At 36.0% G+C, this 124,184-nt stretch overlaps 10 protein-coding genes across 21 annotated transcripts; 7 read left to right on the top strand and 3 right to left on the bottom strand.

The window, feature by feature from the left end:
- The first annotated feature begins 4,129 nt into the window (after positions 1–4,129).
- On the top strand, positions 4,130–22,148 carry LOC100256904 (uncharacterized protein C630.12). Of its 6 annotated transcripts, none has more exons than XM_010651011.3 (16): positions 4,130–4,301; positions 11,902–11,997; positions 12,079–12,220; positions 12,944–13,003; positions 13,082–13,260; positions 13,501–13,633; positions 13,764–14,438; positions 17,254–17,350; positions 19,448–19,507; positions 19,606–19,706; positions 19,882–19,916; positions 20,031–20,088; positions 20,325–20,399; positions 20,477–20,634; positions 20,728–20,994; positions 21,426–22,148. In XM_010651011.3, exons 3-16 carry the CDS (start codon positions 12,083–12,085, stop codon positions 21,673–21,675), a joined length of 2,286 nt encoding a protein of 761 aa, XP_010649313.1. In that variant the 5' UTR covers positions 4,130–4,301; positions 11,902–11,997; positions 12,079–12,082; the 3' UTR covers positions 21,676–22,148. The 6 variants fall into 6 exon arrangements, with proteins under 6 accessions (XP_010649313.1, XP_010649315.1, XP_010649317.1 ...); XM_010651012.3 differs by having other exon boundaries at positions 4,165–4,301; positions 11,930–11,997; XM_010651013.3 differs by lacking the exon at positions 12,944–13,003.
- A 916-nt stretch (positions 22,149–23,064) lies between these two features.
- LOC100251772 (ubiquitin carboxyl-terminal hydrolase isozyme L5-like) lies at positions 23,065–34,811 on the bottom strand. The gene is made up of 6 exons (XM_002262918.5): positions 34,621–34,811; positions 31,199–31,248; positions 30,108–30,154; positions 24,436–24,482; positions 24,229–24,331; positions 23,065–24,148 (listed from the first exon to the last, which is right to left on the bottom strand). Exons 2-6 carry the CDS (start codon positions 31,227–31,229, stop codon positions 23,372–23,374), a joined length of 1,005 nt encoding a protein of 334 aa, XP_002262954.1. The 5' UTR covers positions 31,230–31,248; positions 34,621–34,811; the 3' UTR covers positions 23,065–23,371.
- Positions 34,812–50,505: 15,694 nt separating this feature from the next.
- On the top strand, positions 50,506–68,054 carry LOC100261900 (kinesin-like protein KIN-14I). Its single transcript, XM_002263113.5, has 24 exons — positions 50,506–50,702; positions 51,238–51,505; positions 52,027–52,099; positions 52,274–52,405; positions 52,485–52,723; positions 52,853–53,180; positions 58,024–58,123; positions 58,221–58,402; positions 58,541–58,656; positions 58,874–58,976; positions 59,199–59,351; positions 59,458–59,604; positions 59,739–59,939; positions 63,448–63,612; positions 63,695–63,799; positions 63,982–64,122; positions 64,216–64,410; positions 64,543–64,669; positions 64,835–65,037; positions 65,132–65,314; positions 65,571–65,666; positions 65,850–66,047; positions 66,526–66,797; positions 67,537–68,054. The coding sequence occupies exons 2-24, from the start codon at positions 51,351–51,353 to the stop codon at positions 67,727–67,729; spliced, it is 3,807 nt and encodes a 1,268-aa protein (XP_002263149.3). The 5' UTR covers positions 50,506–50,702; positions 51,238–51,350; the 3' UTR covers positions 67,730–68,054.
- A 1,928-nt stretch (positions 68,055–69,982) lies between these two features.
- Positions 69,983–72,206, top strand: LOC100246634 (2-oxoglutarate-dependent dioxygenase DAO). Its single transcript, XM_002263088.5, has 3 exons — positions 69,983–70,377; positions 71,102–71,417; positions 71,529–72,206. The coding sequence occupies exons 1-3, from the start codon at positions 70,046–70,048 to the stop codon at positions 71,775–71,777; spliced, it is 897 nt and encodes a 298-aa protein (XP_002263124.1). The 5' UTR covers positions 69,983–70,045; the 3' UTR covers positions 71,778–72,206.
- Positions 72,207–82,342: 10,136 nt separating this feature from the next.
- On the top strand, positions 82,343–82,699 carry LOC100256804 (BAG family molecular chaperone regulator 4). The gene is made up of 2 exons (XM_019219334.2): positions 82,343–82,468; positions 82,542–82,699. The coding sequence occupies exons 1-2, from the start codon at positions 82,358–82,360 to the stop codon at positions 82,674–82,676; spliced, it is 246 nt and encodes an 81-aa protein (XP_019074879.1). The 5' UTR covers positions 82,343–82,357; the 3' UTR covers positions 82,677–82,699.
- A 6,469-nt stretch (positions 82,700–89,168) lies between these two features.
- LOC100251677 (probable L-type lectin-domain containing receptor kinase S.5) lies at positions 89,169–91,905 on the bottom strand. The gene is made up of 2 exons (XM_002263175.4): positions 90,526–91,905; positions 89,169–90,056 (listed from the first exon to the last, which is right to left on the bottom strand). Exons 1-2 carry the CDS (start codon positions 91,784–91,786, stop codon positions 89,260–89,262), a joined length of 2,058 nt encoding a protein of 685 aa, XP_002263211.2. The 5' UTR covers positions 91,787–91,905; the 3' UTR covers positions 89,169–89,259.
- A 4,560-nt stretch (positions 91,906–96,465) lies between these two features.
- Positions 96,466–100,595, top strand: LOC100241316 (uncharacterized). The gene is made up of 2 exons (XM_002263230.4): positions 96,466–97,212; positions 99,879–100,595. The coding sequence occupies exon 2, from the start codon at positions 99,910–99,912 to the stop codon at positions 100,360–100,362; it is 453 nt and encodes a 150-aa protein (XP_002263266.1). The 5' UTR covers positions 96,466–97,212; positions 99,879–99,909; the 3' UTR covers positions 100,363–100,595.
- Positions 100,596–101,414: 819 nt separating this feature from the next.
- LOC100246533 (subtilisin-like serine-protease S) lies at positions 101,415–106,258 on the bottom strand. Of its 4 annotated transcripts, none has more exons than XM_010651017.3 (11): positions 106,082–106,258; positions 105,640–105,734; positions 105,446–105,543; positions 105,154–105,312; positions 103,959–104,070; positions 103,335–103,863; positions 103,160–103,254; positions 102,820–103,062; positions 102,612–102,726; positions 102,323–102,509; positions 101,415–102,217 (listed from the first exon to the last, which is right to left on the bottom strand). In XM_010651017.3, the coding sequence occupies exons 1-11, from the start codon at positions 106,205–106,207 to the stop codon at positions 101,655–101,657; spliced, it is 2,322 nt and encodes a 773-aa protein (XP_010649319.2). In that variant the 5' UTR covers positions 106,208–106,258; the 3' UTR covers positions 101,415–101,654. The 4 variants fall into 4 exon arrangements, with proteins under 4 accessions (XP_010649319.2, XP_002263237.2, XP_059592546.1 ...); XM_002263201.5 differs by having other exon boundaries at positions 105,813–106,243; XM_059736563.1 differs by lacking the exon at positions 106,082–106,258 and adding an exon at positions 105,813–106,075 and having other exon boundaries at positions 101,415–102,227.
- A 3,928-nt stretch (positions 106,259–110,186) lies between these two features.
- LOC100241413 (vacuolar iron transporter homolog 1-like) lies at positions 110,187–111,089 on the top strand. Its single transcript, XM_019219325.2, has 2 exons — positions 110,187–110,480; positions 110,766–111,089. The coding sequence occupies exons 1-2, from the start codon at positions 110,187–110,189 to the stop codon at positions 111,087–111,089; spliced, it is 618 nt and encodes a 205-aa protein (XP_019074870.1).
- A 1,059-nt stretch (positions 111,090–112,148) lies between these two features.
- On the top strand, positions 112,149–116,066 carry LOC100263674 (diacylglycerol O-acyltransferase 2D). Of its 4 annotated transcripts, none has more exons than XR_785703.3 (8): positions 112,149–112,491; positions 112,610–112,684; positions 112,810–112,897; positions 113,517–113,623; positions 113,746–114,357; positions 114,814–114,905; positions 115,342–115,650; positions 115,761–116,066. XR_785703.3 is itself a non-coding variant. In XM_019219490.2 (8 exons), the coding sequence occupies exons 1-5, from the start codon at positions 112,301–112,303 to the stop codon at positions 113,828–113,830; spliced, it is 483 nt and encodes a 160-aa protein (XP_019075035.1). In that variant the 5' UTR covers positions 112,149–112,300; the 3' UTR covers positions 113,831–114,357; positions 114,814–114,905; positions 115,342–115,463; positions 115,761–116,066. The 4 variants fall into 4 exon arrangements, 2 of the variants coding, with proteins under 2 accessions (XP_019075035.1, XP_010649322.1); XR_785704.3 differs by having other exon boundaries at positions 112,806–112,897; XM_019219490.2 differs by having other exon boundaries at positions 113,580–113,623; positions 115,342–115,463.
- The last annotated feature ends 8,118 nt before the right edge of the window (positions 116,067–124,184 follow it).

Genomic DNA, 124,184 nt, shown 5'->3' with positions numbered 1-124,184 from the left:
AAGTGAAGGAGGTGGGTAGGGGAAGAAGGAGAGGAGAGGTGGGTAGGGGAAGAAGGAGAGGTGGGCTGGGTCAAAAGTAAGGAAAGGGCCCAGCCCAAAGGAAAGAAGGAAATGGGCCAAAAAAATAAGGCCCATTCCCATTTAATTATGAAAATAAAAAATTATAATTAATAAATTAATAATATCATAATTATTAAATAATATTGAATAAGTATTAAAAATAATATAAAATAAAGAATAAAAATAATATTAAATAAATTATTGAAATAATATTAAATAGTTGATTAGATTATTAAATAATATTAAATAAGTAAATATAATAATATTAAATAATTGAAGTGAAGGAGGTGGGTAGGGGAAGAAGGAGGTGGGTAGGGGAAGAATGAGAGGTGGGGTGGGCAAAAGTAAGGAAATGGGCCAAATAAAATAATATTAAATTAATAATTAAAATATTCATTATTTAATTATATAAATAATAAATAACTAAATGAATATTTGATTAAGATAATATGTGAAAAATTGTTAATTAATAATTAGTAAAATAAATATTAAATAGTTGATTAGATTATAATAATATTAAATAAGTAAATATAATTGAAGTGAAGGAGGTGGGTAGGGGAAGTGAAGGAAGTAAGGAAAGGGCCCAGCCCAACCAAAGGAAAGAAGGAAATGGGCCCAAAAAATAAGGCCCATTCCCATTTAATTAATAATTTAATTATGAAAATAAAAAATAATAATTAATAAATTAATAATATCATTATTATTAAATAATATTAAATAAAAGATGAAAATAATATTGAATAAGTATTAAAAATAATATTAAATTGATTATTGAAATAATATTAAATAGACGATTAAAATAATATTAATGACGGGGGTCCTGAGTCGGGTAGTGAAAGGTCGGGTTCGGTTTGGGTGGAAAAAAAATTCGGGAATAGAGTTGGGAGGTTTGGAGAAAAGTATAAGTAGATGGAACATATAACGTATAGTAATGCTTTATATGAAAATGATATTGTTTATATTGAAACGAGTCTATTTAACCGAAAGTCCACTTTCGGGAGTTGGAATTGGACAATTTTTTTTTTGAAATCGCATAATTTTTCGAGAGGAACAATATGGAACCATATGATTCGGACGATTCTGGCTCCGCGGGGCCCAATCGGGAAAAAGTGCGATTCGGCCCATGTTCCCAACCGTTGGATCGGGATCGAACAACGTCGAAACGGAGATCCGTCAGTGCCGTTAGACTCGTATCATCGAGGACTATGGAAAGCGAAATGCCGTTGACGACGGTTTTAGGGGCAACCGGTAGATTCAGAAAAACTACTAAAAATACCGACACTTTGAACGTGATTTTGAGGCCCTAAACGATCTCGGATGGCCGAAAAACACCCATAGCAGTGTGCAAAGCTAACTGGTTTGCTTCTCCACGCCGTTTCCTTTGACCCTAGGCTGGGCCAAAAGTCAAATTCCAAAACACGTTCTTTTTTAATAGTGCTTCGACCATTGCGCCCTTCGCGGAAATGCCAAAAAATACCCCCCTTCCGGACCCACTTTCCACTATTCGAACCGTTGGATCGAAACTAGACACGTCGACGGACGTCGCGCGACCCTTCGTTTTTGTTCCGAGGGATCCATGCCCTTTGATCTGCACCCCGGAAGTGAGCGCACCCGTTTCTTATGAATAGTAAACGGGTAAAATTTTCCGAGCCATTTTTCGTGCCCTTCCCGCCATTGCAATGCGAATCCAACCGTACGGATCGAAAGCCCTTGTCGAGGGATATGACGGTCCGATGGCCTTTTTCGGAAGAAATTTCTCGAACCCCGATATTATAAGGGTAAACCCTCTTATGAATAGTGCAAATAGTGCCAAAAAAGTGAGAATTTTCCCCCTTTTTTTAAGCGCGATTTTAGATACCTTCTGGCCATAATCCCGACGATCCGACCCCATGGATGGAACGACCACGTCGAAAACTATGACGGTCGACCCCTCTTGCCTGTCGACGTCGCCCGAGATAGCCGGAATTGCCATGGAAAGAACGGACGGTCGACAGCCCTCCTGGCCAAAAGGGAAGGGGCAGCAGCCACACTTGAGCACCCAGCTGCCACGTGGCGCGCTCAGGTGCGGCCAGGCTGCCCCCCACCTTTTTTCTTTTCTTTTCTTTTTTTTTTTGGAATTTTGAGGGTGCTCCACGTGGCACCCCCAAAAACCCATTTTAGGCCAAAATTCGGCCCAATTTCGCGGGCCTTTTTTTTGGTTTTTTTTTAAAAAAAGACAATGGGCTGCCACGTGGCAGCCCCTCCACACCCCACTAGGCAGCCCATTTATGGGCCATTTTGGGCCCAATTTCCACCCAAAATCTGGGCCTCTTTTTTTTTTTTTTTAAACCATGGGCTGCCACATAGCAGCCCCTCCCCACCACACCAGGCGGCCCTTATATGGGCCATTGTGGGCCCAATTTCGGCCCAAAATCTAGGCCTCTTTTTTTTTTAATTGTTTTTTTTAATGGGGCTACATGCCGATTTTGGACTTGTTTTTTTTTTAATTGTTTTTTTTAATGGGGTTACATGCCGACATTGTAGTATAGTATGCCTTTAGCCCTTAGCCCTTAGCCCTTAGCCTTAGCCGTTAGCCCTTAGCCCTTAGCCCTTAGCCCTTAGCACTTAGCCCTTAGCCCTTAGCCCTTAGCCTTAGCCGTTAGCCCTTAGCCCTTAGCCCCTAGCCCTTAGCCCTTAGCACAGTACGCCTCGGGTCGTGATCACCCTAAACCTTAAACCCCAAACCCCAAACCCCAAACCCCAAACCATAAACCCGGAACCCGGAACCCAAAACCCTAAACCCTAAACCCTAATCCCAAAACCAAAAACCCAAAACCCAAAACCCAAAACCCAAAACCCTAACCCCTAAACCCTAAACCTTAAACCCCTAAAACCCTAAACCCTAAACCCTAACCCCTAACCCCTAAACCCTAAACCCTAAACCCTAACCCCAAACCCCAAACCCCAAACCCTAACCCCAAAACCCCAAACCCCAAACCCCAAACCTCAAACCCCAAACCCCAAACCCTAAACCATAAACCCTAAACCCAAAACCCAAAACTCTAAACCCTAAACCCTAAACCCAAAACCAAAAACCCAAAACCCAAAACCCTAAACCCAAAACCCAAAACCCTTAGCCCTAAACCCAAAACCCTTAGCCCTAAACCCTAACCCCTAAACCCAAAACCCTAAACCCTAAACCCTAAACCCCTAAAACCCTAAACCCTAAACTCTAACCCCTAACCCCTAACCCCTAAACCCTAAACCCTAACCCCAAACCCCAAACCCTAAACCCTAACCCCAAAACCCCAAACCCCAAACCCTAAACCCTAACCCCAAAACCCAAAACCATAAACCCCAAACCCTAAACCCTAAACCCTAAACCCCAAACCCTAAACCCCAATCCCTAAACCCCAAACCCCAAACCCCAAGCCTTAAACCTTAAACCTCAAACCCTAAACCTTAAACGCTAAACCCTAAACCGTAAACCCTAAACCCCAAACCCCAAACCTGAAACCCCAACCCCTAAACCCTAAACCTTAATCTCTTACCCCTAAACCCCTAAGCCCAAACCCTAAACCTTGAACCTTAAACCCTAAACCCTAAAATCCTAATACCCTATACCCTAAGCCATATACCCTAAACGCTAAACCCTAAGCCCTAAACCCTAAGCCCTAAACCCTAATACCTTACCCCTAAACCCTTAAGCCCTAGCCCTAAACCTTGAACCCTGAACCCGGAACGAGGATTGTTCAAAAGAATTAAATTTTTGTTTGCATCGAAATTGATCACTATAATCCAAATTTCTTTACCTTATCATTTAAAATTATTAAAATTTTAAATGGGTATGGCATTGGAATTGACCTAAAGTCTTGCATGAGTTGATTAGAAAAATTTTTGGTGGAAGGCCAACCCAACTAGCCTCTAATATGATGCAAAAGTTGGCCCAAACCTTATCAAAGCATTAATTTTTTAAAAAAAAAATAATCCATACATATTATCGAGGAAATTGGTGTGAAAATACAAGGAAAAAGAAAATCCATCAAGCCATTTTTTTTATTTTACTTTTTTTAGCAAATTTAATTGTATATTAAATGATGGGCTGTCCGAGGCGAAACCCAACATAGAAGGCCCGACCCCCGGCCCGTTTACTTGCCTCGGCACTTTTTTTTTTTTGCTGGTGTCTTGATCTCTGTTTACACCAGTGCACTGTATCGTTCCTTCTCCGAACGCTGCGTCTCGGTCGATCACTGAATTCCAAGGTATCGTTCCAATCTCTGTTTTCAATTCAATCAATCGGCTTCCACGTTGTATGCAATCGTTTGATGCTGAGAAGATGATGAGAATGAAAAAAAAAATTGAATCACCATTTAGGGTTGGAGAATTCGAAGTTGTATTTTTCTGGTAACCAAACAGATGGTTGGATTTCACTCTAAATGCTTTATAAATTGGGAATGCTATTTCTGGAAGTTTTGAATTCTAGGGTTTTTCATTCAACAGCCTTGGGAAATGTTGCGATTACTGAATTTTTTATTGGATTAACTGTTTTTGATATTTGAGAATGTTTGCTTTTATAAAAATATTTTTAGGTTAGATGTAGAGAAAGAATGGAAAAAGTAATTGAACTTTTGAATTGTAAAATTTTCACGGGGAAAATTTTCCCCTTTTGAATTGGGTGGAGGGTACATTTTTGGAAGGATAGGTGGTGTGGGGATAACCTATTGTGTGTGGTGTTTCCTTCGTTATTTGCTTTATCCGCTTCCAAGGATCCATGGCTGGTGGGGGGCAAGGGTTGGACTCCTTGTTTCTCTAGATCTTTTAATGATTGGGAGGTGGTTTGCATGGAGAGATTTCTGGCTTTTTTGCAGAGGCAGAGAGTTTGTGGGGATGTCCAAGATACTTTGATTTGATCAATGACAAAGAGTGGCAAGTTTACTGTTAAGTCCCTTTACAATGTTTTGGAACCAACTTGGGTGAGTCTTTTCCAACGAGCAGAATTTAGATTTCTTGCGTCCAGCCCAAAGTTAGTTTTTTTGCATGGGAGGCAGTGTGGGGTAAAATTCTAACTTTGGATCAAGTTCAGAGATGCAGTTGGTCTTTAGCAAATCAGTGTTTTTTGTGCCTTGGACAATCCATTGATCATTTAATGCTCCATTGTGAAATGACGAGGGTTTTTATGGGAGCTGATTTTTGTACTTTTTGGGGTGTCTTGGGTGCTTTCTTTGTCGGTTAAAGATATTTTGCTGGGTTGGCATGGTTCTTTTGTGACCAAAAAGTAAAAGAAGGTTTCGCAAGCAAGTCCTTTGTGCTTGTTTTGGATGGTACGGAAAGCCAAGAATAACATTACTTTCAATTATGAGGTTTTTTCTATTCAAAAACTGAAAAGGGAGTTTATTTGTTTTCTATGGTCCAAGTCTAAGTTGTTTGTAGATGATTGACCACTGACTTTACTAGGATTTTTTGAGTGGTTGGGTACTTGTTAAGGTTCTTTCAATACTCTTTTGGTTGAGCCTTGGTGGTAAAGGGAGGTTTGTTTTCTTGTATACCTTGGGCCGTTTTCATGGCGGCTCTCTTTCTTCAATTTAAGTCTTTATTTATCAAAAAAAAAAAAGATTTGGTAATACAGAAAAAGACCACTTTACTTCAAATTCACACTAATGAGGGCCTTTTTTATTTTTCATTGTTCTTTTTTTTTTTTTGGAAGCAAAAGATGACAAATTACATGAGAACAAAAGTCTTGTCTCCTTATATTGCTGTATGTACTTGGAAACCGATCAGTGGGCTAGGTTTTCCCTTTGAATGCTTTCAACTTGTCAATGTTATTATTGAAAATTTTGAATTCTAGGTTTCATTCTGGACCACAACTCAAGGTAGAATTTTTATAAAATTAATTATTTGAGAAGATTATCTTGGGTACGCCCCCCACTATTTGATTGACGTCTTTTATATATCTTGTTAAACGCCCATCAAAACATTATCTTGTACAATTATGTATAAAAAAATATTTGACTTGAATAAACAGTCACTATTTTTACCATCGAAACATAAAAGGTACCTCTTATATTGTTAATGAATCCCAACGTAAATGGAAGCCTTTTGAAGAAAAGGAAGAGGAAAATAAATGTAAAATCTCTTATCTTAGAAAAAGAAAAGAAGAACTTTGGAGTGCAATTGAATTTAATTTTATCAATTATAACTGATAAATCATAAAAAGGTTGAGAGAACTTTAAAGTGCAAAAGCAATTGGGAAGATTTATGGTAGCAAAATCTATTGTGAGAAATTCTAATACCGTCTTATTTCAAGAAGAAGACTTATGGCAGATATTTATCTTGTTACATAATCCTATTTAGGAAATTCAAAACTTAAATTGGAAATTGATTCTAACATTGAAAGTAACTCCAACCGTCCTTATAAATTACGAACACTCCTAATATATAGAAGGTTTGACTTCTCCTAACCATACAATAATTTCCTAAATTAAAAGGACCCAATATTCTTTAACACTCCCCCTAAAGTTGGTGAATAGAGAGTATCCATTCCCATCTTGCTTGTTTTATTCCTTGAAACACAGAATTGACTAGTCCTTTGGTTAGAATATCAGCAAGTTACTGCCTTGTTGATATATAAGGTGTGCAAATTAGGCCACTTTCCAACTTCTCTTTTATGAAATATCTATCCACCTCTACATCCTTCGTTTGGTCATGTTGCATCGAATTGTGAACTATGATGATAGTTGACTTATTGTCACAACATAATCTCATAGGATACGCACACTTGACTTTAAGATTATTAAGAATAATCTTAAGCCAAAGTAACTCACAAATCTTGTGTGTCATTGTAAATTCTACTTTTGCACTTGCTGTCCACTACAGGTTGTTTCTTATTCCTCCAAGTCATCAAGTTTCCTCCAAAAAATGTACAATAACTTGTTGATCTCCTATCCATGATCAATCCTGCATGATCTACATCCGTGTAGACTTCTAAGCTCAATTCCATTTGCTTCTTAAACAATAGCCCTTTCCCTAGGGTTCCATTAAGATAGTGTAGAACTTATCAAAAAAAAAAAAAGTTCCATTAAGATAGTGCAGAATTTGATACATTGCTTGAAGACAGTGTTTCTTTTGAATTCTGCATGAATTGGCTCACAACACTCACGGCATATGCAATGCCCGGTCTTGTGTGTGAGTAGTAAATTAACCTTGCAACAAGCCCTTGATACATACATCGATCAACCACCATACCATCTATTTCCTCTCTTAGCTTGTGATTTGACTTTATATGGGTGTTTGATGGCTTACAACCCAATTTCCCTATCTCATTTAGAAGATCAATTACATATTTTTTGAGAAATAAGGATACCTTCTTTCAAATGTGCAACCTTGATTCCTAGAAAGTATTTTAATTTCGCAAGTTCCTTTATTTTAAACTCCCTTGCTAGATATCATTTGAGGTACTCTCTTTCCTTTGGATCATATTTCTGTCACAATTATATCATCCATATATACTAATAAAATACTAACCCCCCCTGAATCTATATGTTTTATAAATAGCATATGATCTCCTTCACAAAGTTGGCCGCCAAAGATAATATTACCCTCACATTGTTCATTTTCACCCCAAGTGTAAAGGTCTCTAGAGAATCAACCCCATAGGTTTGTGGATATCGGCCACTAATCTTGCCTTCTAGCGTTAAAGTGACATTGGCCTTATACTTGATGGTGAAACACCCATTTACAGCTAACCACACTCTTCCCTTTTGGAAAGTCTACAATCTCCCATGTTCCATTTTTCTCTACTACCTCCATTTCTACTTTCATGACTTGTCTCCAATTCTCATTACTAAGTGTCTCACTTAAGGTTTTAAGGATGGCTATGGTACGTAACTGGGTAAGAAAACTCTTATGTACCATGGAAAATTTATTAAAGGTCATAAAATGAGACATTGGATGTTGGGTACACGTCCTAGTACCTTTCCTAATAGCAATGGGTAAGTCAAGATCATTGTTATTTTTAGGATGAATTAAACTTATAGGAAAGACAAATTCATTACACATTGATTTGGATGATTGAGCATGCATTCAATTGGAAACTGACTTTTTCCTTGTTGTGTAAACCTATAGTGATTTTGTAACAATGGTGATCTAATTGATGAAGAAATTGACTCGATTCCTTTGTCTGTCTAGACTAGACTAATCTGCGGTCATCTCAATTGAATTTAGAAGATTTGGATTGGACTAATCAAAGGTATTTTCGAGTAAAGGTGGCAATTTGTGTTGATGGGTTGCGTTTATCTTGTGTCATGTCAAAGCCTAAGCAGTCTGCTACATGGGTCAACCCAAACTTGACACGAATAATAATCATATAAAAAATATAAACCCAAATGTTACCTAATTATTAAATAGGTAGCACATCGCATAACCTATTTAACTCATTTAATAATTAGATCCTATTTAATAATTAGGTTGAGGTAGGTTTTATATGAGTCTATATAATTAATGTCTTGACCAAACATATTTATGACTCAATTAACCTTTTTATTTAAAAACGAATTTAAAATGAAACGAATATGGATTAAATAGTTTAAAGTTATAATTAGGTTAATCGACGAGATTATTAAATGAGTAAATTTGGGTCAAATTCATGTTATGCAGGTTAACCCAAAAACCACCTATTTGTTAAATGAGTTATGTAGGTTAACCCAAACTGTTTATAAAAGATTGTCCTACGACGTTAATAAATTTCATTGATTGGGTGGGTTCCCGTTGAGGGAGGTCTTTTTGTACATCTTGGGTGGTCAGTTTTTGTGGTTTCAGTTGAAAGATGGTGAGTTTCTTTCATTTGTACATCTTGGGTCGCTATTTTAGCTTCTCTTATTAATGCAATACCTTTGCTTACATATCAAAAAAAAAAAAAAATGAGTTATGTAGGTCGACATGAATTTGACACAAACCCAATTATACTCGATACAAACTTGTGAAAACTGTGTTGTGTTCAATTTGTATTGGCGAGATCATATCAAACTTTTCCATCCCTAGTTTTGGCTAGATGGGATAATTCAGGAAGATTTGGGTTGGACTGGATGGTGTTTCGACTGAAGATGGTAATTCAAGAAGTCATGGATCCTTATCTTCGATGTTTGGTTTTTCTCTCTGAAAATAAGGATGTGAAAAGTAGTTTTCTTTTTCAACAAAGGTTACATCCAAGGAGCGTATTTGTATCATTTTTGTGTAGAAGAATACCTTATAAAGACACATTTCAAAGCTCTTGGATCAAGTTTACTCCGATTATGAGCATAAACATGCACCCGAAAATCCTCAAAGTTTGAGATAGGATACTTAGGCTTTTGAAACCAAGCATTCTAGATGGAATTTGATTGATTAATCAAGAGCGTAATCGTGTTCGTGGGGACAACCTCACCTTAAAAGGATTTTGGTACATAATTGGATCTTACTTTTTTAATGCAAATCCTAAATTGATTTTTTATCATGTTATTGAATATGGGAAAAACATTGCTTGCTTTAGACTTTTGTTTTAAGAGGAAAATCCAAGACATTCTTGTGCAATTATCATAAAGGAAACAAGCCATCTAGCTTTGGATACATTTAGAACTCTAGATGGATTCCAAATATCACAATATACCAAGGTAAATGGAATAGAACACCTTTTGTTGCTTAAAAGAAAGGACACACAACAATGCTTAGCAAATTCACAAGCATTGCAATGAAAACTATCTACATCAATAGATTTAAATAACAAAGGGAACATTGTCCTAAGCACACTAAAGGATGGATGTCCAAGGCGGAAGTGATGGAACCATATTTGCTCCTTATTGGAAATCGAATACTCGATCTGAAAGGATAAAGAAGATTGGTACACATTTTTCAACTTTTCACTTGATCTCTTAAGATAGTAAAGCTCGTCTCTTTCCTTAACATGCCCAATCATCCTCCCCGTGGTTTGGTCCTGAAAAATACAATGAGTGGAGAAGAAAGTCACTTTGCAATTTAGGTCTTTGATGAGTTTGTAAATTGACACAAGATTAGTGGACAATTTTAGTACATAGAGTACATTCAAGAGAACAAGTGATGTTGACAGGTTAATTTTTCCTTAACGAACAGTTTTTTTTTTTTATAAGTTTCCTTAACCAACAGTTATGGTCAAAGAACCATCTGCAATACCTATTTTCTTGTTACTAGGACACAGTTTATATGTGGAGAATTGATGAGAAGAAGAGGCCATATGGTCTGTGGCTCCTAAGTCAATTACCTAAGCGCCTGAAAAGGATAAACTAGAGGCACTTGAGACCTTGTGGTTTTCTATGAAGTTTCCAACATTTTTCTTTGCTATGATGTGCTTTCTTACAATATGAGCACCACAGTTCTTCTTTATTAAAGTTCTTCATCTACTCTTGTCCTCCTTGCTTCATGGTAACATTTTGATTCGTACCATTTGGCTTAACTCCTCCACTCTTTTCCTTTACAATCATGATTGATCCATCCATTAGTCGTAGTTCAAGTATCACCCCTCGTCAACTTTCTTCAACAAGAATAATACAAAACACTTCATTAATTGATCATAAGACTTTTTCCCCTAAGTACCTAAACCTAAACTTGATCAAATTCTACATTAAGTCTGATTAATGAAAAGTCTTTCCCTTTTAACAAATTTGTAAAGCATCACAGCGTCTTCGCTACACTTCATTTGAATGTTTTGATAATAGTCTACCTATTGCCATAGACTCTTCATCACATTGTAATACTCAATAACCGACCGAGTTTTTGTAGTTGAGATTTTAACCTTTAGTTCATAAATTTGGGCATCTTGTATTTTTTAGTACGTTTGCCAAACGGTTTCCCAAATTTCACGAGCAGTTGCCAAGATCATGCATGTTTCGCTGATTTCGGGCAACATTGAATTCCATAACCATCACATTATCATAGAATCCTCTTCGTCCCAAACAGTAAATCATAGATCTTCAGGTTTTGCCTGCCACTGTATCTTCAGGTTTTATATATATTGGTTGCTTATCAAAAAAACAAGAAGAATGGCTGACCGCATCCTCCTTTATTGCTTGAAAGTAGTCATCTTGTGGCAGCTTATTTACTCTGTTTGGAATAGAGTGGGTAATGCACTCCTCAGTAAGGAATGCCCTCTTGAACTGGCATAGATCCTTTGTTGGGAAAAGGAGGTAGAGAACTTAGAGGGAGCTACTCCCTCATGCCTATTTTAGATTATATGGAAGGAAAGATATAAAGGAGTGTTTCTGAATACTGAAAAAGTGGATCAAGTAATTAAACAATAATTTATGTGTAATCTTTTTTAGTGATAGGAAATCGTTCTTTGTTCATGATGGACTTTATTGGCTGGTTGAGCTTATGCAATGTGTGGGAGTTGTTTTTTGTGTATCCTTCCACTTGGTATGGCCTTTTGGTTTACTTTAATGCTTCTTTTTATTAGACACTTATAAAAAGAAAAAAAATAATAATAATAACTTAGTCACTCTTATTGAGGCATTTTATTAGGAAATGAACTTGTTTTTGTCCTATTAATTGAACCATTGTGTCAAGCTAGAAGGGGTGAAACAAGTTGAATTTCTTCTTAATAATACCTGTCCTTTTAGTATGTGTTTGTTTCTTAATCTCTTCTCCCAATATTAATCATTCTTAGCCTTCCAACATCAATCATATGAATTATGTCTCTGTTCATGTTTCATTTGATTGCATTCTTTAGGTTTATATATCTTAGTACATATTTGACTAGAATGATACATCCTCACTAATCGTTAATGGAGTTCTTTCCATCAAAGTTTGTGCAATAATATAATTTCATATGGTTTTATTTGCTAACCTCTTTTTTTATAGGCTTTACTTGCTGCCTCATTTTATTCAGGTTTCTGGTGTTATTTGGAGTTCATTGGTGTTGGTTTAGTGATTAAGGCACCTGCCTTCATCTTATGAGTAAGCATGATCACACATATCAGCAGTTGTATCCATGTATTTTTCTGCTCTGACAAAATGAATCAAATGATGTTCTGGCAGAAAAATGTGGAATCTGACAATGTTGCTCTGCATCCTGTGGGTGGTGAGCCTTCTTTACGGCGAGATGTTGACATTTTGGGTGCCATCTATATGGTCTTGTTCATGGCCTCCTCTTCTCCGATCCACGTCCTTATCCTCCTCGGTAATAGTTAATGGACATGGGAGCTTCTGAATTCAACCTGACACCACTTCCACACTAATGAATGGAATAACTTTCTAAAATTTAGTTGTAATTAGCGTGTGCTGTGGACCATTGATAGTTTTTGGAATTTGTGATTGCCATGGTTTTTTTTTCTCTGGCAACCTTTTGTATTAATCATACACACCTTTGCTAATTCAAACCAATCTGGAGCTTCAAAACCCTGATAGCATAGGGTTCTCACTCTCAAAGTTTATGATTTAAAGTGCTGCCTCTGATAGCATCACTATATAATGTAATAGGACTCAATTGTTGAAGGGTTTAAGTAGCTATGGGTTTCCTCTCTTGTTCTTTGCTTTGGTTTTTGTTCAATTAGAGAGGCCATGTAGCATTTCTGAGTGTTCATAGAAGTTAGCTATACCCAGGAAAACCTCACCAACCAAACGAAAGGCATGATTAGGAACTCAATTCCCTTGTATCAAGTGACCCAAGTGGTCTTGGCCACAAGGGTCCATGGTTTGCCTAATTCAAAGGGGACAAAGGAGCCTGATAATGCCAATTCACCCTCATCCCAAATGAAAAAAGAAAAAAAGGGAAGTTGGTGATAGGATTTGATGAAAAGTGGTTTTAGCAGTGCTGTATAAAACTTCTAGTATGATAATAACCCATGTATAAGTGGAGGCAAGCATGTCTAGGTGCTAACATTTAATTTACTCATAATGTTAGGCAATGGAAGCACAACATCCAGGTAATTATGTGAAAATTGCTGTTGTTGCAGATCCACAGGTGAATGTCTTTTATTTCATTTTTTTTCTCTTTCTATCTCTGCATTATATTCTGATATAGATTTCTCATCTTTAACAGCTCATGGACAAAACCTCTCTTGGTCTTCCACCAAAATCTCTTGCTCTTGAGATTTCGCAGTTCTACACCGACTTGTTCATGCGCAGAGCATTTCTTGCATCTATTTTGCCTTTAAAGCCTGATGCCATCTTGTTTTTGGGTGATTATTTTGATGGGGGGCCTAGTCTATCAGATGAAGAGTAAGGGCAGAGGTTTTCTTGATACTTGAACTACCTAATTACAAATAGATAACAAAAAACAAAAGCATTTCAAATAAGTTATTTTCCTCTATGTCATCCTTTCATGTACTGTACATAACTTCACTTTGCTTTTGCCTGCCACTGTATTTTACAGTCAAGGAACTTGTATGCAATATTTTAAACCATCATTTTTGTTAATTTTCTACTTTGGAATGCACTTAACATTCTTTAGTTGATCAGATGGAAGGAATCTTCGAGTCGCTTTAAACATATTTTTGATCTAAAGACTCAAGGAAAAAGAAACATCCAAGTATACCACCTGAGTGGAAACCATGACATTGGCTATGCAAGTGTCCTCTCTCATAAGCCAGAGGTATGTTGGTCTATTATTTCCCAGCAATATACACTAAATTGTTCTCAAAAGTTAATGTTCCTTACTTTTCAATGTTCCTTGCTTGTTCAAATTTGAATAAGCTAAATAACAACCATGTTGCATGGACCAGTGCTGGTTTAGGGTGTGGTGCATGGGTGTTTGCTCTTTTGAAGGAAAGAAATTGCAACTGGAGTGGTGGAGGCCTGAAGCTGGTTGTTTCAGGGAAGGGGCCTATGCAAAAGAATTCTGGGTGAGATTGATTAGACTACCATTGCACTTGTGGGGTAAGGACTTCTTTACGAGGGTGGGTGATGCTCGTGGAGGTTTTGTGGCTGTGGATATGGATACAACAGAGAGACGCCATTTACAATGGGCAAGAATTCTGGTCATCTCCAACAGAAGGAGGGTCCCCGGGATCCTACATGTGGTGGTGGAGTCTTCAGTCTTTGTCCTTGAGTCATGGTGGGAGATCCCACCATGGGTGTTGGTGGTTATTTCAACGGAGGGTTGCAGGGTAATGGAGGTTAGGGATGATTGTGAGGGGAGGCCACGCACAGAGTGGAGTGTGGGGATTGAGGTTTGGAAGCGTGCAAAAAGATTGGAGCTGCCCAAGAATCGTTTGTGTATTGCTCAAGTTTCAGTTGGCACACCTTTTTCTGCCTACAGCAGAGATTTGGGGGCTGGTGGGCAGGTTGAGGGAATGGTCTTTAGGCCTCTATTTTGGCTCAAGTGGGGCTGGTGGGCCAAGCAGTATCAAGGCCTCTTTCTCCTACAGGCCGGGAGGTGGGAGGCCTTGAGTGCCTTGGTGCGCCTCTTCCAAGCACTTTTTAATATATTTGTCTTTATACCTATCAAAAATAAAATTCAAAACACAAGTTAAACTCCCCAATTTCATGAGAATAGGTGATATCCTTATATTTTGTTTGCTAACTTACCCCAAAGCTGATAGGATAACCAAAATACAAGTTTCTATTTTTTCTTCTTTTTTTTTTCAGTCGAAAGAGAATATCACATATCCTCCTCATGAAAGTTTTTTTTTTTTGTTTTTTTGATAGGAAACGACAAAGGAATATTAATAGAAAAAAGGAGTACAAGAGAAGGATAAGAAATCCTCCCACCAAAGAAAACCAAACTACAAGAATACGAAAACAAGAAAATACAATGTGATAACGAACAAACTCTCTAGACTAGACCAACCCAAAGGAATTACACGCCGCTAGCCAATCAAGTTGTAACACTATAAGGGGAGTCCCCTTAAAAACCTTGGAACAAAAAGCACAAAGAGAAGTAAGGAAATGAATAGAATCCCAAAGATTCTCTAAATTTCTTACTTTATCCTCAAAAATCCTCGCATTTCTTTCCTGCCACACAATCCAAATTAAAGCTATGCACGCAGCTTGCCACAATTCTATCCCTCTCTTCGATAAACCAAAGCCATTGTAATCGATGGACAGCATGTTGGAAATGCTCCTCGGGAGAACCCAATCCATCTTGGTTAACTGAAATAATCTATGTCATAACCTCATCGTCAAAGAACAATGTAGGAAAAGATGATCAGTTGATTCTCCATGCCTCATGCATAACTTACAAATATCAGGATTAAGAGCTTTGTAGGGTCTTCTCAGTTGTAGCAAGTCATTAGTATTTACCTTCTTGTGTGCCACCAACTAGACAAAGGACTTGACCTTGAAAGGGACTTGGGATTTCCAAACAAACTTAGTAGGGAAAAATGGAGGAGAACCAGAACATTGGGATAAGGCAAGAAAAAAAGATTTGACTGTAAAGAGCCCTAAAGAAGATAAAGACCAGGATCTCGCATCTAGAACCGAAAATTACAAATGCAGACAATCAAGTGACCATATGAGGCCTTCTAAATCTTCTATCTCAGGATCGGATAGGTTGCGGCGAAAATAAAATTTCAATGAAAAGGGACAAGTAGATCCGAGAATTGAAGAAATAAGAATATTTTTATCCATGACTACTCTAAATAGTCTTGGATATTGGGAACCTAAAGGTTTATCCTCCTCATGAAAGTTGGGAATTTAATTATTGATATTTAAATAAAAAAATATTCTAATGTGTATTCTATATTGGCTATATATTTGTCACTTTCTCTCTTGGATATTAGAGTTTAGTTTTTCCCTCCTTAGGTGTTTTCTCTTCTTATTTTTTCTTGTTAGCTTTAACCAAATATGAGGAGCCAATGATTTCCTCCCTAGCTAATTCCATGAAAATAAAAATTTGTAATAGCATACCTTGGCTTGTGGCTAACAGAAGGGCCAATACTGATGATTTGCTGCAGTAGAGGAAGTTTATAGAGACTTAGTGCTTTGTGGTGGGTGTTGTGCTTGGGAAGTTGTGAAATAACACATCACCTTATCTTTTAATGTCCAGCAAACAGGGAGCTTTAGGATGGACTCCTGAACTTGCTATCTTGGATTGCATACCTCATAGAGAGGTGGCTGATATGATAAATGATTGGTTTAGTTCTTTCAAGGCAATCCTAAGAGTAGGATTCTTTCACTAATGGGTGCATTTACTTTATTTTGGGTTATCTGCTTGAGATAGATCCCAGGATTTTTGAAAACAGATGGAGGCCTATGGAATCAGTTTAGAACGTGGTGTTGTCATTCTCCTCTTTGGTAGTCAGTTTCCTCAAAGCTTTTTAGCAACTATTTGTGTGTAATTATGTTGGATTTTTTTCCTCCTTGCTTTGACCATAGAAGGCTACACTAGTGCATTTTAAGTGGGTTTTTCGTTTGATGGGCTACCTAAAGCTTGACTGTGAGGGTTGTTTTCTAGATGATCCAGGAGAGCGGGGCATCTTGTGAAGGAGCAGTTAGGCCTTTTTTCCATGCATGCTAGGCAGCTTTAGTGATAAATGAAGAGGAAGTAGAATTGTTCAAGGGCTCAAGCCAAGCAAATGTTTTAGGCCTCAGTAATTTGGTATGGAGGGTGATTCTGTCTAGGCGCAAGGCTGAACCACTCCTTAGTTATAGCATCTCACTTACCAAGACATGCACCTTGTTGAAGGAGGCATGTCTCATCTACTTTTCCTTTTTAAACACTTTTATTCTTGAAATTTCTAATTGTATATTAAAATCTATATAAGTTCATTACTTTTTTGTTGAATGCTTCTTTTAAATATTTGAATTTCTTAAATTTTTTATTGATTGAAGTAGATTTTGGATCATATTTTATAAAATTAATATGCATCCTAGGTCATGTACGCCTTGTGCCTAAGCTATTGGAGACTTTTGCGCCATAAAAGTACAATTCGGCAATAGTTATATCATGGTGATCTCAAAGACCCTTAGAAGTGGAATTTTTTTCTTTGCCCAGGATTTTGAATCCATCTTCTGAGTTTCATTGTTCTTTTCACTGGATTTCATGCCTGGCCAGCCATTTGGTAGATATTTTAGCTAAAAATGTTGCAATGACTTTAAAAGATTTCTTGAGGATCTCATGCCTCATTGAGTTGTTGGTTTGTTTGTTATATTCCATGGATGAATGGTTAAAGCACCCAGCTCATAATTGGCAAATTCATAGGTTCAATTCTTACTAGATTCACACGAATATTTCTTTTTTGTTTGTCAGCTTTTATTTTTATCTTTGTACAGGTTGTCAGGCGCTATGAACAAGAATTTGGTATCAGGAACTACCGATTTACTGTTGGAAAAGTGGAGTTCGTTGTTGTTGATGCTCAAACTCTAGATGGTACATAAGGAAGTGTTTAACTCTTTAACTTTGGTCCTTGCTGCTCTTTTTCCAATTATTTAGGGAACATCTGCTTGACAAAAAATGGGGGAACAAAAGAACTTCTAAGTTATTGGCCCTAGGGGTCAAATACATAGTTTTAAAAGATGCAAAGTGCACCTAAGGTGCCGAAGTCTCCCACTGCTTAGGCACAACCAATGATTTAAAAACCGGACTAAACCGCCCAGTTCAACAGTCAATTGGACCCTGATCCGGTCCGGTTCACCTCTTGAGCCAAGGGACATTGGATTGGCATTGAACCGAATAAACCGGCTGTTGGACTGTCGAATCAGCCCAAACCAAAGACAATTCAATTCACCTTAATTCCCCCATTGGTTTTATTTTTTCATTTTTCTTTTTTTGGCAAAATGGGCTTGCAACTGTTGTTAGGCCATGCATTGTACCTTTCATCACGGCCCAGAGGACAGTGATGATACAATGGATGAATGAGGATTTTAAACCTCTTTTCATCTCCTTCAATTTCCAATGTGGGATTAGTATAGTAACTGATTTAAAGAAAAAACAGCATTGAAACATGCAAAAAGAAGGCTTGAACCTTGGAATGCAGATTTAAGGTAAGAGTAAAGTAACCAATTTTCTGCTCTTCCGTCTGTGTTAAGAATTGTAAAAAAGAAATATAATATATATATATATATATGTGTGTGTGTGTGTGTGTGTGTAAAATTACATAATATGATTTTTCTTCCTTTTTCATTATATATTTTCACATTTAAATATTATAATTGTTTTTATTTAATAAAATTTAAAATGTTAATACATTTTATATAAAAGATGAAAAAAAAAATATTATTGATTCTTAATTTTTTTTTTTTTTAATTCCTTAAAATTATTTTAAATTTTAATAAAATATAAACTATATATTTATGGCTTCACCAATTTGATCATTAGTTCAACCATTGGTCTAACCATTGAATCGTGAATCAATAATTTTTTTAGTTCAATGATCAATTCGATTTTTAAAACATTGGGTATATCACAAGGCGTGTGCCTAAGTGAACTAAAATGCCACTTGGGATGCATCAATTTTACAAAATATGATTCAAAATCTAATCCAATTAATAAAAAATTTAAGATTCCAAACATTTAAAAAAAAAACATTCAATAAAAAAGTGATGAAAATATATAAATTTCAATATACAATTATAAATTTAAAAAATGAAAGTGTTTAAAATGGAAGAGTAATGTAGACAAGACATACCTATTCAAGTAGAGGTGCATATCTTAACAAGCAAAGCGCTATAACTAGGTAGTGGTTGCACCTTGAGCCTAAGCATACTTAAAGCACGCCTTTTATAACTATGGTCAAATATATCCTTCATTCATGCTTATTGTCAACTGAATGTATTTTTGGTGCAAAGTAAGTCAAAACAATGATTAGACAGTAGTTCTTTCAAATGTAAAATAAACTCAAGGAAAAAAGGAAAAGAAAAACTTATACCCCATTCAAAGCAAATTAAGAAATCACTAAATGTTCAAATATATTTAGCAAACCACCAACTGAGGATATGCATAACAATTGATGGTATAATATTGCATGAAGAAGATATTCTGGTACAACGATGTCAGGTGAATAACATCTGTTGAGGATGATAGTACATATTCAGATGATTAAACTTATTTGAGTTCTACGATATTGATAATCTTGGATTATGGATATCAAAGTGCCTGTGCAGCACTACTAGCACCTTCATGCTCAACTAGTACCATTTGGTTGATCTTAACTTTTATATCACGACTTGTGGAACAAATTGGTCATTCTAATATTGCCTGGACTGTTGATGGATATGATATATCTACAGTAATTAAATCCATGCATAATTTGATAAAATTCTTGATAGGGCATCGAGTGTCCAGCTATAAAAATAGCTGGTGTGATGAATACTACTTTGGTTTGGAGCATATAAGTAATCCTATTTTGTTGTTTGCTTTGATCTGTTAGCATAGGCACAAGTATCATGGCTTCTCTACTTGTTGGGAACCAATTGATCTTTGTAGTACAAAGAGTTTATTAAAAACAATTGGATGTTTCATCTGCAGGGCATTCACAAGGAAGCTTGACCTCTGCATCCTGGGATTTTATCAAAAATGTCTCCATGGGTACGTGATATTGCCTTGTTTGATTTTTATATCGTTAGGTTAGTGCTTTCTAAATGTTTTAGGAAAAAATAATCATAAAAATCTTTGGATGTGTCTAGATGTTAACTTGAATCCGAGGGTTCTTTTAACCCATATTCCGCTGTATCGTCCGGACTGGACAACCTGTGGTCCTTATCGTTATTCCCCAGTCATTAATCAGGTATTGTTTGGTTCTGCATTAACAGAGACTTTGAAAGCATATTCTCCTTGATAAATGTCATTTTTTTCTATGTATATGTTATTGGTAAGATTATCACTTCAGACACAATTGTGATCTGATTTTAAGTCATTCAATCAGAAACTGAACTTACTTGCACTAATTTCTTCATGTTCAGAGAGTTTTTCGTGCTATTCACGATCAAGAAATAGTGTAAGCTTCCTGTCTGACTTCTTCTGTAATGGCCACATTAAAATTAAATTAGCTTTGTACAGACTGGCTTGTGATAATTGGGAATTCAGATTGATGGTTGATCCAATCAGACAGGTACCAGAATTATATAACTGAAGAAAAATCAAAGTACTTGCTGGACTTGCTCAGACCTGTAGGTTTTCTTTCCACTCCTTGATTCATTCTGTAATCAGAAGGGAAAAAATGGTTAAAGAAAACAAAAATGATGTATTCCCTAGTTGATGTGTTCCAACACACCCCTTTTAATGGTGTGGCAGTGGAATGAATACTTGTAATTAATGGCTGAATGTGGCCATTTTTCTTGAAACTAGAGGATTGTGTTGCACATCACTCAGAATGGCTAAGTTGGAGCTCTTGTCCTGTGTGCAGGTACTCATCCTGTCTGGTCATGATCATGATCAGTGTACAGTCACCCACATGTCAAAGCATGGGCCTGTAATGGAGGTTGGTGTCTGATAGTGGGGTAATAGGTGAATTTGCAGTTGATGATGGTATAACTTTCAATTGGTCAAACTGTGCAGCATACTGTGGGGACTATAAGTTGGCAGCAAGGGAACTTGTATCCATCTTTCATGCTATTATCTGCAAGTAATGATACAATACAAAATGACTCCAGTCTACAAGATGCAATCTCCACTCAGCTGTGCTTTCTTCCCATGCAGACACATATTTATATATGGTAATTCACCTTCTTGATGAATAATAGTCATGCTTTTTATTTACTTTTTGTTATAGACTCTTGTTCTGAACTCCACTGCCCAAAACATTTCAGGTATCTTTTTCAATTTGTTCTGACCCTTCTTGCCCTCCTCCTCTGGCCAACAAATGGCTTGGGCTCTTGGCGCCACTGTAGGGTTTTCATGGAGTATACCAGAAGTCTAATAAGTAGTAACATCCTCAGAAGTGGAGCAAAAGAAAAAAATGAAGATGAGAACTGTGAGTACGAAATGATTTGGGATGCAGAAGGATCCATGCATCTTGTCAAAAAAACCTCCAAGGCCCCTCTTACACGCTCAAGTGAGAGGGGTTTGTCAGAAAGGTGAGCTTAGGTTGTTCACTCTCACTTTGTGGTGAATGTGAGTTTAATGCTGTGCTGCATCTACCTTAATGTGCATGACGGTAATGATTTCAATGTGATAAAATTCTGTTTGCATGTAAAATAATATATCCATGACTAATGTATCTGATGTACTGCACACGATCACACACCAACTCTAGAACAGTAGGCATACATGAACTAGGGCCACTTCAATTGGTTTTGCATTAGTAATCATCTTTTATATTACTGTCTGTACATAGTTTATGTTCTCCTAATAAAACATGTGTAGAGAATAGTAGGCTTAAAATGGTGCAGGCTGTTATCACTAGGTCCCTTGTCCACCAAAAGGTGTTTCAGCAGTAATGGGTTCTTAAGTAGTGGAAGGTGCTTGAGTTACACTAAGATGTTATATATGAGTTATTTTGCTGTAGGGGTAATGCTGTGATGCGGTCAACAGCTAAAAGGCAGATCTCTCAGGAGACGGAGCTCTCTACAGCTGTGGACATGAACATGGATGTGGAATTGGATATGATGGCAAAATTACCACCCAGAGCAAGTAAATCAAGGACAAAGAAGGTGATTCGTAGGTTAATGCGTACACTACGAATGCTTACAGTCATTGCTGCTGTGAACGTCCCACTTTACATGATGTTGCTTTTCAAGGATTGGACTGAGCAATAACATCAAAGCTGAATATTTTAGCTTGGTTCATTGGTTGGTTCCTGCACAATACATAAAAAGATCCCACACTATAGTTAAAGAGCTGCATGAGGTTCAAGCAGTTAAAGCTTCGAAAGGATGAGCTTGAGCCACATATTTTCTTCCACTGGACTTACTATTTTCAGCCAACTTGATCCCCAGTATGGTTAGTGCTGCCAATGGTTTGTCCACCTTATGACATTAGCGTTACCAAGTGGCACGCATGTGGGCCCCACCTTGAAGGGGCTTGGGCTTAATTGTTTAGAGGGTATATTAAGGGTAGGATAAGGATGATGCATGTATCATGTTAGTTCACCATTTTTCTTGTTTCAAAGATTTGAGACTAATGGGTTGCTTCAGGACAGCAGGCCACTTCCACTTGCCTAGAATGTGGAAGACTTTCTGATCAGGTGTTTGTTAAAATTTGCCCTTGTATAACAAGTTTGGTTGAAGCCCATGAGAGCAAACATATCAGAAAAACCAAAAGCATGACCTTGAAATATATTCAGGATATATGGCTACTTGTAATGCCATATGCAGACGGAGATAGTGATCCTCTTGCACTAGGTAAGAACAGAGGTACCCACCCAATACACATGAATTTTGATTTTCATTTATGGTGGGAAAAATATCTTTTACTACTTATTAGGAGGCAGGTGATGATAGATGAACTTCTAGATTTTTCACTTCTTCCTTGCCACGTAATCCGAATGGTACAAGCATTGGGAAGGCTAATAATGCTATTTAACTGTTACGTGTTAGGGAGTTGTTGATTTAGGGGCAACAAATCTGGATCGGAATTTGGAAAAAGAAACAAACAAATTAAAGTTTTGAAAATCAGAATAGTGCGATTCTCATTAACTCTACCATATCTAAAACTGATAATGAATACAGTTTTATTATTTAGAATAGAAAATATTCTAGCATAAAAAACATGTTGTCTAGTAGAAATAGCACTTTGTTTTAAAAATTGAAATGATTTTGGTTGTTTTTTATCAAGTGTCCTAAGTAATAATTAAGAAAAAAATTTGTATTACATAAATACATGATGCCTCACGAAAAACCTTTACGAAGAATAATTTAAGATTAAAACTTTTGTATATATATAAATGCATAATATCTTTGAAAAAAAAATTGCATTTTGCAAGTTTTCTTGAAAATAATAATTTTTTTAGATTTCTTAAAAACAGTTTTTTGAAAAATGTTTTAAAAAATATTGTGCCATAGAATCTAAATGCTCGATTATTTGAGGCCCTTGCTTGAAATATATTAAATAAATATTTAATGCTTCCTTGAAAACAATTATATCATATACTGATTTTAGTAATATGTCAAACTTTGAATTTGAACTGAATGGGTGATTGAATTGCCTTTTTGGTACCATAAGAAACCGACTCAAATCAAATTCGTTGTTTGGGAGGGGGGCATTTAACATTTCTATATCAGATCATACATCCAGGATGTTAAATGCATAAAAAAAAAAAACAATTCAGGGGCTTAGCTCTGCATCTACCAAAAGAAACAAACCATGTTTGTAGTCACGTCATAAACCGAGGAAATTAACAGCAAAAACAAGTCTTCCTAAACTCTTCTTTTTGTGGTGGAGGGATACTACGAAAGTCTAGAACAGAAAGGATCCTTGTACCAGCAATTACATCATGGGGGGGCGAAAAAGAAATCACCTACTGTTGTTTGTTTTCTGCTTGGCTTTCTCTATAAGAGGTTTCAACTGCTTCTTTTCAGCAAGAATCTTGAGAAAATTAAATAAGAAGGGAATGTAGTTGTGTTTCCTGCGGATGTTTTCCGTTCTCCACTTCTTGAATTTTTCCTCCTCCATTAATATCTTCTCTGTAGCACCCTCAATTCCAGCATTTACTTCTGATAAGGATTTATTTAAAGCTTCAATGTTGCTATTATCCACCATTCTCTCTGACTGTAAGGCTGCCAACTGGTGCAAAATGTGTTCCCTCCTCTTCTGCAGCTCTTTCAGCTCGCCAGTATATATATCTTTCCTATTCTTTATGATAGCCATGAGGTTAAATCTGATCTCACTTCTGGAATATCTTTCAATGCGTTCCTGAATCACTGGTTGCACCATACGCACCCAATCTAAGTCACCTTGTCCACCAGGGCATTGACCCAGGCTAATGGGTCCCTCCTTCAATCCATCCAATTCATACAGAATGCCATCAACTGGTAGATAGCTTATGAAATGGTATACATCATCATCTTTCCCAGCAGCCTTCTGCTCCTCTGGAACAAAGGGCTCAGGTCTTGCAAAACTGTTATGGGCTGTTCGTATGGCTTCACTGTTATTGATAGCCAACCCTTTGAGTTCAGGGGGGAAGTTCTTGGTGAATTCTTTTAACATTGACAACTCTGGACCAATGTCAACATCTGGACAATTCATGAGAATAGACAGGATTGCTTGGGTTGCACATGCGTTGTTAATAACCTAGGAGGGCAGCAAAGATGTATCACAGAGGTGTGCACATTTATTATGCTCCAACAACAACAAATCTCAAGGAAACTCACCTGACTGGCAAAAAATAAATTAGGGTTTGGGTCCTTGATTACAAGACGGTCATCCTTTTCCCCTGGACGCCACTTGAAAAGAAAAATCAATCCATATACTGGCCTGAGGAGAAGATTTAAAGAAAAAAATTCTCACATATACCAACAAAAAAATGTCCATCTATGTGCAGGAGAGCAAAATAAGTAAAAAGATAGAATAGAACTGACCTAAGATGGTTCAGAGAATCAAGGTCCAACGAATACAACTCCTCAACCTGATCAATCATATCAAGGCATATAAATGATGCATAAAATAGAAAAGTGTGCTTGCACGAAAAAATAAATAAATAAATAGATAAGTAGATTAAAAACAGGGAACCAGGATATGTTTCAAAATGAAAAAAAATTGCCTCTTAAATACAATCAGTTAGTTCTAATTCTATATCAAACTATAACTTCGACCTTTCTTCTTTCTTTTGGCAAACACAAAGGAATTACACAAATAAAATACTGAATCCATAAGTCCAAACACAAAAAACTAATTATGGAACTTAGAGAGGTCCGGGAACTGATATGCTTCAAAGCATCTATGGGCCTATCACAACCCCACAGGAGTTTTGATCACCAAAGATCATGAAACTACAGGACAGAACACTTTTAGACATCAACATGTTGGATGAAACTAATTTCCAGAAAGTTTCACATTCCTTTCTTTCCAAATGGACCTATAAATTTTTCCCACAACCAAATAAGCAAGCCCCCTAATTGCATGAGAAAAGACGGAACAAGAGATGATTAACAATCTGTGTCTGCAACTGTAGACAATATGGTATCTTTGTCATTTAGTGCACAATGCATTATCTTTAATTCAGTATGCACATCACTTTTTTTTTTTCTAAGGAATATGTGAAAATGATAGGCAAACTTTGTTACTGGAACCTTGTGATGTTTTCTGTCCATAAGATTATTCTTCTTTTTACCAAAACAAAAGGCAAGAGATTGCAGGGAACAATCTGACAAGGAGACAACTTTTTGAATGGTTGTCAACAGAAGCACTCCACAGATGATGACTTCAGCAATCTTTCCCCAACAACAGACCCATCCTCCCATGGGGCAAGCTCTTATATGATTAGCTACTAACATGGGCACACCTAAGAGGAATAAAGAAAGCGGGAAGATTTGCAAAGAAACTGAAAAGAAGCAAATGTCAATGAGAAAAGAACACTTTCTTCCAGCACCAAATCCTCTTCACATTTCCATATCACTAGCCCCAACAGCATGAAACTGAGTTAATAGGAGCATTTAAGGGAAATATGAAAAGGTAAAAAGGATATCAGCATACTCTGCAAACCACAAACCAAACCCTGCCTCCACCCAAACCATGTGGATTATTAATGCTGGATAGTTCCCTAACTCCCACAATCTCACCCTCACCAAATCAATAGCCAGGCTCAACACTATTTCAATATGGAAATTTTAGGGGCCTGCTGTTGATAAAGCCAACAATAAAATGGCATGCTGCTTGATAATGCTTCAATTCATGTGACAACGACCAAGCAACATGTAGCTGCAATTAAGCAACACATGCTAAGATGACACCAATATCACTTTGCAATTTGACATAAGAGGAGCTATAAAAAGAAGGTCCACCAAACAACATCATGAAACAAGGACGTAAGGCAACATTTACGAAATATGTTAACAACTTTTCCATCCTCTTGTGGCCCATGCTAACTTTAATGTCCATTGGGATTGATGCATGCCAAGTTATTAGAAGTCCTCTTCTTAGTATTTGGTGCAGGAACAATTTTATGAAACAAAGTGGAGCCCACTGGGACACAATGTACCAAATGAGGCTAACAATTCGTTTATCTACACAAACCCAACATTTAACTTCCACCAGGATCCATGGTAGGAACTAAGGAGTCTCTATCCATTGTTGTCTAATTCAAAGGATTGGAGACCTAGAATTGATGGGTTGTTCTTCAAGTTTTAGGGCAAAGAGGCTTTATTGAAGTTGGAGGAGCCTTTCTAAAAGGAGGAAGTTGTTGTAGCCCTTATAGGTGCTGGGGAGTGGGGGGAGGGTGTTGTGCAACTCTTGAAAAAAAACGTCACCTTGTAAAATAGTCAACTATTTGTGGGGATAAAAGAAAAGGGTCCTTTTTATCATGGTTCAAAGTTGCAGTATTGATTATTGACTCAAAAGAAACCTCACCTTGTAAAATAGTCAACTATTTGTGGGGATAAAAAGAACGGATCCTTTTTATCATGGTTCAAAGTTGCAATATCAGTTATTGACTCAAAAGATAGCGAAGCACATTGGTATCAGTAACTCAGATCCGAATCAGGAGATAAGCAAAATATTTTAATTTAATAGCTCAAAAAATTCAAAAAAAAATAATGAATATGATTAAAAAAATTATATTTCTATTAATTAATTATTAAAATACATTAAATGATATTCTTTTTTGTTAATTTTATCATTCTTTCATTATTTTTCTCATTTGTAAGTATTAATAAACTCAATTATATATTTTTTAAGTAGTTTATTATTATTATTATTTTTTTTATAGGTAAGTGCAAATTGTATTAAAACACCGAAAGGGGGAACCAAAGTACACACCAACGGTCATCAAAAAGCACCCAAAAGGATAGGGAAAACAAAAATACCCCTCTCTCAATCCGACCCCAACCAATCAATAAAATCAATTAAGGACATAGAAGAATGTTCTATAAACAAGTTAGTCCAAGATAATAGTTGCACAAAAACCAAAACTTCAGCCTTGGAACAAAAAGTTCCACATTCTCAAAAGATCTTCTATTTCTCTCTTTCCAAATTGTCCGAAAGAGGCATAACGGCACTACTGTCCACACTTTCTTCCAATAAACAAGGTTTGCCACCCTAACAAGGTCTCTCTAACTATAGAGTGAATCACTCAACACACTCTAAACAATGAGACCAAGAGCTCCCATAACAGCCTCGTCTTTCCACAATGCAAGAGTATGTGGTCAATCGACTCCTCATGAACATAAAAGGAAGCATTTATTGGCTAAATACCACCCTCTCCTTTGCAATTGGTTTAAAGTCAAAACTCTCCCCATGTTGCCTCCCAAGAAAAAAAAAAACTGACCTTTGGAGGAACCCATGCATTCCACACAACACTTGTTGGGAAAGGGTCTGGGTCTACCCTTCTTTCCTCAAGGGTAGAATAGAGGGACTTAATAGAGAAGGATTCACTCTTTGTTTTTGCCCAAAACACCTTGTCCTCCCTCTCCTCAACCACCACCTTGTCTTGAATCCTTGACAAGAAGCACTCCACCATCCCAATGTCCTAGTCATTGAGAGGTCTAGAGAAGACTAGGTTCCATCCACCCCCCTCAAATGAGTGCAGCTACAAGTCTACCACCCAAACCTCTTTTGAGTTGGCTAGAGCAAACAAGAAGGGAAAAGATACACATAAAGGCTCATCCCTGCACCATTTGTCTCTCCAAAACTTGACCCTTCTCCCATTGCCCACTAAGAAGGAAATTTTGGAAGAGACTTGACTCCCAAAAATGCCTTATAGCCTTCCATAGCCCAACACCATAGTTGTCCCTCCCTTCCTCAAAGCACCAACCCCCATCGAATTCCCCAAATTTACCACAAATAACTTCTCTCCAAAGGGCATCCCTTTCCTTAGCAAAGAGCCAAATCCATTTGTAAAGGAGGGCCTTATTTAGAGAGTGAAGGCATCTAACTCCAAGGCCACTTTTTCTTTTGTCTAAACAAACAATATCCCACTTCACTACATGAGGCTTACTCTCTAGAACCCCACCTCCCCACAAAATCCCTTTAAATCTGCTCCAACCTTAAGCAAACTCTCCTCAACATCCGAAATAGGACGATTTTGTGGATAATGAAAAATAAGAAAAGGGATTTGTGACCAAACTCAAGGTATTGGGGTTGCATCCGAAACTCGATCAAATCAAATGAGTTTTTTTAAATATATAAAATAAAAAAATCGACTAAGTCAAACAATTCAAGGCTTGTTAGCACCAAGTCAATTTTCAATGTTGTATCATAACTCGAGTATCGGAATCGTCTCAAACCTAGCCAAGGCGGACACGACTCAACCGAGTTATACCAGACTCGGACAATACTTTAAACCCTACTTGGTATCAAAGTCTTCTCCTCTCTCATAAAGCCTTGTCAGGAAAATGGTTTTGGAGGAACATAGTTTTGGGAGGGTCTTTGTGGAAAGATATCACCTTAAGAGGTGGATAATTTTGGGGAAACATAAGGAGTCAAGAGCTTGGTGTTCTTGTGCAGGGAGGGATGGGTATGGGGTTGGTTTGTGGAAAGCAAACAGAAAAGGTTGGGGGACAGTTCAATCTAGGATTAAGATTATAGGTGGCAATGGAGGGAGGGTTATTCGAAGGATGTTAGATGAGTCAACTACCTTTGTGTGTATCTTTTCCCTTTCTTTATTCATTTGCAATAGGGAGCCTTGGGCTAATGATGATTAGGTGGTTTAGGGAAGGGAAAGACATTGGAATCCTTGACTCTTTAGACATTTCTAAGATTAGGAATTGAATAATGCTGTATGTATATTCAGGAGGCTTAATCTTAGAGAGAGATAAAAGCTATGGCGAGGGTCCTAAGAATGGGAAATTTTTTGTCAAATCTTTCTATGCTGATTTGGAGTTGCCAAATGGAGCCTTGTTTCCAATAAGGAAGTTCAAGGTTCTAGGGCTCATGTTTTCCTACTTTTGTGAACTTTCAGGTCCTTGTGAACTTTCAGTTCAAAGATGCAGAATACTTGGAAAGGCAACATAAAGAACTCCCTGAGATCCTTTAAAATGAGGCATCCAGAGACTTCAAAGATGGTCCAAAGAGTTCCTCATGACCCTCTTGCTATAGCAATTCTTGATATGCTCCCCTCAGTTACCTTGCTCTCCCCTAAAACTGGTCATCTTCATGCCATCCTGACACCTCATTAAAGTGCCACATCATTACTATAATGTCAGATAACATTTTGACAGTGTACCTCAGTAATGACTGCCTATAATTCTCCAAAAAAGAAAAAAGAACTAAATCAATCACATCATACTAGGTGATGAAGGGAGTTGCAAATATATTACATCATTAAAAATTGACAAAAGCAACAGCATATGCACAGTAATGCACCACTACACGGCAAACAAAAAAAAAAAACCCATCTCTCTTAACCCCGATGGCAACCAAGGTTTCCCTAACCATTGGACAAACCTTTAAACCTTGATTATATAAGGCCAGCCATCATCTCCATGTACACATTGAAGACACTGTGCTTTGGGATTTTCTAAAACTCTGGGCTTGCATGTTCAGGCCAGTGGATTGCCTTGCTTCAGGACAGCAAAGACTACATAATCAAGCACCATAATCATATCACTACTCCCCATAATCATATAGAAACTAAAAAATGATCCTTTATTTATTTTGTTTGTCTCACTAGCATATATGGTAAAAGGAGGCTTAATTCACTTAATAGTGGATCAATGGGAGGAGAGTATAATTTTAGATGGCCTAGTTCAGGCTGGGCAATGGGTGGAGAGTTTGCTAAGGCAGGCACTATCTCATATAATGAAATTAATTTTTATTTGCCTATAAAAAAAATATTTGAATAATTAATAAATCAAAATCTTTTTTTTTTTTTTTTTCTGTTGACAGGCATACTGAAAAATCAGGATCATCAGGCATGATCAGTTAATATCAGAATACATAAGTATACAAATATGTGGGAAATACATCATCAAAGAGAATTCAATCCTTATGCATTTAGAATAATAGCTATCAGAAGATATCATACACTAACAAGCACTGCAGAAATCATGCCACAGTTAGCATAGGAGACATAATGTCAAATAAAATAAACAGTTACCTGGACACCTTTCACTTGCATTTGTTGTATAAGTTCCGTAAAGACACCTAAAAAAGAGGTCAAGAATCTTAGGAAGGACTTAAAAAAACCAAACTATTGAGCTTCTTTACTAAAATTTAAAAATTAAAAATATATATATATGGGATACTTAACATGAATACCAAATTAGTCTATTCCACTAAAGAAATATATTGCACAATGGTATAAAGATCTAATCATGGAATATACATACAAACTTCTGTTATATATAGCTGATGCAAATTCTGTCTTCAGTCACAGGAGTGGCAAACAGGTGGTACCCATAAGCTATGACAGTTTGAATTCACCAAATGTCAATAGATTCAAAGAGTTTGTCTAAGGAAGCTTCAAGACATGGGGTTCAGATGATCACTGCCATGGATGGTGGGGGGGTTATTCTGATTTTTTCTATCTTTAGCATGACTGGGAGCGGCAGGAGATAAACAAAAATAAGGCATTTCACTAGATTGGAGGCTTGGAACTCTATGTTTACTTGTTAATGAAGCCTTTACAGGGTCTAGTGTGAGACAATCTGACAACAAATAAGACATGTTTCTTATCTCTCAAGGTTGAAAGGGAAGGTGACTGGACTGGGAAAGCACTAACTGGGGCCCTGATAAGAATAATTAGATCTTATCATTGCTAGATACAAACAATTCAGGGATGTTTCTTCAGGTTGCACCAGTAAAAAAAATTTCCTAAGCACGAAGCATTGTTACTAGTTTGATGAAGGATGAACAAAAAAAGAAACTGTATGATACTTTACAGCTTTACATGCAATATATTTCATAACAGGGAAGGATTTATACTGACTAAGAATTAAATGTTTAAAAAATATATGTATGTTACATCCCAGTTTCCATACAAATATAACAATAAAAAAAATGTGTCCCATCCCCCAGACTTATTTCATTTCCATGACATACTCTATTATAATAGTCATCTTGAGTGAGAGATTTTTCTTATAATCATAAGACCAAACAAAGAAGAAAAAAACTAATTTCATTCTTTGTTCAAAATCAGCACATACAAAACAGGAAGGGGAAAGAAAGATAGACAAAGTAGAAACATACCAGGATCAGACTCAATGGTGCACCAAGACATGATTAGAAATATAGGGGTGCTGCAACAACAATGGGATCATTTGAGAATCATTCACAAGCAAATGCATTAACTAGCATAAATCAAATAATAGAATTGCGGAAAGAAAAATATGGATCAATACTACTTAGTGTTTACTGAGATCAAAACGAAAAAAGAATTTCAAATACAACACATATGACATATATGTAATCACCAACTCATGGCAACTAAGGAGCAAAAGTTGTTTATTTTAATTTTTTCAAGTTTTATCATTATTTTGTCTTCCTGTTCTCTCAGGGAGGAGCCATAGTGGGTATACTGACACCAAAGTTAAAAGAAAGGAAAAAGAAGGGGGGGACAAAACGTTTATTAAGTATGAATCTCTTAATGGTATAGAGACTAAATTCACAGACATACACAGCAATCCACACTCTAAACCCTGAGCTTACCTAAAACTAGAAGCTATTTTTTTTTTTTTTGATACGTAAAGAGAATGTATATTAAAGAAAAGCCAAAAAGCACCCCAAAGTACACAGGGAGTGTAAAACAAGCGCCTAAGACGCCACCGAAAAATACAAAGAGGGACAACAAAAACAGCACCCCTCAACAAGACCCTAACTAATCCACAAAATCTACAATAGAAGAGGGGTCAAAAGCTATAAACAAGTTGTACGTAAAACTAGAAGCTAATCAACAAACTTATCAACCAGAAAACACAAAAAAAACATTTCCTGCACAAAAATTAATCAAAATTTACCCTAAATTTGACAAACCAAAATTTCTAGGTTTCGTTATCCAACACCCACAAACAAAAAAAGAAGAAAGATAGAAATCTCAAACCACATTTGAAATAGGAGAACAACCAATAAAATCCATGAATCCCAACCAGAAAACAACTAAACAAACTATCTAAGTTTCAACTTCTGAACCAAAATCAACAGTCTGAAGTTGCTTTTAATCAAAACATAAAAAAGGCTGCATTGTCAAATATTTGAAAAAATTAGCTTCACTAGGTAGGGTTAGGATTAAGGTTAGGGTTAAAAAGAGAACAAAAAACAGAGGAGAGAAGAGAGAGATCGACATACCTTGATGAAGACTGAGGCGAAGCAGGGCAAGGTTCAGAACTAGTGAATTACCTTTTTGCTTTTATGAGACATACTATTTAGGTGAGAGTAATTAGGGATGGCAACCACTGTCACACTCGATTATATTATATATATTATTTAATATTTAAAAAATTAAATATTAAATATATTACTTTATATATATTCAATATTAAAAAAATAAATATTAAATATCAACTATATTAGTTGGTATATAGTTTTATATTTTTTTTTTTGATAAGTATATAGTTTTATATTTTAAAAAATAATAATAAAAAAATAAAAAAATAAAAACTAAATGTAAAATTATGAAATTAAAAAAGCTAATGGATATTCCCCGTCTCCACCTAGTTTAAGACGGGAAATGGGACAAGGGTGAGGAATAAATTTGCAAGCAAATATGTGGATGGGGGAGCCTTCAGCACCGTTATCTTACCCAACACAGTCAGTTATATCCTCTGTACTATATTTACATTGTCAACATTTAAGTAAAAAGAGGCATGACATTTACTTGAAGTTTACAATGTAAATAATGGAATACCCACATTAAATCAAAACACTTTTAAAACCTAATTCCAATTAAATCAAAATCCGATTCTCCAATTTTAGTAATAAGCTGATCAAAAAAAAAAAAATTAGTAATAAGTTGACAGTTTTTCTGAATTTTCTTCAAAAAAAAGTTTGCTCCAAGTAAAATTATCAAAGATAAAACTCCCAAAAAATTATCTTGAGCATCACCAACATGAAAAGAACGAAATCCACCACTTTTTATCTTCAATTATGAAACTTCTAAAAATGGCATATTTATCATACTTAGCATAATTATCAACGCATCTAAGTCCATAGATAGGACAGGCTCGAAGATTTTCCAACTCAAAAAGTTTTATTTCAAAAGCTTTTAAAGGAGAAAATTTGACCTCAAACACTGAAAATTTCTTCCTTAATTCAAACCTCAAGTTCTAAAATTGGGGGTTAATCCTTATTAATAATTTAGACCATAGTTTTAGAATTTAGGATGTAACAATGGTTTATTTCCCCACCACAAATCTTCCCAATTACTTTTTCAATTTAAAGTTCTTCCAAACCTTTTATTATTTATCAGTTATAATTGATAAAATTAAATGCATTTTATTTAGTTTGCACTTCAAAGTTCTTCTTTTCTTTTTCTAAGATACGAGTTTTTACATTTTCTTTTTCCTCTTCCTTTTCTTCAAAAGGCTTCCATTTACTTTGGGATTCATTAACAACATAATAGGTACCTTTTATGTTTTCATGACAAAAATAGCAACCATTTATTCAAGCCAAATCTTTTTTTATACATAATTGTGCAAGATAATGTTTTAATAGGCAAACAGGAATATATAAAAGATGCCAATCAAAGAGCGGGGGCGCACCCCAAGATAATGTTCTCAGATAATTAATTTTATAAAAATTCTACCTTGTGTCGTAGTCCAGAATAAACCTAGAATTCAAAATTTTCAACAATAACATTTTTTGATAGGAAAAATTTTCAACAATAACATTGACAGGTTTCCAAGAAAACCTAGCCCACTGTTTGGTTTCCAAGAAAATACAGCAATAAAAGAAAACAAGACTATCATACTCATGTGATTTCTCATCTTTTGCTTCAAAAAACAAAAGAAAAACTAAAAAATAAAAAGGCCCTCATCACAGTGAACTTTAAGTAAAGTGACATTTTTCTGTATTCCCAAATCATGGTAAGCAAAAATTTTACAATTCAAAAGTTCAGTTACTTTTTCCATATTTTCTCTGCATCTAACCTAAAGCTTTTTCTTCTTTTTTTTTATAAATAATTAATTAAATTAAAGAAAAGAGCTGCCAGAAGAACGGCCCAACCTAAATCTATTTTATAACAGCAAACATTCTCAAATATCAAAGACGGTTGATCTAACAAAAATTTCAGTAATCTAAATTGGCAACAGCTCCCACGGCTGTTCAAAGAGAAACCCTAGAATTCAAAACTTCCAGCAATAGCATTCCCAACTTATAAATCCGACCATCTGTTTGGTTACGAGAAAAATACAAGAAAGTTACATTTTGATTACTTATCTCTCTCGCTTTATTTTCTGCCAAAAACCAAATAAGTAAACAAATAAATAAATAAAAACTGATATCAACTAAGCCAAAGATTGATATGAGTTCTAGGTAAAGTGCAACTATGAATTCTCCAACCCTAAATGGTGATTCAAAATTTTTTTTCTATTCTCCTCATTTTTTTCAGCATCTAAACGATTGTATCCAACGTAGAAGTCGATTGATTGAATTGGAAACAGAGATTGGAACAATACCTTGGAACTCAGAGATAGACCGAAACGCAGCGTTTGGAGGAGGAACGATACGATGCTTTGGTGTAAAAAGAGATCAGGGCAGCAGAAAGAAGAAACAAAAAGAAGTGCCCAGGCAAGTAAACGGGCCGCGTATTCTATGTTGGGTTTCGCTCCGGGAAAGCCCAACTATTTAATATATAATTATATTTATTAATATAAAAAATGGCTCCATGGATTTTATATATATATATATATTCCCTCTACTATTTTATATGTACTAGTAAGAGTACACCTGCCAAAGCAGGTATGAAAAAAGTTTAATAAAAAAGTTAGTATGTGAATTTATTTTTTTTAAACTTACAAAAATCAAGTAGATATTCAAAATCAAATAATTGAATTTAACGTGAAACCAAATTAGAAAAATAATTGGGATTAAATATAAATAAGATTACACTTCTTTGGCACAAATTTTTATGATAATAAAATTATTTTTTAACCAAATTTTTTATATTAAAAAAATAAATACCATCTTGGTCCTTACTCATAACATTTATCAAGGTCGGAGTTTCATTTGTAGCAAAGACAAATTTTTGTGTGGAGGTTTTGAGTAGTAAGACCTATTTAGAATCAAATGTCATGTGATTTGTAGTATCATAATGAATTATCCATGCACTATTTGAAATAGGTGTAAAAATATTTAAAACCTTACCATCATTATCTTCAACTATTACCAATGTCGAGGCTTTTTCAGCAACATCATCTTCTGCCTTTGTCTCAACAATTGCAGTAGTTGAGGTCTTTTTTGGATTTTTCTTTGAAAGACTATGATCCCATTATTCTGGATATCCTACTAGCTCAAAACAACGACTTATTGCAATGAGTGCATTTATAAGTGGACTTACAGATGTTGTTGATTGTTTTACCATTGTTGGCTTGCAGACAAATTTGTTGATTCTGATTAGATCAGTTTCAAGCCACCATGGCACTAGCTTCAGGTGTTATGGAATCGCCTTTCAGAGTAGTGCTACGTATGACCTCTCGTCAAATCAAAGAGTATCATTCCTCCAAGTTTGGAATCAGGTTCCTGAGTAAAATCTCTCACCGAACTTGGTCAAATTCTTCATCTAATCCAACCAGGAATATGTGAACTCTCAATTGTTCAATAGACCTGCGATATGTTAGGACATCATCAGGATCCTTCATGACCACCTTATCACGATGGTCCAATTCTTGGAAAATTTCTATCAACTCTCCATAAAATACAAAGAGTTTTTTTTTTTTTTTTTTTTTCATTTTGTTTTGCAGAGAAGGCCTTCTGATTTAGAGAAAACACTATAATTCATCGCTACCATCATAGAATGTTTTTTACAATGCATCCCAAATTTCGTAGGCAGTGGGCAAGCGTAAGTAACGTCACATAATTTTTGGAGACATAGACATTAAAAGCCACATTTTGATTTTCAGCATACCATTTTTCATATCTTTCGCCAAACTTCGCATGTGGCTTAGTTTTGCCTCAAATATAGGATATCTTATCCCTTTCAGCAATTTGCATCTCTATCAATTGGGACCATATGTCATAGTTAAATTATGTAAGAATGATTCCGACATTAAAAGTTCATTCGACCTAAATTACAATATTTTTTTCATTCATTTTTTTTTGTGTTTTTTTTTATGTTTTTTTTGTTAGTGTGAAAATAAGGGTTATTATTAATTAAGAAAAACACCCAAAAATGGGGTGAATTGAGTTTTTTAAATATTTTTTCAACCCAACAAGTTCAAGCACAATATAATAAAAAAAATAAAGAGATAGAGTTAGAGAATTCAAACTCGAATTTTATAGTGGTTCGGCACTTTCTTGCCTACGTCCACTTTCCTCAATCTCCTAACCGAGTGAGGGTTCCACTAATTTGAAACTTTAACCAAGCTTCCAATCTTCTTACACTTGGATTCCGGCTTCAATGGACTCTTACACAATCTCTTTAAGATTCAAACATCTTGAAGGTTTTAACACTCAATTCTTACAAGAATGAATCTCTCAACCTAGCTCAAAGATATCTCAAATACAAAACAAAGCTAGGATGACTCACAAGGGTGCACTAAAAGATATGTAAGTGATGATTTAATGCACTAAGAAAGAAATTAGAACTTTTAGGCCAAGAACGGGTAGGTAGACAATTGATTGCAAGTGTTCTCTGTGTCATAAATGAAGTGGAACTCTCAATTTATAGGTTTCTAAGCTCGGGAGCCAAAAACAGCAAAAGACGGCATCGACCAGTCGAGCTGGGGGTTGACCGATTCACTAGTTGTTGGAGTATTTAATGTTTTGGCAGGTTACCGTTGTCTCGACCGGAGGTCGACCGGACTTTGATCGGGAAGGGGTGAACATCAACCGGGAAGAGGAAGCTACTGGATGAGAGAAAGTGTTTTTTGCACTCCTCGATCGGACCTCGACCGAACAAGGGCAACCGGTCGACCGATTCCCTAACCGGTTGAGCCGGTTGGCCAGAGCCTCGACCAGTTCAATCTTTTGGCCTTGAAAACCTATCTTTTTCAATTCCTTTCTTTTCTAACATTTATGCAAGGTCTTTAGGTGAATTAATATGCCACTTTTAAAACGTTTTGCTTAAGGTACATTTGATAAAACTCAGGTTTTAATGAAATCAAAATTTTAAAGGATAAACCGAGTTTTCAAAGATGAATGAAACGGTATGAAAAACCTAAGTGCACCTATGCATTCATCTTACATTCATTTCCTATGATTAAAATTCCTCCAAAAGTCTCGATCTTGTATCCATTTGGTCATTTGATGAGTTTCTGAATTTATACCGGAGATTCTTTACCATTCAAACCAATTAGTCACTTAAGCATGATTTGTTATCATCAAAACCCAATTAGGAGAACCCTTGGGCTAATAGTTAAGTTTTTTTTTTTTTTTTTTTTTTTAAAGAGCCTTATTTGTCACTCCAACATATTTAGGCCCATCTTCAAAGAATGGGTAGAAATAGAACAACGTTGAGAGGTATGGCAAAAAACGAGTGTAGATTTTGAAAAAACAATCACAATGACAATTTGGGCACAACGACGAAGTGAGTGTAGATTGAGATTGTGGCCTTGTATGCTAGTCGTTGGTATAAAATGCTTTTGACTGAAAGAATCGAAAGTTGGTGGTTGGTGAGTATTGATCACGACAGTAAGAAGTGGATTGGACTTGCTCAGATGTCAAAGTGCCATATTGAGCTCGCCTTCACACGATAACGGCTTCATAATTCTACGTAAAGCCACAATGGATTGTGCTTCGTTTCTCTTCCAAGTTCTATTGTCGTCTTTTAACAAATCATCCTTAGAGACTAGTTTAGATTTTCAGTTAAAGCCACCAAAAACTTTTATGAAGAAACTTTTATATTTTCCAGGATCAAAATGGACGTGGTTTTCTGGTTTGGGGTAACTTTTGGGTTTGGATGATGAATGATTATTGGAACAAAAAAAAAACGGAACAAAACAAAACAAAACAAAAAAGCAAAACAAAACAAAGAACATTGGTGAAAAATACCAAAGATTCAGAATTAACTCGACTCTGATACCATCACAAAAATGAATGGGATTATTTTTTTCATTCATATCTCAACGTTCGAATATGTACAGAGAATATATAGAGAAACCAAATAGCCTAGAATTATGCAAATCAATTCCCTCAATTACAACATTACAATCTCTTATAGTTAAGTGTCATATCCTAGAATTAGGAAAGTATAAATAAAAAGAAATAAATCTACACAACTAATGACCACATATTTCAACATTTTCTTTAGTGTTGTCGATGAACTTCTTATGAAGCATCCTTAGCTTCTAGTGCCCACTTGGCCACCTTGAATCACGTTTTGAAAGTTACTCACATCTATGTCTGTAATAGATTGGATATGCTTCTACATCAAAGTAGAATTAGAATAATTTTTTTCAATCAGATTGAAATATGTGTTCAACAACAATTCTATTTTTCTCCAAAGAGGCTTATCGTCCTAATATTGTCATGTTTAACTGTCCTATTGCATTAAACTTTCGATAAACATCAATCTCAATTGTTGTTTTTTTCCAACTCAGCGAGGGGCCAAAAGTAAGGCTCTTTGTTATTTTTTGAACAATCATCACTTAATGCCTCGAGTTGCATTAAGGGGATATAATTATACAAAAAAAAAAAACATGTTTGAAAAACTTTTAATTGAAAACATGAAAATTTATTCTAACAATATATCATTTTTAAGAATAAATTCGAGTCTTTCAATTGTTTTTGTACAACGTTTATAATCAATTATTAAAAATATAAAAAGTTAATACTTTAAGAACCTTTATATTATAATAAATGTACAATATTTCCATAGGGAATAACATGAGAAAACTGTTTTTTTTTTATATGTGAGATCGCGAATTGAAATTGTACTTAAAAGCTGTGCGAAATATATCCTTGGTTTGTTCTAAAGAATGTGATAGTGGCAAATGCGTAGCGTTACAACATATAGATATTGCAAGAAAAACTTCTCTCAATTGGAAAATTGTTGCGACTCTCGCACATGCACCTTCATTGAAACACCATTTTCGTGTATGAGTAAAATGACAAAAACAACTACAATAAATGCAACTCTTCAATCCATTGCACTTGCAAAGCATAGAGTTTATGCATCAATTGATGAAAATTTAAATGACATAGGATCACATGTAGACATTAAAGCATGAATTAAATAAAATGCTCACCTTGATTAATGTCATGTGTGAAACCAAGGTTTGGTTAATCTTGATTTTGATGATAACAAAATAAGGTTTAGAACTAATGTTCATATTTCAAGTGTGATTAGGCAAGACGATTTCCAAAGTAGCAATCACAAAGACAAATCATGCCAATGAGAAATCATGAAGAAGAAGACCACCTCAAAGAGAAGAGTTTTTCAAGATCCAAGCTTCATAAGATCTCTTTGTAAGGTTGTTGGTGCACTAGGACTTTCATGCATTTCATTCTTTATTTATGCACCAAAATCATCCAAGAGTAATATTGTTTTAAATATCTTAAGAATTGGATGATTTCATGTTTTCAACTAAAACCTTGTGTTAAATGATTTTCAAACTTGTGTTAAAAGGTTTTAAGTTGAAAAAGGTTGGGTGTTGAGCCAAAAAATGGCTCAACCGGTTCAACCGGTCCATCGGTTGTGCTAATCCGGTCGAGGACCGGTTGAGGGAGGCCAAAAAGTTTCTCTCTCTCCCAGTGGTCTTCTCTTCCCGGTCAAGGTTGAACCACAACCGGTTGAGGTCCGGTCGAGGTCTGATTGAGGTCCAGTTGAGGCCTAACGGTCACTTTCCAAGCATTAAATGCTAACGGCTAGTCAACCGGTCTAACCCCCAACGGCTAATTTGGTTTTTTTCTTCTATAAAAAGGCTTCAAGCTTCATTGTTTCAAAAGCTTAACCTTCCTAAATCTTTCTTGATTATATTTTAGCCTTGAAATAGTATTTTTGAGTGCACCATTATTTCAAAACTTGCATATTTTTAGTGCACCATTCAATCCTAGTTTTTCTTGTATCATTTGAGCTTAAAGTTCTTATACTAGGATTTTTGAGAGATCATTCATTTGTAAATCTTTGAGAGGAAGTTTCTCAAGTGTGGGGTATGACTTGAGGGGTTGTTCAAGAGTGGGATATCTCTTAAGAAGTGTAAAGGGTACTTGGAGCCAAAAGTCCAAGAGGGTTAATTGGAACCATAATCCAATTGAATTGCTTGAAGGCTTGGTTTGGAAGCTTTGGATTAGTGGAACCTCAAGCTTGGGATTGAAGCTAGAGCAGAGTGGATGTAGGCCGGGTTGCGCCGAACCACTATAAACTCTTGTGTTTGCATTCTCTCTTCCCTACTCTTTAATTTATATGCAATTGTCTATATATTGATTATTATATACTTGCATATAATTGTCTCTTGCATTCACTTGTTTAAATTTGCGAAAAGAGACCATCACCTTATTCACTCCCCTCTAGGGTGATTACTATAGGTTGAATTAGCCTCAAATTCCTAACATCATGGAAAGTCATTTTGTTTTCCACCGGTGTTCAAGAAGAAGCTCAGTCCAATGATGATATGAAAATTTGGGTTCAATGAGCTTTTCCCTTTCCTCCCCAAGATTTAGTCCAAGTGTGTTCTCTCTAGAGTGCGTGCCCTCTCCAGCCAAGAAAAAGCCAAATATATATATATATATATATCACACATTACACACATTATTTGAATCACTTGACTTAATGGGTCAGTTGAGTGAATTAGGGTGAGCCCATAAAAAATCAAGTAACAATATATGTTCAGCCCCATTATGGACCACAATGCAAAAAATAAAATAACATTGATTTATGATATTATCACATTGATTATGTAAGTCCACATATAAAAATTCCAACAATTCTCCCATTTGGACTACATAATCAAACATCACAACATATACATAATCATAAATCAATGTCCCATAGAATCTCATCAAAACAAATAATCAAAAGCAATCATACATGTTTCATTGCTTGATTCATAGGGAAATATACAATAGTAGCAATCTTTCCAACAATAACATAATATTACAATACCAAAAAAATGGCTCCCACTAACTTAATGCAATCTAGGCTCCCAACAACCTCATTTGAGATACATGTTCATGAAACACAACTATGGGTAAGCCTTTTGTTAGTGGATCCGCCAACATACCTTTTACTGACATGTGCTCAATATCAATAAGAGACTCTGTCACTTTCTCCTTAACAAAATAGAACTTTACATTAATATGCTTGGAACGAGAAGTACTCTTAGTGTTCTTAGAGAAAGCAACAACTGTGGAATTATCATAAAATAATTTCAGCGGTCTAGAAATGGAGTCAACAACTCCCATAGATGAAATAAAATTCCGCATTCATATAGCATGACAACAAGCCTCATAATATGCCACATACTCTGCCTCCATAGTTGAGGATGTTGTAAGTTCCTCCTACCATCACAAAAATATAGCCCATAGTGGATTTCTTATCATCTATGCAACTAGAAAAATCAGCATCATAAAACCCAACTACATCAAGTATGTTGGTGCGCTGATATGTCAACATTAAGTCCTTAGTTCCTTGCAAATACATAAGGACCTTCTTAGCAGCTTTCCAATGTTGACTCCCAGGATTGCTCAAGTACCTTCCTAATATGCTCACAACAAAAGCAATATCAGGGCATGTACATACTTGAGCATACATAAGGCTGCCAACCAATGATGAATAAGGAATGGTTCTCATTTCCTCTCTCTCATCATCATTTTAAGGACACTGAGCCTTTGAAAACTTATCACCCTTCATAATTGGTGCTCTAGTAGAACTACAGTTGTGCATATTGAACTTCTTCAATATCTTCTTAATATAGGTTTTTTGAGACAATTAAAGCATCTCATTAGCCCTATCATGAAGAATCTTTATGCCCAAAACATAAGAAGCCTCACCAAAATCCTTCATGTCAAATGGGTTGACAACATATGATTTGTCTCAATCAACAAATCATAATCATTTTATGCGAGTAGTATATCATCAACATATAAACACAAGAAATATGTAACTACTCCCATTGACCCTCAAATGTATGCATCTGTCAACTGTATTATCTTTAAAACCATTTTGGGTGATAATCTTATCAAACTTCAGATACCACTGCCTCGAAGCCTGTTTAAGACCATAAATTGACTTATTGAGCTTACAAACTAAATCTTCCTTTCCAACTTCTACAAAACCAATGGGCTGCTCCATATACACGTCCTCATCCAGATCACCATTTAAGAAAGTTGCCTTGACATCCATCTGATGTAGCTCCAAATCAAAATGAGCTACTATGACCATAATCACTCTAAAAGAGTCCTTGGTCGACACAGGTGAGAATGTTTCTTTAAAATCAATTCATTCTCTTTGACTATAACCTTTAATTACAAGTCTAGCTTTATATCTCTCTATTTGCCCGCTAAAATCACGTTTAGTCTTAAAGACCCGCTTGCATCCAATTGGTTTACAACCATGTGGCAATTCAACCAAATCCCAAACACCATTCATATACATAGAGTTCATTTCATCATCCATGGCTTCTTTCCAAGAAGTGAATTGAGGACAAGGAATTGTTTCTTGATAAGTGATTGAATCAGAAGCATCATAACCATCATACTCATGCTTCTGTAAATAAATCATGTAATCATTTGAAATAGTCGGCCTATGAACCCTCTATGATCTTCTCAAAGGAATCCCATCAACAACAGTACCATCAACAGGAATACCAAGTTCCACTTGATCACCATGCTCTCCTTGATTAGTGGTTGATTGTTGGACAATAGGAACATCCACATCTGGAACATGAGATGTAAGAAAATGAATTATAACATGCTCTTCTCCAAAAGGTATCTCACGAGGCACAAAATTGAGATCAACATTAACTTCATCTTCAAAGTATATAACCTTGCTTGACTCAATGATCCTTGTGGTATGAGATGAACAATAAAATCTAGAACCCCTTGATCCAATGCAATAACCAACAAAGAAACCACTAATGGTTTTAGGATCAAGTTTCTTTGATTGTGGGTTATATGGCCTAATCTCAGCTTTACATCCTCAAACATGAAAATGGTGAAGGCTTGGTTTCTTCCTTGACCATAGTTCATAAGGTGTTTTAGGCACAGACTTACTAGGCACTTGATTCAAAATAAATGTCGCAGTCCTTAAGGCTTCACCCCACAGAAATTCTGGTAATGATGAATTAGACAACATGCACCTTACCATATCCAACAATGTGTGATTCCTCTTTTCTGCAACCCCATTCTATTGAGGAGTGCATGACATTGTATATCTAGCATCAATGCCACATTCCAACAGAAACTTAGTGAATGGTCCAGGATTTTGTCTAATCTCATCATATCTCCCATAATACTCACCACCTCTATCAGACTTCACAACTTTAATGAGTTTTCCCAACTGCAACTCCACATTAGCCTTAAAGGCCTTAAACACATTTAGGGAGTCAGATTTCTCATGGATTAGTTCAACATAACCATATCTAGAGAAGTCATCAATAAAAGTGATGAAATATTTTAACCCCCTAAAGCAGTTGGTGTCAAATGACCACATATATCTGTGTGGATCAAGTCTAAACTACTTCCACACCTATCAATCTTCTCATTTTTTGTTTTAGATGTCATATTCCCCTTCAAGCAAACAATACAAGTCTCAAAGTCTAAGAAATCAATATTAGAAAGCACACAATCTCTAACTAATCTCTCTAATCTTTGCCTATAAATATGGCCTAGGCGTTTGTGCCACAACATGGAAGAACTCAAATTCATTCTAGCATGCTTGCAACTAACAACAAAATTAACAGAAGATGAATCACATAAAAGACCATGATGCAAACTGAGACTATAAAGATTGCCAAACAAAACAACATTGCCAATTAAAACTGAGTTGCTAAATATATCCACTTTTCCTCCTCCAAAATGGAAAGTGTAACCTTGTCTATCCAAAATAGATACAAAAATCAGATTCCTCCTAAGTGAGGGTATGTAAGCAACATTGTGTAACAACAAAAAACTTTTCGTGGTCAAACTTAGCTTTATCATGCCAAAAAAATCTACTTTCACTTTGCTTCCATCACCCATATACACACATTCTTCATGCTTTGACGACCTCCTTTTGTTTGTCATCTTCTGCAAAGAATTAGTGACATGAATAGTGGCACCAGTATCTAACCACCAAGAATTGGCATGAACATCAATAATATTAGTCTCAATCAAGTTTGCATTCAAATTAACCACAACCACAATTTCGTCTTTCTTCTTCTTTTCTAGCCAATTTTTAAACTTGAAGTAATCAACCTGCTTGTGGCCAATCTTGTGGCAAAAGTTGCACTTCCCCTTTAATCTCTCATTCTTTGTAGCATTAGAAAAAGCGGATGCATTAAAGGTTCCTTGACTCGAATTCCCTTTCCTCTTGAATTGCTTAGAGCCTCCAAAATTTTTGTGTGGATGTTTTTTCTTCATATTGCTCAATTGGTCAGTAACCAAAGCAAGAGAGTGAGTCTCATTTTTCTTTAGTGAGACTTCATGTTGCACCACAATGGACATCAACTCCTCCAGAGTCCATTCTTCCTTCAAGGCGTTATAAGTCAACTTCACCGCATCAAAAGAAGTAGGAAGAGACTCAAGTATCAACCATTTCAAGAATTTCTCACTCAACTCCACTTTCATCTCATTTGCCTTGTTGAAGTAGTGCTTTAACTTGATGATGTGGTCTCTAACCCCACCTACTCCATAATACATAGTGGTTGTGAGAAGCTTCAAATAAGTTGTCATTTATGCCTTATCAAGCTTGGTATAATTGGCCTTCACATATTCCAAAAAGTCTTTGGCCTTTTCTGTTTTTGGCACACATTCTTTAATAGATTTATTTATAGTATACTTCATTACCATCAAACAACTCCTATTGGAGTGCTCCCATTTCTCATAAAAGGATCTTTCATCAGTAGAGCTCATATCATTGGGCTTACTTGGCTCATCAACTCTCAAAGTCAAGTTCAAATTATGTAGAGTCATATGTACATTGAAAGATTCATACCGTTCCTCAAAGTTATTTCCAATAAGAGGCTTGATGGCAGATAATTGCAAAATAATTACAGGATTGCTAGTAGCTGGAAAATAGCAACATTAAACAATATGCATGTTACTACAATATCATGTTATTTGCTAGTTTCCCGAATTTCTTAATTTAGCAATAACTTGGAATTTTGAAATTCCACAACGGTAAGGACAACTAATTAAATATCACAACCAAGATGCATTAATTTTATTGCTAAAAGGGCAAAAGAAAATTAGTACGGTTCATAATATATAATTAGTTTCCTTCACCAATCTAAACATCCTACTAAGTATTATAATCATCGATAGAACAATTACAATACCCGTATGGACCTTAATAATCACAATAATAAAACAACCAAAGTGAGAGATAAAGTATTTCAACAAAGATAATTTGACACATATAAGATCACGACAGACAACTACATATATGTTCACTATTGTTATGATAAACTCAAATATTTAATTTGCACAACTTGATACACTTAGAATTGCAATATGCAATCACACAAGTGTTCTTCATTGCCATAATAAATTTAATCTAACAAAAAAGGCTTAGGACAACATTATTGGTATAAGATAAAAAATTATACCATAAAGAACAATGAAAATAATAATTGTCCCAATAAAACCAAATTTAACAAATGTATAATAATTCCAAGAATACCAAGACAATAAAAAAAAAAAGTTTTTTTATGATGTCATCTCATCTTCTCTACCGGGTTGAACACGACCTGGTTCTTCTAGAGAAAAAAAAAAAATTTCTTCCAAAATTTTGTGCATTTTCCAACGAAAACACTTAGGTTTCCATCCTCAAACATCAATCCTTTAATCTAAACCCAAAAAAAATGCACAAAAAACGCATAAAAGAAAGAACCAAAAAAAGCCCTAATTTTCGAAATCTCATCAAATGAACTCCAAAAAATCATAAAAATGATGGGTTTTGCTCCAAACAATATTCTCTACAAGTCTCCAACATCAATTGGGCTTGAAAACCGAGAATCAACACCAAACGAAAAAAAAAAACCTCCAAAAAAATGGCTTCAAAACCAAAAAACGAGAAACCCAAAATAACCCTGATATGCAGCTCAAATGTCATCCATATAGTGCTCTAATACCAATTGATGAAAATTTAAACGACATAGGATCACATGTAGACATTAATGTATGCATTAAATGACAATAAATGAGATGCTCACATTGATTAATGCCATGGAAAACCATTTCATTCTCCATTGGTGTTCAAGAAGAAGCTCAGTCCAATGATGGTATGAAAATCCGGGTTCAATGAGCTCTTCCATTTCCTCCCCAAGATTCAGTCCAAGTGTGTGCTCTTTAGAGTACGTGCCCTCTTCAACCAAGAAGAAGCCAAAAACAAAGTCTTTGCACTTATATATCACTCATTATTCGGACCACTTGACTCAATGGGTCAGTCAAGTGAATTAGGGTGAGTTCATAAAAAATCAAGCAACAATATGTATTCAGCCCCATTATAGACCACAATGCAAAAAATAAAATAACATTGATTTATGACATTATCACATTGATTATGTAAGTCCACACATAAAAATTCCAACATCAACAAGTAAACATAAGAGTTCCAAGCCACCAATCTAGTGAAATGTCTTATATTTGTCTACTCCTGACACTCCCCGTCATGCTAAAGATAGAAAAAATCAGAATAATCCCCCACCATCCGCGGCAGTGATCATCTGAACCCCACTTCCTTAGACAAACTCTTTGAAAATATCGACATTTGGTGAATTCAACCTGTCATAGCTCATGAATTCAACCTGTCATTCCAAAAATTATGCCCAAACCCAATATGATAATCTTATTTTTACATTTAAAATATATCTTTCCTAATCAAGGTTATGGAAATTTGTTAGGATTTTATTTAAATTGTTTATTTTTATTTTGTATGGAAATCAATATTCATACTGTTTGTGTTTTGATAAATTACTATTTTTAAGTTTTATTAGAATTAAGAAATTATTGATCCATGTTAATTTATGGGACTCAAGGGCATAATGTCTTACCTTTTGCCATTATCATAATAATCTTTGAATAGACACAAAGTTGCAAGTAACATATCAAATATCAAATAATTATATATAAGTTTTAAAATATTAATTTAATTCAATTTTTTTTAGTTAAAAAAAAATTTGAATCGATAAGATCAATTTTCAAAATTATCAAATTAAATAAACCTTTTTTATTATTAAAAATCAAATGATGATTGGTTTTACTTGATTTGGATGGATTTGTTGGTTTTTCAGTTGTGTTTACATCCCCATCCTTGGTAAAGTGGAATTTTTGAAGTCCTTTTAGGTGAGTTAAGTGTACAGGAGAGAGTTCCCCACTTCTTACAATCACCAGGCATGACAACCCACATGGTTCGGAGCTCGAATTCCCTAGTTTTAGGCTAATACATTCTCTCAGCATCGCATGTGCACTATGTTCACCTGCTGGTGTCTGTTGCTAAATGTGGATGAATCTTCGGTCATTTTGATGGTAAGAAAATCAACAGAGAGATTGCATTAGAAGGCATAATGTAAGTTATTCAGTAATATCTCAGATCAGGAAAAGAAATTTCTACACTGATCCTAAAGACTTATCCCTCGGAACGGTGGGAGGGAGAAAGTCGTTGCAAATGTCACCGCCCTAATGTGGGATTCAGCAGTTTTAGTCGATACAGACTGCTGCAACAGTGTGCCCAACAGCGTTTCATGCTAATAATTTTGGTTCTGAAACTTGTGCAGTGTAGGGAGAAATTAGGAACCCACGTTTGCCCTGCCATCAAATCTAGGAATGATTGTATCTTCTTTTGGCTTCCTCTTGTCTCTGTGTAGTGATGTGAAGTATTCCTCAATTCATTCTATGAATGATGATATCTTCTTCTGGCCAACAACCTAGTTTGGTTTTTGGCCAATTGGGATTATCTTCGGTAGCAAGAAGCATTTTATTTGGACTGATCCGTCCACGAATGCGATAGGCATTAGTAATTTAGTACAGAGCACTTTGTGAGTTGCAATGGCCTGGGCTTTAACATCGCGTATGAAATTACCCAACCTCCGGCAAGCCCAATTGCATATACCTTAAAAACAGTTCAACGGGTATATATCTGGCCCAAGTACCTGGGTCGTTCCAACTTCCATAAATGTTGAATACGTTGTTTGAAACTCAAATGTTGGTTTTAACATAACTATTTGATAAATAAAATATGGTTAATGTATTTTTAAACATAATTTTACAAAAAAAAAAAAAAATCAAATTATGAATATTTCTAAACTATTAATTGCATTTCATTTCATTATAGAGCCGTATATCCACCATGGCTGAAAAAGCTCAGTGGTGTGAAATTCATTTGTGAATGCTCCCAATTTTCTCATGTTTGTCTTAAATGCATGCCGAAACTTCTTCGCTTGTCTGTTTTAGTTGTTGGTTGTACTTGTTTCCTCTGTGAGCCTGGGCAATTCAAAGCTACTCAGTCAACCTGCAATTCTCGTGAGGTGAATTTAAAACAATAATCAAATCCACCCCTCCTCCCTCCTCCACTGTTCTACACAACTACAAAGCCGGCACGGCCGGCCGGCATTTGCGACTCGAAATTTATATAGTGGATTTGTAGTCATCTCGTATCCTATGTATGCTTGCAGATTGAAAAAATATGATTCAAAATGAAATAGGAGAAAGGACAAAATATATATATATATATATATATATATATATATATATATATATATATATGCATATATATTATTTTTAAAATTTTATATAAAGATTAACGTTTAGTTCTACAATGAAAAAAATATTTTTTTTTATATTCAATTTAATATATGAAATATGAAAAAAAATTCAAATATTGTTAATTTTCTTTAAAAAACTTTTGTATTTTCAAAGTATTTAATTTTTATATAGAAGATAAAGAAATGGAATAAATTTTAAAAATATATAAAAATAATTTATTAATTTAAATTTTTTTTTTTTAAATTTCTTATACTTTTTAAAAAATTTCAAAAGTGGACCGTAATAATATTAAAATGCATAATTTTTAATATATATTTTATTTTATTTTATATAAATCAAGTAAAAAATAAAATCATTTTACTAATAAACAATGATATGGCAAATAGAACCTTTTTGCCCATAACTGTTCATGAGGCTGGAGGGATAAAAGTTACAATATTTTCAATTTTTAAAATTTGTATTTATTCAACCAATGCCTTTTGTTTTGGATAGTGCAGAAGTATTCAAAATTTATTTTATTATTTTCTCATTTGCAATATAGTAAAGTATATATATTTTAAATGACTTAATAGTTTTACATAATGAATTAGGATTTGAGATACCTGAAATACCAATGTTTGAAAAATAATAAATAATGTTCAAGTTATGTAATATCATAATAATCTTATTTTCAAATAGGACTTAATATATAAAGTGAAATATCATTTGATTATATTATTGATTTGTATCTAAATCATATTATTTTGCACCACATATATATATATATATACATATATGGTATTATCATTTTATATTCAATATTATTTATTTGTGTTTTCATTCAAGAATTCCAAATTTATCATATACTTTGAATTATCCACATTCAAATTTAAAGTGTACGTATTGGCTTGATACCTTAGGAGTCGTGGACTAATTGTTTCTTTTAATGAAAACTATTTTTTAACTTAAAACATATATCTGATAAGCTTTTAATAAAATATATATTTTTAAAATTTATTGTGAAACATGTTATTTTCTTAAATAAATATGAGATATTTTTAATAATTTTTTTTAGAATATTTTCTGAAATAATTAAAAATTATTTATTTATTTTTATTTTTATTTTTGCATTATAAACGAGCTTAAGTAACTGTGCGAAGACTTTAATTTTTTATTTTTATTTTTTTGCTTTGGGTGATGGAGGATACGATGGAAGAGACCTATCTGGCTTATCTTTACGATGAACGATTCAACGGATGTGATCTCAGGTTGAAGTTGCGTTTAGGTGGGACCCAGCATGGTGGGAAGTCCAAATCATTCTGGTGAAGCGGCATGTGGCAGGAAGGTCGAATCTTTGTTTCTCCCGCCTTGCCCTTGACATGAGCAATTCTTCTCCTTGTTCAAATCAAATATTATCTTTTGTCTAAGAGACGAGGGTTAGTTTTGATATTTCTTTCCTGCTCTTCCATTTTTTTGTTTTTTGTTTTCACTTTTATTTCTTAATTTTAATTTTGCTTTGATTTTTCTCTTTAAAATTTAAATGTTATGTGTTGTTTTCCTCTTCTCCAAAAGCAGCTCTCCACTCTTTCACTTCTCGTGACTCTCTCTCTTCTCTCTCACTCATCTGTCTCCCTTTTCCCCTCTACCGCTTTGATGAGCTGAGATCTGCCTTTTCCCCGAGTAATGGACCCATGCTTAAAGGAGACAGCGCATTGCGATGGTATTTTTCTTTCTCATTTTCTGGTCGTCGATCTATCTTCTTTTTTCTTCATTTGGATGCCAAAGGAACCATCTTTTTTTCTCAGAAGTTTATGATTTTTTGTTCAATACATTCATCAGCGTCTCTGTGTCACTGTGTGGTGGATCGTTGTCCTGCTTCTGATTTTGATTTCTTCAAAGAGAAAGTTTCTTTTATTTTGATCTTTTATCTTTCTTAATTTGGGATCTGATGTTGCCTCTTTTCCTCCCAGAAGAAATATAAATTATTTTTCAAGGTTGAATAGTTAATGGGTTTGTATAGATGTTGCTGCTGTTAGTTGAATGGAGTCTAAGTCGACTGTTTTAGTTTTCTGATTTTGTTTCCGCAGAATTGAGAATATTTTGTGATTTCTTATAATTGGGTTTTGGGGGGTTCATTTCAATAGGAGCATTTGTAGGTAGCTGTTTTGAATAAAGAGAATGATGATCTTTGCAGTACCTCTTATTTGTCTGCGTAATTAATAAGATATATCTTATGTTATCAAATAAATTTGCAGCTTTTGAGATATCATCCAAGAACTTAAAGGGTACAAAGGAGAAAAAGCTGCTTCATTGAGAGAGAGTATGTGAGATAGAAGGTTTTCTGGTCTACTGGCGCAATCTATATGAAATGACCATTGATATGCCACCAGTTATGGCCCAAACTGTAAGAACGAGTAGGTCTTCATTTAGCTCTAGCAATGGCAATGAAACACCTTTGCACAACTCTGCCACTATCTCAAATGGAGATGGATATGATAGCGATGGTTCCAATTTTGCACCCCTGTAAGTTTCTTGTCATCCTCTTCAACTTTGTATAGATTTTAAATTCACAAACTTCAATTTTGTCTAGATTTTAAATTCATGGCCTTCAGTATAATTGTGGTGCATCAATGATGCTCGTTTCCTGTCTGGGATTGGTTAGTCATTTTGTTGTTCTCTTGTTTAGTTTTGAAATCATTGATTGGAATTTTAGAAAGTTCAATTAAACGAATAACTTCAACCTGTTCTAACAATACAAAGATTTGCACCTAAATTGAAATGTTGGTCCAAAGTTATCCATAACTGAAATTTTTGGCCCAATAAATTTGTAGTTCAATGTTTAAAAAAATATTATAATAATATCTTGTGTCAGACACATTCCTTCTCTGTCCTGCCCCAACTCCTTTGTCCTCTATTCTTGTTCGGGCAATGAGCATATACGTCTTTCTGTCTTTCTCTTGCTTATATATTTCCACTTGGTTGGGCAAGAGTCACATCCATCTTGCTGCTTGACTACCTATTATTTTATTTCTTTTTTGCTGCAGTACACCAGGGTCATTGTCGGCAGCTATTCCAGCAGAACTTGCTGGAGCCATACCCTTGATTGATAGATTTCAGGTGGGAAAAGATAACTTCTATGCATGTAATACAACAGAAAAAACTGCTTCCAAATCCACCTTTGATTAACTATTTTTGTAACAATAGAATGAGTTGAATCCATATTGAGCTTTTAGATTTTTTGTTTAAACTCTGTAAACCTTTGATTTTGTTGTATTCAATTTTTCCATTTAGGTGGAAGGATTTTTGAGGTCAATGCAAAAACAGATTCAATCTTCTGGAAAACGTGGTTTTTTTTCTAAAAGATCGGTAGGGCCTCAAGTTCGAGACAAATTCACATTTGAGGATATGATGTGTTTCCAAAGGGTAATAATATGCTACTTTTCATGACATTTTTTTATTATTAGCACCCAGCAGAAAGAGCTAACTAACATCTTTTTGACAGGATCCTATACCGACATCATTACTTAAAATTAACAGTGACCTGGTAAGTCGGGCAATAAAACTGTTCCAGATAATTTTGAAGTACATGGAAGTTGATTCATCTGATCGAGTAAGTCAAACAAGTTTAGATGAGCGGATTGAGCTTGTTGGGAAACTGTATAAGCAAACTTTAAAGCGTCCAGAGCTCCGAGACGAACTTTTTGCACAGATTTCAAAGCAAACAAGGAATAATCCTGATAGGTATGCACATTCCTTTTCTAGTATGATGTTTGATTTTCATGACCCATTCCATCTGCACTTCTAATTGCTGGTGCAAGGACTAACCTTATTTCTTTAATCATGCTACCTTTATTGCTTCTGAAAACACAGGCAACTTTTAATCAGAGCATGGGAGCTAATGTATTTATGTGCTTCCTCCATGCCTCCTAGCAAGGACATTGGTGGATATTTATCAGAGTATGTCCACAATGTAGCACATGGCATGAATGTTGATTCTGAGGTCCAAGTCCTTGCACTGTATACATTAAATGCTTTGAAGCGTTCCATTAAGGCTGGACCTAGACATACAATACCTGGACGTGAAGAGATTGAAGCTCTTTTAACTGGAAAAAAGCTTACTACTATAGTGTTTTTCTTGGATGAAACTTTTGAAGAAATTGCATACGACATGGCGACAACTGTAGCTGATGCTGTTGAGGTACTAAAAAGCTTCATCTTTTATATAGATCTATGTACTTGTGTAGATATTTAGTAAGGAAAAGAACTTAGAAAATAAGAAAGATGAAGTAAGATCTTCTAGGAACAACATGATGACTAACAGAATTTTAGAACTTGTTTGGTGGTGGAATTGAGAACTGTTCTCTATTCTCATAAATAGAAAATGAAAAGACATAGAAAACGTGTTTGGCGGCACGTTTTCAAAAATTGTTTTACAAAACATTCTTTGGAAATTGGTTGTTTTTACAAAGTCTTAAAAGATTGTTATTCTAATTTTGAAAAGTGTCAACATTTAACAATTTCGTTGTTTTCATTATTTTCATTTTCGAAAGAACCACTTGTGTTTTACCAACTGCCAAATGATCCCTAGTCTTTCCGAGGTCCTTTCTAGGTGTTTAGTTAGTTAAATAACAAAAGAAGCGATTTATGAGGAACTGAATATAAAAGGCTGTAGTAGCAATATTACTTCAGCTGGGAAATGATACCTCAACTGAAGATGCTGCTAGCCTGCTATTACTAGTTTGTTAAATGGGGGGAGAGCAACCAAGTTAATGATTAGGATCTGAGAAGTGAGGATATAAGGGTCTCTATCTCAGTTTTTTGGGGATTGCCAAGGTGTCAATGAAGATTACTAGTTTGAATATAAGAGGCTTGGATTCTATAAAAAAAAAGGGTGATGAAGGTTCTGTTATGCAAAGAAGCTCTTGATGTGGTTATGCTCCAAGAGACTAAAAAGGTGAAATGCCTACAGAAAATTAGTGAATAGCATTTAGATGTATAGGGATAGGGACTGGATGGAACTCTTGGCTTTTAGCGAATGTGAGATTCTTGGACATTCTCTTGCTCTAATGTGGTGGCAAGCCCTTTTTTCAATTTTATTCAACCATCCTTAGGGAAATGGTTTTTAGTTTTCGCCAGTTCATGAACCAAATGATTTTACACCTACAAAGGCATGTTTGGAATAGATATAAGATCTTTTTGGGCCAACATTCCTAAGGTGGTGTGCTAGAGGAGATTTTAATGTTATTAGAAGGATCTTAGAAAAGTCACAGGGTTTTGGGATAACCTCAAGCATGAGAGAGTTTGATAACCTCATTACTTGCAAGAAACATACCTCCTACTTGTCTCAATCATTGCCCTAGAGTCTTAGATACAATCCTTCAAGCGGGGGGTTGGCTCCTTTGTGGTTCTAAAAAATGTGGTTGTTCCATCCTAGGTTCAATGATTGTACTAGTACTTGGGTGGGAAGCTCATAGGTTTATGCAAAAGTTGCAAGGCTTCAAGGCAAACTTGAAAATCTAGAACAAGGTTATTTTTGGAGATATCAAACAAAGGAAAGAAGCCACCTTGAGGGGTATTTCTATGTTTGATTTTTAAAGAGAGGGAAGGGACTTTAACCATTGAGTTAGCTTCTTTGAGGGCTACAAAGGAAATGGAGTTGGAAGATCCAGTAATCTTTCAAATGGGCAAGGATAAGGCACCGAATCTAGATGATTTTAGTATAACGTTTTATCAAGAGTGTTGGGACATTATTAAGGAGGACTTGTTGAAATTTTTTTATGAATTCCTTGACAATGGGATACAACTTTCATTGCTCTAATGCCTAAGAAGTGTCAAATTACTAGGTTTTTTATTTTATTTATTTTATTTTATTTTATTTCTAACTCATTAGTTTGGTCACTATCCCCGACAAGATCATTGCTAAAATGTTGTCTAGGCTTGTAAGAGGAGTTTTACATGAGACCATTAATATTTCTCAAAGAGCATTTGTTGAGGGTAGACAAATTTCAAATTCTGTTTTAGCAGCCAACAAAGTGATGGATGAGAAAAGATGCTTAAGAGGAGGTGTTTTTTTTTTTGAAGATTATTTTGAAAAAGCTTAGAATTGTGTGAGTGAGATTTTCTTAAACCATGCTTTAGAATGAAAAATTCCAGAGGCGAAATGGAGATCTTAGATTTGTGAGGGCTTATTGACTACTAATTTTGTGTTAATAAATGGGGGTCCTAGAGGCTGGTTTAAGGCATCTAGGGGCTTAAGACAAAGGGATCCACTATCTCCTTTTCTTTTCACCATCGTCTTTGATGTTTTGAGTAGATTGATATTGAGATCAAAACAATTTTGGTTGGCAGGTTTAGAACAAGGTAACTTATAGTTTGTAGATGATAGTATCCTTTTTCTCATGATCTAGGTCACTCAACTTTCAAAATCTTAAACCAATTATAATGGTCTTTGTTATTGTCTCTAAGCTTAAGACAAATTTGGATAAAAGCACTTTATTGCGTATTAATGAGAATCAAAACCAAGTTTAGACTTCTCTTTTAAGAGTTTCTTCTCATGTTTTGATTAGATTTATATATTGTTGAAGGATGTCACCTTCTTGATTTTTTTAATTAATCAAAGATAAAGAAAGAAGAAAGACATGCTATTGCTAATTTCTGTTAACCTTTTTTTGTTTTAGATTTTCAAAAATATAAGTGGAATAATTAATTGTATAAATAAATAAAAATCACAATCCTATCTTATATATCATTTCACATGATTATTTTATTTTAGGAATTTCAAATATAATCTTTTTGGCATCAACCTTGATCAAAATCATCTCTCTAGGTTAGCATTGATGCTTGACTGCAAGGCTTCAGATTGACCCATACTTTATCTGGGTCTTCCTTTGGGAGGGAATCCAACTGCTTGTGGATTTTGGAATCCAGTGATTGAGAGAATCTCTAGGAGATTAGACGGATGACAAAAGGCTTACTTATCTTTAAGTGGTAGGATAACTCTCCTACACTCTTGCCTTTCCCATATCCCTAGCTACTTCCTTTTGCTGTTTAAGATTCTAGCTTCAGTGGTTGCAAAAGTCGAGAGGATGCAAAGGGACTTTCTTTGGTCAGGGGTTGGGGAAGGCAAAAAAGATCATCTTGTTAGATGGGAAGCAGTGTGCAAGCCGAGGGTTAAAGGGGGTTTGGGAATTGGGAAGATACCTTTAAGGAATCGTGCTCTTTTAGGGAAATGGTTGTGGAGGTTTCCTAGGGAGAGTACATCTCTATGGCATCAAGTCATTCTTAGCATATACGGGACACACTCAAATGGTTGGGATGCCAATACTGTAGTTAGATAGTCACACCGTTGTCCTTGGAAGGCCATTGCACAAGGCTTTTAGGATTTTTCCAAGTATACTCGGTTTATTGTAGGAGATGGGGAAAGAATTCGCTTTTAGGAAGATTTGTGGTGGGGGGACCAAATCTTAAAAGACCAATATCCAAGACTATATCGAGTAGTAATGGATAAAAATATTCCAATATCTTCAATTCTCGGTTCGTCTCGCCCTTTCTCATGGAACTTTAATTTCCGTCGTAATCTAACCGATTCTAAGATAGAAGATCTAGAATGCCTCATGCACTCTCTAGATTGTATGAATTTATCCACTTCCGCTTTAGACGCGAGATCATGGTCCTTATTGTCTTCAGGTTTGTTCACAGTCAAGTCTTTCTTTATAGCCTTGTCCCAAATGCCTGATTCATCTCCATTTTTCCCCCCTAAGTTTGTATGGAAATCTCAAGTCCTTTTCAAAGTTAAGGCCTTTGTCTGGCTTGTGGCACACAAGAAGCTAAATACCAATGACTTGCTACAATTGAGGAGACCCCACAAAGCTCTTAGCCCTGACATATGTAAGTTGTGTATGGAGTAAGGAGAATCAACAGATCATCTCTTCCTCCATTGTTCAGTGACGTTGGGATTGTGGCACAGACTTTTTCAGCTAGCCAAGATGGATTGGGTACCTCCGAAAAACATTTTAGACATGATGTTCATCAATTACAAAGGATTTGGCAAGTCCAAGAGAGGGGTAATTCTATGGCAAAACGCGAGTATAGTGTTAATCTGGGTTGTGTGGCGGGAAAGAAATGTTAGGATATTTGAGGACAAAGTTAGGAATTCAGGGAATCTTTGGGATTCCATTCATTTCCTTGTGTCCTTTTGGGCTTTTTGTTCAGCGGGTTTTAAGGGCATCCCCCTTAACGTATTACAACTTGATTGGCTAGCAGTGTGTAGATCCAATAGTTCCAATGGGACGGCCTAGTGTATTGTTATTTTTTCATGTTGTTTAGTTTTACTTTTGGCGGGAGGATTCCTCATCCTCCTTTTGTACTTCTTTTTCTATCAATATATTCACGCGTGGTTTCCTATCAAAAAAAAAAAATATATAATTACAAAGTTAGTTTTCTAATATAATGAAAGTCAACATATATGTCATGTTATATAGCAACTGACTAAATGTTGTATTAGAAACATGGTTTTGAATCCATCTATAGCTTTTTGCTTCTCAATTTATGCACAATTATATGGCATATTATTGAGAAATTGTCAACTCAATTTTTTAGAAAACTAAATACAAGATTGGTAATAGAAGTAATTTGTTGCTTAAATTCCTTTTGTTTCCAAATACCAGAATGTGGATAACTAATGTGTGGAATTTATACCTCAAATTTGTGTTCCATGAACCAAACATTGTCTTAATTCCTTTTATTGAAGACATTGATCCTCAAAGGAAAGAATTTTTCTGTAGTTTCTTTTTCTTGATAATTCTTTTCATAAGCCTTTATTTGGTTAGATTTTTCCACTGTTTGTGTTTATCATGTAATTTTAGTTAATTAATTTTGGGTGTTGTGGATTTGCTTAAGAAAGTAACTCCCTCTTGTTTGCTCGCCATGGAAATTTTTTATGCCTTTCTGCTCCTCTGTTCTATTTTCTGGTATATACATTTTTGTTCTTTATTGAGCTTTTGTAAATCTTATAATATTAATTCAAAGCATATCTGCTTCAGGAACTTGCAGGAATAATTAAACTCTCAGCATACTCTAGCTTCAGTTTGTTTGAATGCCGGAAAATTATTACTGGTTCTAAATCACCTGATCCTGGGAGCGGTATCCATCTTATTATCTTCTGGATTATTTTATTTTATTTTTTTAAATCAGACTCACTAAATTAGTCATTTGATGTGCACTTTTTCTTTTTACATAGAGGAGTATATTGGATTAGATGATAACAAATATATTGGGGATTTATTGGCGGAATTCAAGGCAGCAAAGGATAGAAGTAAAGGAGAAATTTTGCATTGCAAATTGATTTTCAAGAAGAAGTTATTTCGGGAATCAGATGAATCTGTAGCAGACCCTATGTTTGTGCAGTTATCCTATGTTCAAGTATGTAATCTTATTTTAAAGTAATTTGTGAGCAACTCTGATTAATATTTGAATATGTACAACTTTGACTAACTATGGGAATTTTGAACAGGCAGTATCTGATTTAAGCTTTGATCTAACTTGTTTTTATTGTTTCAGTTGCAACATGACTATATATTGGGCAATTATCCTGTTGGAAGAGATGATGCTGCACAACTATCTGCATTGCAGATTTTGATTGAGATTGGATTCATTGGTTGCCCAGAATCATGCACGTTAGTGATTCTAGTTATTTCATCTTGATTTGCAGGATTTATTCTGTTGTTTTTTTTTCTATTACAGTAGTGATACACAATATTATTATTATTTTTTGGCATAAATAATAGTGTTAAAGCATAAGAGATTGTTTTTTGGTGATTGTGTTTCATTTCTCCATTTATATTAGAAATTTCTAGTGATTTTTTTCTTGTTAAATGTGTGATATTTTTCCAGTGATTGGACATCACTTTTGGAACGATTTCTACCTAGACAAATTGCAATCACCCGAGCAAAGAGGGATTGGGAGTCAGATATTCTTTCTCGCTATCATTTGATGGTAAGAATCAAAACTTGAAGTTCCTTATTTAGTAATTTGCTTTAAATAATGCTAACATGAAGTTCCAACCTTTTGTACATTTGGGAGTGGGCTTGTTATTATCTGACAAGGTTTGGGGTGGTTGGTTTTTCTTGTGGTCCTTTTTTAAATGATCTCAAAATTTCATCCATAAAGAAGATGATGACAATATTTCTTTTGATTTAATTATGTTGCTGTATATAGGAACATTTGACAAAAGATGATGCAAGACAACAATTTCTAAGGATCTTGAGAACACTGCCTTATGGGAATTCGGTTTTCTTTAGTGTTCGCAAGATTGATGATCCCATTGGACTTTTGCCTGGACGGATCATCTTGGGCATTAATAAGCGAGGGGTGAGTCAGAGTTATATTATTATAATGTATCTGTACATTGCAAATTTGATGTTTGAATTATAGATCTATTGCAACAGAACATGAATTTGATTGTTCATTCTCACAGGTTCATTTTTTCCGTCCAGTTCCAAAAGAGTATTTGCATTCTGCTGAACTAAGAGATATAATGCAATTTGGTAGCAGCAATACTGCTGTATTTTTTAAGATGAGAGTTGCAGGTGTCCTCCACATATTCCAGTTTGAAACTAAACAGGTTCTTAATCTTTTGAGTTTCTATATGTATATATATAACATTTTTAGAGTTTTAGTCTCTTTTTTCTTTTATGTATTCCTTGTTTGCCTATCAAAAAATTATTATTTGATAGAGTTCTATTCCATTTTATGCAGGGAGAAGAAATTTGTGTTGCTCTTCAGACGCATATAAATGATGTTATGTTGCGTCGCTATTCTAAAGCACGGTCTGCTGCTAGTGGCTCTATGAATGGAGATTCTTCTAGTAATGTTAAGCCTCCTAGTGTTGAAGTCTATGAGAAACGTGTGCAAGATTTATCTAAAGCTTTGGAGGAATCCCAAAAGAATGCTATTCGAGTAAGTAGCTTGGATTATTAGCAAGTTAAACCTTCTGTTCCCATAAAAAAAAAAAAGAAAAAAAAAAAAAAGAAAAGAAAAAAAAAGAGCAAGTTAAACCCACTTGAAACTACAGTGCAGTACATCAAAACCCCTACCAAGGGATGTGATGGTTGGGAACTGAGGATTTATACGAAGTGATAGTGTATCATTAAGTTATCAAATCATATGGTTTCAGATACTAATACAATTTGATATTTTTCATTTACAAGTCAAAAAGTGGTCATAAATTCATAAGTCAAAGTCATATCATTCTAACTAAGTTGTTTGATCTACTTTTCAAAATCAAGTCAAAGTTCTGTGACTGATAAAATAGAAGAAATTATTAAACACAACTGGCATGGTTTCGAAACATTTTTTAAATATTCTTGTCTTATCGTAGTCCTTTGCCTAGATTTCTGAACAATAAAATACTTCCCATGCTCTAGAATGTCTTCTCAAGGTCTTAGTGTTCACCTAGCTTCTGCAAATATTTCCATCAATTCCTTTGAACTTGATCCTTCCTTACTAATTTTCCCATTTTCTTTGTCTTTGGTGCAGATCTATATGCCCAAATATTTGACTTTTTAATTCCAGGGGTCTCTGACTGTTTGCAAACGTTTCTAAAGTTCTAAATATTTATAATCCGTTTAAGCTTACTGACCCCAGTTGATCAATCAATCTCTAGGTTTGATCAATCAAAGTGGGAATTTCTTTCTTGATCAATTGATAAACATAATGGATCAATCAAACTGAGTTTTTTTTTTCAGTTCTACAACGAAACTTCAAATGAACATCCTTGATTTTGTTTTAGTCCAATAATCCTAAATCCAAAATTTCTATTGTGCCCTTCTATTTTTAAAGGTTTTTAGACTTCAAAAACTTGTATTTAATAAAATAAAGGCCCAATAGACAAATTTTTCATCAACATTTTCTACAACTTTGCTTCTTAATGATGCTTTTTATCTACCACTCTTAGAGATTTTTTATGAGAAGCGTGAATTCTATTTCTCTTTTTTTTTTTTTTTTTTTTTGAATGATAAAAAGAAAAATATATTAAAAAGGGCCGCCAAAATAGCAGTCCAAGGTATACCAACACGTATCCAGCTACCACCACCCACCACCGCAATAAACCAAAGTTACAAAATGAAAGGAACAAAGCCAACCCACCCTCATCTTCCCTTTGGCCAAACCCTAGAACACTTTCTACCTCTTTTTCCTTCTATTAGTCAAAGCGGTTATGACCTTCCAGATAAAATATCAAAATACCCTCTTCAATTTGTTTATTTACCTCTTAGTCTTAAGGAAAGAAAATTTCCTAAAGCAGACTTGTTTAAATACTTATTTAATTGATCTGCAATTTAGTCCTTGTTCTCATCACACTATAGCATAAATAAAATTAACAAAGATGTGTTAAAGATGCATTTATTTGTTCGCTTTTGTGCATACTATGCGGTTTTTGTTGGTCCAACTAATTTAAAGTGTGGAAATAAAGCCTGATAATTTTGGTGCCTTGTTTTAATAATGCATTGATAAAAATGTGGTGAATAAATTTGGGCCTTATTTTAACTCTTTCTCAAAGTGCACTCTTTCAAGCTTTAGTCTCTTTTTTTCTTGCTTTCTAATTCCAAGTAGGTTGAGGAACAAACTAGAGAAGTGTTGATGCGACTTTTTGGTTGGGCGAGGGGCAGAAATTCACTTGGTGAAATGGAATTCTATGTGCTCTTTAAAAATTGATCATGGGCCGGGTGTAAAAATATTTCACTACTTAATAAAGCATTTTTAGGAAAATGTGTTGGGGTTTTGTATGGAGCATGACAACATTTGGAGAAGAATCATTGTGAGAAAGTTTGGGGAGGTGAAGGGATTGGTGGCCAAGGATGAGGAGGGTGACCTATGGGATGAGTCTTTGGAAAGTCATTTGTTGAGTATGAGAGGACTTCTTTGATAGAACTAGCCTTGAGATTAGCTATGGGAGGGGACAACTAAGGTTTTTTTTTTTTTGATAGACTAAGGACAACTAAGTTTTCCCTCGAGTATGGGGGGAAAAAGTGGGGAATCTTAGCCATTGGCTGCTAGATTCAGAAGGAGATTTCAGGGTTGGGAGTTGACATCCATGGAGTGCTTTTCTCAACTTATCTATCCTTGTATTACTAGGCAGAATTGTGAGGATAAGTTGGTGTGGCAATTGGCCAAGAAAGCCATTCTTTGTGAAGTCATATTATCTTTGAATATGCTTGGGGACCTCATTTCATTCACCTCTAAAGAAATTTGTGCCTGGGCTACATGTTCTAAAGTGATGTTTCTTTGTGTGGGAGGCTACAGGATGAAGATTTTTACTATTGATCTTATGATTAGAGGATGCTCTTTAATGAACATATGTTGGATGTGTGAATTGAAGGAGGAAACAACCAATCACATCTTCATTCACTTTGAGTGGGCAAGCAGACTATGGTATTTACTATTCTTCCTCTTTTTTGTAAGGTGGGTTCTCCTTAATGGGGTCAACAAGCTCTTGCTTGGTTCGAGCAGTTAGAAATAGCATTGAAAGACCATGTCCTCAAATGTTTTTCTTTTGCGCAAGGGAGATGGCAGGGAGGGGTCTTATTCTTCTTTTCTGGATTTTGTTGATTGTTTGGGTATGGGGTAGGTGGTACGTTGGCCTGTTGTTTTTTTATTTATTGTGTTGTCTTCTGGTATGCTTTGTATATCCTGTGTCTACATTGGTGCAGCTCACTTTTTTGTATACTCCCCATGTGTATGTGGACCCATGCTCTAAAGTATAGTCAGAATTCTGAATAGAATTTGATACAGGGTTGTCAAAGTCTTGTATGAATTGCTTTTCTTGGTTGTGGAATTGCACATGGGCAAAATAGTTTCTTTCATGAAATAAAATATACGCATTGCTTTGTTAAAAACATTTCTGCATATAGTGTTATTTACCTTAGTTTACAGAGAGTTTTTATTTCCCTAATAAAGGTGATGCTAACTAGCTTATCCAGTAAGAGACAAGGAGTCTTACCGACTATACTAACTAGCAGGCCTTTTATGTTATGGAACTTTAGATGTTAGAGTGAGGTTACCCACAACTCAGGCTGTTCAGGTTGGGTTGCTGTAGTAATAACTATCATTGATGCCTTTTTCTAATTTCCTCTATCAAAATGATTGTAAATGCAGTACATGATGCTTTCCAAATTATTTATCAGTTGGTGAGACTTGAAACAGATGTCAACGTCTAGCGACTTATCATATTTTTCATAGAAAAACAGTTTTAGTAACAAAAACCAATAAGGTTAAAACTAAACAACATTTGAACCAACAAGGATTATGGTTTTCTTTTCTTTTTTTTTTTTTCTTTTTTTTTTTTGGAGGAGGGGGGTTTTATAGTGTTAAGACGGTTGGAATATATAAAAGGTAATTTTGTTAATGTCTATCTCATCTTAATGACTTATAAAACTTGCATTTGAAGTTAATATTCATATTTATCTAGTTATCAGAGGATTTGCATGAAAAGAAAAAGGAGCAGGAGAAAATGCAAGAAGAATTGGAGGGCTTGAAAGATTCCTTGATATCTGAGAAGCAGATCTTAACAGAAGTTATATGTGACCGTGATAAACTCAGATCATTATGCGATGAAAGAGATTCAGCCCTGCAGGTTAGCAGTTTAACTTTATAGAGTCCAATTTTTAACAGCTTCTTCATTTGCTTATCCTGATATGTGTTTCCATGCTTATTAGGCTGCATTGTTGGAGAAGAGGAGTATGGAAGTGAGATTGGGCAAGTTAAGTAGTCAAGGATTAGAAAACAATGCCAAAAAAGATTTAGTTGGAACAAATAGCCAGGTAAACATGTTGAGAAAATAGATTTATATCTGGTCTTAACAATGATGGAATTATGGGGAAAAAAAATACTTTTCTTTTGTACTTTTGGCAAATTCATATTTACAAATCTTGCCTCTTATTCTGTAACTTTTTATTGCTTTGCTTGTGATGAATTTTAGTTCTTTGGCTGTTGATAAGTTTAGATGTTACTAAAACTCCAAGATGAGTTAAAAAGGCGTTGTGAGGAGTTGCATGTAGCCCAAGAAACTGCCAAAAGACTGGGAAATGAAAAACAATTATTGGAACAAAGAATTCAGAGGCTTGAAAAGAAGAAAGCCGATGAGGTAACAATGTCAACTCTTGTTTTGATAAACCTCCATATGTATTCATTTGCATGATCAAGGCATTCATCTCTCTACCAACTGTTCAAAATGTAGGTGGAAGTTCTTGAGAAAAAATTTGAACAAGAAGGCAAGACCTTAAGGCTTCGAGTGTCTGAACTTGAAAGAAAACTAGAAGTAGTCACACAAGATTTGGCTGTTGCTGAGTCAACTCTTGCAGTTCGGGCTACAGATTTGGCTTCATTACAGAATAATTTAAAGGAATTAGAGGAATTGAGAGAAATGAAAGAGGTAATAATCCTATACTGGATTTTCATTTTTGTTTTAACTGTTCATTATATTTTTAGGTTAGTAATATTTCTGTTTCTCAATACTCATAAATTGAGAACCTTTCTAACTAATAAATTCTTGGCTTGCTTTCAGGACATTGATAGAAAGAATGAGCAAACTGCCGCTATCTTGAAAATGCAAGCTGCTCAGCTAGCTGAGCTGGAAGTTCTTTACAAGGACGAACAAGTTCTAAGGAAGCGATATTTTAACATAATAGAAGGTTGGCATTGCCTTAAAGTTTTTAATATATTTAATGATATTCTTTTAGGTCATATATCTTCTATTCTTTTGTTAAATATTTTGTTCTTTGGTCTTTCACATCTCTAAGAATTTCTATTCTTTCTCAATGTCACTGACACAACATTGGCCCTTGTACACATTACAGATATGAAAGGCAAAATCAGAGTTTTCTGTCGGTTAAGGCCTCTTAGCGAAAAAGAGGTTGTTGAGAAAGAAAGATGTGTTCTTAATACTTTTGATGAGTTTACAGTTGAACATCCGTGGAAAGATGATAAAGCAAAGCAACATATATATGATCATGTGTTTGGTGGTAGTGCCACTCAAGAAGATGTGTTTGAGGATACAAGGGCAAGTCAACATCATGAATGTTTGTTAGCAACTTGTTTGATTACATTAATTAGTAGTTCAAGTTGTGTGATATTTTCTATGTTTATGATTGCAGTATTTGGTTCAATCGGCTGTAGATGGATATAATGTGTGCATATTTGCATATGGTCAGACTGGTTCTGGAAAGACATTCACAATTTATGGTTCTGATGGTAATCCCGGTCTTACCCCACGGGCTACTGCAGAACTTTTTAAGATTATAAAGCGAGATGCCAACAAATTCTCATTCTCGTTAAAGGTAACGTGACTAATGTGATATAAATAAAGGCAATAAATAAAGTTTGTTCCTTAAGATTTTTTTTTATGATTGATATGTTTTATTTATTTTATTTGAAAGTTTGGTGATTACTGAAACAGAAGTGCTTTAGATACAATGACTCTTCTTTTTCGTATTAAGTTCTTGTTTATAGGAAGCAAAATTTATGTAGTATCTAAATAAATATTGTTCTATTTTGCCTTTATTCACCTTTGACATAAATCGTGAAATTGTGTAGGCATACATGGTGGAGTTGTATCAAGATACACTTGTAGATCTTCTATTACCAAAGAATGCAAAGCGTTTGAAGCTGGACATTAAGAAAGATTCAAAGGTAATCATCTTTGTGTAGGTAATTTTTGTGATTGACAACTCTATTTTTGAGATGTTATTGATTGGTCCAATTTATGGATGAGTAAAATGTTATTCTACTTTTACTGAAAATTTGATCCAAGTTATTTTACTTCAAAATCTTTTGGTTTTTGCCCTCATTGATGACTTAATTTGCAATGATTAGGGCATGGTATCTGTGGAGAATGTGTCTATTGCATCCTTATCAACATATGAGGAATTAAAAAGCATTATTCAAAGAGGATCTGAACAACGACATACATCTGGCACTCAAATGAATGAAGAAAGTTCAAGATCTCATTTGATTCTTTCAATTATCATTGAAAGTACCAATCTTCAAACCCAATCAGTTGCCAGAGGAAAGGTATTATCTTTATCACTTGGAGCATATTCTCTTGGGTTAATTTCTTTGACCTCCCCTGAGATTTTGCCTAAATACACTTAGTTTCCATTGGTTTGAAATTTCATCATATGCCTTCCCTATCCTTCTCATTTGGTAATTTCACTCACCTCCCCTCTAATTCAAAATAAGGGAGGTATTTGACGAATTTTCAAATCAATGAGGGCTAGTTGTATTTAGATAAAACCTCAAGGGAGTTGAGTGAAATTATCCCTATTCTCTTTGATACTATCTTGATTTATGCTTTTCCTAATGTAAAGGTTTAGGCACATGGATATATACATCTCCCTATGTTTTTTCTAATTAAGCGGGAAAAAGGATGCAAACACTATTGTGAGCATAAATCTGTGTTAACATGGAGTGTGAGATGTCTTGTTGGGGCTTACTTATTGTGATAATGTTTATTTGTCTTTACATGACAATTTTAAAACTCTATCTGCAGCTAAGTTTTGTGGATCTTGCTGGTTCAGAAAGGGTGAAGAAATCAGGCTCTTCAGGTAATCAACTTAAGGAAGCTCAAAGCATCAACAAGTCACTTTCAGCTCTTGGGGATGTTATCAGTGCTTTGTCATCTGGCGGTCAACACATACCTTATAGGAACCACAAGTTGACAATGTTGATGAGTGATTCACTTGGTGGCAATGCCAAAACTCTTATGTTCGTAAACATATCTCCAGCTGAATCAAACTTGGATGAAACTTACAATTCTTTGACGTATGTGTTCTTCTATCTCTGTTATATTTCTTTGTTTAATGTCACAGAATTAGTTATTTCCTAGGTGACACTTAGACAACTCAAAACACTTGAAGTTGCTAAGTAAGCATTTCCAAAACTTAGCTCACTCTGTTAAGCAATAGTACTCGATACGAAAGTTGAACAAAGAAAGCAACACTCATAGTTTGAAAGAATGGAAGCTTTATTACTTATTATTCAAGAACACTTTATAATGTCTTGAAAGCTCTAAAGTGTGTAGTGTTTGGCCAAATGAGGTCATCACCTATTTATAGGTACTGTGGGAACTCTAGTTCTTTTATAATATTTCAAGAGTTTCCATCCATCTCTGGAGATATATAGATGTCTCTGGGTTCTTCTAGAAGTTTCCTTTCCTTGTATAAGCTCAAGCTCAAGTGAGGACTCATTTTAGCATATTAAGATGTGCAGTGGTACCAACTAATTAGGTTTGGATTATTGGAGATGTGCAAGTTTGGAAGGGCGAGTAAATTTGGCATGTGATGAGTTATTTTAAAGTTTAAAGGAAATGTATATACTATTTTTTCTTGGTTATGCCAGTTCATAGGTGGTCAGTCTGGCTAACAACTATCTATTTGTTTATGAATTCCCATCAACTCAATATTAGGCCTAGTTCAAGCACTTGATCTATAGCTAATATGAAATTCTTATTTTGAGATTGATGCTCTGGAAAATGACATTTTGAAGTTATTTTTTTTATCAGGTATGCATCTAGGGTCCGGTCAATTGTAAATGATGCAAGCAAAAATGTTTCATCAAAAGAAATTGTTCGTTTGAAAAAGTTGGTTGCATACTGGAAGGAACAAGCTGGAAGAAGGGGAGATGATGATGATTTTGAAGAAATCCAAGAAGAACGGAATATGAGAGAGAGAACAGATGGTCGGCACTCCATGTAGAGTGCCATAGAGGACTTGATGCAAGATTTATCTGGGCAAATTTGCTAGTGATGCAGATTGGTAGTTGGGGTTTTGTGGGGAAGAACAACTTAATTGTATAGTCTGGCAGGGCTTGGGGCTTGTATATTTTTCTTGACCTTTATTATTGGGTAATATACCTTCAATTTTCTCTTTCTTAAATTGTAAGAGTGACAACCACAATCATGTCTTGAGTGAGGTTTTCTGTTGTAATTCCTCGTCACAATGGAAGTTTGAAGATCACATCTATGTATCCTCGTCACTTCGCTTGAGCAAATATTACTTCACTTGGGCAATATTTACTTCATTTAGGCAATATGCAAAAAGCAAATGAGTTTTAAGGACTGGTACTGAATTTATCATGTGGAATTTGAGTAGAAGACGTTCGGATATTGGGGTTAATGTTCTTCCACCATTTCACACGTGGAACCGTTAAACATGAAATAAAAATTTCTTTTATCATCTGGAACAGAGGCGCTACACGCACTCCGTGTTATTGAGTCTTATGACTTATGAGGCAACATAACTTCACGCCTAACTTTTGCGCAACACTTTGTTCCAGGAATGCTATAAGAAAAAGACGAACGCCTAGCAGCACTACCAGAAAACTTAAGGGTCTAAATAATCTTTATATATTACAATAAGTGATGGATTTTAGAGACTGATTATATGTATGTATTAAAAAAAAATAGTCAAAATTAGATTTTACCAAAAGAAAATTCAAATGAACTAAAAAGTGTAAAAGAATTGTGAATTAAATTTTTAAAATTTTGATAATCAGAGTTTTAGTATAGTGATATGTCACCTTAAATGAAAAAACTAAATATTATCTTCAATGCTAAAAACTAAATATCAAAATAAATTTAAAAGTTTCAAATGGAAATGGATTGAGAATTTATCACAAAAAATTGTAAAATATAATTATATTGGAAAAATTATATCAAAATAAAAAATGTTACATTCACTAAAATATGGAAAATAGATTAAGTCTACTTGAGAAAAAAATGAATGAAGATAAAATAAAAAGGGATATATTAAGTAAGATCATTAAAGGGCTTTTAAAAAATATTTTATTTGGTTTGCAGCTTCATTTAAAATTTATTCAGTTACTTTTATTTAAATATTTGAGGATTAGTATTATTTTTTATTAATAACATTAAAATGCAATTTTTTTTTTCAAAAATTTAAATTAAATTAATATTTTTTAGGGGGCAAAATCTCTATTTTTATTTTATTTTTAAAAATCCTCTAACATTCCATTTTTTTTTATAAAAATGAAAAAGAAAATTGATGGGGGCATATGTCCCAACTCCCATGTGCCCTGACTCGTCCGCCGTTGCTTAGCCAATTGTAAAACTAACAACCTATTAGGCAATATTTTACTGTTTTTAAAAAGCAGTTATTAAAAGATATTCTCAATTATTTTAAAGGATAAAATTAATATCAAAAAATAATTTTTTTTAACTTACTTTAAGATACTATACTTATAGTATAAGAATCTTGTTTATAATCCTTTATAAAAAGCCACCTTAAATTTGTTTAAAAAATAATCAATTTTAAGAAAACAATTTCAAAGGTAAGAGTTTGGAGTCAAATCAGACTGTTTTACAAATATAATATAAACCGTAAGGATTTTTAAACTAATGTTGGCAATTTTATTTTTTTAAAGAAATATATATATAAATTACAAACAATAAGTTTAAAGTGGATTAAATATATATTATCTTTTCAATTTTTGACGTGACTTATATTTTACCTTTTATGTTAAAAAATTAACACTTTATCCTCCAAAATTATCAAAGAGCAACAAAATAATTACAAGTTGTAATTTTAAAAAATGATTTAAAATTTGTATTTCCAGATATTGATTAAAAAGAATTATGAGACCATTTTGAACAGCAGTACGAGAAAAAGTCCAAATGATCATTTTAATCAAAGGGAAAGTTGTAAACTCCTGACTCCATTTTGAGCAGCCACGCATGGCTAAAAGGAAGAACGGGGAAAAAGGAAGTCAAAGGACCGACAACTTTCGACACAAGTGGGGCCGATCAACAACTTTTGACGTAAGTGGATTTCAAGACGTAGCAATGGGGACGCGACAGGTCGCGAAATTTTACATAAAGTGGGCCCCATATGAAGCAATACCTGCGACATGATGTCTGGTCACGTGTGGTTGACGTGGAATATGTGTGTTTTGTATCCCCACAAAAGAACAACCCAAACTAGGACGGCCTCTCTAGTGTCGAGTATAAATTCAGGGGAGAGCAGAAAGGAGATGAGACGAGAGAAGCAAAGGAAATGGCCGCCGGCGACATCCCGTCGATTGATATGCAAGACTTTCCTAGGCAATTCCGGAGGCTGAGAGAAGCATGCGAGGAATGGGGTTGTTTCAGAGTTGTTAACCATAGCATCCCTCCATCTTTATTGTCTGAAATGAAGTCCGTCGTCGGATCTCTCCTTGACCTTCCCCTGGAAGTCAAACGCCGGAACACTGACGTGATAGCTGGCAGCGGCTACATGGCACCCAGCAAGGTCAATCCTCTTTACGAGGCCTTGGGTCTCTACGACATGGCCTCCCACCAGGCTGTGGATGCATTTTGTTCTCAGTTAGATGCCTCTCCTCACCAAAGGTCTCTCTTTTTATTTTTTATTTCCTAATGTTTTCTTCATAGTTTCTTATTTTCTTCTCAACTATTATTTTTTCTTCAATTTTCTTTTCATGTTCTTAGAATTAGAATCACCCTTTTGCTTTTTGCATTCTGCATTTTTTTTTCTCTTGGTTGTTTAGCACAAGAGATCTAACCGGAAATCAGAGGAGAGTCCGCTAAACAGGGTCAAGTTGGTTCAAGAAGAAAAATTATTAAATTGAAGAAACCTGTGCAAAAATTCCCTGCTTTTAAGAAGAAACAATAATTTCAAACTCCTTTCAGTTGTCTTCTTCCTCTGTTTTTTTTTTCTCAGTAATTTTTCCATGATAAATCAGTGTTTGATTCAAACCATATTCTCTTAATATAACACTTAAAAGGCAAAGAGTAAACTGCTCACCTTCCAATCCCATGAGATGGGAAAGGGATTGTTGGTTTGGGAAGAAATTGAACCCTCTTTGGAAACTGTTATTTCAGAACATAAAACTGGTTTTTTTGAGAATTTGATCTGAAAACATGTTTTTTAAGAACAAATTTTAAGTCTTCAATTGCTTTTTTTAAATAGTGTCGTGAGCAATCTCAAACAGAATTTAGTTGCTAAAAATAATACACAAATGTTTTCAAAAACCTTCCAAAAGGACTCTAATATCCATTAATTAATTCAGTAGTTCCATGAAGTGAACTCTTTTTGAGTTTTAATTACCACCAGGGAGACAATAAAGATCTACGCCAAAGCAGTGCAGGAGCTGGCCATGGATATCGGGAACAAGCTGGCAGAAACCATGGGGTTAGGAGGCGATTTGTTCAAGGAATGGCCCTGCCAGTTTAGGATAAACAAATACAACTTCACTCCTGAAACTGTGGGTTCCCCGGGCGTCCAAATCCACACAGATTCCAGCTTCCTTACCATACTCCAGGACGATGAAAATGTAGGGGGCCTTGAAGTGATGGACAAGTCTGGCGCATTTGTTGCGGTGGATCCCATGCCAGGGACTCTCCTTGTCAATCTGGGAGACATTGCCACGGTTGGCAAATCAACTAATGCTCTCAAAATATTTCAATTCAATGTTGTTTTTCCTTACACGTTCACGTTCACGTTCATGTTCTGAAACACGTTTGGTGGTGTGGCAATGAAGGTGTGGAGCAACGGAAGATTGTGCAACGTGAAGCATAGGGTACAATGCAAGGAGGCAGCAGTGCGATTGTCAATTGCTTCTTTTCTGCTAGGGCCCAAGGATGCAGCAGTGGAAGCCCCGCCGGAGCTGGTGGACTCCGAACACCCTCGCCTTTTTGTTCCCGTCACCTATGAGGATTATAGAAAACTCCGCCTCTCTACCAAATTGCAGGCTGGTGAAGCTCTGGCGCTTGTGCGCGTCGACTCCTAGACAAAAAGAAAAAGAGGGTTCCACTGTTCCAGTGTTGCCTTGGTGATGTTTTTATGCTTAATAAATTATTAATTGGGAGCATGGTTAGTTTTGTATGTTTACAGATCTCTACTCTTCTTTTATGGCCAAAAAGAGATTTTTGAAACAGGACCAAAAAAGTAGTAGGGCACATGATACACCACCATACATGCTTGAAGTGCACAAAGAAATCCTGCATTCTAGCATAACTCTAGCCCCCTCCCTAAGGGATTTGATGAAAGATTCCTTTCGCCTTTGCCTTTCACCTTTGGTCACTTTGTTGAAAACTTGTATTGTTTCAGCACCCTCTCCAAATGCATGTAGTTGTTTGTTTTTTAAACTACCCCTTTTTTTTTTTGGTGGTTAAAAAACAACTTGTTTTCGGATTTCAAATAGTTTGTGTTTTTTTATTTATTTATTTATTTACTTTTTGTTAATTTATTACTTATTTATTAAATTTTTATTGAATAGACAAAAATCAAGATATTTGATTTTTTTTCCTAATACTAAAAATGATATATTGATTTTTTTTAATATCTAATAGAAATAAAATATTTAAAAAACTAATAATTTAATATTAGCACTATTAAGTACCATTTAATTTTAAATTTAAGAAAACAAACATCTCCGAAACCTTCCAATTTTCCCATTTTTTGACAAGTATTGTTTATTCTAAGAGATCAATCTCCAATCCTATTTTGGTGGCTTTGCCAATCCACGATAATTGTCAATTAATAATTGGGTGGCAATATCAATTCACAGGAAATGAAATGACAAGTTGGGTGGTTATGCCAACTTTTAGAAATTTAAATAAATAGTTGAGTAGCTATGCCAACCTTAAGAAATTTAAATAAGTAATTGAGTAGCTATGCCAATCTTGAAAAATTTAAATGAATAAATGGGTGATAGTGTCAATCCACATAAATAAAAGTGTACAAGAAAGGAACACTTAATTTACATAATAAAACCCTCAAAATAAGGGAGACCTCCATGGGATAAAGTGGAGAAAAGAATTCAATATATAATAGAATTGAGATAAAATATTATTAAAGTATTTTCTTTACTTAAAGTTTCACACACCCTAAGATATGCTCACAATTTTATCACTAAGTACTCTTTTTGTGGAGCACTAATTTTTTCTCTCACACTCCGTGTGATATCCACTACTTTTTTTTTTTTTTCACTTTTATGTACAACTCTTGTAGTTGGAATTTTCTCAATCTTTTCAAATGATCTCCATAAGCCTATTATTTATAAGTAACAATTGAAGGCCAAAAATGAGCTCCATTGGTTGAAAAAAAGGCAGGCTCTTATAGGAAGAAAAATGCAAGATTTTATTGGCATGAAAAGGGGTTTGGTGGTGACGGGCATGCAAGTGAGTTTTTTGGGTGAAACAAAGGGCAACAATTTTTGGGGATATGGAAATGGACCCTACCAGTATTCATCCTTGCTCCCTTATAGGAATGACAATTTCGCGGGTTTTTTGGGTCACCTGCCCCAACCTGCCCCTATTAGAACAGGTTTGGGAACATAGAAATCGAGGATGGGCCGGGTTCAGTTTTTTTTTAAAAACCCAAATTGGGTTCGGGGTTGGGATCGGGTTTAGTAATAATTTGACCCGCCCCGAATATGAAATTACAACTTTACCATCCACCTATAAATATTTGCTCCATTTTATCATTTCAGGTTTTCTTCTTCTCTCGTTTTAGGGTTCTCATTCCTCTCAACACTAGGGTTGTTCCTCCCACTCAATGCAGAAATCCATCAAATAGTCCATCCGAAAATCCATTCAATAATCTCATTTCTTCCATCTCCTCTTGATTCATCCTTGTTTATCTCATATTCACAACTACTAGCAATCTCTTCAGTTTACGCTACTGCCATTTTCTCCATAGGAATCATATCTTCACGTATTTACAAACTGGTATGATTCTTTGTTGATTTGTATTTATTTGTTTTGTTTTTTGTGTCTTGAACGTTTGGTATTTTTTTCAAATGTTAATTTGTTTAGTTTGGGGTGTTTCTTTGTTAGTTTCTAGGGAAAAATGAGAGATTTGGAGGGGATATTTGGGATTGTCTTTCTTATTGGGATCATTGTAATTGCAGCTTAATCATAAAATTTGGAGAGTCCAAACGTACTGTAGATCTGTAATCTGGTGACAACAAGGTGTAGTTTTTTTTTTTTTTTTTTTTCTCATTTCCAATGTTTTCAGAATCAGACTGGTCATTGAACTGGAAAAATTATCGGTTCGCGGTTCACTGGTCGGACCAGCGGTCGAATCGGTCGAACCGGTGATGTAATAAATATATAATTTATATATTATATAAAATTAAAAATATATAAAATTATAAATTTTAATAATGTTTGGTTTTTATATTTGGTATATTAAATTAAATGATAAAGTTTAATATTTTAAATTTTATTAAATAGAAATATGTAATATTTAAGAATGAAGATATATTTAAGATGAAAAAATTTATAATATTTAATTTTATCTTTTTTTTTGTATTTTATTGTTTTAAAATTATTCTATTAATTAGCTTATATTATTTTTTATAATTATTATTATAAAAATAAACAGGAATTTAAATATTTACATTTCTTTACAGATTTTATATGATAAAAATTTGAAATAAAAACATTAATCTTAAGTCTTATTATATATATATATATATTTTAACAACATTGCAATGCTCAATGGTTCATAAGTCCAGTCTTCATGCGTCCAGCCCTCAAAGAGGCCATGTTAGTACTATTCCCAGTCCCACATTGGAAGCACATGAATTCCATGTGCTTCAAGTGCTCTATAAATAGATACCTTGCAACATACTTTGTAAGCAAAGCAAGTCAGCAAATTGGGCTTGGAGGCAGAGCCCAAGGGAAAGATTTATAAGCTATATTTTTATTGGATTGGGCCTGGTGGCTTGAACCAAATATGGGTTTATAATTAGTTAAGTTTTAAAAGTATTGGGCTTGGAATGGGCTCAATCGTTAATGGGCCTCTTAATAGTAACAAATATTTGTAGAATAGGAAAAAAAAAGCTTGGCCGGTTCGTAAAAAACTGGACGGTTTGACCAGTTTGGCGGTTCAACCGGCGGTTTGACCATAAAACGATTCATTGGATTGGACCGAACCGGAAAGGTCACCGGTCGACGGTTCGACCGGTCGAATCGGCGGGTTCGGTCCGATTTTTAAAACATTGATCATTTCAGCATGTTGCTCATATGGAACTTACTAGCTAGTAGTTGTCAAGTCCCAAACCCCAATAGTAAAGAAATAGCATACATAAGGTGCTCAGTTCGAGTGCCAGTGTAACTCCTCGTTTTTTTTTTTGGGCAACACTTGGAAAAGAGCTCTGAAATCCATCCAATTAATATGTGGTAACGAAGTGTTATTAATTTGGGTTTGAATGTTTTACTTATAAGCTTTATTTCATATTAAGAAAAATGACATCAAAAGAAGGGGAAAAAATTTTCATGCTAAGTGGGGGTTCAACTCCAATTACAAGCAATACTTCAACTACTAATGGAGCATTGGGATCTAAAAGAAGAAAATTGACTTCGGCTGTTTGGAATGATTTTGATAAAATCATAGAAAATGGACAAGATTATGCTATTGTAAGCATTGTAAAGGAAAGCTCAAGGCCGATAGCAAGAATGGGACAAAACATTTACATGTACACATAGATAGGTACATGAAATGAAGAAATGTTGATATTAGGCAACAATTATTGGCAGTAGAGAGAAAAGGTCATGGAAAAGTTCAAACTGATGGTTTTACCTTTGATAAAGAAATATCAAGAGAGAAGCTTGCACGTGCAAATATATTGCATGAGTACCCACTTTCAATCGTTGACCATGTGGGGTTTAGAGATTTTGCTACTAGTCTCCAACCCTTGTTTAAGATTGTTTCCCGTAATACGATTAAGGGTGATATAATGAAGATTTATGAGGTTGAGAAAGATAAGATGAATAGCTACTTAGAGAAACTTCAAAGTAGAGTTGCTATCACAACTGATATGTGGATATCAAATCAAAAGAAAGGCTACATGACTATCACTGTACATTACATTGATGAGTCTTGGTTACTGCAACATCATATTGTAAGGTTAGTTATGTTATTTTTTTTTTACTTCCAAAGTGTTTTTTTATTTGATCATTTAATGATATTGTTTGTGTTAATGATATGTTTTTTTTCTTAATGTAGGTTTGTTTATGTGCCTCCTCCACACACAAAAGAAGTTCTTTCAGATGTATTAATGGATTTCTTGTTGGATTGAAATATGGATAGAAAAGTATCTACATTCATTGTGGATAATTGCTCAAGTAATGATGGAATGATCAATATCTTGGTGGAGAAATTATCTTCAAGCGATTCACTCTTATTGAATGGAAAAAATTTTCACATGCGATGTGCGGCACATGTGTTGAACTTAATTGTTAAGGAAGGTTTGGATTTCATTGAAGTAGAAATTGAAAAAATTCTTGAGAGTGTTACATATTGGTCGGCAACCCCATCAAGAATGGAAAAGTTTGAAGATGCAGCTCGCTAATTGCGTATTCCATGCAATAAGAAGTTAAGTCTTGATTGTAAGACACGATGGAATTCCACATACTTGATGTTATCAATTGCTATAACATATAAAGATCCCACGTTTGAAGCAACGTGAAAAATACTACATGGTTGTGCCATTAGAGGAAGAATGGAATATGGCAAAGGAAATATGTGGAAGATTGAAATTGTTTTACAACATAATAGAGTTGTTGTGGACCCGCGTTTTTCACATGCGCCCCCACTCGATCGGCGAGACTCGCTAAATTAATTTTTGGAAAAAGTTGGAGTCGCCACTTATTTTATTTTTATTTTAAAGGGAAAATAAAACAAGAAAGAAAAACCCTAAAATGTGACTCCAAAATTTTTGAAAAAAGCATGTCTTTGAAAAACCCTAGTCTAAGTCCAGGGATCGGGTTACCTATTGGGAAGGTACCTTTAAAAGGTAGCACCCCTCTAAGCCCTATAAAGGTCTCTACTAACAAAGTTAAGGGAAGTGTGGCCATTAATCAGTTAATTATGGGTACCTAAGTAGGCTAGGTGATTTCAAATATTGCATGCCTAAAAAGAAAACAAACCATAAGAGAGAGTCGAAGTGCGCACCTGAACGATTTCTCAAGCGCTATCATAAAACATAAGAGTTAGTGTAGAAATCTATCACGCAACATATGTCTTATCCGGGCAAATCTAATATTTATTTAAACACCCAAGAATCACATCATGCATGGATGTAGTCACCAATAGCATACAAGTCCATAGAGTTCTAAAAAAATAGATAAGAAGAGAGCGTACCTGGATAGCAAGCTAGTACTCCTCTATGGGAATCAAGGTTAGCCCAATAACAAATATAAAACAAATTCAAGCATATCTCCAAGAGAAATCAAAGTCAATTAAATACCAAACAATCATCTTTAAAATCAATATTAGTGAAGATATCAAGAATGTAGGACCACCCACCAAAGTCCATATTACTTTCGCACGAATTGATTCAACGAATTCCATTGTTTGGAATCATGAAGTTTGTTCATGCTTGGGAAAATCAAGAAAATCAGTTGAAAATCAAATAAAATAGTGAAAACGCATGCCGGAAGGAAAATGGCAGCAAAGGGTGTCGAAGTCTGGATTTTATTGCCTAAAGAAGGTCTAAAGATGAATTTTTCAAAGTTGAGAATGTTTAGTTGAACAATGGTTCAAAAATTCAATTTAAAACAATAAGTTCCCAATCAAAGAAGTGAATAGAGGAGAAGGTGTGTATAGCAAGGTTGCCATGAAGTGAGGCCGAGAAATTGCGACTGTGAGATATCCAGAGAGGGTAGGATGTCGATCGGATAAAATTGCGGCTGTGAGACATCTGGAGAAAGTGGGATGTTGGCCGGATAGAATTACGACTGTGAGACATTTGGAGAGAGTGGAACGTTGGCCGGATAGAATTGCGGTTGTGAGGCATCCGAAGAAAATGGGATGTTGGCCGGATAGAATTGCGGTTGTGAGACATCCGGATAAAGTGGGATGTTGGCCGGATAGGATGGCGGCTGTAAGACATTCGGAGAAAGTGGGATGTTGGCCGGATAGGATTGCGGCTGTGAGACATCCGGAGAAAGTGGGATGTTGGTCGGATAGGATTGCGGCTGTGAGACATCCGGGGGAAAGTGGGATGTTGGTTGGATAGGATTGCGGCTGTGAGACATCCGAAAAAAGTGGGATGTTGGCCAGATAGGATTGCGACTGTGAGACATCCGAGAGAAAGTGGGATGTTGGCTAGATAGGATTGCGGTTGTGAGACATCCGGAGAAAATGAGATGTCGGCCGGATAGAATCGCGGCTATGAGACATTCGGATAAGAGTAGAACGTTGGCCGGGCAGAATTCCGAATGTGAGACATCCGGGTGGAACTGGTGAGAATTTCTGTCCAGGTGGAATGAGCGATGCCGTAAACTAAGAACCTTCAAGAATTATGGTAACCTTTGCATTTGTTTAACTCCAAGAAAACCCGTTTTACACAGCCTTTATCAAGTTCCCAACTTTCTCGGAATGCTCATGGTCTCCATATCCGAGAATACCAAGGTAAATAAAGGGAAGAAACGTAGATATAGAAGCACGCAAAAAGACCAAGAAAGAAAAGAAAAGAAAACAAGGGAAAAGAAGACAGTCGATGGGTATTTTAAAGTCAGATTGGGACATAAACGGGGACAAGACCCATAGCATCAAATTCAAAGGTAAACTTATATTCAGATTGCTTTCGGATGGAACCAAAGACATTAAAAGGAATATTGAAATAACATAAACATGTAAGCAAACCAATCTCATCTAATCAAATTGTGGCCTTTGCGTCCACACCAAACGACAAGAATGAATCTTCAGAAAACTAAGAAGTCAGGAAAGATTGAAACTAAATGGTGATATAGCAAAAATCTGGAAACGTACCTGCACGTTCTCTTCTCCAATTGCTTGGTTCCAAGCTGCTGCACCTTTTCCCGTCCACCAATCTTCTCCCTCTCTATACGTATTCCAAGTCCTTCTCTTCTATGCCTCATTTTTTACGATCCTCTCATGCCCCCATTGTTCTTTTCCTTTTCTCCTTTATTCGTATCAACCTCTCAAACTCAATATGCTCAAAAGAATCCACTTTCCTTTCTTCTATTTCCCTTCCTTTTTCAAAAATCAGAATACTCCTCTCCTCTCATGCAGGATCTTCTCTTACCATATGTATGCAGCCACATTAATTCCTTTTTCCTCATAAAATATTTCTCTTACCTTTTTGAGCGCACATACCTTAGTGAGAGTTGAATAGCAGCCCCTATTCTCTTATCAAACAATAGAAAAACGAAAATAGAGAGAATAAAAACAAAAAGAGTTCACAATCTTGCAACCTATCAAAGATTAAAATAAAATAAAAATAAATAAAGTAAAACAAAATAATTGAATAAAATAGTCAATCCTATGCGGGCCATGCAAGTCACACAAAAAGTGAGTCTAAAAGTGCTTATTGGGCCAAGTGTGTCTAAATGGGCCTAGAGCGGTGCCTAATGGGCCAAGTGTACCTAAAAGCTATCCTAAAAATGAACGAAAAAAAGCCTAAGTCTAAATTAGGGCTGCCAAGAGTCACAATAAGGGGTCAGATAATTCCTCAACCAAAATCTCCGAGGTGGCTCAGAAAAGGGTAAGTTATACGAGTAATAATGGGCCACTAAGGAGTTACTGTGGAGCACTGAAAACAAATTTAAAGACATGTGCTAAAGGGACAAAATTGAGGGTCTACAGTTGTTCTCAGGACGAAATTATCCCACTGCAAATACTTTCTTCATCAAAGTGTGAGAGATCAAAGATGCATTGTATGATTGGTTGATTTGCTCAAATGATGTTGTGAAAACGATGGCATCAAGTATGTTGCAAAAGTTTGACAAGTATTGGAGTGGGTGTCATATTATGATGGCAATAGCAGCTATATTTGACCCAAGATACAAGATAAAGATTTTAGAGTTTTACTTTCCACTAATGTATGGGTCTGAAGCTTCAAATGAGATAGAAAAAATCAGTGGAATGTGTTATGAGTTGCTTTGTGAGTATCAATCAAAGTCTAAGTTGGGGCAAAAAACTTTATCCTATGGTACTTCATCAGGTTCAACTATTTAGGAGTTAAATTATGATGAACAAGATCCTCTTTCAAAGTTTGACTTATTTGTTCATAGTACAATTGGAGAAAGTCATACGAAGTCGGAGTTAGATTATTACTTAGAGGAGTCTATTCTGCCAAGGACTTCAAATTTTGATGTTTTAAGTTGGTGGAAGACAAATGGTATAAAATATCCGACTTTGCAGATGATTGTTCATGATATCTATGCTATTCCGGTATCTACAGTTGCATTTGAGTCAGCCTTTAGCACGGGTGGTAGGGTGGTATCAAAACATTGCAGTAAGCTTCATCCAGATAGTTTGGAAGCCTTAATGTGTGCTCAAAGTTGGTTATGGAAGGAAAAATGAGGTAATCGATTTACATAATTATCAATTTTATGAATTGTTTTATATTGAAATATTTAGTAAAGTTTTCTAATTTTTTTTTTGTGCTTTCTTTTTACTAGGTGATTCATCAATTCATGACTCGCAGCTCCAACTCACAATGATGGATGAAAATGATGATTTACTTGTGCTTTAGATTTTTTACTTAAGATGATGTTAGAGACATTTTTTTTTTGCTAACAATTTCTTTGTAATGTCTTTTTTTTTTTTTTTTTTCAATGTTGTTAAGCTTATGGATATCTTTTAATTTTGGATGTTGTATTTTGGAATGTCTTATATGGTGTTGATTACCATGGTTGTAACTAAGAACCACCTGTTTTTCAATCAAATTCAAGACTTGCAAGGTAGACTCCTTGATAGGAAATTATGGGTGCAGGAACATATGCTAATTGAAGTCAACAATGCCTTGAGAATGAAGGTACAAATTCTCAAATGAACCAGGTCTTTGATTTCAGATTGAAATCTTGTGTTATGGGAAGTGGGTTTGGTCAGTCTAGTCAAAAGGCCATTAACAGGCCTTCTAAGTCCAGCTTGGTTAAAGAGGATTTAGGAATTTACTTCATTCTGAAAATGATTTATTGCATGAATCGTCCTACTTTCATTCTTATGGGACCTTTTAGCCTGCATTGTTGCTACTTTTCACCAATCGCCACACCCATTACCTATACTTGTTTTATTAATCATTGCCAAGCCATTAACTTGCTCTCAATTTTGTGATCTTTACTGGAATAATCTAATGGAAAATATCCCCTTCAACAGTCATGGGAAGCGGCAGGAAACAATGGTGGTCTACGGATGGCTTTTCTTAGTATATTTGTTGTTGTTTGTGGCTCTTTCGAATTTAGGTCATGTGTAAGTATTGAGATATCTTCCAATGGCATTGAGATACTTGTGTTTTGAAAAGAAGTTCTTGTGTGGAAAGTATACTGAAGAGGCCTACATTCTCACGTTTGGGAGTGATCCATTATCATATTCTGCCACCTCATGGTGGCCCCAACTCTTGATCTTGCTCCCCAGTACAACACAACACAAATATACTAGACAAATACATTACAATATATGCCTAAACCACCTCTCTCTCCCCCACACAAACACACACACTTCTCCAACTTTTTTTTCAGCCTCTTTTCTCATTCACAACCTATCAAGCTTGAATTGTTAACACTGATCTTATTTTTTTAGTCCATGCTTCCTTTGTTGTTTCTCTAAAGGAGGTTTGGGAACTGGGTTTGACCTGTCAAGCCTTCTGCCCACCCTATTCTCCATTGGAATTCTGCTTAGATTGCTCCGTCCACCTGGGCTAGTTCTCCTACCACCTATCTTTGTTCTCCAATGCATTGACCAGTTGCCTGCTTTGGTTCGACTTATAGCTTGTTTTGGCTTATGAGTGGAAGTAGTGGTATGTAGGAGGAAGATGGTCAATGAGCCTCCTATATTGCAGGTGAGAAGTCTTTAGCTCATGTTTTTGCCTTTGTGAAGGGAAAATTTTAGGCTTAGAATTGAGTTTTTGAAGATGGTTTGGGACGGGATGGGAAATAACCAAATATTTTGACTATTGATTAAATGGATTTAGAGTTGATTTTGCCCATTTGTGGATGTGCTAGCCTGTGAGAGTTTTTTAGGTTGTTCTGAAACTTAATTATTGAGGTTTATTTTTCAAATTTATCTGTTATTGGGAGGGTTGAGATTTTCTTGTCACTTTTTGGGTTTATGGTGATGGAACAATAATGTAATGCTCTCTTGTTCTTCAAAATAATTTTCCAATGAACTGTGCTTGGATATACAGGCTATGTTTTATGTTAATTGAAATTGATGCATATTTGCTTATGGTTCTTATAATGGAAGGGGATCTGAAGAAGCGTCTTGTCCAAGAAACTGGTTTGGAGCCCAAGGACCAAAGACTCTTGTTCAGGGGGAAATGAGATAGATGATCAGGAGTGTTTGCAACAGGTAGAGGTGAAGGATGGATCAAAGTTGTTGCTCTTGGAGGAAATGACAAGCAAAGAGAGAAAACTTGAAGAGGAGAGAAGAAGTGATGAGATATCAAAGGCATGTAAATCTATCACTGAAGTCAAAGCAAAAGTTGATAAGCTCTTGGAAAAGGTGGTTCTATTTGTCCCCTACAACCATTTGATCTTTGATCATGGATGCTAATTTGGGTTGCTTTATCTTGTAGGTGGTTGCCTTAGAAGCAACTGTGAATGGTGGGACTACTGTTGAGGACAAGGAGTTTGTTGTCTTAATAGAGTTGCTCATGAGGCAGTTATTGAAATTGGATGGCATCGAGGCTGAAGGAGAAGCAAAGGTGTAGAGAAGGGTTGATGTTAGTAGCCAATGCAAAAGTGCAGAGGAGTTTGTTGTCTTAACTTTTTTTTTTTTTTTAGTCTGTTGTCTTAATAGATAACTTTTTTTTCAAGCTTGTTGTAGATGTACAATTTTATATTGTTTCTAGGATCATGAGTCCAAATTCAAATATTTCTTTACATATGTGGGTTGTTAGTGTGAAACTGATTAAGTTTCAGATTAATGTTTACTTTGTATGAGTTGATTTTTTTTTTTTTTTTTTTTTTGCAAGATTAACATATTTTACTTATTGAGTATTATAATCTAAGGAGTACATGTAATTTACTTTTATGATTGGTATCTAACCGTTAATCGAATAGTGGGACCTGGTGTCATTTAAAGAAAGATATTTTACAACTATTTGGTTTCATCAATAACTCCAGCCCAGCCCTGCCCCGACAACAAATACCAGGGTCAGGCCGAGCCGGGCCGGGGATGGGATTTTAATTTTAACTTTATAATAGGGATGTGATTGCATACCCCGTCCCGTCCCGGGTTTGGGACGAGATGGGAAATAACCAAATATTTTGGGACGGGAATGGGATAGGAGTGACCTGTCCCAAACCTGCCCCGTTGCCATTTCTACTCCCTTATTCTCCTCCGTTTCTTCGTATTTTTTTTATCTCCTTCATTAGCATGGTTCTCTCTCTCTCTCCTTGTCCCTCCTGGAGTGAATCAATAATGAAGGTCATATGATCATGAGACGAATGCATTTAAGGTCTCTTTCTCTTGTTATTAGAACCTGAATAATCTCATCACTTTTCATAACTTAAATTTAACTCATCAAATTTGTATCAGCCTATCTAAGAGGTAGTTGTTTGATAAAATTTAAAAAAACACTTGTAAGATTTACAAGAGAAGCATTTGATAAGTAATTTTTTTTAAATCACTTTCAAAAAATATAATTTGAATGAAAATATTGTCAAATAAATTCTAAGAACCCATTTGATAGTGATTCTAGGAAACGTTTTTAATATTTCTAATACTTGAAAGATTTTATCATTTAAGTGTTCAAAATATTATAAATGTGTAGACCCCTTTTGAGCTGGCCACCTTAAGGAGAAAAACTTTGGTTTTTTTGGAGAAGTGGGGGACTACTCCCATGCTCAGCTACATGGGACGTGTAGCCTTGGATGCGACCACCTTGCCATGGTGGTGGTTGGAGTTTCAGGAGGGAGAATGATGATCTGAGCAGGCAGGGGAGCCGGTAGGAACTGATGAGCCAAGAACAGTGGAACGGGTGGGAGCTGACAAGAGGGGGTTCTTTTGGGTAAGATCTGGAAGGAACGGGGGGGAAATAAAATGGAGAAAAGAAAAAGGGAAGGAGAAGTAGGAGATGAGCTAGTCAGTAGGGTCCAGGTATGATTTCATCATTCTCTGGTATTTTCTCATTTCATACCGTTTTATTCTAGTTCTTGCTATTTTTTTTTTAGTTCATTTGCTGATTGGTGTAGATGTCATAGGCCACTCGTTTGTTTTGTGAGATTCTGGGTATGCTTGTTCTGTTTTTAGATTTATTTTGGGTGTTTTTAGCTCCTCTTGATAGCATCAAATGCTTTGTTTTTTTTTTTTTGACTTAATGTATCAAAACCATGCTCTTACTTACTTCGGATTCCATCGACTTCTAGCTCTTTGACAGTTCATGACATAGGGTTGGGTACATACTCTGTTTTTACGTTTTTATTCTTCCATGTTCATTCCCCTCTTTCTGTCTGGGGTGTGAGGATCTCATTTGGGTTGGCCATCTTGTTTGGGGGTGATTCTGAGAAAACTTCATGAGGGTCACTTTTCATAACAGTTGAGAATTCTGGGTCTGAGTGACTACTCTTTCGGTAGTTCCACACATGCACCAATAGTCCCAAGTGCTCAAAGTGGTGAAGATGTCTACAGCAACAAGGTTTTTCTGAATGGTTCAGATACACCTCTTGGTTAGTCTACTGAAGGAAAGTTTTCGGAATTTAATGCATTTTTGGCTCCTAAGAGGTCATCTTCTACCCATGGCCATCTTTCACCCGCCATACCCATAACTATACCCATACCACTATTCTTCAAATGCCCACTAATCCACTTCTCTCACTAACCCATTCCCTATGAACCTAAAAACTCATCTATCTCACTACCCCTCATTCACACTCCCCGTACCCACCACATGCATATAAATTCATCCCATTTCACCACTGTCTCTTTATACCTGTCTAATCATTCCGCACCCCTAACCCATTTCTTTCATCATTTTTTTCATTCATTTCACTGCAAAACCCATTACCTACCATTACCTGTTCTACCCTTCCTTCCTCACCCACCTTGTTCTCTATCTTTCCACGTGCATGGAGCTTTACACGCATGGTCATCTCCACATTTTCATTCCTTATATATTTCAAACCCACCCATCCAACCCGGCACTGCGCTCCCACTTACAACTTCTTTCACACTTACTCAACCCGCCACCCCTACCATTCATCATCCACAAGTTCACTTCCCTTATTTCCTATAAATCCATTTATCTCACCACCCCTTCCCATTCATACCCACCGGTTTTCCATCCTTCATGCTCACCACCCCTCACACCCAAACTCACCACCTCATCCTCCCTAACCGTCCATGCACATCACCATTTCTTTAATGCTCTCTAACCCATCTTTCATATCTATTAAACCCATTTTCACTAACCTCCTATCCTCCATCAAACCTATAACTTCACACCCACCAAATCCTTAAACCCATTTCTCTCACTACCCATGACTCCATCCGACGTTAATCTCTATGTGCATGACTTTATTTCATCACCTCATTCACCCGAACCCATTTCTCTCACTACCATATACCCCCATTCCACCAATGAATACTCCATGCGCATGGTAGTCAGAATGGCGGATAGGTAAGGAGGTGGTAGCATTGTGGTGTTTGTTTTCATGAAAAAAAAATGGGTTTGTGGTGCTCTCAGGAAGTGCATGGTGGGTATGATATAGATTTGCATGGAAAGTGGGTTTGAATGACATTATTGTAATAGAGGAAGTAGTCTTGTGACATTCTTTGGTATGCTGGCAGCATAGGGAATAGGTTGGTTGCCACTTTGAACACGTGGAGAAGTCTTGCAAATGAGGATCACCACAAACCATTTTTTTTTTTTACTATTTCTTCATATTTTGATATTAGAATAATTTTCTAACATTTCAATTTCCGAAATTTAAATTTTCGAAATGCCATTCTCAAAATGATTTTCCAAGATTCCGATTTTCGAAATTTAATCTTCCGAAATTCTATTCTCAAATTCATTTTTTTTATATGAAAAAAAAAAATTTCTCAAAATCCCAATTTTCCAAGATTTTTTTTAATTTTTATTTATTATTATTATTTTATTTATTTATTTATTTTTAAATTCCATTCTCAGAATAATTTTTCAAGATTTCAGTTTTTTACTTAATTTTCCGAAATACTGTTCTCAAATAATCTTCCAAAATTCCAATTTCCAAATTCAATTTTTAAAAATTTCCATTTTCCAATAATTTTCCAAAATTCCAATTTTCACATTTATTTATTTAATCATTATTATTTTTGTTATTATCATTTTATTCTTTTATTTATTTCTAAAATTCCATCTTTAAATAATTCTTCAAATTTCCAATTTCCTAATTTAATTTCCAATTTCCAAAATCCCAATTTTCACATTTATTTATTTAATCCTTATTATTTTCGTTATTATTATTTTGTTCATTTATTTATTTCTAAATTTTCACCTTTAAATAATTCTTCAAAATTCTGATTTCCAAATTTGATTCCTGGTTTCTGAAATTCCAATTTTCACATTTATTTATTTAATCATTATTATTTTTGTTATTATTATTAATTTATTAATTAATTTATTTTTAAAATTCCATTTTTAAATAATTCTTCAAAATTCCAATTTCCGAATTCAATTTCTAAGTTCAGAAATTCCAATTTTCACATTAGTTTATTATTATTGTTGTTATTATTATTTTATTTATTTGTTTATTTTTAAAATTCCATCTTCAAATAATATCCAAAACTCCAATTCTCAAATCATTTTCAAAATTCCAATTTCTTTTAAATTTAATTTCCAAAATTCTAATTCTTAAACTTAATTTTCAAAACTCCAATTCTCAAATAATCTTCAAGATTCCAATTTCTTTCAAATTTAATTTCCAAAATTCCAATTCTTAAAGGTAATTTTCGAAACTCCAATTTTCAAATTTCAGTTTTTCAAGCAATTCTAATTTCCCTCCAATTTTCAAATATTTCTTTAATTCTACCACCCTTCGTTTTTCCTTAGGGTTCAAGGTCATCAAAAATCTTGTTTTTAATAAACTTGTTGCCTTTTTCTTTCAGGCAAGCACCTTCACAAATTTTTCTTTGATTTTTAAAATAATTTTTCCGTTTCTCTTGATTTTTAAATAAGTAAGAACGGATTTTTCATAATTCCAAAATAATGAAATTTGTGAAACTAATTCGTGCAAAATAAATTGGGCTTTGGTGGGGGCCCTACATATGAGTTTTCTCTTTTAATTGCCAATTGTTATGCTTAATAACTATTGCTCGATCTTTGTCTTACTTTTTGATATGCATGTGATAATTTTATATTTGAGCTAACCTCGTTTCCATGATAACACCCTATTAATTGTTGCTAAGGTATGATCTCATTCCCATTTCGTTTATTCCGATGCATGATTCATTATATTATTTGATTATTTCATCGGTATCCATTGATTTCCTCATCAATTGTCACATCTGTCTCACCTTATTAAATAGAGACCCGTTTTTAGGGATTTAGAGGGGTGCTATGGTATTTACCGTACCTTCCCGATAAGTAACCTGACCCCTGAACCTGTATTTGGTTTCTCACAGACCGTCTTTTCCAAATAAGGAGTCACATTTAGGGTTTTCTTTCTTATTTTGTTTACCCTTTAAAAATAAAACAAAAATAAGTGGCGACTCCAAGTCATTTTCTAAAAAATAAATCATTTTTCAAATAAAAGGAAGTTCTTCATCAAGTGGAAGCGCATGAGCAGAAATGTGGGGTCCACAAAATGGCGACTCCACTGGGGAATATTTAAAGGGTCAAGCTTGAACTTAAAATGAGACAAATGTGACGTTTAATTGGTCGATCAGTGGGTACCTATCTATTGATTGCACATTGAGAGTTTTTGATGCATGCTTCATTGATATGCTGATTATGATGATTGATTATCTTGATGGGGCTTTCGATGCCGCGATTTTTTTTATGTGCTTCATTGTTATATTTGTTTGGGACATTGACATGCTGATTATATTGATTGGTCATCTTGTCTTGCTTAGCATAGTGATTCTGATTTTGGCCATGATTGTTCTGATCGCCTCGCATGTATGGATTCATTATTGTATATCATTTGACTTGAGGGATTGATCCTCATGCCTATATATTATCTTGATCGTCTTCGAGCATGACGTCTGTATCACTATTCATCTTGATTGTCATAGCTTGTATGTGGACATGAGTGGTATATTTGTGCTTTGCTTGATTGTATGTTGCATGACTGCCCTCTTTTTGAGTATATGAGTTGTTATTTCATCCATAAAACCTAAAATTTTGAATATAAAGTGAAATGTGGGAAAAAGAATATGACATTTATTAGATAATATGTTTGGAAATAATAGTAAAAAATAGTTTTAAAATAATTTTTTAAAATAGTTTTTTATTGTTTTTATAAACAAAAATTAACATGGGAATTCAAATACAAAAATTAGTTTTATTTATTCAATTTTTACGCAAATACCAAAGTTTTTAAAGTATTATTTTCACTTATGTAAACAAACCCTTAGAATGCTAAACTTTTCAATTAATGAATCATATAATTAAAATATTAAATAAAATGTTTTTACTTTGTAACTTATAACTCATTTGCAAGTCGTTCTCCTTAAAACATTTTTATTTGTGGATATTTTATTAGGATTGCTTTTTTTAAAAAAAAATCATTTAGTATTTGGATACAAAATTAAAAAAATGTGCTTTGATAGTGTTTTTGATAATGTATTTTATAATAATAATAATAAAAATTATTGGAAGAATTACCTTTTGATTGTTTTTAATCATTCACATGAATGCTAAACTATTCAATTTCTTCTATACAATCAATTATACAATTAAACCATTAAATGAAATCTTTTCACTTTTAACTTAAAACTTATTTAAAAAGCGATTTTTGTTAAAGCATTTTTATTAATTTGTAACACTTTTATTAGAAATGCCTTTGAAAAAATCACTTAGCATTTGGATATAAATTAAAATACATGCTTTGATAGTATTTTTGTTAGTATATTATATAACAAACAAAGAAAAAAAAAATATTTTTGAAAAAATGATCCCACCTCTGCTCATGGGTCTAATGACAGCCACATCTTTAAAGCATATATAATCACTCGCAAAAGCTATTAGAACCTACGACAACTCAATAATCCACCAACCTAGGGAAGAAGTATTTTAAAAAATTTAAAGAAAAGGAATAGAAAACAAAAAGAAATTAAGAAGAAGGAATTGAGAGAAAGAAGTACGATGATCAGACGTAGCTCTCCCGGCTAATGCACTCTGGGGTCCAACCAGAGTCGAAACGAGAGGATGTATCATCCGTGATGTCAATATCGGTAGCCGTGGGAACAGAAGCCATGGATGGCCACACAAAAGCGGGCTTGAAGGGCGGGACATAGGGCACCGATACAGATCCCGATAAAACCTGAACAATGGCCTGTGTCTTGGGCCTCTCAGTGGCTATAGGATGCGAGCAAGCCAGCCCCAGCAGCAGAAGCCTCTGAGCCTCCTCAACCACGTAATCATTCCCCAGCCTCTCATCCACCGCCTCAACTATGCGCCCTTCTCGATGCAGACACCACACCCAATCCACTAAGAAGTGGAAGGTAGCGTCGCTGGCCCAAGGACGCTGAGCGCACACCACCTCCAGCAAGACCGCCCCGAACCCGTAGACGTCAGACTCTGGGGTGGCCTTCCCAGTATGGAAACACTCGGGTGCAATGTAACCCATTGTACCCGGCACTCCCTCCAGCTCCGCGTATGAGTTCTTCTCATTCTCCAAGGCTCGCGCAAGTCCAAAGTCGCCTAGCCGCGCATTGTAGTTGGAATCCAACATTATGTTGCTGGCCTTAAGGTCCCGATGCACCACTCTCTGATCGTACTCGTTATGAAGATAATGTAATGCTGATGCTACCCCCGCTATGATCTTGTACCTCACACTCCATTCCAGCGTCCGCATCTCCCTTCCGCAGAAAAGCTGTTTATCCAGACTCCCATTTGGCATGTAATCATACACCAAAAGAAGCATTCCATTCTTGTGGCACCATCCTGCATTTCGTTTTAGCTTATTTTTTTGTCTGTCTCAAAGGTGAGATCAATGAATTAACAACACCCACAAAATTCTGGAATGAATGATCAATGAAACAATTGTTTTCTGTTTTTTAAGGTGATTCTAGAAGGGTTAAAAGCGATTTCTAATATTTTTAACAAACATTTACAGTTTCCTCTTATAAATTAAATGTTTTTATTTCAGTAAAGCACATTTCCTGTGTTTTATGTAGCTGATTTTGGGAAGAGACATTTAATGGATTAATTTGGGAAAGCCTCGAGAAGCAATTATTTTAATATGGAATGGCCGGAGAGGGAAAAAAAATTATCTTTGAATTATTTAAGGTATCCAATTAATATATATCAAATTTTAATTTCGATTTTTTAAAATATAAAACAAAATCTAGATCGTTCAATGTACGCCGAATTCCAAAACCAAAAGAAATGCGCAAAAAAGGCCTGGACATACCGAGTAATGGAACAAGATGCTTGTGGCGAAGGCGATTAATTATGGTAAGCTCAGCCAAAAAATCGTCTTTACCCTTGACGTCTCTGGAGAACTTCTTGACGGCAACATGAACATGCTCCTTGGGCAGTAGTCCTTTGTACACGACTCCGAAGCCACCTTCACCCAGCTTCAGCTTCTCATCGAAGTTGTTTGTGGCCTTCTTCAGATCCTTGAACTCAAATTCCCTGGGCGTCCCCGGCAGGCTTCTCAGGGTTCCCAATATGTTTGGATCCGACTTTGCCCTCCGCTTCTTCTGGACGTAATACCACAAAAACACACAAGCTATGAGCACGACTACTATGGCCGGCACCCCAGCACCCAAAACCACCTTCACCCACTCGGCGTCCCCGTCCTCCTCCAGCAACTCCACAGTCAGGTTCCACTGCAGCACGCAATTGAGCTGAGTCGCGTTCCCTGTTGACGCCGCGAATCCCATGTACGAGTACTGCTTTACTATCTCTCTCAACTCAACCTTCGCGCTCATCACTGGTTCGGCGGGCCTGGGATTCCCTTCCTCCACCATGTATACGTCCATGACCTTGTTTTCGCCGTCGTACTCTACCCATACGCTGTAATTCTTCGGATCCAAAGGGGCGATCTGGATGCCCAAGTCGGACAAGGACACGGTTCTATTAGATCGGATGCTGTTGATGTCCAGGCCAATATGGTTGTCATTGGAATCAAAATCCTGTTTGAAGGTGTCCAGCTCCACGGCGATCAAGTGGTTGTTGGGGTTGCCGTCGGTGGTGGAGTTGGTCAACCCAAGGTACTCACCGTCGCTGCCAGGTGGGAGGTTCAGGTCCGGCGCTATGATGAAGGCGAAACCTTCGCCCGGGGCTGAATCATTATTCAACCGAAAGATGTTGATGAGGAAGGAAGAGTTGAAGGAAGCCACCCTTCCATTGCCATCTCCCTCCCAAAGCTTGAATGGTCGATTGAACAATACTCGGCCTGACCTGTGCGCTAGGCTGAAGTTACCGGCCGAATCGGGAGTCACCTGCAGGGCTCCGTTGCTGATCATAGCCGGTTGTACAACTGCCAAGGAATCATAATGGGAGTTGTCGAAGGGCCCCAACTCAAAGCCGGAAGTTTTCAGCTTCTGAGCTCCGGCGATCGAGCGACTTAACAAGATGATGGCAAAGGCTATCCAAGCCGGCATGCCCATTTGGAACTGGAATAGCCAATAATACCAAGTGTATTTTCTGCAGCAGACTGCAGCCATGGTGACCAGCAGTTTCCTTTATTTTTGTTCTTCCTTTTGCTTTTTGTGTGGTTGACCTAGAGGGTGAGTGGAGAATTGACCATATGGAGCGCTTTTCCTCTCCGATTTCTGCCTTTTTCTCCTAAAAAAGGGAAATAAATTCCAAGTTAACGAATTAGCAGAGGAAAATCAGAATGAGATGAATTACAAATAAAACGAGATGCATCAAGATATAAAATAGTGCGTACAATTATACGACTTGTAACACTACCTAATTAATAACATCCTTTTTCTAAAATAAAAAAAAATAAAAAAAATTGGAATTCATCTTATGACACTTATTATCACATACAAGGCGAAACTCATCCATATGTAATATTTTGAGAAAGACACTAATGGGTTGGAATTTTTGTTAATTTGGTAAATAACATCATCTTACTGAGGGCTGAAATTCAAAGGTTTGGTTTAGTTGGTAGGTAGGCGACACTTGAATTTATTTATTTATTGCATTTTTGTGATAAGCCGTTGGTTGCACTCACACATGATTTGCTCCTTTGGCCGTGATTAGCGGGACTTCTCCAGCATCAAATTTACTTTATCCCACATGGATGCTCTAAAGTTTTAGATACATATACAACTTGTCAACATTAATCTATTCCGACACCATGGCATCATACTTAATTAATTAGTCTGGCAACCCAAATAAATTATAAGTTATGTTGGCCAAACTCAAACGAGAGCCCTACTTCCAATGTGATTTTTAAAAATAAATAAATATTATAAGCAACCGTAGCTTTTGGTACAAATGTATATATAAAACTTTTATTATATGAGGGATATATAAAAACAAAAAATAAAAGATAAAAGATAATATAATCAATGATTTAAATATATATATGTTTACTACTAAAAACGAGTTGAAGTTACTTTATAGATTCTGCGCTCTGCTTTTGATTAACATGATAAGATATGAGTGTGATTTATTTTATTGGTGTAAAGACAAAATGACCATCTGTAAAACTGAAAAAAAGTCAAAAACCATGAGCGAGTGAAGCAGGGAGGGCACAGGCCCGATTGGGGGCATTTCCAGAGGCACATTGCCCCTAAGATTTAAATATTCATATTTTAAAAATAAATGAGAGAGAAGTAATTGCAATCCTAAAAAAATCCTCAAAATCCGGGAATTTCTCAATTATCGTATCAATCACATAGTTGCCACGTCAAAAGAAAAAAAAGTGGTCCTTGGATATCGAAAATATATGCTTTTGGAAACTTAAATATATGAAATATGAGATCCATCGGGCAAAATAATATTGGAAATGTGCACTATGTCTTGTTTACTTTTCCTCTTCCTCAATTGCCCCCAAATTTCTCCATGTCATCAACAAGTCCTCTTTATATCAACAGAACAATCTGAAACTTGAACTAATTCTCAAAGTTTGAACACAAAGAAACTTGACCCGAAAACCAAAAGTAGGGAAACTTGTCTATGTTACTAAACAGGACGGTGTCAAAATGCGTCTTTCTTCGTGTCTCCGCCTAAGACAGCTTTGTTGGGTGCTTGCCTTGTGCCCTGGAAGCTGCGGGTTCTCGTTTGGGAGCCATAAAAGACGACGATAAAGCAACGAGGAGAGAAGGAAATGGTAGAAGCTCACACCTGAATCCTTGACAAACAGAAATGGAGAGGGATCGGCGGCGAAGCTGCTTGTGACGCATGGAACGAGGAGAAAACAACCCACATCCGAAACCCTAGTCTTGGAAACTCTCAAATCTCTCCCAAAATCAATTCAATCGGTCCGAAACACACCAAAATTTGTCTTAGAACCCAAACCAATAAAACCCATTAAATAATAGAGGAGACGCTGCAAAAACAAAAGTGCATGAATGACCTTATAAATTCCCAACCAAACAAACCAGTCGACTGGTAGCCAACCAATCGACCGACCATCTGGTCAACCGGTCGACTTCTTGGTCAATCGATCAATCAACTAGTCAACCGATTGACCAAGAAGTCGACCGGTTGACCATCTGGACAGTTAGTTCCCAAGTTTAACTAAGGTAGTACTTAAGCTCCGTTAAGGTAATACCTAAGATAGATTAAGGTGGTATTTAAAGACTATTAAGGTAGTACCTAAGATATAGTTCCTAAAATAAGAAAGGTGAACTAAATGATCACACTAAATAATAACATAATGACATGCTCTAAGGGTCACAAATGAAGTAAGTAATGTCCACAATTGAAGTTCTAAGGCTTCGGATAGGTAGTTCCTAAGTTTAACTAAGGTAGTACCTAAACTTCGTTAAGTTAGTACTTAAGGTTGATTAAGGTGGTACCTAAAGGCTATTAAGGTGGTACCTAAAGACCTAAGGTACAATTCCCAAAAAAAGAAAGATGAACCAATAGACCACACTAAATAATCATATAATGACATGCTTTAAGGGTCACAAATGAAGTAAGTAATGTCCACAATTGAAGTTCTGAGGCTTTGGATAAGTAGTTCCCAAGTTTAACTAAGGTAGTACCTAAGCTCCATTAAGGTAGTACTTAAGGTAGATTAAGGTGGTACCTAAGGGCTATTAAGGTAGTATTTAAGGTACATTTCTCAAAATAAGAAAGGTGAACTAATTGACCACACTAAATAATCACATAATAACATGCTCTAAGGGTCACAACTGAAGTAAGTAATGTCCATAATTGAAGTTCTGAGACTTCGAACAAGTAGTTCCCAAGTTTAACTAAGGTAGTACCTAAGCTCCGTTAAGATAGTACCTAAGGTAGATTAAGGTGGTACCTAAGGGCTATTAAGGTAGTACCTAAACATGTCATTATGTGATTATTTAGTGTGGTCAATTGGTTCACTTTTCTTATTTTGGGGACTGTACCTTAGGTACTACCTTAATAACCCTTAGGTGCACCTTAATTTACCTTAACGGAGCTTAGGTACTACCTTAGTTAAACTTGGGAACTACCTATCTGAAGCATCAAAACTTCAATTGTGGACATTACTTACTTCACTCGTGACCATTAAAACATGTCATTATGTGATTATTTAGTGTGGTCAATTGATTCACCTTTCTTATTTTGAGAACTATACCTTAGGTACTACCTTAATAGCCTTTAGGTATCACCTTAATCTACCTTAGGGACTATCTTAACGGAACTTAGGTACCACCTTAGTTAAACTTGGGAACTATCTGTCCAAAGCCTCGATTGACCAAGCAATTGATCGATTGACCAAGAGGTCGACCGATTGACCAGGAGGTCGACCGATTGACCAGGAGGTCGACTGATTGACCAGGAGGTCGACCGATTGACCAGGCGGTCGACTGATTGGTCGATTTGGGAATTTATAAGGTCATTCCTACGCTTTTGTTTATGCAACGTCTTCTCCATTCTTTAATGTGTTTTATCAGTTTTGGGTTCTAAGATAGATTTTGGTGCATTTTGAACCGACTAAATTGATATTGGGAGAAATTTGAGGGCTTTCATGGCTAGGGTTTTGGATTTGGGTCGTTTTCTTCTCATTCCGTGCATCACAGGAAGCTCCGTCACCGATCCCTCTCCATTTTTGTTCGTCAAGGCTTTAGGTGTGAGCTTCTACCATTTCCTTCTCTCCTCGTTGCTTTATCTCCGTCTTTTATGGATCCCAAATGAGAGCCCACATCTTCCAAGGCATAAGGCAAGCACCCAACAAAGCTGTCTTAGGCGGAGGCACGACGAAAGGCGCGTTTTGACACTGCCCTGTTTAGTAGCGCAAATGAGTTTCCCTACTTTTGGTTTTCGGGTCAAGTTTCTTTGTGTTCAACCTTTGAGAATTAGTTCAAGTTTCAGATTGTTCTACTAATATGGAGAGGACTTGTTGATGAGATGGAGAAATTTAGGGGCAATCTAGGAAGGGGAAAAGCAAATAGGACATAGTGCACGTTTCCAATATTATTTTGTTCATTAATAGTTGGATATCATATTTCATATATTTGAGTTTCCAAAAGCATATATTTTCGATATCAGAGGGTCAAAACACAAGTTTCCCAAAAAAGCTAGTACCACGTGGAATTTATTTATTTAAGCTTGAGAAAGAATTTTAAAATATTATTTTTTTATAGATAAACTTTTGTCTTATTGGAACTTAAACAAAAATTGGCCACAAAACCTCTTCATCTTTTTACCACTTGAATGGAGCCTTATGAATAAAATTTAAAATATAATTATTTATTGCACAAACAATAAAAAATAAAATAAAATTGATACATAAAATTCTCAATTGAATGATTCAAGTATACAATAGAATTTGGATTGAGCCATTCAATTATATAATAAGAATTCAACTATTGAATAAAAGAATAAATATATGATATCAATATTAAAAATATAGAATAATCAAGGATAAAATTTTAAAATATTATTATTATTTATTGTACAAACAATAATAAAGAAAATTTTGGTACATAGAATTTTGAATTGAGCCATTCAATTGTAGGATAAGAATCAAATTATTGAATAAGAGAATAAATATAAGATTTGGACCATCAAATAAAATAAAAATATCAATACATAAAATTATGAAACAAAAGAGAAATTAGGATATAAAGGAATTGGATCAAAGTATAACAAGTCCACACAGTGGTATAAAAAAGGGACCATTAGGTATTGAATCCAACCACGATATCTATTTGACACCTATTGAAAAGCACTATTAATCAAGTGATTTTATATCGGAATCTTATTGATTTGTATTTCATTACTTCACACTTTAATCTCGTTATTTTATATTTGGTTGGATTTTCTTCGCAGGTGCATCCTATTTATTTCAATTTTAGAATAATATATTCATCTCCTTATTTAAGAGCCAAAATTTAATGGGTACATCACATTTTTCCGTGGCACCCGCAGCAAGACCCAAACTATATTTCAATGGTAGATGAAATAGATTTAAAAAGTGAAAGTGAAAGGCGGTGGGCTTGAAATGGGTGCTAAAAAAGCATGGGTCTGCCAGCCGTCTTGAGGTGGGCAGAAGAAGGCGATCGGTAGATGAATGGCGAATGCGGAGTCCACGGCGTTGAAGATTGGTTCCAATGTGGAATGTGGAATGGAGTGATTGAGTTGGAAGTCGGGCTGAGCCTGAGGGGGGACTAGCCTATTACCCACGAATGACTCATGAATGAAAGAGCATTATTGTGGGCAAATAAGGTTAAAGACGTGCGTAGTGGAAAAGAGAAAAGGGGTTCGGTTCCTGGAGCCTCTGGAGCCCGGAGGCATTGCAGACGGCCTTCCTGATTCTGAGGCGGGGTTGGTTGCATCGAGGTCCAACCCACTTCCCTGTCAATTTCAATTTTCATCCACCCCTTCCCCTCTCTCTCAACTCTCATCTCGTTTTTATTGATTTGCCCTATTTTCCGCGGCTTCTCATTTGGGCAAAGCACGTTCGAGCCTGAGCAAACTCTCCAAGGTGCCTCTACATTACCTGAAAACCATCTGTCATGTGTGCTTCCCATGTTTCGTTTCGTTTCGTTTCGTTTCGTTTCGTTTCATTTCATTATTCTGGACTGATAATTTTCTTTTTCCTGGTAGCGGTTTTTTTTAGGGTTTCTTATAAAACCTAAAATTTATTTTTTGTGTCAACTTTTTCATTACCCTGCTTGTTCCGCACGAATTTTGATGAACTGAATTTATTTGTCTTTTTTCTATTTGGGTGGAATAGGGAATGGGTTTCGTTGTTCTAAAATTATGCTTTTTCGTGATGCTTAATTTATTGATGTCATGCAACACAACTGGCTTTGGAGGCTGGTTTTTTTATGGTCAAATTGAGGATGGTTTGTTAGAACAAAGTTCAAACAGAAATTGAAATTCTTTTGGCTAGAGGAAGGGGGTGAGAATTCCGGATTTTCTATCACATAGCCAATGCAAGATTTAAGTCTCTAATCATGAGTCATGACACAACCATGTCTTCTAATTCTTTTCTGAAGTAGGCAAAGCTGTTCTATCCATGGAAGATTGGTGATAAGTTTCTGGGTCCTAATCCTACATTTTCATTTTGTAATATTACAATCCTTTGGGGTGATCAAGGATGATTTTCATGGCTTATATATATATATATATATATTGTATTTTTTCTTCTAGCTGTTTATTGATTCATTTTGTTTTGTATTTTAGGCTGGTGTTAAAATGTTTTTACTTGTTATTTACATGCCATGGAGCATATAAATGGGTAATAAATCGTACAAACTGGACTCTCATCTTTGGTCGTCTATGATACTCCCAATTTTGCTTTTCTTTGCTTCAGTCCAATGGCTAGTGATGTATCATAGGGTGTGTATGTGTTTTGGGACATTATTTTTCCTTTTATCCACCATGTTGGTGGCTTCTAGCTACTTTGATGTAAGATGTACTGAAATCCAACTTCCTATATCGGCAGATTACCAACATTGGTTGGGCCTTATATGTAGAGCTGCCTCTACCCCCATTAGCTTAAACTTTTGGGAGTGTATGTGGTCCCACATCATTTGGTATTAGAGTGAGGTTTGACCTAGATTGCTTCGTGCTTGCTGACATGGGCATCAACAATTGAGTGGGGATGTCTGGCATAGCCCAGGCGGAAGTCCAATGTTGCGTATCAGCTGATTACTGATGTTGGTTGTGCCTTATATGTGGGGCTACCTTTTGGAAGTGTATGTGGTGCTGCATCATACTTAGACCTTGGGCCTGAAATCATCTAACTCATAGATCATGTTTGATGCACGGTGGAGGTTCTGCAGAATAGCAGCTTCAAAGTGCATGGTTGAGTCCATCTGCTCATGGATTCTGATGACCTTCAGAATCCAACATTTAGGGCTTTAACACTTAACACACTTATTAGGGAAAATCTGGGCTTTGTAAACAAAGTTCTTTATTTGATGAATTCATCCATATTTAGATCACCTGTGATGTACATTATTGAGCATTCAAAATATGCTTCCTATTAATTCAAAGCATGTTTTTCCTGGAAGCTTTATATTCTAAGTACTGAAGGAACTCATTCTGATAGGTCACTATCCAGTTTCTGTTTAATGAGATGGTATCACTTTACTTTCAGCATAAAGATCCTGATTATTGTGAGGTGTTTCATTTATCTGGAAAAGGGAGTCCAGAGTGAGGTGGTGGTTTGGGGTTGTTTGTTGAATCCAGTATGGGGATGTAAGGAAGTGCTTGTCAAGGTACCACAAAAAAGAATATACTAATTTCATCTTTGTTCTTGATAGACAAAAAGAAAAAAAGGGATTATTTTCGCTTCTTTACCATAATTTCTTGGATTTGGTTAAGAGACATTTCTCATTATATATGTGGGATTCTTAATTGTAGGAAGCCAGCTGGAGGTAAAGAGTGAAGAGTTTAAGGGGAGAGTGAAAAGCAAGGGGTGGTTGGAGATAATTAACATAGGATCAAAGTTTGAATTTTAGGAGAGTGAATTTTTTCCTTGTTTCTTTTGGCAGAAAATTGAGCATTTTTATGGTGCTCCAAAATAGTAAATTTCACATCAATTGTTCAAAAATGACAGGGAAGCCTCTAAAGATGAATTGTATAACAAAGATACAATAGGGCCAAGTACAATCTCAATGGAGAACTGTTTTGCTGATCTACCTTAGCACTTAATCAATTTTATTATGCCATTCATACCCACCTAAATTAGAATTTTATCGTGGTAAAAAGGGTTTAAGAATCTGATGGCTATTGGTTTTGATCTAGGTGAGACTTGGGGTGTTTCCCCCAGAGATACAATGATGATCATAACAGAATTGGATCCTAGATTGGAAGGGCTAGTTTTCCACTATGCCATGCATCAAATGTGTGTTTGCATGAACACATTGCTTGCATTTGTGTTTCTATATATCTCTGTGATTGTGAAGCATTTTCTGGGTTTCCATCCAAAAACCTTTCTCATAAATTAGATGATTTAAAAACTTCAGAATAAGTCTCACCAATATTCTCTTGAGCTGTACGATTAACTCTTCAATTTCTAGATCCTACATACATCTGTCTTATATTCACACCTCCATGGCAAATCTTTCTCATTACCTAAAATCCGTGGTGCTTTTGACTTCTTTTGTGCTCATATGCTTTTTCACATTCTTTGTATAGTGCAATAGTCAACTGGTGAGGCCTGTGAGGGATGCAAGATCCAAGGATGCCGCTGCCTGAGGAAGTTTCAAATCTTAAGCCACGAAAAAAGAAATCCTCGACCCAAAAGGCTGCACAGTTTCAATTACAAGGTAAAAATGTCAAAGAGGCTCCAGAGTTTCCACTTTCCCTGCCTCTAAAAACAGGGCAGAAGGTCCCCAAAAGAAGTGCAAAGAATGAAATTGCTCCAATGTTGCAACAACCAGAGAGATCAACCTCAGATTCACTGCCAGACAATACATCTGGAAATGAGTACCGGGCACTGAGACGGAAGTATTTGCTGCTTGAGGAAGAGAGCTTTGCATTGGGAAGAGAATTGAGAGAGGCTGAAGATGAGGTTAAGATCCTGGAAAATGAAAAGCTTGCACTACTGGACCAGCTTGTTGTGTTAGAAGGTCTCATTGATCCTTCAGAGTTTCAGCCAGTGGGGATGCAGTCACCATAAGTCCTGATGTCTTGAGCTCATCACCTGACTGAAGCACACTTCTTTATTGATATGCAGGCGTGGAGTTGCATAATTTGATTACAAAAGAACATCAAGGTTTCATCCCTCTCAACCTTTGCTTCTTTGAAATGATGACTTATTAATTTGCTCTAAGATGGCTTTCTTTTAGTGTCAGAATACTGGAACACTTTGAAATCATTATATTTGAATAGATGGATGAGCTAGTTAGTGTCTGGGTTCAGTTCCCATATGATGATTCTATTTGAATTTGATGTTCAGGGTTCCTTAGTGTAGAATAATGTTCTGATATACTAGGGTTATGTTTGATTTCCAGAAAGTATTAAGAGAATAATTTTTTTTTCCAAGGAAAATGATTTTCTTATGTTTGATTATATTATAAAAAATACAAAAGAAAATCAAATATAATTAAAATTAATAAGAAATTTATATATTTTAAAATTATTTAATCTTTATATAAAAATGTTATATAAGTGAAATAAGTTTGAAATAATATATAAAAATAATTTATGAATTTTAAATTTTAATTTTTTTTTTCACTTTTTCTTTCTTCTTTTCTCTCAAATTTTTTTTTCTCCTCATATTTTCTAGAGAACCAAACATAGTCTAAGCAAATAAGAATATTCTAAAATGGCTAACAGTGGAAGAATGGGAACAATTGAATATCTCAATTCTATTTGTTTATGGTTGAAAACTGTATATGCCGCGTGCCTACATGCCAATTATAACATTGTATATCATGACTCCTAAGACAATGGCATGAAGTTGCCAGCAACATCACCAATACTCATTTGCTCTTAGTTGATATTTTCCATATTCCATATATCTGAGAGATGCTGAATTCTCACCTAGATTTGATCTGATGGAAAAGACACACCAATTGTGATGGGTCTAATTTTTCCTTGAAAGGGCATTTTCCCAGCATCATTTCCGTGATTCACTTGCTCCAGATTCAAAATTCACAAAGCAAATGCAGAAGGCTTGACAAAATGTGAAAAATGTAAGCAAAAATCCAGGGAAATTACCACACATAGTTGTCGAGAATCAGTGATGTACGTCAGATTTACTTAAATTCTCAAGGGAGTAGGAGTAAAAGCATTGGTATGGGCACAACACAGAGACAAGAAAGGAAAGGAAACACTTGTTGGACTGATGTATCTCCAATTTGTGAAGCTTGTTTCACTTTGGTCTATGATCTAAATTCTGCACTGGGATTAAAATTTTCTGTATGCTGCTGTAATATATGTAAACAACATTCCTCAGTTCCGAGCCTGTTATCTCATTAACCCTAAACTGGTAGGTGCAACGCGGACAACCAGTGGGCTGGTTACTCGTGTATATTTGTTCCTCCATGACAAGAACCCAAACACATAGCTGTGTGATGGGGCAGCCACCTTGAGATGCACAGTGAAATTGATCTTCTGGCCATAGTGGCTGAAGATTAACCGGTGTGGTACAACAGTTACATTAATTCCAGTAGGAGCGGACACTACTGCTTTATAAATACTTCTTGGTTTCCCAACATTTGTCACTGTTCGACTAACTGAGGAGTTGTCTTTAAGATTGGGCACTGTGATTGATGGGTAGTTCAGTGCAGATGCAGTTGCAAAAGTTTGATCGCATGTGCTGTTGTCCCTTGTGATCAAATGCAGCAACTTCTCAGAGTAACCGATTGAACAGAGGAACGCTTTGTAATCTGTTGGCTCTGTATCATAGATGAGGCCAGGATCAAGGACTCTTGTGGGGTTCACGAAGCCTGAGCCATAATCAAATGCATTCCCCTTTCTTCCTTCAGGGTCAACAGTGATGGACCTGCGGTTCTTATCCAAAATAGTTGCTGCATTTTCCTTTTGTAATGTCAGTTTTTTTCTGAGGTTGGGGTCATAATTTTTGTTCAAAAACTATAAAGAACAACGTGAGTTTTGGAACTTGGAAATTTTACCCGTTGTCATGATCGCAGATTTAATTGCAGATGGAGACCATGATGGATGCACAGCTTTGACCAAGGCCACAATTCCTGTTACATGCGGACAAGCCATAGAAGTTCCAGAGAGAATGTTGAAATGCATTTTCTCAATTGCTGGAGACCAGGCTGCAAGGATATTCAATCCAGGAGCTGAGACATCAGGCTACAAAGTAGAATAATCAGAAATAAAGCATGAGTAAAATTAAGAACAAGTAATTAAAGGAGCAGCTCACATAAAATTTGATGATCTTTAGTAGGAATATACCTTCAAAATTTCTGGGTTTAAGGCATTGGGACCTTTTGAAGAAAATGCTGCAACTCGAGGAGCAGGATGAGATCCCAATACAGTCTTTGCTGGGAAAATCCTAGAAACTGGTTTTCTGTTCATGTAAATGGAATAGCCTTAAATGAGAAATACAAAATAATTCAATTATCTCACACTGAATCTTCATCATCGGAGAGTAGAAAATAACCGTGTATGATTAATATAGGATAGAATCCTGCCCCCTGTGCCCCTTCCAACAATAGCTGCAGGGATCACAAAAGGAATGGCAACATCCTTATCTGCTTCATCTATAAGAATCATCCCAACTCCACCAGCTTCTCTGACTACTGCACTCTTTGCCAGCTTTGAATCTGTTGAACTCTCGGCATGTTGGCATACCAAAATCTTCCCTCTAGTCTTGGTATTATTCAAGGAACTCTCCAAACAGTAGCTAGAGGGACAAGTAAACAAGAAAACATAACTTGAGATTTTTCATTTACGTGTTAATATCTAAGACTATACCTATTGTCAGGTACCTTCTGCTTCACCTGGATTGATAGGGAGTGAAGTATCCTGCATAGGCTTCGGAAGCAGAGATGATGCTTGTGGAGGCATTCATTTCAAACAGACTCAGACTTTCACCCTATTCAATAACCAAGAAGTGTTTTAAGAGCCTAAGATTAATGTCTAAATCTACAGACATTACTAGGGAAATAGCATTACCGTGAAATTAGCACCATCTCCTAATACGATATCAGATGTAAAATCCCTATCTGTTGAACTAGCGGCAACAGTGATCATCCATGGAGCAAGGTTTGTTGCAGAACCTTGACTTCCTTCATTTCCAACTGAAGCAACTACCACTACCCCATGGCTAGCAGCATGGAATGATCCCAAGGAGATGGCATCATTAAAATAATCTCCCTGAGGTGCTTCAGGACCTAGGGACAGAGACAAGATATGAACGCCATCTCTAATTGCATCATCAAAGGCAGCTAGTAAGTCCACATCGTAGCAACCTGAGGCCCAACAAGTCTTGTACACTGCAATCCTTGCCATCGGAGCACCTCCCCTAGCACCTCCGGCTGCCAAGCCCTTATAATTCATGTTTGTCACATGCCGGCCTGCAGCTGTTGAGGCTGTGTGGCTGCCATGACCAGAACTGTCCCTAGGGGATTTGAATGACACAGACGTTATCAGATCTTCTTCAGCTTCATAGCCACTCAAATAATATCTGGCTCCAATCACTTTCCTATACCATAATTTTTTTTTAAAAGAGTGAGGATCCCTCTGTCAATAAATTTCCATCAAATGATCTTATCAAATAAGGTGTTACTATTATAAAACCTGTTGCAAGATGATGCATTAAATGCTTCTCCTGATTGGCATTGTCCATTCCATCCAGCTGGTATTGAAGGCATGTTGTCATCACTGAAACTTGGGGATTCAGGCCATATACCTGCTTCCGATGATGATACAAATTAGAGACATACTAATAACTTTGTCATAAAAAGAGTAGGGCAACCTTAATACACAGGCCTTAGAGATACCGAAAGTGCATGAGTAAAATATAAAAAATGAAAAATGAAAACGAGCAAGGCATGCCCCTAGCAGCCTGCCTCTTCCCGCACAATCAATGAACAGAAAAAAAATTCCACCCCGGAAGCTTAAGCAAAGAGACTTCCAAAGCCTGATGAGGGAGTCCAATGCTCTCCATATGCAGAATTAAAACAAGAAAACCATTTGAACTCCAACATAAAGGAAGCATTTATAAGCAATGATTTGTATATTTGTACTTGTTCAAGCTTTAGAGGGCAAGAAGTAGGAATTAACCCACAGCAGAGATGGGTGGTAATGATCAAGCAATCATGATAGTCAAAAAGCATTCAATCATGAAAGACACCGAAAGGAAATACTCATACACAGTTTTCTGACAGAAGGCCAACCAGGGAGGAAAGTTTCTTTACTTCTCTCACGGGCCACTTGTAGTATTTAGTGACATCCCTGGTCTGTTCAGCTTGTTATAAATGATGAAGCTCAAAGCTTTACTTTCAAGCTACATTGCTTACTATGTTGAGTTTTAACACCATGAATGTCCTGATTAGGCTTCTGAACATCAGAGGTAGATGCTTTGTAGTTTGTGGTGACAAATGCCTACATGAAACTTAGTGAAATGGCTTCAAACATAACTAATGGACAATAATTTGATATGACGAAGAGTTAATAAGCTCTTAAATATGTCTTATGATTATACATGGTTCTGCTTTAGAAAATTGAATGCTACTCTATTTACATAACAAACTCAATAAGCTCATGAAGTTGCTCAAGCTGATAGACATACAAAAGTAAATAATCCTGTACTTGACAACGCTTGACTATTTCACCCAAAGCCTTGTGTGGGGGAGAGAATCCTTCAGGCACCCAAGTAAGAAATGGTTGGGAAGTGAAGGTGCGAATATGAGTATCAAAGAAAGAAAGAAAGAAAGAAAAGTAGAGTTAAATACAATGATATGAGTAGATAATGAATTGAAAGAGCACTGACCCGTATCAATGAAACCAATGATAACATTTTCTTGATTCTTGGTGGAATACCCTGGAATTTCCATGGTTTCTTCGCCCACGAGACCCATGAAATCCCACGAATGAGTGGTGTGCAGCCTTCTTTTTAAATTGGGAAACACAGAGACCACGCCGGGCATATCTGTCATTTCCAGACCCACAAATTTCTCTAGTTCAACAATCAAAACTCGAGATGATAGGACACACGAGGAGGAAAATTAATTGAAGCACTAAAAGAGAAGGAAAAAACAGGGAGAAAAAAGAAAAAGACTGACTAGCCATTTCCGAAGCTTGCTGCTCCGTCAACTTCGCCGCAAAGCCTTTGAAACCATGTCTATAACTATAAACGTGGGAGGCCTGGGCTCGCTCAGTACTGCAGAAGACAAGAATCAATAAGATCGATGAAGGAAACATTCTCAAACCAGAGACCTAAGAAAAAGAAGATGTTTAACAGCTGAATGAATCTGACCTTCCTTTATGAACTGCAGTAAGCATTTGGTGGTTTTGCCTGAGAATTTCATCCGGGTCATCGCTAGTTCTGCTACCCATATAAACTACATACACCTGCAAAAACCATTCAAGAATTCTCAACACACCCAAAGCAGAGACGTAGACAAGATATTCTACAATGCCCCAATTCACCTTGGCAGACAGAGATATGGTGAGTTGTGCAACAAAAACACCAACAAATAGATGAAGAATTCTACTAGACCTATAGTGCAAGGAAGCCATTTCCATTCTTCGAGTGGAAGAGATGGAAGAAGAGAGGATGGGGTTGATGGGTTTGGGGAAAGAAATAAATATGAATAAGGAGGAAGAGAAAAGGGGGGAGATTGTTCACAGGTTTGCTGTGATGCGTGATATGTAAATGCAAGAGGAAGTTGAAGAGCGGAGAGATGCCGATATTGTACCATATTAACATTAATATACATACAAAGGACACGGGAGGGAGGAAAGCAACGCCCTGGAAACGTGAGAAGTGGAGGGTGTCGTGACTGAGTGGGGTGCAGGTGGGGGTTACTTGGCTTTTGGAGCATCCAACCGGAAGGGAGGCTTTTGGTTGCACTGATCCCGTAATCCAGATTATTACGAGCAAAACTAAATAATAATGTTTGGCTAACAAGAACACCCACCCCAGCTTCTTCTCATCACACACACACAAACACACTTTTACTGGTGGCAATGTAGAAAATAGTTAGTGGGAGTTATGGGTCAGTTTGAATAATAAAATTCAATTTACTATACAGTCTTTCTTCAGATAACTATGGAGCCGTTACAAGAAGTGGGGATGGGATTGAGTAGTAGTAGTGGCCCTAGTGGGCGTAATCTGTATGACTGTATGCTCAGGCTCAGGCTCAGGCTCAGCTGGTACAAAAGGGGAATGCTCCTTTTTATGATTTTAATTTATACCATAGAATATATTTTTCAACCTCTTTAATCATTATTATTTATAGCTCCCTTTTTCAACCTATGTTGCTTTCTTTCTTTCTTTTTGAGTTTGCGATCCTCAACCTCTTCAACAATCAAGCCTTGCTATTATTATTTCGGTATATTTTTGCAAGGGAGTTGGAAAGTTAACGGCTCCCCTTGGACTATGAGGGGGTGTTTGGCCTATATTGTGTTTTTGTTCGAGACCAGAGTTTGATAACCCAACTGAGTTTTTTGTTATTATTACGTGCTTTATTAAAAATTATATTTTCTATATAAATTTAGATGTCAAATTTTCATAATTTTTAAAATACTATTTATAACTAATTAAAAATAATAAGGAACAACTTTAGACAATGCTTTCAAATGATATACCTATTACTTATATTTTATTTAATGCAATTATGTAAAGACTAATTTAACCAAGACTTCAGACTGAACCCGCTGCTTAAGAAGACAGGTCTTGAGTGGATTGCCTAACATTCATAAAATAGTTTTGTTAATATAATGATATCAATTTTATTTTTTTGGTTCCTCATGTTACCGGTGTGTAGGCATGAGTTAAAGGGAGAAGAGCACAGTAAACTCATGCGCCCACAATCATTACTGAACTTCTCTCATCATCAACGCCATCTGATATTATAATCATCACAATCCCAATTGTTGAAATCTTTGAGTGAAGTATACTAATTAATGCAACAACTCCACTTAAAAAAGGATAAATATTTTTTTTTTTAAATAATAATAATAATTATCATTGCAACCATTATTATTTTTGAGATAAATGGTGAGGACTGAGGAGGTGGTGCCCACATGCATGATTTATTCCATTTGCTCTGGTTCTGGGAAATTGGATCATATCTTGCGTGGGATGCATTGATACTAATGACGCTCTCCCACTTATCATCCTTGCTTCTAATTAATTCATATGAATAAACTAAATCTTTTATTATATTCAATATTACTTGGATGAGAAGAACCAACGTTACACCACCGTTGGAATAATGAGCCGATTAGCAAAGGCAAAAAGGCCAGTGAAATGGGGCGGACACCTTGTGGGAAAAATGATTGCCTGTATAGAATATTAGAATATTAGACTATGTAAGTTGACAAGGACAATCTTTTCGGTGGGCGAGGCTTTAACGCCAGTGGCGAGTCCGGCGACTGGCGGTGATACGCATGATAAAGGATCTCCTTATTTCCTCAAGGTAAATATATTTTTAATTTATATTCTTTGCTTTTCATTGGAAAGCAATTATAGAGTGGTGATTATGGCGGTTACAATCATCACTTACCCTCAACTTTTTCCCCACCCAAGCTTGTACTGGATGAGACAAACATCATGCTTTTTTGACCTAATTTTTTTTTACCACCAAAAACTGTCAACATAAGTGTCTTGTTCCAGTGGGAATCTGTAGACCACAAAATTTGATATTAATTTACTTAATTTTTAACTTAAAAAATATTTTTACAAATTCATCCAATGCATTAATTGTTATTTGATTTGGACATCATTTAACTTATAAACAAACACAACATATTTTTAAAAAAAATTAATTAAAAATAAAGTATGAATAAACACATGTAAATAGATATTATTTTTAGTCATCACTTAATCATATATGTAAATATTATAATTCATCATTATTGTTCGTTTTTTAATGAAAAAATAAATTATGTATTCTAAAAAAACAAGAACATGGGACCGTTTAATAATATGGATAAGCTAGCTTGCAAGGTAAATACAAATTTATTGTTTGTGGGTATTTAAGGGGATTTAATCTTTATTTTGGGCCTTTGGCTCCTGTTATAGTCTTACAGAGAAAGGATGGGTCATCAAACGTGAATAGGTCTTAATATTGGGCATTGTGGCATAATTTTTCTAATTTAAAGACCAAGACATTGATTTGATGCCATATACACTCATCCCTAAGCTTAATTGTCCCATTCGTGAATTGATGTCATGCTCATTTACATTCAAAATCGTTTCCAAAGCTTTACTCTCCACAGACCCTCTGTTACCAAATCCGAAACACATCCATCCTAGGGTTTTTACTAATCCCGATGCATTCATACCCATTCCCAAGTTTAACCATCATCGATCTCGAGACTGATCGGAACCTAATCATTCGATTCATTCCACAACCCACATAGCCAGCCCAAGAACTTTGCGTGCCTAACGTGCTTTTCTTGCAACAACATACCTGAGATTATTAAGGATTTTTGTAGTTAGTAAAGTGACAGATGATGTGTTAAAGCAACCTCTTTATTGGGTGATGATACAGGTACGGTGATGGTCAATATTATTACCCTACATTGGCGGGTTGGTGTTGATCTTTGGCCATGGCGCTACTGTAAGTGAGTTTTCATCTAAATATTGTTGTTTAGGTTCAGCAGCCAGCTTGCAGAGCTTAGTTTGACTACTAATTTGGGTTGCACTGACCGCAGAGCTTGTTGGACATATCAAATTAAGCACACAAATCTGGTTGTCTATTCTTTTGGGTTTTTTGTTCGTATGTCATTAACCATGAGTATAAGAAAAAGATAGTACTGATGATGATTTAGCTACTCTTGAACAAATTCAACCTTCTTGATTTCCTCCCGTGACCGGCACGTTAAGCAATATGGGCTCATCCTTCACATTGGCAGCTTCCTCTTTAGCCACAAGGCCACCATGCAATGCAACGACACATGTTCAACCATCCCCTCTATTCTCTTTCATATACATATGCAGCAGCAAGGTGAAGCAGCTGCCTGTCCAAAAAAAAAAATGAAACCTTCATCACACCACCATCGGAGAACCCATCAATTTTTATTTCATGGTGTCCTTCCTCTCCCTGTCTCTCAACTCACCACATCGATGACACCTGGGAATTTGTGGTGAAGTTAGAATTGTACCCTATGCTATAGTTCCTAGAAAGTTGTGTGGGGCAAAACCGATCATGTTTAAATGATTTAGGGGTCTTAGAACTCAGCTTTGATTCCCTGCTCAGGAAATAATATATCAAGTGTAATTGCCTATTCTTTCTGAATTGTTTGAAATGGCTCAAGTTGGACTGGAGATACCTGCCTAAAGAGGCCGGATATAACATATTAAATTGATGAGAAGCTACCAGCCTAGCTAGGAAAAATTTATGTCTTGAAGAGGTGGAGCAAAGTTAGTTCTTTGAAAAGAGAGAAAGGACAGGGTAAATTGAATCTAAAATAATTTGAAATTTGCGAGAAAGGAATCCAAGTTTCAAATACGATCAAACTCAGCAAAATGTTGTTTGTTTATTAAAAGAATGATTCTTAATCAGGGGCGTTTGAACCGGAGGCTCCTGATGGGCCGGACAAGTGGAATAATACAAGTCTTCAATTATCAAATCCCTTTGACATTAACGACCGTATACCTCGGTTTGTAGTCTTTCACGGTACCACCAAAGCAATTTTGCTTCCAAGCATCCCCATCCTATGGGGCTGGGTGCCTCACATGGACACCCATGTCTTTTTATATATATATATCTCCACGCGGTCTGAGTGTGTCTCAGCTCCCAAAGCCACACTCCCTCAACTCCTGTGCCTCCAGTTAGTATCCATTTCTCTTCCATGGCTCCTCAAACACTCCAATCTCGTCATGAACACAAGCTTCCTGTAGTAGATGATGATACAGATCAAAGGACTGAGCGAGTTCAACGAGCTCAATGGCTCCGAGCTGCCATTCTGGGTGCAAATGATGGCTTGCTCTCTACTACTTCATTGATGCTTGGCATAGGCGCAATTCGACATGATAGATGGTCCATGGTCCTCTCTGGATTGGCTGGAGCTCTTGCTGGCGCCTGCAGCATGGCGGTCGGGGAGTTTGTTTCCGTTTCCATGCAGAGGGATATCGAAGAGGCAACTGTTAGCCAGTGTACTGCAAAGAGCAAGTTATGCAAGCAAGATGATAAAGTCATCAAGCTTGATGTTGTCGCCAGTCCTCCACCGACAGTTGTTGAAACCATGCCTGCTCAGATTAACACAGCCCTGTCACCTGCAGTAACCCCTTCGAAAGGAACACCATGTGCAAAACTAACCTCTGAGCCAGCGGAGAAGGTGTCACCAACCATGACACCTGGAAAGAAGTTGCCTTTTGGTTCGTCTCCTGGGAGGTATCCAATGACGAAAGTGATCATGGAAGATGCCAAGGCAAACACAATGAAAGGAGAGGAGAATAACATCATTGGCAAGGAAACACTGCCAAGCCCATATAAGGCAGCAGCTGCATCAGCCTTGGCATTTTTGTGTGGGTCATTTGTTCCAATAGCATCCGCAATGTTTGCGGCTCACAACACAGTGAGGACTGTGGTGATTGTCGTGGTGGCCTCATTAGCTCTGGCTCTGTTTGGAGGAGTGGGAGCTCAGCTTGGTGGAGCACCAATCAGGGTATCGGCGGTGAGAGTTCTGGTTGGGGGTTGGGTCGCCATGGCAATCACCTATGGGTTGCTCAAGCCTTTTGAGAAAGAAGAATAACATCCATCAGATTCATCTTAAACGCTACCATATATGTGTATTTATGAAACTAAGGAGTGGGTGTAGCCAATGAGTACTTAATATGCGTGTCCCAAAAGAGACAAAAGTACCAAGTTGTATCCCTACATCGTTATCTTCACCTGCTTGAGATATCTACTCTGAAGGAAATGCCAAAGTTTTAAATATATCTAACAGACCAAAAAAGCAACTACTTGCATATAGAATAACTCTAGTTAATTTACGGGTTTATTACAATTCACTCCTCTTATCTATACCTTATTGGCTTATTTTGATAGAATAATGTACTCTATATAATTTCTCCTTCTTAGTTGTTCCTCTTTACTCGAGATATAGTTTCTCCAAATTTCCCCAAATCCCAAAATTTTCTCTTAATTCTCTTAAACATCAAACCGCAACTTTAGTCCTAAAATGGAAGTGTAACATGAAAACCCTAACCTTTTATTTGGCCAAGTTTTATTTTCCTCAAAAAAATTTCAAATTTTCTAAAACATTAAAATGAAACCCTAATCTTAACTCTAACCCTTTTTCCCAACATATTTTCACCCAACAAAAAAATTGCAAGAGAAATAAATATTGTTGAATTCCATGTGTTCTCTTTAATGTTAGTCCTACATTAGTTTTCTTCGAATTCTAGGATTTCGACTTCAAGATCCAACACCAGCACCAGAGGAACAGTAAATGGGGGAGCGGGTTGGAATTTGGGGTTTTAATATAATAATGATCATTTTGCTTTTACTTAAAAAATAACACTTTTGCTCTCAGTCAAGCTATAAAAGTATGTGCACCTTTTGTCCAAAAAAAGGTAACATGAGTAAAAAAAAAAAAATATGCATTGTTTATAATTATATAGTATAAAAGGTATATTGTTTGATTTTGGATTCAAGATAATGTGCAAAACACATGGGGTAAAATGTAATAAACCCTTAATTTATTATCCTTTGACCCAACAAACGACTTTCAATATGGAGTCATTGAATTTAGGACTATGTACTCTGCTGCATTTGATGTGATCTGACTTCTAAGACATGGGGTGGTGGGGTTTTAATATAAGGAGGCAAAGGGCTTGAGAGTAGGGACTGAGGAGAGGCAGGACCAGGCTGGGAGGAGAAGAACCAGTGGATGAGCAGCAGCAGCAATAAATGTATATTTAGTCATGGGCAACAAGTGTTTAGTAGTTGGGGATAGGCCGGATGGAGGAGAGGAAGGAGCAGAGGGTGAGCAGCAGCAGTGAAGAGGAAACAGTGGCGGCACTCAGGGGAAGACGAGAAGATTCCATAATCCATGCAATAGAGGCTCTGACTCTGTGGTTGGGGGCCATCCATTTCATCTTTGCTTTGGTCCTCAAGGCCTTTCTCTTCCTTTCAGTTCCCGTGGCCCTCACGTTGGTGCTCCTTCCCTTTCTACTTCCCCTCTCCCACCACCCACCTGCCTTTGTTTCTTTCTTCATTATTCTATTTTATTTTCAAATGAATACCTTCTTGTTTGCATTTCTACTACAGGATATTTGGGTTGCTTTTAGTTTTTACGGTGATTCCCGTCAACGACAAATGCAAATTTGGGAGAAAACTGTCCAGGTGCTCACCCCACCATATATGATATATCCTCTTTCAGGACCAAAGCAAGTTTCCTTTCTTAGATCTTGCTACTTATGGCTATCATTATTCATGTGATTTTCTTGTTCATCATGGAAATTAGCCAGGTATATCTGTGAGAATGGTTGCAGTTATTTTCGGGTAACTCTACATGTGGAGGACATAAACGCGTTCGACCCAAATCATATGCCTATGGTAAGTTCATAGACATCGGGTATTGGTGATAGCCCAGTCACCAAACCCATGTCTGTTTCTGTTGGTTTAAGTAGAAGTGTGTTTTGGAGGGCCATGTTAATTGTTATGAATGTTAATGCAATGCATTGAGGGTAGAGAAAGTGTGTTTTAGTTTATAAATTTCTTGCAATCCTCTTTCCCAGGAAATAGGATGGATTAACCTGTTTCAAAGTTCAATCAGCTCTTTCTTGGAAATATCAATATAAGCAATCTCATTTATCTGCATCGACCCATTTCTTTTCCTGTGAACATTTTTTCCAGTGTTTTGAAAAAATTGGGATCTGATTGTTCGGTTGAACTGGTTGTACCACAGGTTAACTCACTGATCCAACAGACATATCCAGTTTACCAGACCGGGTTTCTCCATTTTTTCCCCTTATGGCTGGAACATCACTAAGTTAATTATATGCATATATTTTCAAATTGTGTAATTATTTTTAATATTCATAATATATATATATCATATATTTATGAAATATGTTGTCTGGGTGAGAGAGAGAGAGACAGAGAGATAGAGACTTATTAGTTTATTTCTCTGTGTTAGGCAAAAATAATGCTTTTTACTCTGTGCTTGATGCAGTCTTTGGATATGAGCCACATTCAATTCTGCTAACTAGTTTCGTTGCACTTGCTGATTTTACAGGTTTCATGCCTCTCCCAAGAATTAAATTCCTCGCCATTAGTGCTGTAAGTCTAGCTATCTTTAAAAATAATGCATGGCCTACTCAATTTCATGGGGCCTTCCTAGTGCTTCTATTTCTCATGTTGGGGGACAAAATGATCAGGTGTTCTACACACCATTCCTGCAGCATGTATGGACTTGGTTGGGTTTTACACCAGCAGCGAAGAAAATTTTTACCTCCCTACTGGGATCTGGTCATAGTTGCATCATAGTGCCAGGTGGAGTGCAAGAGCCATGCCTTATGGAGCACGGTTGTGAGGTTCAATTCTTATAACTTTCCACTTTTAGGCTTGATACTATAATACATCGTTAGCTATGCACACATACATGTAACAGCAAGCTCTTTCTGGATAACCTGCAAGTGGAAATCAAGTTCTAATACAAGAAAAAAATGTGTGGCAGGAAAGAAACAGTAACATGATCACCAAAATAACAGACTAATTAAACAAACCTTTTTTCTTTCTTTCTTTCTTTTTTGTTTTTTTTTTTCCTGATGAGGAAACAAACCAAATATGCTACCAGAAGGTAGGTGAGGAACAGTCCATGCTTAGACTGGAAATTCAACATTGTTCTACAAATATTATTTAGTTATTATTCTGTTGCTGGTTCAGTTATGTTTTCTTTGTCATAGATTGCCTTCCTCAAGTCCAGAAAAGGATTTGTTCACATAGCCATGGAGATGGGACGGTCGCTGGTTCCAGTTTTCTGCTTTGGTCAGGCATAGCTTTTTCCCAATCAGGTATTTGGGCTTCGGCAGACTGCAGAGATCTCTGGGCTTAGCCTGATATTCTTGTCCTGTTTATTTTACATTTGATTATTCATGGCAATACTCTTTGGCTCTTGGAATTGGTTCATTCTAGCATTTCCATGACCTTGCAGATTTGATGATTCATTTTTATCTTAAAACAGCTATTCAATCTTACATTCTATTTAATTCTGCATTATCTAAATTGAACATGGGTTGAGGGTTAAGGCAGTGAGAGAAAACACAATGCCAAGGAATTAATGGAGGATGTAACCTTGGGTAGAGCTAGATGATGAAAAGGATTCATGTAGCTGACCCAAGTAGTTGGAATAAAGGATTTGTTGAGTTGACTTGGATGGAATTGAGTAGGGTAATCCTGTAGTTGATGCTTATGCTTTGCTCCCAAAAGAAAGACAAATAAATCCTTTGTTTTCATTGATTGTACTACAGTCAAACTAGTGGTGGAATCCTGGTGGAAAGCTGTCACTGCAAATTTCTAGAGTTATCAAGTTTACCCCCATTTTCTTTTGGGAAATCTTAGGGTAAGCATATATAGCATCCTCTTTTGTAGATTTACTTATTTTAATAAGAAACCCTCTGTATTTTCCACATTTAAAATCATATGTTACTTTCTTCTGATGTCAAAAGATGGAAAAGATGAAATGCCAAAACCACGTTTTCATCTACTCTTGTGGATGATAGTTGAGCCAGTCTCAGAAGCTTTATTAATCTACAGTGAGACCTGGAAACACTATTGCTTCAGAATATAAGAGTTTGTTTCATAGTAATTTTAGGAAGTGGTTTTTAATTTTTCTAACACTTAAAAACACTCTTTTTATAAAAAAATTCTTAATGTTAGAAAAAGTAGAAGCATTTTCTAAAATTACTATCCAACAAATTCTAAGTAATTTTATGTTATTTAAATATCTGAATAACATTTTTCTTTGAAGTCTTATTCATGGTGCTTTTCTCTCTCAGATCTCATTTACCTTTACCAGCATTCAGTGCATGTGGTGGTGGGTAGGCCAATTGAGATTAAGCAAAATCCACAACCCACTGTGGAAGAGGTGTGGATGTTTTCTAACATGCTGTTTCTGTTAGTAAGTTTCTTGCTCAGAACTGGTCTCCAATTCACCCAAAGTTTGTGAACTATTGGAATCGGAACCTCTCTGTTTCTCAAGAGCATATCAAGCTATGCTACAGGGTCTGCCTGCTTGTGTTTTTATAAAAAGTAATATTAAGCAAACTGAACCTTGTGGAAATCAACATCTGTATGATTCAACATGGGTAAGCTGTTTTTCGTTTTTAAACAAATATAAATATATAAATAGGCCAGAGAATTAAGCAATAAGTGAAATTATTTAGTATCGACTTCATTTTTATTAATTGTTGAGCAGGTCAGTTTGCTGATGCACTCAAAAGATCTCTTTGAAAGGCAGAAAGCAAGGGCTGGGCATGCTGACCTTCAGTTGAAAATTCTTTGAACGGATTTTACTTGCATTGAGCAGTTCAGTCCCTCATCTCTTGTTGATCCCTTTAGTGATATGCCTTATCATGGTGTAACTGCTTAGACAAGAAATAACACCCTAATTTTATCCCACTACTAAGATAAGCAGTCACATATAGTTAGTTGTCTTTCCTCTGCATTTGGCTGTTGGATATGCTTCAATTCTGAATAAGAATCCTTCCCCCATCATTCCCTACGTTACAATTTGCTTTCATGAATTATGTTCACAATGTGCTGCATTTTCTGATGGGGCCGACCTGTTGACATCCTACTAGTTCTGGAAAACAAACTATTCCACTTGTGTATTGCATCACCATCATGTAAATGTACATTTATGGGATTATGCATGCAATCCTAGGTACCAAATTGGTTTTTTCCAAAGTTTAAATATGGGTCATTTAATTTAACGTCTATGAATCATCGAATAAAGATATATTCAAACATATAAGATCATAATATGTGATTAAGATTAAGATTAAAATAATGTGATTTACACAAACATATAAGATCATAATATAAACAAATAGGATTAAGAATGAAATAATGTGATTCGCATGCTAGATACAGAGTAAGTAACAGAATTCCAGATGCAAAGCAACAAAATCTATATTACACATTTGACATTCCTTAATTAATGGTGCTATCAAGTAGGCATTGAATCCATAACTAGCCAATTGTGATGCTGGCTTCCTACTTGGATAACTCCAAGAGGTAGCTTAAAATATTTACCAAAGGTCGAAATCAAAAGCTTTGAGATGTGCGATTAACTTGATTGTTATTGACATTTTTTTTTGGATTCATTTCTTTTTTGTCTATGTTAATAATACTATATGATTGTCACGCCCCAAAACCTACTCCAAGTGTATGACGGTCATTTCATACCTCAAGCCTAAAGGCTCAAAGTGGAAACGACATAAACATTCGTATTATAATTGAAAATTTACCAATTACCAAATTCCTATTCGAAATAGTATGAAAAAAATTCTAAAATCTCCAAGTATCAACTTTAAAAAAAAAAACAAAAAACTAATACATCAACTAAAGTGTTATTGTTCAAATAACTTTAAAATCAACATAATTCAAACAAGAATTAAGTTTTAACATCTAAATAATGTCCAAAATAAAGAGAGTTTAAACAAATGTCTTAATAAAGCCAAATTTCCCTCTTAACGGTCACTCATCACCCGAACTGAGGTTACCTGAAAGATTATCAACAAAAGGAGACGAACTCAAGGCCCAATAAGAAACATTAATACAGTTTCATAGATCAAACATTTTCAATCATGCTTGCAAATAAGAGATATAACATATACTTATTTTCATAAAAACTTTTGAGTTCAAAATACTAATACATTCAAACTTTTCAACAAAACTTCCTCATATCCATTTCAAAACTACCAAATCAAATATATTCAAAATATATTTACTCTGATTATTGTATGACAAATGGTGCCCAATTTGATGAGACTTCACAATTGAGTAACTAGTTTCAAATTTGTTTCATTTAAGGTGAACAAAACCAAATGTCAACAATTATAACCCGTTAACTAGGGCTATAAGGTCAACTATTATAACCCAATGACTAGAGTCATAAGGTCAACAATTATAACCTGTTGATTAGGGCCATAGAAATGTCAATAATTATATTCCGTTTACTAGGGTCATAGGAATCAAAGTCAAATACTTTATTTCATTAATTCAAACTTGCAAAACAAAATATCATATCTCCAAAAAATTTCATTTTTCATTTTTCATAAACAAAGAAAATTCTCAAATGTATTTTTCATACAAAAACACATATTTGATCCATGAGTAAAAATAAAAATAATATTTTTACACATTTCAAAATACAATATAAAAAAAATTATTTTCTTTTATAAAAATCTACATTAATTTCCCTTATCTTGAAGAAGTGCTAAAAAATTTGAAGTATTTACTCATCACCTAACATAATATCATATACAATTGGTAAAAATTTGATAATCCTAAAAATATTTTATTTAGTATTAGGAATCCTAATTAATTTCTCTTGCTAATATTATTACTGCCCAATATTATTTTTAACTTACTAAACAATAATAAATTAATTTAATGAGTTTCCAAATTATTGGAAAATTCATTTTATTTCCTAATCTTACCCTCCCTATTTATTTCTTTATATACTTAAATTAAATTAAAACCTACTATGGACCCTGCATTTCGGCTCATACGTTTTCCACTCGATGACATGCTCGATGTTAATTTGATTTGAAAAAATGATTTTTATTTGTTAAGAAAATGACTTGGAGTCGCCACTTATTTTTGTTTTATTTTTAAAGGGTAAACAAAATAAGAAAGAAAACCCTAAGTGTGACTTCTTATTTCGGAAAAGATGGTTTGCGAAAAACCGAATCGGGCTCGGGGGTCAGGTTACTTATTGGAAAGATATGGTAAAGACCGTAGCACCCCTCTAAGTCCCTAGAAACGGGTCCCTACTAATAAAATGGAGCTGATGTAGCAATTGATGAGGAAAACAATGAATACCCGGAACTATCATGCACATATGAGAATCAAAACATGTATATAGAAAGACCAGAATGGGAATAGATACGTACCTGGGCGACGAACCACAATAAGCTTATCAAAAAGTGAGGTTAATGCACAATTAAGAAATAATTTCGATCATGTCATAAAGCAGAATAACATCAATCATGCATGTCAATTAAATCAATCAAACAATCAATCAATTATAAATTCACTTATGTTGGGTTCCCACCAAAACCCGTTTATTTTACATGAATTAATCTCATAAATTCCATTATTTGGAATTATGAAAAATTCGTTCATGCTTATTAAAATCAAGAGGAGTAAAAGATTGTTTGAAGACCAAAATGGAATTAAAGCTATTCGAGAGAAAATCGGATTTTTGAAATTCATTTGAAAAATTGGAGTCTCGAAGGTTATTTAAAGAAAATTGGGATTTTAGAGATTTGAAGATGTGAATTTAGATATTGAAAACTTAAGAATTTATTCAGGGATGGGATCTTTGGTATAAGAATTCTAATTACTGAAAATAACATTTAGGCGAATAATGGAATTTCTGGGATTGAAAGTTAAATTATGACATGGGGTTTTTGAAAGATTGGACTTTAAACAGATATGGGATAATGATTCTAATTGATGAGGATAACATTTAAACGAATTGTAGAATTTTTAGAATTGAAAAATTAAATTAAGACATGAGGTTTTTTAAGAATTAGATTTTAAATAAATAAACTAATATAGGGTAATAATACTAATTGACAAAAATAACACTTAAATGAATAAAAAAGGATAGTGGAATTTTTAGGGTTGAAAATTAAGTTCAATGATTGAGATTTTTAAAAGAGATAAACAAGTATAGAGTTTCTAATTGACGAAAATAACGTGTAGACGAATAGTGGAATTTTTAGGATTGAAAATTAAATTATGACATTAGATTTTTGAAGGATTAGGCTTTGAATAAATAAATATGAGACAATAATTCCTAATTAACGAAAATGACATTTAGACGAATAGTGGAATTTTTAGGACTTGGAAAATGAAATTAGGGCATTGGACCTTTGAAGAATTGGATTTTAAATAAATAAACTAATATAGGATAATAATACTAATTAACGAAAATAACATTTAAATGAATAAAAAGGAATAGTGGAATTTTTAGGGTTGAAAATTAAATTAGAACGTTGGGTTCTTGAAGAATTGGACTTTAAATAGCTGGATAGTGTGGGATAAATAATTCTAATGGATGAAAATGAGAATTGAACAAATATTTGAAGAATTAAATTAAAACATAGGATTTTTGAAGGATTAGACTAGATAGATAGATGAATATAGGATAATAATTCTAATTGATGAAGATAAGATTTAAACGAATATTTGAAAATTTAAATTAAGACATGAGATTTTTTTATGGATTTAACTTTGAATAACTAATAAATATGGGATAATGATTCGATTTATGAAAATAAGATTTAAACAAGTATTTGAAGAATTAAATTAAAGCATGATATTTTTGAAGGATTAGAATTTAACTTTAATGAATGAGATTTTAAAAAAATGATAAATAGATACATGTGAAATAATAATAATAATAATAATTGACAAACATTATATTTAAACGAACGAGATTGAATAGTATGAATTTCGAGATTAAAAATTAAATTGGGGATGTTGGATTTTTGAAGAATTAGAATTAGGCTTTAACGAATGAGATTTTAAAAGATGATAAATAGATACATACGAAATAATAATAATATTTAACGATCATAATGTTCAAGCTAGTGAAATTGAATAGTATAAATTTCGAGATAACAATATAATTAACAATAATACTTTGTCTTTTAATTGTCTTTAAGTTTGAGTTAACTAAATTGGTGAAGATAAAATAAGATAAAAAAAAAAGAAATGAAAATGTATGAATAAGTTAATAATTTACTAAGATTAGAGATTTAAAACTTATTTAGACATGAAGTAGCTAAATGGGTTCACTCATCATGGACTTGGGCCATGAGAGTGGCCAACATAAGGAGCAATGGGGCCTTCTATCAGCAAACTTGGGCCTGGGCTCCAACTTAAGCCCAAAACCAAAGCCATCATGGGCAAGCCCAAAACCAAAAACCAACATAGGTAAGTCCAAAACCTATCTCCATCACAAAATTGGGCCTAATGCCCCAACTCAAGCCCAAGCCCAAACTTCATCTTCTTCACAGCTTGCCCCTCCCCGCGCCTGGCTTCAGTACCTTCGCCACCTCCCCACGGCGGCAGCGGCGACGTCACCACGTCGGAATAACTGTCAGAGAATGGCAGCCGACGCGCATCGCCTTCTTGGCGCGTCCACGTACTCCTTCCCCACTGCCTCCTCCGCCTCCGCCTCTGTCTCTACGGTGACTTGGCCCTCTAGCAATGGCGCCACTCGGGTCGAATACGACACAAGCGAGATTGAAGGTGTGTCTTTCACGTACTGCATGCCTTCTCGAGTCCACATCAAGCGACTCTCTGCGCTGTCCCAGTCAGACTCGGGCTGCCTCGATCGCCATGGGAGCGGCGACTTCAGCGATGGTGCTTGGGGTTGAAGATTCTCCGAGCTGGGTGGGGATTGGTATTTCGGTTTCATAGCGTAAGACACGCTTTGGATTGGCACTGATTCAGTTCTCCTCTTTAGGGGTTCGTCAGCTACAACTAGCTCCAAGGGGTGGGAGAAAAGAGGCCAGAATAGGGGAGTTCACAACAAAAGCAAAGAAAAACAAACAAAGACAAAAAAAAAGGCAAGTGATTTGAAACAAACAACATTAAGCTTGCAAGCCAGGAGAGACACCAAAATAGATTTTAAAGGCAATGTTAACAATGTCAAGATTTTCGGCAAAAAAATATCACCGAAACAGAGCAACACATAAGCATGATAGCATAAACAAAGCAGGAAGAATCAATACCCGAGTTCACCAACAACTTAGTTTTTAGCAAAAAAAAAAACGTATAAGTGACTAGCTATCCGCATACCAATCCAGGAAGTAATAACCAGGAGCAACTGAGAATAAGCCCTTTTTCACCTCGTTCCTCTCCTGCTATCCAGTAACCTTCTCCTCACCTCTTTTTCTTTTCTCTTCTTTTGCAAGCCATAACCTGCTTTCCTGTTCATCATCTCAGCAAGCATGGCTAGTGTCACACCCTCGAAAATCACCTTAAATTTTTCACCTGGTGCGCGGTGCTAAGGACCCTTCCTTAGCCAACCTTTCTTCACAGCCTTCTCAAAACGCACACAAACAATAGCAAACCAAAGGAAACAGGGACACAACGAGGTTATAGAAAATCCTTCCCAACTTGTATTAATCTCAACTACAAGATACAAAATTGTTTCCCTGAGTCAGAGAGCAATGCTTACATCCCAAGCATTCAGAGATTACTTTTCCTCTTCTCTCTCTCTCTCATCTCAAGGCTGCAGGAGCCCTTTTAAAAGACTCTTCCTCGAGTTAGAGGGCAATGCTTACATCCCAAGCATTCAGAGACACTTCCCTCTTCTCCCTCTCTCTCATCTCAAGGCTGCAAGAGCCCTTTTAAAAGACTCTTCCCCGAGTCAGAGAGCAATGCTTACATCCCAAGCATTTAGAGACACTTCCCTCTTCTCCCTCTCTCTCATCTCAAGGTTGCAGGAGCCCTTTTAAAAGACTCTTCCTTGAGTCAGAGAGCAATGCTTACATCCCAAGCATTCAGAGACACTTTCCCTCTTCTCCCTCTCTCTCATCTCAAGGCTGCAGGAGCCCTTTTAAAAGACTCACCCTGCAGTTTTTCCTTGGTGGTTATGCAACCGCCCAGAACCACCTTGAACTGCTTGCACAACCACCTACTATGGGATCCTCCCTAAAAAGTGCCGCGTGGCTCCCTCTCCCTTGGACACACAGACGACCCCTTGCGACATGTGGCATCGCCCATTCCACCCGGACGGAAATTCACACTCATTCCACCTAGATATCTCACATCCGGAATTCTATCGCCGGATGGGAAATGAGGACGATTCAATTTTCCAGGGCAGACATGTCTGGATCCTTCGGTAACGCTTATCCGGAGAACATCTGTGGCCAACGATTCAGGAGTCAATTTCAGGAGGACCCTGTCCCCCAACTTGAAATTCTAAGGGTCTTCTATTCCGGTCTGCATACTTCTTCATGCGTCTGGCTGCCTTCTCCAGACTGTCCTAGGCTTCATCAAGCATCTCTTGTCGGGACTGCGCCATCTTATAAGTTGCAGGGTTGTTACCTCCTGCTTTCTGCCTTGCCACCTCCAGAGGCATTCGAGGCAATACCCCAATGGCTAACTCAAAGGGACTCATCCCTGTTGCTGAGCTTCTCTGCAAGTTGTAACACAACTGTGCAGTGTCCATCAAGTCCACCCAATTCTTCTGTGTTGTCGTCACATAGTGTCTGAGGTATTCCTCTAGTAAGGCATTGATCCTCTCTGTCTGCCCATCAGTCTGAGGATGGTTGGATGTGGAGAATTTCAACTCTGAGCTTAAGAGTTTGAACAACTCAACCCAAAACTTGCCTGTAAATCTTGTATCCCGATCACTGACTATGTCCCGCGATAACCCAAAGTGCTTGACAACGTTGCTAAAGAATAGTTTAGCCGCTTCCTCCGCAGGGCAAGCATCAGGGGTAGGTATAAAAACAACATATTTTGAAAATCTATCCACAACAACAAAGACAGATTTAAAATCACGAACCTTTGGAAATCCAATGATGAAGTCCATGGAGATGCTTTCCCAAGGTTTCTCTGGAATGGGGAGGGGCTGTAGCAACCCTCCAGCCTTCTTCCTTTCAGTCTTGTCTAATTGACAAACCAAGCAAGACTTCACATAGGCCTGCACGTCCTCACCCATCTTAGGCCAGTAATAGGATCTGGCTAATAAGGCCAGAGTCCTTTCTTCTCCGGGATGACCTACCCATTTCGCATCGTGAGTTTCCCGCAACAGTTCCTTTCTTAGGCCGCCTGTAGGGACATACCATCTTCCTCCTTTTGCCACAAGGAGGTCACCTTCTAGCCAATACCTCTTAATCACACTCTCCTTCACTTGCTGCTTCAGCTTGCCATATGCAGCATCCTACTCCGCAGCTTATTTGATTTTCTCATTGAAGTCCGAGATGACTTCTGAGAGGGCTGTGATGTAGGCAATCACTTCTCTCCTACTCAAGGCATCATCTACAGTGTTATGTCTCCCTGGTCTATGCAACCACTCAAATCTGAAGTCGGCCAGAAACTCTTGCCACCATGCTTGCCTAGGGCTCAACTTCTTCTGGGTTTTGAAGAAGGTATTGGCCACATTGTCAGTGACCACTGTAAAGATACTCCCTAGCAAGTAGTGTCTCCACTACTGTAGGCAGTGAACCACAACAGTCATCTCCTTCTCGTGAGTGGAGTACTTCTGCTCAGCATTGTTCAGCTTCCTGCTCTCAAACGCCACAGGGTGCCCTTCTTGCACCAAGACTCCACCCAAAGCTCTATCAAAGGCATCAGTTTGGACTTCAAAGGGTAAGTCCAAATCTGGCAACCACAGCACAAGCTCAGTGGAGATGGCTTCCTTCAGGCTTTCAAAAGCCATCTGACACTGCATGCTCCAATCCCACTAATTGTCCTTCTTCAATAGGTCAGTAAGGGGAGACACCATCTTTGAATACCCCTTAATGAACCTTCTGTAGTAGTTGGCCAAGCCAAGGAAGGACCGCAGCTCCGTCACTTTGGTAGGGACTAACCACTCCATAATAGCCTGCATCTTGCCCTTGTCCATCCTGATCAGTCCTGCACT

Source organism: Vitis vinifera, chromosome 4 (assembly GCF_030704535.1).
Source record: "Vitis vinifera cultivar Pinot Noir 40024 chromosome 4, ASM3070453v1".
NCBI classification, from domain to species: domain Eukaryota; kingdom Viridiplantae; phylum Streptophyta; class Magnoliopsida; order Vitales; family Vitaceae; genus Vitis; species Vitis vinifera.
The sequence above is the reverse complement of the archived record's forward strand: the minus strand, read 5'-3'. Positions and strand labels throughout refer to the sequence as shown.

Bases quoted from the DNA above. Each gene is read 5' to 3' on its own strand.
- LOC100256904 (XM_010651011.3), top strand. From the start codon at position 12,083: ATGTGGAATCTGACAATGTTGCTCTGCATCCTGTGGGTGGTGAGCCTT. The intron at 19,508-19,605 runs GTACGTGATATT...GGATGTGTCTAG, and splicing joins TATCAAAAATGTCTCCATGG to ATGTTAACTTGAATCCGAGG. The intron at 20,635-20,727 runs GTAATTCACCTT...AAAACATTTCAG, and splicing joins CAGACACATATTTATATATG to GTATCTTTTTCAATTTGTTC.
- LOC100251772 (XM_002262918.5), bottom strand. From the start codon at position 31,229: ATGTCTTGGTGCACCATTGAGTCTGATCCTG. The intron at 30,155-31,198 runs GTATGTTTCTAC...CCTCTTTTTTAG, and splicing joins CACCATTGAGTCTGATCCTG to GTGTCTTTACGGAACTTATA. The intron at 24,332-24,435 runs GTCAGTTCTATT...TCTTCTCCTCAG, and splicing joins GATTCTCTGAACCATCTTAG to GCCAGTATATGGATTGATTT.
- LOC100261900 (XM_002263113.5), top strand. From the start codon at position 51,351: ATGACCATTGATATGCCACCAGTTATGGCCCAAACTGTAAGAACGAGT. The intron at 52,406-52,484 runs GTAATAATATGC...TCTTTTTGACAG, and splicing joins ATATGATGTGTTTCCAAAGG to GATCCTATACCGACATCATT. The intron at 58,657-58,873 runs GTTAGTGATTCT...ATATTTTTCCAG, and splicing joins GGTTGCCCAGAATCATGCAC to TGATTGGACATCACTTTTGG.
- LOC100246634 (XM_002263088.5), top strand. From the start codon at position 70,046: ATGGCCGCCGGCGACATCCCGTCGATTGATATGCAAGACTTTCCTAGG. The intron at 70,378-71,101 runs GTCTCTCTTTTT...AATTACCACCAG, and splicing joins GATGCCTCTCCTCACCAAAG to GGAGACAATAAAGATCTACG. The intron at 71,418-71,528 runs GTTGGCAAATCA...GTGGCAATGAAG, and splicing joins ATCTGGGAGACATTGCCACG to GTGTGGAGCAACGGAAGATT.
- LOC100256804 (XM_019219334.2), top strand. From the start codon at position 82,358: ATGACAAGCAAAGAGAGAAAACTTGAAGAGGAGAGAAGAAGTGATGAG. The intron at 82,469-82,541 runs GTGGTTCTATTT...TTTATCTTGTAG, and splicing joins TTGATAAGCTCTTGGAAAAG to GTGGTTGCCTTAGAAGCAAC.
- LOC100251677 (XM_002263175.4), bottom strand. From the start codon at position 91,786: ATGGCTGCAGTCTGCTGCAGAAAATACACTTGGTATTATTGGCTATTC. The intron at 90,057-90,525 runs GTATGTCCAGGC...AACGAAATGCAG, and splicing joins GCATCTTGTTCCATTACTCG to GATGGTGCCACAAGAATGGA.
- LOC100241316 (XM_002263230.4), top strand. From the start codon at position 99,910: ATGCAAGATCCAAGGATGCCGCTGCCTGAGGAAGTTTCAAATCTTAAG.
- LOC100246533 (XM_010651017.3), bottom strand. From the start codon at position 106,207: ATGCTCCAAAAGCCAAGTAACCCCCACCTGCACCCCACTCAGTCACGA. The intron at 104,071-105,153 runs GTCAGTGCTCTT...CATCGGAAGCAG, and splicing joins CATTGGTTTCATTGATACGG to GTATATGGCCTGAATCCCCA. The intron at 103,864-103,958 runs GTTTTATAATAG...ATTATGGTATAG, and splicing joins AATGCATCATCTTGCAACAG to GAAAGTGATTGGAGCCAGAT.
- LOC100241413 (XM_019219325.2), top strand. From the start codon at position 110,187: ATGGCTCCTCAAACACTCCAATCTCGTCATGAACACAAGCTTCCTGTA. The intron at 110,481-110,765 runs GTTAGCCAGTGT...GAAGATGCCAAG, and splicing joins GGGATATCGAAGAGGCAACT to GCAAACACAATGAAAGGAGA.
- LOC100263674 (XM_019219490.2), top strand. From the start codon at position 112,301: ATGGAGGAGAGGAAGGAGCAGAGGGTGAGCAGCAGCAGTGAAGAGGAA. The intron at 112,492-112,609 runs GTTGGTGCTCCT...TTTCTACTACAG, and splicing joins TCAGTTCCCGTGGCCCTCAC to GATATTTGGGTTGCTTTTAG. The intron at 112,685-112,809 runs GTGCTCACCCCA...GAAATTAGCCAG, and splicing joins TTTGGGAGAAAACTGTCCAG to GTATATCTGTGAGAATGGTT.